Source organism: Serinus canaria, chromosome 11 (genome assembly GCF_022539315.1).
Source record: "Serinus canaria isolate serCan28SL12 chromosome 11, serCan2020, whole genome shotgun sequence".
Classification (NCBI taxonomy): domain Eukaryota; kingdom Metazoa; phylum Chordata; class Aves; order Passeriformes; family Fringillidae; genus Serinus; species Serinus canaria.
In genome coordinates this window covers 4972387-5075727 of record NC_066325.1, presented here as the reverse complement: position 1 = coordinate 5075727, position 103341 = coordinate 4972387, and the positions used below count along the sequence as shown (strand labels likewise).

Here is a 103341-nt window from a genome sequence, read left to right as displayed (position 1 = left end):
CAGAGGCAGAACCCTCAGAGCCACTTGCTCTAAGGTGCAAGAGACAAGCCTCAACAGGGATCAGGCAGAGGAGAAAGGAGGAAGCTCTCTGTCCTGAAGTTCCACCAGGAAGGGTTTACTCCAGGTGAAGAGAGCAGGGCTGTCACTGTCGTATTTTTCTGAAAAGTCCCTTCGCCAGGATTTCTTCTCCTGGGAAGCTGAGAAGCCTCAGAGAAAAAGGAAAACAATAATGATCTCATTTTGCTGCTCCTGTGTTTTGCTGCTTTGGAATATGGTCTGGAGATTGTTTACAGACAGGTGCATGTTTGATTGGTTTCATGTGAATTGTTTTTACTTAATGACCAATCACCATCAGCTGTGTCAGAATCTGGCGAGTCAGTCACGAGTTTTTCATCATCATTGTTTGTGGCATTCTGTCTGTATCCTTTCTCTATTCTTTAATATAATTTAGTACAGCATTCTTTAATATAACATCAAAAAATAATAAATTAGCCTTCTAAGAACATGGAGTCAGATTCCTCAATTCCTCCCTCTGTTCTGGGGGCCTTCTGTGCTCTTTCGGCACAGAGGCCGAAAGAGCACAGAGCACTATTGTGCAAGGGCGTTTGTAGGTTTTATAAAGGGGGTGGATACAGACAGCAAACCAACAGGGAATCCTCAGGGGAGGAGTGAGGGGATTACATCAAGTGTCTGGGGCCACTTGGGGTAGGAGGGTGAGAGGATGGCTCACATGGGCCAATGGGGCCTCCAGGAATAAGGGAATTCCAAAGGGGTGTTGCAGACAGGGATCAGCCCGAGGTTAAATTGGCAAAGAAGGTTCGGGAACAAAAGGGGCTGGGTTGCCTTGATGGGCAGGGAATGGCATGAGGGACAGCTTTGAGGGAGGGTAAAACCCCGCGGTGAGCCAGTCTGGGGAGAACATGGGGGTACAACAGAACAAACCACTTAACTAGGAATCAATACAATAAATTGAAACTGCAGCTGTCCCAGACTGGGGGCACTGTGTGCCCACAAGGGGCAGCGGCGATGTCACAGCAGCCACTGTGACATCGTTACCCAAGGCAGTGTTAGAAGGATGCTGGGTGTCGCTGTGACCCGCAGAGGTGACGAGGGCTGCCGAGGAAGGCGCTTGCCCAGGGCTCTGAGGGAGGAGGGCATTGCAGGGGCTCTGAGGCCTCGCCCGTGTCCTGCTGCTCCCTCTGGCTGGGCAGAGGCTCTCCAGGCGCTCACCACCGCCCTGGCCATTGGCAATGGTGCGGCAGGACCCTGCCTGGGGACGCTCCCCTTGCACCAGGGCCCTGAGTGGGGACAGCTGCTCCCACTTCGGGCCCATACGGACCCGGCACGTCCTGCGGCAGGAGCGGCGGGAGAGGAAGCCCTACAGCCGCCCAGAAATCCACGCCAGGAGCAGCCGTGTGCAGGCCCCGGGGCTGGGCCCCTCTCACCCAGCACAATAAAGTCTTCTCATCTGCACTGGGTGACCCCGCTGTCATTTGTCAGCCATCCTCCTCTGCCTTTCTCGAGGTCAGCATTAGGGCATGGCACCGTGGAGTCTCTCCTTCCCTGGGACTGACAGTGCCTTTCCTGTCCTGGCAGGACTGGGAGCCTGGCTGGGGGACATGGCACAGCCTCACCTGCTGGGCACTGCTGCCAGCTTTGGGGTGCTTTCTCGGCCTGGGGGAAGGGGCCTGGTTCAGTGGTGTCCCCTGGTTCTTCCTGGACGTGCAGGACTGTTGGTGGGTTTAGGATGTGTCCCTGGGCTTGGGGGTGTTTGTGGGTTTGGAGATTGCCAACAGGTTTTGGGGATGTGCCTGAGTGTGGGGGGTGCTGCCAATGAGGGGGGAAACTTCAGGGTTTGGGGGTGTTTCTGTGTGTGTCAGATGTGTGCTGCTGGGTTTGGGGGGTGCTGCTGGCTGTGGGGTGCATCTGGTTTTGGGGTTTGTTCCCAGATTTGGGCGATTCAGCCAAGGTCTAAGGGTTATTTCTGGTTTGGGGTGCTGCTGGGTTGGAAGCTGTTAAAAGCAGGGTGTGCCCCAGGAGAAGCAAAGCCTGTCCCTGTGCACAATTATCTGTTGTTCTTGCTTTTCTTTCCATCTCTCTGGATCTCTGTGATGCCTGTAAAGCACATCACATCTGCTTTGCAGTCCTAATTTCCTTGGTAAGACTTTGGGAATTCTTCCCCTATGCATGTTACTAACAATTCAGTGGACTATTTTATGGATCTCCAGCTAATTCTTGTTCTGTCTGAAAATCAGTTTGAATTCAGTAAGAGGCAGCCATTCCTGATATCTACTGATCCTGTAATTCAGGATCAGTAGATAACAAAAAAAAAAACTTGTCACAATTTCCTAATCTACTAACTTATTTTAAAGATGATCTAAAAACTAAAAAAAAAAAGCATTTATGGAAGTACAAATTAATGGCTGCATTGGATTTCATTTCAGCTGGCAGACAATGACCTGGAAAACACAGTGCATTTGTATGGCCCTATCAGAGAAAAAAATTTCCAATGCCTAGAATATCATGTTGGCACCAAGTAGCTGGACTTTCAAAAAGGCTCAATTAGTGAGTGTTCAACACAGTTGGACGTTGGGTCTTGGGTCAGAATATACTCCTTAAAACCTGGTCATGAGCTCCCTTGAAAGTCTTGCTTTGACTGCACATGATGTTTGATTTAAGGTGCTGACCTTTTCTTACTGAATGAGAATATATGTGTGTGTATATATATATATATATTCTCTGTGTTGGAAGAGGGACTGAAGGGAGAGTTACTTCCAAAAATAGTCTATGCTTGTGCAGCTTTTAAAAATAAAAAATAGATCTTTTAAGAGTAATGGTTAACAATGTGCTCTCATTACTCATTTCCAAATTGCTTTTCTTGGCACAAACATTTCTATGTGGACCCCTATTCCATAGTTGGAGAGAATCCAGCCTTTTAACTCTTTGATCAGTCTCATAAAACTCTTCATAATTATTCTGTCTTTGATTGTAACAAGAAACTCCCAAAGTATGTTAATAAATATCTCCAAGCAGACACTTTTGTAGCCCTAAGCTGCACACAATCATCCAATGGGGATCCTCTGCTACAATATTCAAGGAATAGTTGGAATACTCAAATGTGGCACATAAGAGTGTTAAAAAGCAGATCTCAGCCCTCTCAGCTAAAGATCATATTGCTGAATGTTTTTCACATGTTTCATTAGCTCCTAACGTCAAGTGTCATCCCTTTGGGAGAAGAGCTTGGTAAGGCACTATTTAATTTTTCCTCAATAAAAGTCAGCTGTGTCTTGATCTGACAGAAGAATGAGGACCCCACTCTCTTTCCTGATACAAGAGGGAAGCAGAGGTGCCTGTGAGTGTAAATACTCTGCCAAGCAGGGGGGTGGCAAGAAGCACAGGTAAGAGAAACGGGTTCTTCACTGCAGCGAAGTTTGTTGTATCATGACAGAAAAAAGGTATTAAAATCACCTTTTAATACTATCCAGTTGACGTGGAAGCTAAGGGAGACTTGTGGTCAATTTTTTTTTTTTTTTTTTTTTTGGTTTGACCACAAAACCAGACAACCTATTCTTCACCCAGCTCTACTAATGAGCTTCTTTCCCTGGGTTTTGTACTCTGCGTAATGAAGAACATCTGTACCTTGACTGAAGCTTGACATTTCCCTGCCTATTCACCAAAGGCCTTTTTCTCTTCTTTCAATGCAACATTACCAACTCAGTGCCTGGGAAGGAAACCTGGCGGAGTCTCCAGAACATTCTATTCTGATCACCTTCCCTCAATATTTCAGCAGAATTACCCAATTCATATGGTAATCATTTCCTTCTAATCAGTGTTTCCTATGTAACCTTGTTTATTCACTCCTACTTATTCCCACTTGCCAAGAAAGTCAAATGAGACTATTGGGGGCATCTGTCTTTCATGACACTAAGAACAGATTAATCATGCTGGCAGCATGCTAACAAAAGGATGGTTTTCATTAATTAGCACTTATAAATAATTTCTTAAAGGTTACAGAGCGCTTAATGTATTCCTTAGTAAACAGTTATTACATGGACCAGCCAACCAATAAATTGCTTATAGCTAGAAGGAGCTTTTCTGTTGGGCTTAGAGTACTTCTCAACCTTTCTGAAAACCAAGGGCCACCTACTATCCTGAGCAAAAATGCTGATTGCCTAGTCCTGTGGAAATGGAGTGTTTTGTATCTCATTGCCATAAAATGTTTCATATGAGTTTATAATATTGTTATGATTCATAGTAACATATCTCTTTTTATTTTGCCTTGATTGTTTGGATTGATAGGATTGATTTTTTTGAAAGGGGAGAGACCATTTTGCAGCTTGCTTGGTGGTGTCTGGCAAACCATCAGAGTTCAGGTTGGGGTGTAGTGATTTATGGTGTGCACTGCTCAGGTAGTTGTTATTAACAACTCCTTCATTAACTCTTCCTAGAAGTGCCCTCATGTACGTGGGCTGTAGTCATTAACATTACTGAACAGCTGCATATACACCCATGGGAGCAGGTACAGTTCTGACATTCTGAAACTGTCTGGTTTTATTTTAACACTAGCAGAATTTCGATTTTCATAGGGCATCTAATGAAAAATCTGGATTTAAAATTTTGAAAAAAGGCAGCAAAGCTTGTCTCTGGTGGGCAAGGACTACATCAAGTCTCCCAACTCCCCTGGTATGTTAGCAAGATCCATTGGATGCTACTTAATTACCATATATCGGCAAATATAGTTAATATTTTTTATATCTAAAAATATAATGCTGTGGAGGTAAAATTCTGAGAAGGTTTATATGTTTATAAAATTTCTATGAGCCCATTGTCTTCTGTTTATCACAGTGTTTCTACAGTAGAGGATAGAAAGGGAAGCTGAAGATGTTTTCTTCATTACCTGTCTCTGATTTCAAGAGCTCTATGAGCATTCCAGGATTCTACAATGTAACCAGGGCTGGTCCCTGAACTGAGCTGGATTCTCCACAGGCACCATCCACTGTCAGGGTTGTTTTTATTGCCAGTCTCAAGATGATAAATGTTTTCTTACAGGATCAACCAGAAAGTATTTTTTAAAAATGAGATTTTTATGTGGTAATTTTATACCTTGTAGGGAAACTCCATGTAGTGGCTCATGTTCTTTAGAATGGGTACACCAGCAAAACAGCCCATGAAAATGAAGTGCTGTGCCAGTTACACAAGGTGTGGAATTTGTGGTAAATTTTCACTTTGACTGTAGCTGTAGGGGTATGCTGAGGTACTGACTTACTTGGGACAAATCAGAGGTTAAGAAGCCATACAGACTTTTAATAATGTACAGACTTTTAATAATCTACAAATGCTGGTAGATTTTGAAAGACAATTGCATATATTTGGGCCCTTTTAGCTGCTCTATTTCAACTCAGGAGTAAATGAGAGAATTCAGAATCAGGTTATTTTACAAATACATTAAATGATGGAAAATGAATTTAAACACAACACATTGCAGAGGCCTTGAGTAGTTAGATCTTATAGAGCTTTTGGGCTGTATTATACAGCAGAGATCCAAAGTTTATCCTGTGGCCTGTAAGTACAATAGTAAAAAAAAGTACCTCTTTGGAATCCTCAAGAAAAGTCCTAGGAAAGAATGGCTTACACGTGGGTGCATAAGCTGTCAAAAATACTACAACAATTAAATAATGGTAATTGCAGATTTATTGCATAATTTAAGAAAATCTTGCAGGTTTAATATGTAAGAAATAGGAATTATCCTCCAAGCAGCAATATATTAAAATATTTAAACAAAATGAGAGAAAGTGCTATTTATGACATGAAGGCAAACCTCTGTTGGGAAGTTCTGAACAGCCAAAAGCAGCCAGCATATTTTACTTCATTTTCAGATGGCAGGTGTTAAATTGGAACATTTGCATGTGGTCTGGCCACACTCTGCTGTTCCCCTGGGGTGTGCTGCCCTTCCCATAGGAGAGGAGGGAATGCTGTGCCAGCAAGGAGCTCCTGTCTCCCTCCTGTTTCCCTTTCTGGAGCTCCCTGTGAATGGCAGAGCCAGTCTGAGCCTGTAGGAGACAAGGCTTAGCAAGGCTTCACACAGCAGAGTGTGATCTAGTCCCAGGTTTCTTCTATTGGAATGTTCCAAGTGACATCTAATATTTAACCATAATTGAGACATTTAGAGGCAAACATGTCTAGACTAACTGATGTTTTAAAACAGCTACTCTCCCTTTTTCTAGCAGTGTGTCACTGTGAACTGCATGTAGTTAAATAATTAACACCAGATTTTTCTGTTTCATTCAGTATTCTTAACCCATAGGTAAAACTCTTGGCCACAGATTATTCCAGTTAGACTTTGTAAAGGATGACAGTTGTTTTTCACAGGAGCTCACATAATCCCAAAGTCCTTCTTAAACTTTAGAACAGAGAGGATCCCTTCTGCTCAAACTGGAAAGGGTTACCATGCAGCAGTATTTTCTAATTAAAGTACAGAAATAGCAGGTGAAATCCAGTAACCCAAATGTCAGGCTGAAGTAATATGGCAAAATATGATACAATGTAGGCCAAAACATAATATATATCCCTGTACATAATGAGAGTATCCACTAAACATTTTTAGCGTAGGAATAGAAAATAAATTAACAGAGAAAACTTGTGTTTCAGGAAAGAGTGAGTTCAAGGCAGGAGAGGGATAGTTCTAACTCACCACTCTTTAAGTGGGAGGGTTACTAAGCAAAAATGTGTGTTGATAACCCAAAACATGGCCCTGGTCTTTTGTGTGTGTGATTATGGGATCAGGAATTCACAAACGTATCTCTTGGCAGTGCGGCAGACTTCATCCACCCACTTGCCCTGGGCTGCCTGAGACAGGAAGACGCAGTTTTCCCTCTTGCCCCCGTTGGGCTGGGCACGGTCCCAGTTGGAGTAGTGCAGAGCCATGCCATTGACATCCACAAACCTCCCTTCGTGGGCCATGTCGGTGACACCCAGCCAGAGCTCGGAGGCGCCAGGCGCGCTTTTCCTGCCGTAATCGCGAAGGATGTTCGTTTCCTCGTTACTCCTGGGGATGGCCAACGTCCCCCCCTTGGCTATGCAGTCCTCATTGGCCTCATGGAAGTGCTTGGTGCCTTCTGACATGAGGTAGCACTTCTTGTGGGCCTTGGTCCCACGAAGGCACACTGGGAACAGACAGGAGTGCAAGGTCAGTACGAGTCTGGGCTCAGCTTTCAGTAATGGTTCTCCAAATGATAATTTTCCAAAAGCACCTTGCAACTTGAGCAGACAAATCCTTCAGCAAGTGAAAGGCTTTTGACTCCACAGAGTGGGCCTGAAATTTGGAGTAAGGTGAGGCTTACCTGCTGGTAAGATCATGTAGGACCCTGTGTGCAGCCAGCACATCAGTGTGCCTTTGGGAACAAACTGCTGAAATATAACCCAGGCCTGTTCTCAGTGCCCCTTTTACCAAACAGTGCTGCTTTCACACCTTTTCTACCTTATTTCAGCAGTCCTGAAACTGGAATGGAAGAGGTTTGTTTTGTTGGTTATTGGGAAATCTGTATTTGGCTTTATAGTGGAGACAGATCTAAATGTCTTTTAATATTGGTGATATTTAAGTAAAGTAAATTTTTACATCTTATCTAAGCTCAGTTTCCAGCAAGCAAAGGCAGGACAGAAATGTGCTGTATTAAATGTGTCCTGCTCACCAGGAAAATATTGATTTGAAATTTGTAATACACATCTCTGAGTGATTTACTAAAAGTGTAATTCTACCTGTAGAAGATTGCATATTCACCTCCCTTGGAATTTATTTTCTTTCCAGCAAAGTATCCCCCTTCAGACTCTAAATCCAAATGTGGTAAAGTGACTTAAATCTATAAATGCATTGAAAAACTGCACACTTATTACTGAGCTTACAGAACAATCAGGATCTAATTTTCTAAACATTTGAATTTATAAATCTGTTTGCTTTTACTTCTGCTGGGGAAGTCTTGATGTAAAGTCTGAATGGAGCAGAGGGTTAATTTGGCAGCTGCTCTGTCACTGGAGTTGCCTTGCAGAGCTGCTGCTGGGGTTGTTCCAGCCCAAGGTCTGTGGGGGCAGGAACACAGGAGGGAGTCCTTAAAATTTGCCTTCCTGCTCTCCTAATGCAGATTTGTGAAAAACTGACTGATTCTCCCAAGAAAAATAATGATGGCAAGGTGAACCTTCCTCGGTGGAGTGTTTCTTCTGAGCTGAGGAAGGTATCAAAGGCCCGGAATAGACTCCTGTAACAATTAGTTTTAGAATCATGCATGTTATTACTTGCAGACTATTTCATTTATTGCTTAAGCTCATCTTGTACTTATGTACATCTTCTGTCCTGATTTTTTCTATAATCTGTTTCTAATTCCTGCCATCTGTTCTTGTAAAAAAAAAAATTATGTCTCTGATCAATAGGATATGGAAGTCACTTTGGACCACATCTTATGTCTCGAGTTTTTAGTATTTCCAGTTGTAGTATTCACTGCATTCCTTAGCTGCATTTTCAGAGTCATAACTTTCTATTAGGGTTTAACCTTCAAATTTTAACCCTTCCAATGGCCTAAGTAACGAACCTGTTTATTAAATGTGGAACTCTTTAACAAGTTTATATTTATGGGAAAGATTAGAGAGACTTCAGCAATGATAAGAACTGGATGTCTTTAGGGAGGGAGGATATGCTGCAAAATGGTGTGTGGCAGCATTTCACATTTCACCCTGTGTAGAAAGGAGGCCCAGGAAGTTCAAGCAAAAGAAGAAATCAGATTTTTTATGCTGTGTCTTGGAAATGTTCTTAAGCTAAAAATGGAGCTCCCTTTTTCAGTTGTTACAAGGACATTAACAAAGACAGTCAGAGCTAGGAGGGTGATAGGTGTCTTTTTGCCAGATTTGGATTCCAGTTGCACAGTAGTGTGGGTTATAAATTTAGAATAAAGCTCAAAATAAGTTTTGAGGAGAGAAAGTCTCCCAGTTCTGGTTTCATTTCTAAGCCACTGCATGCTTCCTCTCAAGCTCCTTCTGGAAGCAACACAAGAATTACTTTTAAACAAGAGTTACTTGTCTAGCACAGGCTGCCTCTTTTAAGAAACTTCTAAAGCCTTCTTATTAGACATTTGAAAGAAAAATATTTTGTAAAGCCCCAAAAGCTCTATGTAACCCAAGACATAAAACTGAACAACCCAGATATTACCATCCCTAAGGAAAATACATTCTGTTTCATGAGAATGATGTCATTTCCTCAGTAATGTCCTCTTGTACATGTTTAAATGCCAGGTTTTGTGTCAACAGCTGTGAAAAAGCACAACTGTCTAGTAGATGCGTGTGTATTTACCCTTCTTATTTTGTTTGGAAATTTCCATCTGGTTATTTAAATACCTAAAGGGCTGCACGTTGGTCCTGAATATTTCTGAACTCACAGTGGATATAACTTTGAAGTTTTATGGCAACATTCACATTTGAATATACATTCATATCAAAGCTGGGCACTTAACTCACCAACCACCTGAACTCTCAGACCCAGGAACCCTCACTGTGCTGCCTTTGATGACACAAAACTCAGAGCCTGAAGTTGTGCATAGCAAAGACAAAAGTAGATCTTGCTCTCAGTGAAGAATCTCCCCTCACTCCCCAGTAGCTGAGACCTGATTTTACTTGAATGCTTCCTTCAACACTTGTCTGGTAAAGCTATGGCACACCATGGTTTTATGGAGCTGCACTCCTCAGTCATAAAATCCCCTTAAAGGGAGGGGTGGGAGTGAAGAAGAGAGGCAGTGAGAACTTTTGGAAGCCACTGACCAGCAGAAGCTGCTTTACCTGTCTGGAGTGCTTGTATTTCCTTCAGAGCATTTACTTCTCGCCACAATTTGTCAATCTGGGTCTTCAGGTCATCTTTTTCTTACACAAAAAGAATATATAGAAATTAACAAATATACACACATTAAAAAATTTAAAAATTACATGTTAAAATCTGTTTCAAAATATCATTCTGATTTTGCTGCATTGCTGAAATGCTTTTTGATTATTTTTAAAGATTTGTCCTTAATGAAAATATTCCTCTAGGATTTCTATAAAAAACATGAGGAACCTTTACCTTTCCTTCACCTATTTTATAATGGATGTTGCCCTAAAAACTGTTTGAAAATCATGGATTGTTGCAGCTAATCATTATTTAGTGAGTCGTGTCTAATTTACAGAATATGTCCCTTTTTCTTTTGAAACTGTACATTCTGATGAACGGACATGACATACAAAAAATAGCAGGACACAAGTTGTGTTTCTTCAAAGCAATGTTATTTCTGTGAGCATGAAAGTTTCACACAACTCTTGCTTTAGGACAGGGAGGAATGGCAAATAAAACCCAGCCTGACAGTCTGAATGTTGCAGATGTGCTTGCTGAGCTGCAATCTCTACTTCCCAGGATTAGCCTTCCTCTGTCCCTCAGTACAGAGGGGGCCTGGGGGCTTGAGCCACATAAAATCACTCAGAATCAGCATTTTGTAGCACTTTAAAAAGCACCAAGAATATGATGGGACAATAAAAAAAGCTAATTTACACATAACTCAATTTTCATGTCCTCTTTTCCATTTTTTTTTTTTAAATCATCATAATATCTTTTAGGGCTCCCTGCTTCCCCAAGGCAGAATTCTCTGTTCTCCAATCAGTGCTACTCTGTGCTAACAAAAAAAATGTAAAAGCAGCCTGTCCTTAGGACACCTAAGCTTAAAACCCCAGAGATCCCAAAGGAGAAGGAAGTATCTACAAATGTGTGGCTCCAGACCAGCTTGTACAATGGCTTTACCAAAGCCACATTTTTTAAAAATTAAATAGGAGTTTAAATACTTGCAATCAGTGAGCCTCCATCATACCTGCTTTTATTAGAAATACATCTTTAAATTAAATACACAAGCATTTCTAAACAATGTTCTGTAATTTTGTATTTACAGCTTTGTAAATACAAAATGTTCTGTAGTTTTGTATTTACAGTTTGCTGTGGGAACAGATGCTTTATCTTCTGCTAATTCATTGATGTTGATCTGCTAATTAGTTTGACTTGCCATTTCACAGTGCTTTTCATACAAGTGGAGTAATATTCCACAAAGATTAGACAGGCATTCTGTTAAAATTAGGAAATGGTACAAAAATCTGAACAATAACCCTGGAGCCTGAATACTTCTACTTGTTTCCACCATAGACATGAATTTCCATTTTTCTGATCTTAGTCAATATAGCTACATAACTAGGAATGATCAGCCAGAGTCCTCTCTCAGCTGTACCTGTGAGTTCTAAATAACATTAACAGAGGTGAACAGCCAGAACAGAGCAATATATTTGCAACTGTTATACAGCTCTATTTTCATCATTCATTCTGGCACCTTATTTGTGGCTTTGCTAGCTCACATAAAAATATTTAAAAGACAGATATGCTATAGACTCAAGTGTCCTTTATAAATAAACATTTGTGTAATGTTAGTTTCTGGTTCATGCAGTGCTGTTTAAAGTACACAGTAAATTTGCATAGTCTATAAGGTTCTCTCCCTCCTCCCACTTCAGACCCAGTACCTTTCACTCTACGTTTGCTGTGCTTCCTGGCTTTGAACTTGGAAGCCTGGCTGATGGTCTGATCCAGCAGTAGTAAGCTTATGAGTAGAAAAATCATAAGTCCAGTTTGTGCCATGTCTCTTTGAAAGACCCTAGGAAGGAGCTGTAAGAGATTCCCTTTAGCAGCTCTGAGAGAGGCCACCCAGAGCCATCTCAGCAGGGACTGCCTGAGCTCAGCTTTATAAGGTGTGCTGGCAGGCTGGGCTGCACTCCTTGCTTACCAAATGTGTTTAATGCTTGAGCTGGCTGTAGCATAAGACACCCCCTTGTTCTGCCATCCCAACTGAAAGTGCTGTTTCCATTCTGAGCTCAGCTGTCCCAGCCCTGAACACTGCTCTGATTGCCTCACCCGTGAGCTTCACAGCAGAGCCAAAACCTGGGGAGAGCAGATGGGTGCTTGTGCTCTGCCAGCCTCCAGGAGGGGCAGCCAGAGCATTCCCACAAGTGCCAGGGGCTGGCCCAGCACAGCTCTGCCCCAGCCTGGTTAAGTCAGGACATGGGCACCACCTTCCACTGAAGCTCAGCCCAGGATGCTGCTCCCTCAGTAAGTGCAAGCACTGCAACTACAGACCCACACAGAGGAGAAATGCATTAAAAGCACATTATGTGGGGAGTGCTTGTCTTGGTTTATGAAGGGTTAATGAATGCCTGATAGATATGACTGCATTTCTGGTGAGAACAGCAATCAGCAGGGTTTAGTAAGGGGAACAACAGGTAGCTGTGCTCTCCCAAAGGCTCCCAAGTTCTGATTGTAGAGTCAGAGGAAAACACAAGGTGCTTGAAGCAGCACAGTGTCTCCCTAGAGTCTGGAGAACTCTCAGAGTTTGAATCTCTTTCCTTTGCCCTTGGGCTCTGTGGACTTCTATGGGGCTGCCTTTAATTGGGATTGTTGTATGAAGTAGAACCTCTCCCTGATTTTGCTGAACAAATGAAATTGTCCCAAAAATATTCCCATCCATCACACTTTTTCTTTTTTCCTTTTCTTTTTCCCCCCATTAAAAGAGGGTTTTATTAAAATGTGGACACCAGAGCCATTGCTGGGTGCTGGCTGGTGCAGCTCATGTTCTTCAGAGCTGTTCTTCCTGACATCCCTTTGCCATTTCTCTTTGCCTTGATTACATTCTGCTCACATTGCTGACTTTTTTTTTCATCAGGACTGTAAGATCAAAGGATTTACTACTTCATTAAAAAAAAGCTGGGATTTAGGAACATGCTGCTGTACTGCATGAATACTTGTTGGCTTTTTCCAACCCTCACTGAGGCATTTCAGTACTTTCAGTGCAAGCCACAGCTGCCCTGTCTGTCCTGGACACCTTTAAACAACTCCCTGTATTCTCATAGTCTGCAACTAGCAAACATCTTATCCATTACCCGAGAAACTTTCCATAAATGCATCCTGATATGATCAAACTTAGTTCCACTGGTCCTGACCAGAAGTATTGAAGCATTAACTCAGATTGTATAGAGAAACTTCTGGATCAACATTGCTCAGCCCTCAGAGCTGTTTTGGAGCACAGAACCTCAGAGATGGTTGTTGTGGGTCCCACCCACCCAGAACCGCCCAAAACATCTCACACAGCTGCAAATTTCAGTCCATGGTCAATGTGGAAAGGGCTGGCATTCCAACTAGCACTCCAGAACTGAAATGTGAGCTGGCAGAGAAGAAAATCAGGAGCTGGGTCTAGTTCAGACAAGGTCTAGTTCAAGCTTTAATCTGTCCTTTAGTAGAAGCCCTAAGTTCAGGCTTGATCCATGCTTTATCCCAATGGTATTGGGGCATCAATATAAGTAAATTAAGGGCAGATGGCTGAATCAATTACTGCCTCCAGTTAGTTTTTCACTTGGTGCCTTCTCAGATCTTGTGGAATTGCACATGAAGCTGATCCTGAACCACTGCAGCTTTCCACCTGACAGGTTAAACTGTGCTAATTTCAGGTTGCCTGATAAGGGAGCTGCAAACCCCTGGAGCTGTTTCATGTGGAGCTGAATGTCCCCAGGCTTTGGGAGAGGCTGGAGCAGTAGCTGGGTCAACCGGCCCTTCAGTGTGTGTGCTCAAGGTCTCAGCACCAGAATGGATTTGTCCCTGCCCCAAGGAACCTGAGCTTGCTAACACAGGCTCCTTTTCTTCCTGTGAAACGGGGCTGACAGAGAAAGATTTGTACTCTACTGGGGCAGCTCACAAGTCACTAGAAACAGAGGGATAAAGAAAACATGGATTTGGTATTCTGACAGTCCTTGGCCAAGAGCCTGAGTGAAAAACTGCTTTTTGGAGTACACCATGTCACGTCCTTGCAAGAACAGAGTTGAAATTCTGTTTTGAAAGCTTAATCCCCCTCATTCAGTATTTTCTCTGAGCATTTTTCCAGTCTGCAAGTAGCTCAGCTGGACTTCACTCCCAAAAAGCGAATCACAAAGCTGCCCTTGCAGCTGCTGGGGTAGACCACAAGGCTATAGGGGCTAGAATTCCTCTGGAGTACCCAAAAAGAGTTTCCACGTTTATGACTAACCTATAGCAACTGGAGAAGCAGGTTTAACTTCCTGGGTATGGTGTGTGAGCAGGAGAGCCAGAGAACAGTCAAAATCTGTTGCTGAGAAGATGTAACCTGGCAGTTTCTGTGAGGAAGCAGGAAATGGAGCCACACAGGAGTGACACACTCCCTGAAGTGAGTACCTGGGCTGTGTATGGGCTTGAAATCAGCATTGTAATGTCATTTAGAAGTAGAATTTTTCTTTTACTGGCACAGTAACAGTAATATAATCTAGCCCAGAGAGTGAACACAATTATACACTGATAGAAGTCATTTTTCCTGAAACAAATGATTCCACTTTCCTTATCAGAATATACTATATAAATATAAATATTCTCATTGCTTTAGAGCTGCATCCAGACTAGGATGGGATTGTGGTTTTTTTCTTTACACCACTACAGTAGAACTTGTACATGCAGACAGAATTGTGGTTTCTCTTGAAGTGCTTAGCTCACATTGAGGCCCTGTCTGATAAGAAACATCCTGCAAAAGCCAGAGTTTCTGTGCTGCAGTGGCACTGGGGTTTTGGCTCCCATCTCCCCACCTCATTCCATTTGCTTTCAGACAACCAGACCATTCAGAGCATAAACATCCTTTGGTAAAAGGCTTTTTTCAGTTTCTCCGCAGAGACTCTTCAAGGTAAAACTTTGTTTCCTTCAGAGACAGTTCTACCTTTATATGCTCCTCCAAACTGGCTCAGGGACAGCCTTCATTCAGCTGTTTTTTCCTATTCTCAGCCACCCCTGGGTATGGAAAGAACATGCAATGGGGCACAGAGGATGAGAAGCCAGTGTGAGATGAGGACTGGATGCTGAGCTCCTGAAATAGGTCTGGCTGCAGATGTACAAGAGCACTTGTAAAAAATAGCTTTAAAAAAGATTTCATGCTGCAGTCTGTTGGGAAGTGAACTGCTCACACATTGCCAGTAGATTGTCTGTGTTTTACTGAGACCTACAGTCCCCTTGTGCTCCAGAACTAACTGTGCTGTGGGATGTTTAACCAAATGGGAAATGGATGGGCTCTATCTGCTCCTGGAATAAGAGAAAACTCTCTTCTTCTTGCAGCATTTCAGTTCTAGAAAATTCAGCCCAGCTTTAGGAAAATGAAGCCATTTATTTGGTGACTAGGTGAGTCATTATTTGCCCCTTCTACTGAGGGTATAAAGAGAAAATGAAAACTGATCAGAGCTGTTGCCAGACTAAGGAATTGCAAGTGAGGCAATCTGAAGAGCCAGGATGGTCAATAAAAGTAGATAACAGAAAGGTTAGTAAAAGGTTTAACACAAAGGTTGGTAAAAGGTTTATCACTTCCAATACATCAGATTTTAGGACTGTCTTGGGTAAATGGGAGCCACTGGTTGATTTTTATTTGTTTCAATTTAAGGTAGTAAATTTTGCAAACTCTCTTAGTCAAGTATTATATTGTGCTTGGAAAATTATGCTTGGTTTCTTTGGCCTTGAAAAGTCTTGCAAAGCCTTTCTTAAGGATTTGATCCCAGACCTAAGAGGCATGAGGCAGGATCATGGCTGACATCCCAACACCAAAGTTATTTTGGGGAAATTTGTACAAACAAACTGTGTTTAGAGAAGTGAAAGGCTAGCCTTATGGTATGTGAGGTTTTTTGAAACTTATTAAAGATATTTTGGGGTTTTGCCATCGATTTGAGTTTTTTTCTGTCATGCTAATTTGGTGTTTTGAAATGAAATTTGCTGGGTACGAGTGATCTGCTCTGACTAACAGAATTAAAGGTGGTTCCAGGTTTATTGCAGGACCAGGCTGCCCACCAGTGACCTGCACTGAGTGTCAGTGAGTTTTGAAATGAGGACAGTCATGTCTTCTTTAGATATGTGATTCTCCTCTCTCAGTCACATGCCTCACCTTGGCACTGTGGACTGTTCCTGACTGATCAATAAATTTACTTCTCAATGTGGTATTTGAGCTGTTACTGCCTACAGGTCCAGGGCTTTTCAATTCCCATGCTGTAAATACAAGCTTTAAATAAAATAAAATTGAGACATAATAGTGTATGTGAATTGAAAAGATGAATCAGGGCAGTATTTTGAGCTTCTGGAATAAATGCTTTTTGTATCTCTTATTTTGGGGTCTTTGTCACAAAGCATCTCACAGCTGGGTCTCACAGCAAGCAGAGAGGAGAGGAAATGGTTTGCAAAATGCAGCAAAAAGGCTTGTCTTACATCTACCACACATATTTAAGACAAATAGCACCATCTTGTCTATGTGACCAAATCATCTCACCTGTATTCCTGTCCTTCTCTTGCAATGGCACTGGATGTGGATTACAGGTTGTAAAGCAGAGAAAACACAGCTGACCCAGGATAGAGAGATCAGAATGCAGAAGAGATTCACCAAACATACACAAAGCCAGGAGGGAAAAGGCACTGAGCTCTTCTTTAGGTTTCCTGTCCAATGCACTCTGCACTGGCTCAGGTCCTTTCTCATGGTGTTCAGGTACCTCAAAGGAATGACAGAGCTGCCAAATCTTTTTTCCTTCAGGCCTTTAGCTGCAAAGATAAGAAGGTGCACAGTGTTTTTCTGCCTGTCATTGCCTGGTTTTTTAGTCAGGAAGGACCCCAAAGAAATAGGTGCTTATTTAGAGATAAATGTTTTGCTGGACATGTGAAATGTGCACAGAGAGCAAACCACAATCCCTCTCAAAAAGGGACCTTTTACAGATCAGCTGACTCTGGCATCTCAAAAGATAAGGGAGTCTAGGAGAAAATTTAAATCAGTTTCTTTGCAGTCCAGGTGCAAATAGAAGAGTTGAATGGTGTCTTTTAAAATGCTGCTCCTGTGGACTGGGCAAAGTTTCCATGCTGGAAATTCCTGGCAGCAGCTCAGCTCTTTTAGCCCTCGGGATATGTGTGAGAATGTATCTCTTTCTCTTTTGTAAACACAAATTACCTGTTGTGCTCTTTTTTCTCCTGTAATGTGTGCTGCCTTTTTACCTTCCTGGAAACGACCTAAGGACATCCTGGGCATTTAATTTCTCCCTTGAAATATTTTGGTTTTGATCATCATAGCTGCCCTAATATGAGGTTTTCCAGCCTCACATGAAGATGATCTCAGCAGGTTCTGCTCATCCTTATGAGTGCCAGACAAACTGATTTGGACACAGCCTTGGTTTAGGCTCTGTGAAACTCTCCAGACAGCCTGAGCTGCACATCCACAGGCTCACAGCAGGTTTGCAGCAGTGCAGCCCTGCACTGCCAGGAGGGCTGGGCAGAGCAGGGATTGTATTTTGGGGTCTGTAGATGTTTGTTGGATTTTCCTCATCAGGATGGAAATTCAGACTTGTCAGGAGTGTGATCATGTTTGCCATTGGTGGCTGCACCTCACCAAGGACTTGGAGGTTCTGCTCAAGGGCTGGGGTTTTCTGCCTTGCCAAACCAACGCTTGAGTCACAGGATCTGCAAGCAGCTGACCCTGCTTCACTGTGTTTTAAGAGCAGCACTGTCCCTTGATTATGCACAGGCATAATCAGCTCCTGTGCCAGGCCCCAGGCTTGGAAAGCTTGGGATGTGGCCCAAATAAACCACCCTTCTGTAAAATGGAAACAGAGTTTTTAGCTGCCTCGTCAGGAAGGAAAAATAATACCTAAATGTAACTGTCTGGGAGATGTCTGCTTGTCTCTGCAGGCAAACTCAAGCAGTGGGAATTAGCCCTGGCTAGCTGGAGGCTGGGGAAGAGGGAGAACAAATCTTGCACCAAGCCTTCCTGCTCTGTGCATGTCCCTGCCCACGTGCTGGGGTGGAAGTGAAAACCACACATCAGCAGCTGGATGATGCTCACAGGGATGCTGAGAGTGCAAAAGAAACACTGACCTGTAGAGGTGTAATTTTCACTAGTGGCCCAGTATGTCCAGTCAGAAATAGCATTGTCTCTGGGAGAGATGCCCACTGGGAAAGGTTCTGGGTGTAACTTCCCCTCCCATCCAGCTCTCCTACCCTCCAGGCTCTGTTTGTGCACACACAGATATGCTGCTCCTGTTGGATGTCTTTCCAAAAGCTGCTTCTAACATTTTACTGAGCACAACACAGAAATCTGTGAGGAATTTTTAAAGTCTCAGTTGCCTTTTCCTGCAGAATTCCAGTGTGGGCAGAAAGAACCATGACAAGTCAGCACAGCATCCTCCTGCCCTGTGAGCTGCTGTCCTTGGGGGACCTGGGACCCAACAGGGTGGCTGCTGGAGCCAAAAGAGCCAGGCCACCAGTGCAGATGAGCAAAACAGGTATTTCTGTGGTTTTTGTGCTGTGTTCTGTATCTTGTCTGCTGATAGCACTCCAGCTACCCAGCACAAAGCCAGTTTGTTAATGTCTGTATTAAATGCAGTCACTGCACAGTCTAAGGTGCAGCCAGACCCTGGCTGAGGTACTGGCAGTATTTAATGGGTAGCATTAGTCCATTCCAGATATTGCAGGAGGTTCCAACCCCTGCCCTACATGTTTGGGAGAGCCCTGGAGTGTTTGAATGAAAAGCTGAAGGAATCAGCAAGAAGGTGGCTGCAGTTACACCTGAGAGGGTGCACACATCTGCATTTCAGGGAGATTTCATAAGCAGGGATTATGGGTCTGGACATAGCATCCTTCAGAACTGAAGGAATTCCATGCTGTAACATTACCTGAAAATGCCTGTTGGTCATGAAATCAAGATACAAATCTCCACTTCTCCTTGCCTGCCTTTCTTCCATAAAAATATGAGTTTCCTCTGGTACAGATGGGGATGCCAAAGACATGTAACACTCTGTGTGTGCCAGGGCTATGTGTGACCCTCATGTCCCACTCCTGGATCCCTGCCCATCTCCCAGGTGCCCCCAGCCTGCTGCAGCATCCCCTCCCTGTGCCACAGTCCCTGCAGTCAGGGACCCTGAGCTCTGGGTTTCTGCTGTGGATGGACCTGCTCAGGATGTGCAGGAAGCAGAGCCACAATCCCTCACAGGTTGTGCAATTCTTTGGGAAGCTTTTTTTGGTGCCTTGAGAAGGCTGACCTAGAACAGAGGCTGGGCAGAGTTACAGAATAAAGCAGGGATTTATTAAAAGGCCTCAATGGATCCACCTTGGGCAGCACCAGAGCCCAGCCAGGGCTGCACCCAGGATGACCCAAAATGGCCCCAAAATGCACGGCCGGGCACGGGGTCTCTCCCTGGGATCAGCTCTGCTCCATTCCCACCTTGCAGTTCATTGTCCCAGCCCAGCTTTAGCCCAGCCAGTCCCACCCTGCTGGTTTTTCTCTCTCCAGCCCACGGGGTTTGTGCTCCTGGGCTGGGATTGGGCTCATTTGTCCTTGGTGCCCAGCTGGAGCAGGAATTGTTTTGTCTCCCTGCTCTGTGCACAGAGCTCACCATCCCCTGATATGAAACTCAGAAATACACACTAAAGCAGCACAGAATCTGAAAAATATAAAATCTAAAAGCAGAGGCATCGCTTTCAAGAGGACCTGGAGTCACAACAGGATTTGTATGAAATTGGTTTGGAATCAAGATTTGTATGTAAAGATGGAAAGAGATTTGTGTGCTCTTCTGTATCCAGCTACAAACAACTTACAGCTATTTAAAGCTGGAAACAACCTACATCCACTTAAAGCTGGGCCCCAGTGCCAGCACATGATGCCACATATTGTCCATGTATGTCTGTGGCATGATTCACACATCAGGGATGAAGGGAATTCAGAGACTGCATTCAGACTTGCAGGTTTTAGAAACTGAAATGTTGTTCCTCAGTGGCAGCAAAACCAGCAGGAATGAACAGGCTATTTATTCAAATATGTTCAATTAGTTCAAATGGAAAATATTGTAGCATTGGCTGAGCAACTTAGGCACTATGTGAACATCAGCTTCTCAGAAGTGTTCCTTTTTTATTCTGTCATGCACATTCTTACTGCAGTTTGTTCCATTTCCAGCAGATGTCTTCAGTGCCCTAGGAATGATCAGGACAGCTCTGATTTTATATTGCTTATCCAACAGGATAGGAGAGAAAAGAGCAGGCTCTCCTCAGCCTGTTTAATGCTCAGGGTAGATCCCCTTTGCTGTACAGCCTCATACCCGTGTTACCCAGTAAAGCATCAGGCTCAGGCTGATTTGACATTTTCTAGGTGCTTCTACTCTTGGAAGAGCAGCTGCACACAGACACCCATCAGGTCAATCATGTCTGTACAGCTGGGGTTTCTGTGCTGTACACATGTACTAAGGAACCTGGGATAGTTTGTCCTGCTTTTGTCAATAGTTCTTTCTATAACACTACGGGCTCTGCATGGAATAAATAAAACATGTAAAAAAGTGACAAGCTACACTCCAGCTTGGTCCATCCCAGAGCACAAACCCTGGACCAGCACAAACAGCTGAGGTCCTCTGACAGCAAGGATTTTCCATTTTAGATCATTTACTTGCACCAGTGGCTCAAAACCCCCCAGTATAAACCAATACTGTATCCTCAAGAAAGATAATTGGGTTTAGCAATGTGTGTTTTAACATGGAGAGTTGAGCAAGGATTTAAAAAAAGAATCCTGTGGGTTTTTCCCCCCACCAAATAAGCTACAGCAGGGACATAAATATTGCTTGCTGAATTTTTAATGCTGTAGCTATGACTGGATTCATTTAGAGGACTAATCAGCTTGGTGCTGTCCCTATCAAAGCCAGGGGCATGAGACCTGTGAGATTCCAGCTTGAGCTGAGCTTGCCATCCTAATGAAAGTAAGGAAGGAAGCTTGCATCAATTACCCTTTTATTTTCCTGTTTTGCTGGTTGATTAGTGAACAGAACACTGCAATGACTTTATCCACAGCTGACATGTTGAACAAAACACAGATCTAAGATCTCACATGAACCATATTATGTATGCTCTATGCAGTTAAACCACAACCTCAGGGAAAGTGCTGGAAGAAATACAGTATTGAAATTGAGACATGTGGTGTGTGGAGGGTAAGGACTGGCAAGAGCAAGTGTGCTGCAGGACAGCCAGTGGCACCCAGCAGGTTTGGGTGAGGGGCTCCAGATCAATCATTCAAGTGAGACCTTAAAGACAATTCCCTCTGTAAATCTGCTGCCCTGTGCCTGTGCTGAGCCTGGCACTGCCCTCTCTAGTGCCCCCCTGCACAAACACACCCTGCTCTGTGGGTTCAGCATCCCCTGGCAATCAGACTTCAGGCTGGCACTTGTTTTACAGCCCTCTCTGCAATACCATTTCCCAGCTGATCCTCAGATGGAGCAAACTCAGCTCTACTCACCAGGAAGGATCAGCCAGAGGGGCTGGAGCTGCAGCCTCCTCTGAATCCAGGCACTTGCTGGGTTTGGGAGTCACCCTTTCCCTGGGATGCCCTCACCAGAGGCATCCTGATGAGCATGGAGGGAATGATCAAGAAACTGGCAGAGAATTCTTTTAATGACCACATTCAGTGTTCTTTTGTGCTCTGAGTTATCTGATGGGAAAGCAAGGAAAATTTAGATTATTATCTCTCAAACCCCTATATTTTTATGGAGCTTTCTTGGCTGGGCCCTAGCAGAGGGCATTCAGAACATGATTCTGTGCACCTCCATTTGGAGCAGGTATGACTGGAGACACAGCTGTGAGCCATGCAGGCAAATCTTCCAGCACAGCTGCTGGTAATTAGGGTTCCTTTGGTAAATGCAGAATTAATGCCAAAGAACCATAAGGCCTTAAGCCAAATGGCAGTATTATGGCATTAGACAAATCATTTCATTTTTCCTTTCTACAGCAGAAATGGTTCAGAAACTCAAAGGGGTGGTTTTGTGCAAGCAAAGAGATACATGGCAAGTTGCAGGAGACTTCATGGTTTTTTTTACAGTGGGAAAATATTTCTAATATAAAATGCAGACATTATAAGGAAAAAAAAAAAAAACAAACCAGCAGCTGAGAAACAGAAAAATAATCTGCCAAATCAAGTTGACTTAGAAAAACACTTCACTTATCATCATCATCTCTCTTCTCCGTTAGCAACAAAAGAAATGTTTTCTCCTGGAAGCCTCTGGAAAACATCACTGATCTAACAGGGCTCCAGGCCACAGAATATCTGTCACAACAGAAGACACAGCAGTCACAGCTCAGCAAACCTGGCACACCAGCCTTTACAAATGTTTGGTATTAGCTGATCACCTGGCCAGCCAAGGAGAGAAACCCTTGGCACAGATAATGCATCCAGCATCCCTGCCATCTCACTGTGCTCCTCCAGGCCAGGAAGATGCTGCATCATGTCCTGCTGCATGTCCTGCATCATGTCCTGCTGCATCATGTCCTGCTGCATGGCACAGTGAGCCCCAGCTCTCATGGAAACACATTTCCACAGATTCCCCAGCAGACAGGCACAACAGGATTTGTGCTGCACCCTGCAGCTTCTCAGGGAGATGATGTTTGGCAGGGACACAGCCAGTGGCTGGCAGAACATGGCACATCTCCAGCTCTGGCAGAGCAAAGCAGAGGTGCTTCCAGCAGGGAGCTGGAGGCTGATGGAGCAGGACTGGCAGAGCACCTGGGCTGGGCAGAAGGGGCACATTGCAGGAGCTGTGGGCATGGGAGGCCCAGGTGCTTCACCCCTGTGGTTCTAAGAGCAAACCTGCCCCAGAGAAATGCTCAACCTCCACTCCCCAACCCCTCAGCACTCACAGTGAAACAATTTTTCCTTTAGAACTTTTCCCACTTCTTTTGGGCTAATTGTAACATCTCAGCCGGGTCACTGTGCAAGGGAAGGAAACTCTTCCAGACAGATCAAAGCTCTCTTAATATCTGAAGGAAAAGAAGCAAGCCCCCATCCCTGCAGCCCTCCCTTGGTCACAGACCCCATCCCCTTTTCAGTGTGTGGGAGCTGCTGGTCCTAAACTAACAAGTGCCAGTGGCATCTCTTAATTGAATCCCATGAAATCCCTGAGTGCCCAGTTTGAATGGTGGTATCTGTATCAAGCATTCATCACCATGAGGCTGCAGAAGCTGAAAAAAATCTTCATTTGATTTTTTGGAGTGTGTTTCATTTGAAAGAGTTTTAAAGCTTTTACCAACTGTGCAGGCTGTTCCCTCCTAAATGAAAGCTGATCTTACATGATGGCAGGTGTAGGAGTTTTTAAGAGACAGGACAATCACTATGAGGGCTGTCAATGCTTCTTCCTTCCCTATTTTCCCTTGTCCTGCCCACAATGCCTGCAGTTCCCATAAGTGAGAAGAAAGGTTTCCCTATGAGAAGGGTTAATCCACGTGTGTTATGGCCACCTGGACTTTCTGTGTCACTCTCTTTGGGGCATGGAAGTGGATGTAACCCATATCCTTCAGAAGGTAAAAAAATAATTTCCTGAAGTGCAACCAGAGAGCAACCATGATGATTGAGTATTGGAGGGACTGTGGAACCCCTTCAGAGAAAGGCTGGGAGCCCTCCAAGCACACACATGAATCAACAGAAAACATGCTTCAGATCCTCATCCCTGGTTACTCTTGGGCAGAGCACACAATTCATTTTTCCCCCACGTTCATCCTCTCACTCCTCCTCACTGTTCCCCCAGTGCTTTGCAGCTCCTGCAGGGTGCTGGTGGGAGCTGGCAGAGCCATGCCAGGCAAACACAGGAGCAGAGCTTGGGCAGGGCCAGCTGGGCACCATCAGCCAGCCCTGAGCAGAGAGAGCAGAGCTCGTGCTCGTGCTCCCAGCTGCTCCCTCCCAGGAGAACTCTGGTATGTTGGCCTGGCTGTCACAAGTTACCTGGGAGAAAGGAGCTTTGCTCCACACAGCTGCTAGAGTGTGTGCTCTGTTCTGGCTCTTTCTGCAGTGGGACAAAGCACTGGCTCACATCAAGGGACCCCAGTGCTGCCAGGGGACACACTCCTGCATAGTTCTTCTTGAGCTGGGGGCTGTGTTGGCAATTGTGACCAAGCTGGGAGAATCTTTCTTGAAAAACCCAGTCAGGAGGAACACTGAGCTCCCAAAAAATGAGAGGAGAAGCACCACATAGAGGATGAGGTGTATTTTTGCATTCATGCAGATGCTGCACAAAGGCAGCTTGCCCCATCCTGCTCTGTGGTAGAATATGTGACAGGGCACTGCAGATAGCCCAGTGGGAAAGGTGGCAAAGGCAGAGCTTTGGTGCTAATCACAGAGAATTTGCAAAAGGCTATGGCTGTTTGCTTCCAGCCTCATCCTGACCCCATGATTATGGATGCACTGATCATTACTGGCTTATTAAAGCTTAAAAACAGAGGGCAGAAATTTACTCTTCACACTCAGCACTGCTCCTCTGAGCTTTGAGATTATAGAGCAGATTTGGAAACTACTGAAGTGAGATTTTCCAGGGACATCACAGGCTTTGGAATGTGCCCTGCATGGCTAAAATGAACCAAAGCCAACACTCCCTGTTTAGATATTAAACTGAAGTTCATTCACTTCTTTGCCTTGTGTAGGGAGACCTTTAAAGCCAGTACAGACCTTTAAAGCCAGTACAGACCTTTAAAGCCATGTACTCCAGTGCAGGCTGGAGATGACTGTAGGGCTCGGTAACCATCAGCAGTTCCGAAGGCACAGAGCCCTGGGTTAAAATCAAGGTCCAGGAGAGTGGGATTCAAAACTCAGTCATGTCCTCCTGCTTTCTATAAGCTCATCTGGTGATGACTGCTTTTGGATTCTACTTTAAGATTATTCCATTAGGGAGCTCTAATTTCTGAAAGGAGCTATCTCTCTGGGGGTAACTTTTGTGGCATGCTGAGTCCTAGTTTCTCTTTGTATCAAAATACACTTCCCTAAACTCTTAGTAAAAGGTGTCCATATAATATTCTGTATTTCTTAGACTGTTACATTCAAAATTTTAGATCTACATTGTCAATGGTCTGTAAAACAGCACACAGAAGTTTTAATAACCTCGATTTACTCTGTAATAGTCAAAATAAATTATTTGTACATCCCACAGTGACCAAAATGGAAAATAAGACCCCCCTTACATTTTCCTCTTAAGCAGCTCCAACTCAGTTCCCTAAAGTGACCATAATACTAGAATAAAACATACAGACCAAGGATAATGCTATGCTCAACATTTTATTTATAGTTTTGTGTAAACATAATTTGCTTTGTAGGCACAATATAACAAAAGCTCTAAAGCAACAAATACAATTAAACAGTGTTTCAGTTCACTTCAATCAGGCTTAAGTTAAAGAAGCTTTCACAGTTCCTTTAAGGCAAATTGAGAAATAATTTGTTTCACTTGAAGAAACTATCCAATTGTCTCAGAGTTGTTTAAACAACACTGTCAGTAGTAATCACAACCCTTCATTTCTGCTACAGTAAGACTTGGTCAGTGACAAGCCTTGGCTTCACCAGTTTGACCAGCACAGCCTCGTCCACCACCCCTGCCAATGTGACACTACTGCTTGTGGTCTCCTGAAAGGTACTTAGGGCTTGTGGGCCAAATTCTGCTAGCACACACCCTGCTTCCAGAATGGATGCCTGGAAAACTTCCATTGATATCAGCAGCCACCTCTCTCCATGCTCTCTTGGTACCAGTAAAACACAGGGCAGGGTTTAGCTTGCTGATGGTCACACTCAGCTGCGTTGCACTCAGGTACTTCCAGCAGCACTCCTTTGTACCCACTGCAATTACCTGACATTCTGCTGATCAGAAAATGGCCCTAAAATTGGTATGAATCAGCATGAAGAGTATTTTTTGCCTTGCTAACAAAACCAGAAAGAACTAGCCAAAATTATGTGGTTGTTGTCCCTGTGGTGTCTGTGGCCATGACCAAGATCACCCATATTTGTCTTGCAGGGTAATTTAGAAGCAGAGCCCACCAGACTGTGGTTTGGAACAGAAGAATGGGTTTGCTATTCTGCTTGCCCTACTAATTTAAGGCCTTGAGAATGCCACTTACTGCCAGCTCGAAGGTCACCAGCAATATTGCTCACTTTGGCATCAAATCAAAATTCCTAGTTATGTTAAGGTCTGTTGCAGGACAACATCATTACACTAGCTGCAAAACAAAATTGGGCATGTTTCCTACTGCTGTCAGCTGATGAGTCATGAAAACCTAATGGCCCTTCTTAAAAGTCCAGCTGGCAAGCCCAATAAATGGAAAACTCTGGCTGAATATATATTTTCTTCTGAGGAAAAAGTCCCTGTTTGGGCCCGAAATGGCACTGGAAGTAGAGGAAAGTCCAGCTTGAAAATAAACTCAACTATAATGAAGTGAAGAGAAAAATGAAGTTCTGGTTGGATCAATATTTCAACAGCTTTTTGGCATTTTTCCCCACAGTTATTTCTTGCTGTTATTTTTGAATTTGTTTGACCCAAGGGGAACTCCTTCAGAATGAACCATCTGCACAATTATCTGACAGCGACTTCATGAGTACAGTGTAAAGAGATGGACATTAATTCTCAGGCAGAAAAACCAAACAAACAGAAAAAACCTAACGAGAATCTTCTAAAACCACACATAAAAGTCATCCAGACCCAGAAGTCCTCTCACACTGAGAAAACCCTGAGAAGCCCCCACTTTTTATTTTTCTGTATTAATTTTTAGCTTCTATCACAACATGCTACTTGTAGATTTTGGTGAACAGCTAATCATGTCTGGATAAATACCTTCTTTTGCAAAAACAACTATTAATTTGAAGCTGTAGGCATTAAGCAAGGTCTCTGCCAGTCCTTCAGCATTTCTACTGTACGTGATCACAGTAATTTTAAAAAAGCTGTTTTAACAAGACAGTTGAGGACCTGAGTAGCTGCTGTTTGGATAGGGGAAGGACGTGGAAAAAATATTTACTTTTTTTATGTTTAGCTATAGCTTCCACTAGTGGGAGGTAGATAAGACTAGCTGGTCTTTGAATACTTGATCCTGTAAATAATTATAAATGTAACTGTACATAAGGAGCAGAGCTTTTGACAGAATAATTCACTTAGATAGAAGCTATCCCTGTACATGATTTGTGGTGGGATTAAGGCCTAAACCTCATTTTTTACAGGGTTAACTTCTGCAGGAGTTCAGCTCCAGCCTGACAGCTGACTACACATTAGCAATTTCAGAGCAATAAACTCCGTCACCAAATTTCTTTCCACATCCTGATAAGTGATCCTTACCAATGCAATTTAAAAATGAAATTTAAAATTGGTTTGAATTTGACATAGGAGTCAATATGTCCTTACCAGAAGATGTTGATCAAAGCCTCTCAATTAATGATTTCTTGCTCAATTTCAGGTTCCATGATTCTGGATGAGATACTTTTGAAAATGAAGATAGGATTGCTTGTGAAATGCTGAAGTATGACTGAGGAAAATGAAAAGTAATCTTTGTTGCAACTTTTATTTGTGGTTCATTAAAGGAAAACTATTTTAACACTGAAAATCCAGAAATAGAAAATTATCCCTCCAGTTACTAGAATCTTTCAGACAGCAAGTAGGGAATTTTTTTTTACTGTTTCCAACTTGCAAAAAAAGCCCAAACCTCCCAAATAACTTTATGCAAGATGTTGGAATTTGCATGAAAAAGATGCCCATCTAAAATTACACAGTAAGTTAATAAGGCTTTCAAACAAGAACAGAAAAATCCATGGGACTCCTACAGGGAAACTGGGCATTACACAGAAATGTGGTAATACTGCACTGGATGAGAATGGCACTTGAGTTCAAAACAACAATGATCAACAGCTCATAGCTCAGCTGACTGCAAACAAATACAACACACACTGTACTACAGCATTTGTTCACTGATGCACAGAAGAGATTTCCCAGTCTTGTTCCCTTCTCTCCTCCTCAGCTCCTGCTGCCTGCCCACCTCTGGCTGCTACTGGATGAAGGGCATGCGCTCCTTGTTCTCGTTGTCCCCTTCGTGGTCCTCCTCCTCCTCCCCAGCCTCGCTCGTCTCCGTGCTGTCGTTGGCCATCTGCACCAGGGAAGATCAAGGACATCACAGCACCCTCCTCACCCCTTAGCTCCTCCTCAGTTCAGCTGGATTCACTCCTAAAGAGACCTTGGAAACTCAAGGAGAAGGGGCTGCCACAGGAGAATGAGCGTTCTGTCTGGGCACAGCCTCTGCTGGCTCTGCACCACTCCCAGCCAAACCTGCAAGCTGCTCCCAGCTCTGTTTCCTAACAGAAGGCTGTCTGGAGGACAGCTGCACACCAGGACTCTGCTCTATGCACTTGTGGTAAACTGATAGTAAGGCTGGATAGGAAACACAGCTGTGTAGGAAGTTGGCTCCTCTGGGTTACAGCTCCTGTATCTGCTCTAATGGATGGCCCCATCTGAGGCACAGTGTGAAAACTCAGGGGGTAATTTCCTTTCTTTTATACATTAAAAACCCAATGAAACTTTAGAGATATAGATGCTGGCAGGATACACCACGACAGAGTGCAGATCCCAGATCATACAGGAGTGGGAAGAAACTGCATTTTCGTATTTTACTGAAGATGCCTGCACTGGCAGTGGGCATTGGCAGGAACCTGCAGCTCAGAACAGCATGCAAGGAGTACACAGCAGTTTTTTCACGTGGAAATATTTATTACAAGCTGTGTAAAGGTGCAGGACCCTGCAGCACTTCACCCTGTCAGTGTGAGGTCTGTGGAGGCACAAGAGTCTGGTTCACTGGGTGGGGGTTGTGTTTAACAGCACACACTGGTGTGACTGGATTCTCTTCTACACCCATCTATACACCCTCTCTCAGGACACAAGAAGATTCTATTAGCTTATAGCTGCTTCAAAACCAAATAAGCAAGGGAGCTATTTACTTTTTAAAGAGAAATGCAATGATGTTCCTTCCCTGATTGATTATTAGCCTCTGGTGGAAATAAAAATCTCAAACACAGCCTGATTTTAATGCAGAAAAACAATTGCTCTGAAGTTACCCATTTTTGAGTTAACACCCTTTGTTGATAGTGTATTGTTCCACATGTGAGGTCCTCAAAGCCTTCCTTTTCCTTGCAGAGAGTTTGTATGAGACTGGGGGCAGTTTTAGAGTGAGTAAGAGCTTAACTCATGGTCTAGGTTCTTTTCTTTTCTTTTGAAACAGGAGGTTTCTCAGGTCTGAAAGCAAACTTCACCCATCAGTACGGATTCAAAGTCAGGTTTGCATTACTGCTGTTTCCTACACCATCAGCAAATGCTCAGGAGAGCCTGGCTTTCATTTACCACTGCTCTCTGCAAGGTTTCTGGACCATCCTAAATGCTCCAAGTCTAGTGGAACTAGAGCTCCATCACTACTATCTTCCTTCAGGATATTTCTAGAAATATTTACGTGTTATACTTCATATATTACACAAACCAGTAAACTAAATTCCTGCCAAAAATAAACTCTAACTTTACTGCGGGAATCAAAAACCAGTTTTATGTTTGCCCACTGCGGCAATATTGACTGGGTTTTTTCCTGTTCAATCTACTTATTAATAGAGGAATTTTTTATTTTGAGAAAAGTCTGTTTGTTTTCCTCACAAGGGCAGAAAGACCCATGGCAGTTTTACCCCAGTCCAACACTTGCAGGCACATTTTTGGAGAAGCAGATAGTGATTCAGTAGAGAGAAGTAACCACTGGCACTTCAGCAAGTACATTTCACTTGGGTAAAATCCAGAATTTATGGTTACTGGTGGTATTTGGGTGCTACAGATTTAGAAGAAATCAGTGTCAAAAAGCATTAGAGGGGGCATGTGTCCAGAAGTCAGTGCCAGGCTGTAGCATGCCTGGCTGTACATCATGTCTGTGCTTTGCACTCACCAGGGGAGTGGGTGCTTTCTCCACATCCAGAATGAGTTTTCCTATATTTCCTCGGTCATGGATTCTCTGCATGGCCTCCTTCACCTGAAAGAAATAAAGATCACTATTGATAATTTTCAGTCACACCCTGGGAGAACCCTGAGTCCCTCCCTTCCCAAACCAGTGAAACATTTAGGGTGTGCTCTGTGCAAGGTCACTCAAAGAGCTGCTTGAGAAAAGAGTTAAACATTTTTTAGAGACTTTGTAAGGCCTGGCTTTTGCATTGTGCTTGCCAAAATGGGATGTGAGTCCTGAGGACAATCTCTGAATAGCAAAACACATCCATAAGGTTAATGCAGAACCAGAGTGATGGATAGCTGAGCTGCAGGGAGGAACACAGGCTCAGGGAGGTAATTCTGAAGGGTTCTTCATTGCATTCCATCTTTGCAGAATATTTACCAAGACATCCTACTTTCACTGAAAATATGAAACATTTTCTAATTGACCTATGATGTTTTTCAATTTCTTATGGGTTGCCACAGAGGAAATGCCATGCCCAGGCTATGGCTGGGATTAATGCAATACTGTGGGTCTTGCTGCCTAGGCAAACATTTATTTCCTTTTTTTTAGGTCACTTTTTTCCCTTATTTTTTTTAAATAAAAATGTTAAATAACTGGTGTTCTACCACATCCCCAAACCCATCTGTTTAACAGCTGGCTGCAATTAGTGCATGTGAGAAAGGCACAAGGACCTCTTCTCACAAGTGCACTGGAGAGAAGCTTATTTTGATGTGTGGAGTTTCCCAGCTCAGGAGAGCTCATTGTTGATAAATTGAATTTGTGGGTGAGTGTGTTGCACTGAATGTTAAATGTGCAGCATCAACACTGTTGAGTCAGTGGCACAGGGTGCCCAGAGCAGCTGGGGCTGCCCCTGGATCCCTTGAAGTGTCTAAGGCCAGGCTGGATGGGGTTTGGAGCACCCTGGGATAGTGGAAGGTGTCCCTGCCCATGGCAGGGGGTTGGAATGAGATGGGCTTTAAGGTCTCTTCCAATTTATGGTTCTATAAATCACTAAAAATTGGAAGATGTCAAGAGTTTCCTCACTTTCACCATGGGAAACTTCAGGAACTGAAAATGTGCCCATAAAGACTGTCCCATATCCTCATCATGCTGCTCTTTGCCAGAAGAACAGGGCCAGCTGAGACAAAAATGAGTTTTATGTTAATAGGATTTAGCACCTGTGACATAGTTCTATGGAATATTTTAAGAATAATGGCATATATGTTTGAAAGAAAATGCTGAGCTGGGACCTGATGGGTCCCACAGTACATTTAACAGCCTGAATTGGGGTCCAGGCCCCCAAAATATTCCCTCAATGTCTAATACAGAGGGAGCTACGTGATTTTAAAAAATAATACAGCATTCAACTTCCAATTAAATTGAATGGATGCTGGGCACAGCACAAAATGTCTTTCCCATCTGTCAGCCTTACTTGGGAAGCTGACTGCAGTGGACTCAGAATTACTCCTTGAATTTTAGAGGTGTTCCCTCAATTATTAAATACCAGACTTAAGAAAAATTCTATTGGAACAAAAGAAAAATTGCACTGCAAAAGCAATGGCTTTCTAATTTAGGGCATAATTGTAAATTCACCTCAGAAAACAAAATCTTCTGAATCCCACTGGATAGCAGGCTGACCTCAAGTGCAGTCCACAAAATCACAATACCTTTTATGAAGCTACCCTAGAGCATAAACAACCCTCAACTACCCTGTCAGACTAGCCCTGCACTGTGGATAATATTCCTTTATCCAGCCATGATGCTGGAGAAGCAGCAGCTGTATAATTTTAATGTCTGTTATTACTCAAATCAAGCTTTTAGGAGGTTACAGCACAGCATAAATAACAGAATTGGAGAAATCAGCAAACACACTTGCCCATCCACTGCAATTTATGACCAGAACATCATGTGGAAAGCAGGGCATGCAACATTTATTTTAATTTGCACCATATCGTATTTAGCAAGGCAAATTTGAGAAAATGTGCTTTCCCTGCTTTTTCACAATATCAAATTTAAAACCCTGGAGAAAGGTTCAGGAGTTGTTTCCAAGACACTTGTAAGTAACTTGCAAATGCAAACAGCAGGCAGAGGCAGGGGGAACAATAAAACTTGCAACAATAATAGTGGCTATGGAATCCAGATGGAGCCATTAAAATATATAAAAACATTGAAAAGAATTTGAAAAGCTGATACAACATCTGTGCCTTTTAGTGGTATTTGCAACTTACCTACCCAGTCAGCCCCACTCTGTCCTAGTGCAATGCCATTCAGCACACAGTGTCTGAGTTAAGGGACCATGAGCTGTTTTAGAAATGAGTAATTTTATGTTTATGGCTGCTAACAGTCCACTTGTCCAACCAAGACTGCAACTCCTTGTTTCCCGAGGTGCCTATTGAAACCATTCCCTCTTCTATAGGGGACAGAGAGGATTAAAAACCTTCTTTGCTGTGCAAGTATGGTTAATTGTTCTGCACAGACTACAGGGAAACTTTTAGGGTTTTTTCTCACAGAGGGAGGAGCTTCTGTGAGTTTGTGCCTCAGTGTTTGCATATTCCTAATGAAGAGAGTGCATCCCTCTGTACCTGGTTAAAACCAGACCCAGGCTTAATTACAGGGAGGCAAGTAGAAATTCTGGAATTTTCTGGAGGTTCCCTGAAGTGGCTGAAGTTTGATTCAAAATAAACATCCCTTCCAGCAGAAGGAATCACAAGGGTTTCCCTCTGCTTACAGCATTCTGTAAGAAGAACCCCTGAATCTCTTTCCACCAATTATTCCATGTTGGTTGCTATATTGTTTGCATTTGTCAGCTCAAAGCCAAGTAAATGGATTTTACTTTTGATTATGTGGATGAGTTAATTGAAATTATTCTTGTGCAGAATCACCCTCAGAGGGCTCTTGGACTGGAAACAGTGCAAAGGGGTGTTTACTGATAGGAATAAAGGAGAAAATTCCATGGTCCTGTGCTTGTTTTCAGGCTGGCTCAGCCCTGAGAGGGTCTGTGTCTGACCTAGTGCCAAAATACAGATTTTAGCCTTGAGAGCCCCCAGACTGACACAATTTCTGTCAAAGCTCTGCAATGGAACCAGAGCTATTGCACATTAGTGGACCACTGGTCCTGGCAATGATACACTGAATTGATATAGTATCTCTCAAGAAAACCCATATTTCAGTTTCTCTTTAGTTAATAATTTGCAAAGTTTTTATTTCATTGAAAGCAAAAGTGAATCCTTCACAGTAACAGTCATAAACTTTTCCCCAGTGCTGAACACAGCACCTGTGTATGATTTTATTGCAGTTATTCTGTCTTTAGTGAGCTGACAGCAATTTTCCTTCAAAGTAAAATACAAGCTTGCATAGAAAAAAGAGAATAATAATTATGTTAATTTCTTCCTTCTACATAGTAAAGTACTAATAATAGCAGAGAGTGAAACACTACTACAGCAAGTAAGAAAGCAGCTTTCAGGAATCACAATATGCCCACAAATGACTTAGAGAAGTTTAATGAAGTCTCTGTCAGTGCTCCTGACTAATTTGTAACACACTTCTCTCTGAGAAATATAGGTTACAAAAGCTCCAAATGAAGCATGTTATTACCTGTAACCACTCTGACCAGACAAAAAGGATTTTTGTATTGAAATAAAAATAGCAGGCACTACAAAATTTTTACTCAAACAGTACCTGCAATGCTAAAGCAATGAAAACCAAGGTGTATTCCAAACAGAACAACTAATACAACATGCTGGCATTGTAACTGGATATTTGCAGCCAGCTTCTGATTACCCTGCTTTTCCACAGCTTTTGATGTCAGGGTGTAAAACCAGTCCATTTAAAATCAAGTAAAAGACACTTTTTCCCCTGAAATACATATTGTACACCTGCCTAAATTCTCCTTTTTTCCCTATGTTCTCCTTGGATTTTTCTTGTTTGTTTTTAGTTTTCCCAGGTGGAATCAGTAACTGGGACAGATTTCTTGTCTGGCTTTTCATCTTGATTCTTTCATTTCAGGTCTCCACCTCTGCTGTCCTGGTTCCTTTTCCTTTGGAAAGTTCCTGAACAGAGACACTTTCCTGGGTGCAAGTCTGATCCTCTATAAATAATACATGCCTGAAACAAGCAATTATGCTCCAACTTTGTATTGCTATCGTCAGGCCCCCACTTACTTACCCATTTTACTACCAAACTAATTTGCTGTCTGCTTGCATTCCAAATCAGGAGCCAACAGCAATCTCTACTGACGTATTCCTAAATTCTTGCTGACATTCAGCTGGCTCTGGAACTCCATTTTGCTCTCAGAACATAGCAAGAGCAGTCTGCTGCTTTATAAATACAGGGAAATTTAAGTGGAAAATGTATTGCTAATTATCTGCTGCACCATTTTGCAGTGTGAAAGAGAAATGCAGCCTACCTAAGAAATGGATGCTATTTTCAAGCCTTCAGATGTTATTTTAAACATAATGATCCATTTCTGCATTTGGCTCTCACAAGGAACCAGTCTCAGGAGTAAAATGAAAGAGACTGGGAGCTGGATCATGAAACCACTCTCTCTGCCAGCATAACACACTGGGGGCTCCAGGCCACATCAGTAATGTGGAGTTTAGGAGGGAGAAACAATGAGGGCAACATGCCATGGAAAAGCTTCCTAGTGGAAATGTCACAACACAGTGTTTTCATCATCCTACATGAAGCTCTTTAGCTCAGTAATGTGATTAATTTTATTGATTTTTTTTTTTAGTGAAGTTCTACATTTACTTCTGAAAAAAAAAGCCATTAAAAGCCACTGGTGCAGGAAAAGAGTGGATTTTCTTTAGCTGCATGAGGCTGGATGCAGTCTGTTGCACAAACTCCCACCTACAGATTGCAGTTCCATTCTTGCAGACAACTTCTTTACCCCCTCACTGTCAGCTAAGGCAGGTTCATTGGAAGGTGGCAGAGGGCTTTGTCCTTTCTTTTCTTGAGGCCCTCTGATGACAGTGTTTTTCCCTGAGGTATTTGAAAAGATTTCTACTCACAATAAAGGAATCCTTCACTCCCCTTTTGGTAAATCAGGCCATGGTATGAAAGGCTAAAGAATCTTATGCTAAGATTACAAATTTAATCCACATCAGGAGTGATGTTAATTCAATTACCTCAGTGTAATCTGTAAAACTCCCCAGTCATTCCAACACTGAATCATCACGAGCTGTCTAAAAGGTCATCAGCACCCAAAGGAAACATCCCTCAGTGCCAGGTGGGCACAGTGAAGCAGAGCATCAGTTCAGGTTATGATCTACAATTGCAATTTTCCCTCTCATTAGTTCCACACCTTTAGGTTCAAGATTCCTGTTTATTTTTATACATCATCTCAAAGAATCACCTTTCATCCTCTGCTTGCACACTGAAAACGTCCAAGCCTTCCAGCATGTCATGACTGTTCCTCTCTAGCCATGAAATAATCCCCTCATAAATTTTAAGCTGTGCTGCACACATCAGCCTAAAGCCCTGCTTTTCCAGCTACACCCCCCCTTTAATCCTTCAGCTGATTCTTCAGACCAAAAGCAAAAACAAAAGGAGTAGCATTTACTCCCTACATCTGCCCACCAAGTCCCTTCTGCCCACACCCCCTCCTGTGAGCACTTCTGCCCAGTATTATTTTTAAACATCCATTTTTGGTGGTTTTTTTTCTCATAAGAGAGTGTCCAACACAGACACCTCCAAAGCTGGTGCCCCAGTGATTCTTCACAGCAGTTCCCCACATGTCAGCGTCACTGCATGGCCCAAAGCCAGTGACACTGTTCTGCTGGTCACCCATTCAGTCCTGGCTCTTGGGCAGTTTCTGGAGCCTGGACTGTGTCTCCCTGAGGGGTGTAGGTCATGCCAGAGAAGCCCCAGCTGCTCCTGCTGCAGCCTGCTCATCACAGCTGCAGCACCCAGAAATAGTGACAGCACCTTCTGACCTGCTGTCCTCATCCAGCCCACTCAGAATTAAGTAAAAGAGGTGGAACAAAGCATTTCACCTCAGCAGAATGACTTTATCTTCAGGCTGGCTGACTTCTGTTCTCCAAAGAAAAAGGAGAAAGGAGGGAGCACCCCTTAGCCTGCTTAACCATCAGAAACAGAACCAAATCTCTTATCAAAAGGCTTGTGTGGTCTTTGGTTTGGCATTGTGCAGAACAGATCCAAAATCCACTTCCAGTCCCATTGTGAGGTTCATCAGAGGTCAGAATGGAAAGCTCAGCACAACAGCTGCTTTTGGAGGAGAATTTTGAAGATCCTGTATGTAGAGACAGATTTCAGCCCCTGCTCCACTGGTGGAATTTCCCTGACATCACTAGGTGCACATGAATGAGGGAGAGCAGGTACTGGGAGGAGAAAAAAGGAATACCTGGAATGTTCCTAGCCTTCAATCACTCAAACAAACGTTCTGTAAATGAATATTATCATTCAAGCATGGGTTTTACACAGATCAGCACTCTCTGACCACTCCTCCCAATCTGAGCATGAACTTTCCATCAGCAGAACTTGGTGTTTGCCTTTCAACAGCCCAGAGAGCTCCCTCCTGTCAGCCCTGCCCTGTCCTCTCTGTGCAGCTAAAACAAAAATGAAGAATTTAGCTGGTGCTGGAGTGCAGGCTCTGTCTGCCAGGGCAGAGCTGTCTGCATGAGCATTGCTCACCAACAATTAATTCCTCTCTGAGACGCCTGCAACTGCATCATGCCTGCAAAATCACACGGACAGGTCTCCATGGTGACAGTGCCATGAGCTGTGCAAACATCAGCTGGCTAGTCAAGGTTACTTTGGCAACCCAAGTGTCACAGGTAATGATCCAAATCTCCTTCACATTTATGAAAAAATAATCTGAATTAAAAACATGCCCATTTTTCATTCTAGGGCTGACTCTGTTCTGTTGCTGCTCATAACTGGCCCTATTGCAATGAGCCCAGAGCTGCCTCCATTAGAATTACAAACAATAATATCAGGAATAATTATTTAAGCATTATTTCTAGACAGTAATGAAGAAAAAAAGATGCATGCTGCAGTTGATTCTAGCTGAGATCCCAATAAGCCAAGCTTTAATTCTATAGCTTTTATTAGTGCTATAGAGCAAAATAATTTTTATCAGGCTCACTGCTGTGCTCTATTACAAAGCTATGCTCTCTTTAATATGGATTGTGAGCTGCATTCTAATTGCAGAGGCACTTCTCAGGCCAGAAGAGTTTTCTTTCATGGTTTTGGTATATGTGGCTTTTTAAACTGACACTGCAGCCACTGCAAAGGAAAACCACATCATCTGAATTCTGGATAATGTCTGTCTGGTCTGTGGAAGGGAAGAAACTCAAGGAACCAAGGGCAGCAGCTCCTGAACCTGCTGGCAGCTCTGAGGGAACCCGTGGTGTTCTGCTCCCTGCAGAGCCTGCCAGGCTCTCAGGGCAGGGGAAATGTCCCTTTGCAGCCACCCAGCCCTGCTGGGGTGGCTTGGGCTCAGGGAAGGGACAGCCATGGAGTAAGATTTGGTGCAATACGGCACCACAGCTCCCTGGGCAGCCAGGACACACACGTGGCCAGCAGTCACTGCCTCCTGTGCTCACCAACTGCCCTTCACAAAAGAGGCATCTGTCAAAATCTAGTCCTGCTCTTTTCTCCTTGATAATCTTCAAATGTCTCTCTCATGTTTATACAATAGGATGTTGGGGGGTAATATTTCATGCTGGTTTTTTTTCAAAGCCATTTTGTTTTTATTTTTTAAAGTGAGTTTGCAATACTTCCCTTTCTCGGGCTGCCTTCTGTAGAAGCTTTTGTAAAAAAAACCCCTGATTTCCTGTGTGATTAGTGACAGTTATCCTACCAGACACAGTCATTTGGACAAAGCCATCCTTTGCTGTGGGGGTTATTTCCCTTGAGGGCAATGGAATAACCTGTATTCAGCACAGCACACTTCCCTGGGGAGGATCTGCATTCCTGAAAGGAATATTTCCCTTGCACTGTGTAGCAGAATAGCCAGCAGAAAAGTGCTTCTAGTGTTAAACTGCCTTATCTGCTGTGACCAAATCCTTCAAAATTACCTGTTTGTGTGGGAGCTGGGTAGATGGGAGGCTGGCAAAGCTACATCTGCAGCCAGCCTGGGTTCTCCTGTCTCACCTGCACCATTAATTCTGAGAGACCTCCCAGGCTCTGTTCTCCTGCAGGCTGAGGGTATGCAGCAGCTTGCATGGCAGATGGAAGAGCAGCATAATATTTAGAGGATTTTGAATAGGCTCTATTCCTGCCTGTGGTGAATGCAGCCAGCTCTTAAGATGCAGAAATTGAGCACCGAGCGTATGTAAGGGAGACACATCAAACTCGGGGTATGCGGGGCCCGATTTTCATAAACGCCTACGTGGGCACGGAGAAAACATGGATACAATCAAAATGTAAAAATCCACTATCACTAGCAATGGGTTTGGGCTGATTGGAGTATTTTTCCTGCAGGAAAAACTTGGATCATGAAGTCTGTTTCCCTGTCATGTCACATCAGTGTCCTGCTCAAACCCCTCTGAAAGCAGAAATGATTTTCTCCAACACCGCTGTTTATGCCCTGCCACACTGAACTTTTGCACCAAGGTTTTTCCTGCACACGTGCAAACAGAAAATACTTTCTGTATCCCTTTCATCCCCCCAGTGCTGTTTGCAGTTGCAAACTGCAGCAATGGCCTCTATTCCCTTCTGCTGCCTGTCAGCCAGGAGACACCTTTCCTCTGGAGTACCTTTTAGCCTCCCTGCATGTTGCCATGGCAGCAAGACTAAAACCAGACCCAAGATGAGAAAAATGTCAAAGGAATAAAAACTGATGCTACAGGCAAACTGAGAGTCCTCCCTTGGCTGCTGAAGACACCTATTAAGTGATAGATCTTCTGGATGGAGAGCTACAGCTGCAGAGCTGGGCTGTTTTCACTCCTCCCTTATTCCTACAAGCTCCTGCTGACGTCAATGAGTGCTTGTTTTGTCTCAGAAAAATTCAAAGGAAAAGAGATTTAAAGCCTTGTAATTACAGAATAACTGAGCCAAATCTTGCCAGCCTTTACTTACAGAGTCAACAGGGATAAAGCAGGAAAAAAAAGGCAGAATCAACAACAAATTAAATATTTAGAAGTACTAAAGAGCAGTGCCTAGATTATCAGTTTGGTGGGAGCTTTTCTACATGATAAAAGAGGAGAAGAGCCTGAAATTTGATCCATCAACCCAGGGAATTCCAGCAGGTTAGGACAGCTCAGGGGCATTCAGCACTGATAGCTGAAAACAAACCTTTAGTTGCAGCAAAGTGCTATAAATTTCTGTGAGACTGCATTACCTCGGAAGCTGAATAGAGCCAGAATGGACACACAATTTGATTTACACTGCACGTCTTTTCTCAGCAACACTTATTATTAAGATAAGCTCGAAGAAAGTAATATTTGTCCTGCATTACTATAGAAAATGATTACTTTATTCCTTTTGTTTCTGTGGGGTAGAAATTTGGTGATGAAATCCCTGGAACACATTTGAGCTTGAGAGAAGACACCCTGTGAATCAGGATGCAGCTTTAGGGTCCTCCACTGGTATTTCTTTTAGGGCAGCAACAAAGCCAGAACTCCTGCTCTGTTCCACTGGATCTCCAGGACTGGCTGACCCTTTGGAAGTGATGGTAGAAATTACAAAAGCATGGTCCCAATGCTAGCAAAATGGTTTTGAGCACATCAAAGCCACAAGTGGAGGAGCTCAGAACTGGTCCCCTTCACGGTACCTTTCTGGCATGAATAGATCTTGTATTAAATTGCAGCCAGGTGTGCACACAGGGATGCCCCAGACCCCCCTGAAGCTTGGGCTCTTCAGAGATGCTGCTCTGCAGCAGCAGCTCTTATGGTGGGGAAGATTCCTTTAGCTGCAAATGAATTTTGGCAGCCAGAGGGAAAAGAGACCCTCTGTACTCTGTTAGGGTGCAGCAGTCTGCTGCCTAAATTGAATTAATACATGGTGCTCAGTTTGCTCTATTCCTGTACTCCATCACAATCTGCCATAACAAATTATGGCAGGAAATAAACTTTATTAAATTCATCACTATGCAGTTAAAAAAAAGAAAAAAAAAGACATGCTGTTATTGACTATCAAGCTTCATGCTATCAGCTTTTAAACTCTTCCTTCAGCAATGTTGCCCTGTGATCTCTTCAAAAATCACCTGGAGAAAAACTGCACCAACCCACAAGATGATCTTATTTGTTCTCTTGCCCTCAGCTCCAGTAGTTCTGTGTCATTAAACTCTCCTGCCCCTCCACCCCTAGAACATGCAGACCTGATCCTAAGCCCTCTGCTTTTTGTGGAGCTGTGCTGCTTTTGAATTACAGTGCCTGGGCTGTGGAAGGGCAGTGCTGCTGCTGTGCCCTGCCCAGCCTGGCAGCAGCAATCCTGCCTGGTTCCCTCCCTGTGGGAATCCAGCAGAGCCCTCTCCAGACAAGGGCAGGATCCTCCAGCCTCTCTGGAGCTGCACAGGAATATTGCTCTGTGCCAGAAGGGGCCAGGGCCCTTCCCACCTGAACCCTGCTTTAGTGCTCAGGCCATTACAGCTTCCAGTATTGGGGTCAAATAATGTAAGGATTGACAGAGAACTCAGAGTGCCCCTTCCATGTGCTGCTTCTTTTTTTGCCTCTCTCAAACCAGCAGTCCTTGTCCTCCCAGAAGCTGCACAGTGGTGTGGATGGAACCTTGAGGTTCTGAACTCCTTGTGATGCCCTTTGGGCTTGTGTCTGTAAGCATAAGATAATTTGTACTATCAATTCCTTGCTACTATGGTGTAAAAAAGGTATTTCTTTCTAGTTTTATGTTTGGACCAAAAGCCCTTCCAAGCCCCTTCTGGATACAACAAACCAAAACTCCACAGGTAATTACTTTCTTGCTGCTTTCCAAGCTTTTATCAGCATCTGTTTACACAAATTTCTGTCTATTCACAACAAAAGAGTTTATTTTATATAGAGGAGGTATTTAGTTGTGGGTACTTCACTAGAGAGGATTTTCTTTCTTTCAGGAAGATGCAAAACTACAGAAAACTTTCCACAAGCAATGTCCTTCTGTATCTCCTATTATTTTTCCAGCACTCCATGCTGATGGTTGGTATTAGTTCCACTGATGTGTGTGTCAGGCTTGTTCCAGTTCTGTGATTCACTAGAGCCACTATGCAGTAACTGGATCTTCACACAAAACTCACTTCTATATTCTTTCAGAGGTTTTTCCATCTCTTACCAGCACCAACAATTTTTTTTTTTGCATTTCTCATCAGCACTTTTGAAGCCACACTTCAAGCACCACAACCTGCATGAGAGAAGTTTCCCCTTTTTCTTCCTTTGACTTTCCTTGCTTTCCCCTACATGACCCATGAAGACATGTCCTTGTCCTGCACCTTTCCCAAATGGCAGGTGAACATTTTGAAAGTCTGGCACAAAACCTGTGCCCAGCATGGCTTCAGCCTCTGTAAGCTTGCATCTTGCTTTCTAAATGATTCAAATGAGTCAAGTATTTTTCACCCAAAGACCTTCTATTACATATTTCTCAGACTCATCCTTAAGCTCCATTTTTACTTATTTCACAATATGGGAAAATTAAATCATTAATAAAAAAAATGACAAAATCCTATTTATCCACATATTCAAAAAACCTCTAAGTCTTCCTTTATTACTACTAAGGAGCAGAAATTGTGCTTTATTTCAGAATCACTATTCCAAAATCATGGGAACTAAACTTAGGGATTACAAAATACAGTGAACATTCAGTCTTCCAGATGGTAATCAGTGAAAAGCCTTGACACTAATTTCTAAAGTCTGAGAAGCTTGGTGTAAAAATCCACCTACTGGGATCAGATTAGCAGAACACATTAAGGTTGTGACTTTGAAAACTATCTCTGCGTTATTTTGTAACAATGGATTATCTTCAGTAAAATCCTTCCCCAATCAGTAAACTAATTATGCAAATCCTGGAAACTCATCAAGGTAAATACCAAAGGTACCTAATGATACAAGTAAGAAAATACCTCTCTTTTGATTTCCTTGTGTAATATTTTTTTTGTTCCAGAAAGTAGTGCCATGAGGGTTGCAAACCTAATTCTTTGTAAGTTATTACAGTATTTTTCAATCATTCAAAAAGCTTTCCAAGTCAGATGTTACCATTGGGTGCCACTCTGCAACTTCATTAAAACCAAACAAAAACAAATCCCTCTGTAATATTAAACTGTAATGCAGTTGTTATGATAGAGTGTTATGATAGCTTATCCACAGATTGAGCTACATCACTTTAGAGCAAGATTGAAATAATTCATCCAGGCAAGATGAAAGGTATTTGAATTTATCTTGTTTGCTGGCTGACAGTTTTACAATATATATTGCAGTTCTATTTGCTTTATTACTTAATATTTCTCCTGGCACTGTTAAAAAAAAGTCTCCTTCTAAGCCTGCATTAAGGACCTTAACTTCCCATTACCCTGTACCAGTGTGACTGCAATAAAAGTGATTTGGTTTACAGCAAGTGCAGTGCTGGAGTGTGAGCACTGATTCAGCTCAGCACTCAGGCTGCAGGAATGGGCAGCACAGAGCTGGAGCACAAGTGTCTGTGTGACAGAACATCCCTGCTGCAGCCCAGGCAGCTTCTCCTCCAATTCTGTGCAATTTCCAGGTGTGGATGTGCCCCAGCCCAAAGGCTGGTGTAACCTCAGCCACACACGGTGTGCCTCACTGCAAACAGGCTTAACTGCAGGAACTCTGAGAGTGATGCTGGGTGGTTCCTTCAGACTGAAGGGAAAGATACAGGATCCTGTTACTCCTGCTGAAGAACTCAAAGGTTGTTCCCTTCTTGCTCAGGAAAGTTTAGGGTCTTTAAGATATTTTAGCCCGGACATAATCACAGCATGTAATAGAAAGAGCCCTCAGGTTCTTCTCAAGGTGGTGGATATTTGGTGGTGGTCAGGAATTCACTTTTACACACTCTCTATTCTACCCAACTGAATTCATTTAAACAAAGATTTGGAGCTGCCTGTGATGTGTGAGGCTTCACTTCTTACAGGGATGGCCCAGCCTTTTCAGATGTGAGCACTGCAACACCACCTTCAAAGCCTGAGCTTTGATACCCAAACCGTCATTTTCTGTATAATCACAACTCTGGAAGATCTGTGCTCATTTGAAACTCTAGAATTGCTTTGCTTCCTTTCAGTATTGTTTTCTCAAAGTCAGCACTCACAGCACAGAGTTTTTCCCCTGGAAAAAAATACCTTTGGGTTCAGTCATTCCCAACTGGTCAATGTATATTTAGGAGTCTTTTAGTACTGACAGTGTATCTGCTTCCCTGCCTCAGTGTAAATTTAAATCATTATCTGTAATCAGCAATAATGTTATTACTAGGCTGCAATGCCACATAGAACTCTCAATTATCACATTAAATTTAGATTATATTATGCTAAGAGATATCTTTATGCCCAAGAGTAATTTTGCTTTTAAAATTCGTCTGTGTTTAAAATGACTGAAAAGAATATATGAGCTATTATCATTAGGTGAGAACAATTATCTTGATTAACAATTGTTATGCACTAAAATGAAATGTTATTTTGAAAGTTTTGATTTTTGATGCCTTTTTTTGGATCTTAGCAAAGTTGTGTGAAACTGAACACAAACCCTATGTTTTCTTTGCAATAAAGTCAATTTAGTAACCTAATCAGACCACTAATACCAAAGAAAAAATAAATTAAAATAACCCTGGAGAGTAATTTTGTGCTACTGCTCAAGAGATTTCCAAAATTTCTACCAGTCTGCCAAAAGCAGTCATCAACATGAGCAGTCGAGAGACAGAACTGGCTTTGCTGGTGGGACTAATAATTTACTTTTTCTTTGGCCACTGTTACACAGGTACCCCCATAAGCTGAGCCCAGGAAATGAGCTAGAATGCTCACCTTAGAAAGGCATTCTAAACCCAAAAAGGCCCATTTAAGTTAATTTACTGTGCCAGAGTTCAGTACCTATGAACATCTAAACATCCTTCTGCTGCAGCTGAAAGCTTATGTCACTGTTCTCTCTTTATAGGCCAAGCACCCAAAATTCCTCAAAGCAGGAAGATGTCAGCTGGGATTTACAGCAGAAATGCTCAAGGCACAGCCTCTGCTGCTGTTTCTCACACAGTAATGCAGCAGGGTGTGAAAGCTGCCCTTTTCCTTCTGCTCTCTCAACCTTCCTGCTCCCTGCCAGTCAACAGAAATGGCCTCAGAGATGATGCTGCCAGTGCAGAAACGTTTAGACATAATGGACCCATCAGATTTAAATATATATAGAGATATTTTCATCATTCTTATCTCTCACTTCCCTTTGGATTCTTTTCAGCGGCTCCTTAAGTGGATTTCTGGACATTCACTGATTAATGAAGTAAGAGACTCATAGATTACAGCCAGAAAAACAAAACAAAACAAATTATTCTCATTTTGGTTTTTTTTCAAATCAAGAGGCCAAAACCTCACCCAAAAGCATCAGTCTGAAAATGGAAATATTTCAAAGGCAGGAGGAATCCACATTATTTGTATTCTCTGATGTGCCAGACACATACAGATGACACCTCTCCAGTCTCTGAACATCACCAAGTAGACTTCATTATTTCTATCTCTCCTTTTTTTTTCTTAAATCCCTAGCATCTGTGAAAATAGGTCTTTCTGTAATTGGAATGCAGACTAAAAGAAGTTTCTCAGAGAATGTAAACAATCAGGAGGAATTGTTAACACAGACCTCAGATTTCAGGTTCAGGCTGTCCCTAGAGAAAAGCTGAATTTCTCCCATTAGCACTCCCTGCCAGCCCAACTGGAGTGACCAAGAGCTTTCTTCCCAAACACCCAACTAATTAACAAAGGAGCCTGATGGAATTTTTTGACAGGGGAAACCCAAGGTTCTGTTCACAGGCTCTGTGGCTGAAACTACACTGGCAGAGCCCAGCACAAGAGTGAAAGAGCATCTAAATGTGGCTTTGAAAACTTGTTTCTAATATCTTCCCTCTAGTACCTGCTATTTTGCAGTGAGTCTCACTCACAGCATCCAGCAATTATTCCTGAGTGACAGAAAACACTCATTGTTCCAACCCTGAAGAATTCCTTGCCAATTAGTGCTACTACCAGCTCTGTGGAGCAGGAGACACAGGGAACTTTCTCTTAGAATTCATTTAAAACTATTTCTGCTGGTGGGTGCAATAATGTATTGGCACATATTTCATCCACACGCAAGACTGGAAGAAGACAGGCAGATATTTCCTTGCATTATCAGGTAGAGATAAAAAGGAATGGATTGAAGCACACTTGGATCAGGGGTATAAAAGCAAGTAGCTTTTGTTCTCTGGTACTTCAGGAAGAGTGTAGAAACTGTTTTTGAATAGGGAAACGATCCCATGACACCCTGTCTTCCTGTCTCTTGAGAAGTGCTTACCTTTCATGACACAAAAAACAAAAATGAAAGGGTAAAACAGCAAAAATGAAGGGTAAAACAACTGTGTTAGAGCCAAATATACAAAATAAAGACAGAAGAAATAAAATCTATCTCCTGGGGCTATGCACAGATGTTGGTGTCAATGATGAAAGTAAAGCTTTCCCTAACCAGGTCTCTGTTTATTTCCTCGCAGAGGAACAGCACCACCAGATCAGCTCCATACATAGGGAATGTGTGCCAATTTATTACTTAGAAGCCAGCAAATATATTTCAGAAGGCAGACTACTCCTGTAAAATACTGCTTCTTCACAGTAATTAATCAGCAGCTTGCTCAATGTAACAGCTTTGTCCTTATTTTTCTATTAAATGGCAAAGCAGCTCTCCCCATATAGCCTCCTGTTGCTAATTTAATTAACTGGAAGCATGTGACCAGTTTATCTTTAATAGTGCACACTTTTTCTTCAGAGGAATCCATCAATGCTTCCTAGATTATTTTCCTGCCTATTTCCCCCTGCCCTTGCACTATCCATCAGGAACAAAATCTACTTTTCATTCCCTTTTCCCTGCAGCTCCAGGAGCTGTTGAGGCACACAAGGGCAAAGAGCAGTGGCAGCCTGACCTGCCCCACAAACACAGCCCTGACTCACCACTGCACTCCAGCCTCCAGTGTCTCATGCCTCCCACCAAGGATTTTCTGCCTCTGTGTCTCAGAACTGATTAATTCTTAGCAGAGTGCTCGCTAAGTAGATCAGGAAAGAGCTGTGGCTGCAGGCTGTGCTTTTGTAAATGCAGAGGTTCAGACCCAGCCTGGTCAGCTTTGAACCTTTGCAACAGCAAATCTGAGCGCAGATCGATGCTCGTCGGAAGCGCTGCCAAAGCACATCCCGTGTTTGCACATTGCAGTACCAGGAAATGCCATTCCCTGGAAGGAAAGAGCTCACTGACCTTCGGTAGGGCTCACACCTCCGGCCATCAGAGCCCCCACCAAGGCACTCAGTCACAGAAGGCTCCTGGAGATGCTGACACAGGCCAGGGCTATGGCTGGGAGAGGCCAGCAGTGGCAATTAGAGACTCTCAGGCTGGTCCATGATCTTTTCACTACCATGACATCCACCACCTCTTTTGTTATTCACCTGCTCAGTGGGTACTACAGCACAGATATGCTCCCTGTGCACAAAGGAACCTTCTCAAGGCTCTTGGTTGTTGTTTAAATACAGGTATTTAACTGGCAAGCTAAAGAAAAGCTAAATTTCAGAGGCTGTGAAAAAAAAAATACTCGAAAGCATAGAGCAGAAATAAATTACTTGTCTAATTAAATTCCTTTCATGTAGCTGAAATTGCATACAGTGTTTATGAATAATATATAGCAATTGGAAAGAATTGACTTGTGCTTACATACTTAACAAGTCTGAGTTTCCTAAAACAGCTCATTTGCCCAATCAGATTTTGTGGTAATCACAGTTAATGTCATGTATCTGAGGCCTTATTACACAGCCACCATGCCTATATCAGTCTTGTCTTATTCTATCCCAGGCTTTTAATGAAATCAGAACCATTGCCATCAGCAGTGTGTGACTCTAAAAAGACTACTGGTTCCTTTATATTGCTTCCTGATAGTGCTAGGAAGGGTAGAATGAATTATAAAGTTACACGAAGTCCTGTTAAACAGAATTAAATGCATAAGAAAAGCAAATGAAATTTTATGGGTACTTTGTAGGAACTTAATAATTCACCCAAGAGCAGCAAAGTTCCCACAGTCAGGTATACAAAATGTTTTAGAGGGAAAAAAAATTGCAATACTAATTAATCTCCAGTACTTCCAAGATATGTTTCATTCATCTAACCAAACAGCAACAAAATAATTTGGAGTTTTAATTAATATTTATTTCAGATAGACATCTTGGGAAAAAAATCTTTGCCAAGCCTAAATTAAAGATCACCTTATTCATGGCCCAGTTTTCATTCCTTTAGAACTTGTGTTCATTATATTTAATGTTAGCAAGGTAAAATTCAGGTGGAATAACTTTCCCCTTGGCCTGGAGAAGAGGAGGCTCTAGGGAGACCTCAGAACCTCTTCCAGGGCCTAAAGGGGCTCCAAGAGAGCTGGAAAAGGACTGGGGACAAGGCATGGAGGCACAGGACTCAGGGAATGGCTCCCAGTGCCAGAGGGCAGGGCTGGGTGGGATCTTGGGAATGAGGAATTGTTCCCTGGCAGGGTGGGCAGACCCTGGCACAGGGTGCCCAGAGCAGCTGGGGCTGCCCCTGGATCCCTGGCAGTGCCCAAGGCCAGGTTGGACACTGGGGCTGGGAGTGACCTGGGACAGTGGGAGGTGAAGTGAGATGAGCTTTATGGTCTTGTTCAACCCAAACCTTCCTTGAGTCTGAGATTCCCCACATTTGAAAGATATGGGTCTTTCTTTCAAATAGATTTGAAGGATGTTTATAATTTGTGAACACAGAATCAAGCTGCCCTGAATTATTCAAGTTTTGTTCCTCAGTCTGCTTTCCCACATCTCCATTTTCAAACCTGTTACATCAGTAAGACACAGCTCCTTGCATTTCTGTTTGCTTGATATCTTGTATTAAGCTCGTGTTAGACCTGTGTGTGTACAAGGAAACAATGGTGATGACCAGATAAAGCATTTCAATTTACTTCGAGCTACAAGTATTTATTTCATCCAGCCAGAGGAGCAGAATCCCCACACAGAGAAGAACAGAGAGAGTTCCAAGGCAGTATCAGAGGAGAGGATATCTGCAGAGTTAACACCTGAGAGTTAACACCTGTCCATCAGGAAAGCTGTTCAGGAACAACTGCAAAGGAGCTGTTCTCTCACAGAAATGCTCAGAAGGAGCAGAGTCTGCTCTGTGGTGCTGGAGGAGCAAGCACAGCACAGACACACTGCCAAGCTCCTGGGAGGTTTCACACAATGAGCTGCTCTTCCCTCCTTCGACACCACAGGGCTGCAAAGTAAATTGTTTAATGCTTATGAAAAAATTAATCTATTTCAGAGTGGGTTATTACTTTGGTTATAAATATCCTTCCACTTTTATTCTGGTACTCTGTTGTTTTGTACACCCTGAAGAATAAACACTGTAGAAGTCCTTGACTTCAAAAAAGGCATAATTTGTTCTGCTGGAGAATGTTTTCATCAAGTAAAAAAGACAAAAAAACACCTGCACACATTATTATGACATTGTAACTGTCAGAAAAAAATTAGGCCTGGGATGGTATTTAGTATTCCTAACAAGATACCAGCCCAATCTGGTATTATTAGATTGCTCTCTTTCTACATTAAAAGTAACGAATGGGTCAATTTTCTCTAGGTCTCACTCCAGCAATACATGACAGGCTTTCTGCCCTGAAGCCAAGTTCACAGAAATGCATAAATAGCTTTTGATGAAATTAAAGTCTCTCCTTTAGGGGGTTCACTGTTATTATTCTGCTATCATGGGTTTGAGATTTCCCATCCCCCTGCCTCTCAAATAATGATATTGCTGATATTTAACAGCCTGCACTGAGGTTAATTTGTAGGAGAGGATGAGTTCAGAGGAAAAACACAGGTTTGCAGTACCTGAATCCTTAGAAGCCAGTGAGCAGTGCTAAAACCAGACATATTGAGATTGCTTTGCCCTCCCCAAAACATGCCATAAATTCTGTATGGAAAATGTTCCTTCATCCAGGTCTTGTCACTGGATTTGGAACTCAATAAAGCTGTAATCCAAAAGTAGGGCTCCTACTCTTTTCCTTTGCCTGCTAACAACACTGATAGCTAATGCAGAGAACAAAGAGTGTGAGAACAGCTACCTATGACAAAATGTGCCTTTTACAGGAAATTTTTGTACCAGCAGGAACTCTATAATGTCACTGGAATGGGATCAGTTGCACTGCATTCCTTTAGCTTCAGGTCCTTAAACACAGCTTGGGATTCCTTAGCAAACTGCCAGAGAAAAACTCTGGCTTCAAGAGCAGGAAATCTCACTTAGATAAACACTATATTTACAGTTAGAGCTGCTGATACAGTAATTCCTTTAAAAAGCACATTTTCTCACATGTTGCTGTTCTCACATGGATCTGTTCTCTGCATTTTCTATCAGTGTATTTGCACACAAAGGAAAAATAATACAAACCTTACAGGAAGATCTCTCATAATTATTCAGCAAAAAAAAAACCCCCAAAACCCAGTGACTCAGTGCAGTGTTCATTACAAACTAAATCATTGGAATATAATCCCAATATTGCTGGGTGGAATGTGCCTGGGCTGATGAAGGTGCAGGGCTCTTTCCAGTTAAAAATATTCTATGTACTGACCACAAGGCACAGTCACTAGAGCTCTCTGATAGCCACAGCATGATCTGTAATATTTAGTGCCTCAGTTCCACTGATTTTGGTCACAGCTGAGTGCCATGGTGTGCTCCTGGCTCTGGGCTATGGTTTTGGCATGACTGCTCCCTAAGTGAGGTGCTGCTGAAGGCATTATTGCATTACCCCTACAGAGCAGTGACACTGGGTGACATGCATCCTTTGTACCAGCCAGGACACGATCACATTCCCCTCTTACTCCTTAAGAGCAAGTAAGGGCTCTGTGGCACAGGTTCTGTGTCTCATCACTCTCACTGGCCCTAAAGCAGCAGGAGCCTTTGATGCCAGTACTGCCCCTAGCAGGGCACTGCCCCAAATCCTCTGAGAGAGAGGGATGCAGTGAATCCCCTGGGACAGGACACTGACCTGTAGGCAGGATGTTTGTCCATAATCTCACTCATCACCCACACGGGTCAAAATGCCCAAGTCTGAAAACTTTCTGGCTGCTGAGATCCCCTTTGAAACAAGCAGCTTCAGGTAAAGGGAAAGGTGCCCCAGGTATTTTGATGACTTTGACCATGACTGGCAGTTCCTGTGCAAGAATTTGTGGGGTTTGTTTTACACATGCTCAGTGATAACTTTGGCTGCTGTAAATCACCAAAAAAGGCACATATAACTTCTGTGTCAATCTACCTTGGACATAAATGTTCTTTTGCAACTATAAAGAGATGAAACACACAGAATTTTAATAGAAAAGTGCGATGTGCATGTTTTTATTCAGCACACTAGATTTTTTTGAGAACTGTCAGTTTTCATCCTGCTTACTAATTGACTGCTGTGTAAAGCCAAATACTCACAGACCCTCAGGAGAATGCTAATGCATAAATGCACAGTACAAATTAATCAGAATGAGGACCAGTGGTAAATAGGCACTAACCACGAAACAAGTAAAAAGATCAAAAAATATTCACAGAATACAAATTCTGTTTTAAACTCTATATGTAATGAAATGCATTCCTACCAGACAATCAGCTTTTTACTACAGAGCACCATTTTAAGCCTGTGCCACTACAAATCATCTCATTTTTTAAACACTTGAATGCATAAACAAATAGTTGCAAAGCAGCAAGATATCTCACCAGCAGCTAATTTATTGTATGGCTTCATTCATCTCATGATGAACAATTCCCAAGTTCTATTTCCATTTTAAAGTGTCTGTGGATTTTGTTGCTGTCTCTTTTAGTTAAATCCTTCTTACTCTTCCACAATGAAGTGGTTCTAATTGCCTACTTGAGACAAGACTTGGCTTTACTGGGATTTATGGATGTAAGTTTGAGATTAAAATTACCCTTCCCAAACAAACAGCAGCAGCTAACACAGCAGTACAAATGGTTTTGCTCCACAGCAGCAGTCCAGAGTCTGGATCCAGAGCTGCCTTGTGTCAGCAGTAATCTGGAGCACTGAAGAAAACTGAGTCACTTCTAAGCTCCTCTCTTCAGTCAGCTGGCTGCTGGTTTAGGCAGCTGGCACTGAAGGGGCAGGGCAATGCTTATCCTAAAACAAAGGCCAGTGCACCCAGGAATCCTTCCCCAGACTTTGTGGCCTCTGGATGCAGCCCTAAAGCAGAGAAAGGAGGACACTTGAAGGGTTTAAATCCTAATGAGAATGAGCTCATGGACACTCAGCAAACCTTCATGGCTAGACAGGAACAGCATCAAATTAAGTCCATCTAATAATTTCTGAGCAGTTCTAGCTATAAAATAATTTGACAATCAACTGGACATCATTAACACAGACTGCATAACAGGCAAATGGGAATCCAATAACTTTCTCTAAGCTCTGCATTATTGCCACTTGAGATTGCCATTACAATATTCTCTCATCAGTATATTCTTTAAAATTCAAACTGTGTGCTCCTGCAGGAATTATTAAGAAATAAATGCTGTTCAAGGAACCCTACCAGGCTTTTAGAAGAATGAAGCATTTTTTTTACACATCATGACGACTGATGAAAACTGACACAAGGCCTGTCTCTGGCTGTTCTCACATGCACTGGAACATAAAGCCCTCAGTTTTGGGGTCATCATTCAAGGAAAGCAGCCTTGAGCAGCAAAGGAGAACACCACTGTGGCTATAGCTCATTGTCCTCTGCTCTGATTCGTGGGTGGAAACTGATACAGGACTGAAAAGAGCAGCATTTGTGCTGTGATACAGCTTTGAAACAAAACCAGGTGTCTTCCATGTTGGCTTTAGAGAGTCTGCATTAATTTGTGAATTGATGTTTTCACAAAGGAATCCATGAAAACAAATGCAGATGCAGAGGGAATAAAGAGACCCGAAGGGATGTGCTGGGGATGTGCCTTGCATACAGAGATCAAACCTACTGTGCATGTGATGATACACTCAGGTATTTAAAATAAACCATTTGGAAAGGTGTCCCATGCTGAAGGCTCCTTTGAGAATTTTCCTCACAATATTTTCATTCTGAATGTCCCTGACTGGATTCAAGGTAACCTCTAGGGTGGAATTGCTAGTCAGGGGACACATGAATTCCCCATGAGGCTCTGGAAAAGGCAATATTCCTCCACAGAAAACCAACCAGCCATTCATTTTCAAATGCCAAGTGGGGAGTCCCCCTTTCTGCCACTCTCTGGTTAACGCCCATTCTCAGTGCTCTTATGGGTCAGGAAGTTTCCTTAGGAAACCTGGTAAAAGCTGGTCCTGTATTGGTTTAGTCTCTAATAAATCCTCTGGGAGAGGGCAAATGAAAGTGGACATTTGGAGCTCATCAAGTTTACCCAACAGGAAGTGAAAAACAATGAAATGTCCACCTCTGAAAGGAGATGTTCAAGCTCTGGATTGAAAATAAAAACCTGCCAAAACACAACAGAAATGCACCAACCTTTTTTCAGTCTAGTTCCATTTAGTCCTCAGCAATGACACATTCTCTGTGCATCATATTAACTTGAGAGTCAGCACTGTGTGATTTTTATGACCACAAAAATATACCCCAAAGATAATAATGCCCTGGATAAGTACTATTACAGCAATACTTTGCAATCAAATAAACAACTCTTGCACTGCCATATCCTTAAGGTACAGCCAGACACCTGTTCCTCTCAGCTCATGGAAAGCCAGCAGGTGTGACAAATGAGCTGGAGTTTTCTAGACTGTGCTTTACAACAGATGTATTTACACATAGCACGATCCACTGGTGGGGATGGTGCATGCTACTGCCAAATGGGAGATGAAATGTTATCAAACAGAAATCTCCCAACAAATTCCCATCATGTTGGCTACTGAGATCAGCCTGCCATGTGTAATTTTTCATGTTATGGCATGTCCTCAATCAAGTACTGTTTAAGCAATTGTTACTATTTTAATTATCCTTCTCTTACTCACCAGTACATGAAAAGGATGTGTTTCACATGAACAAAGAAACTGCAGAATGCCTGTCTAGAGACCTGTGCCACTTACATTTTTAAGCTCCTTCATAAGCTTGCTTAATGATTAAATTCAAAAAGACACATCCAAACCATAAATCTGAGCCCACTGCTGGTTCATACTGCTCTGCAAAGGGCTCTCCCTTTGCAGAGGATTTGGTCTTGCCTGAGCAGCTGCTCTTTATCACAACATCTGCCATTCCTGGAGCAGGTGGATGCCAAGAAGATCCCCCAGTGTCCCCAGGTGTCCCTGGGTGCTCTTGGTGACACTGTGGCCTCAGGCAGCCCTTTCAGAGGAAAAGGAGGGGGCTCCTGGGGAAGCTGTCACCAGGGAGGAGCCCACAGGGGCTGGACCCTTTGCACCTCTGCCCCCTGCAGTGGCACCTTGGGATGCACTGGGGCACTTGCAGGGACAGTACAGGACACACTGGGCTCAGAAAACAGCTCACAGGCCAGCCACAACCTTAGTAAAACACATTCCTGCTCCTGGATTGAGGTGGTGCTGGTTACTATTCCCTCGTGGTAACACCACCCACTGTGTTCCAACACAGACAGCATTTTGTCGCAGCACCCTCTGAGCAGTGAAATACAACACTACAGACACAACCCCACTCAGCAGAGCTATCACACACCCCCTAAGTGATGTGCCAGGCTCAGTGCACTTCACAGACACAGAAACCAGGAGTATTAATCTGCTGGTGCTCTATAATTGTGTTGTTTCTTCATATGGTAATTTCTGTTCACACCTCCAAGAATACTTCTCTTCCTTCACCAGCATCTTAACTGCAAATGTCTCAAACAGCACTTTGAGCAGGGGGTTTGGAACTGCCCAGGCTGTCAGCTGCTTGGTTTCTTTGCATGTCTTTAAGGAGAGCTGAGCAATTAGAGGAATTAAAAAAAGAACCATAAGAAATCCACGCTCCACAATTGCAACTTACATTTAAAGTGAGTTCTAATTTCTTTGGCTTTGACACATTTTCAATAAGTGCCAGAAAACCTGCAAACTTCCAAGGTTTGCTAGCCCAGCTGTGGCACTGAAACTAAAGCTTGTGTATTAAAATGCATTCTGAGGAAAAAAAATCTAACTTGTTTTCAATTCCATTGTTTGCATTTCGCTCTGCACTTGTTAGCCACGAGTTTCGTGCACTTAGGAAAAAGAAAGTTTTCTAAGATTGAGAAAACACACTTATTATTAGCATTTTCAATAAATATATACTTAGGGAGAGAAATATGTGGATAACTGGATCTTGGATTTCACAAATAGCAGGGGCTCTAGAGACAGCTTAGGCACACACTAAAAAGCAGAACACATTAATAACTAGAAAACTTATCTAAATATGATTTTAGCTCTAAAAGTGCATATTTTTCAGAAATTTCAAAATGAGGACTCCTACCTCTTCCAAAGCCCACAATGAATCAACCACAGGCTTGATCTTCTTACTGTTATATAGATTTAGGAGTTTGTCCATCACACCCTTGATCAGGCCACCTCGGTTCTGTTTGAAAAGTAGATTCAACAGGGAAAATCCAGCAATGACTTTGTTCTCCTCATACAGCTTGATAGGATTCACTTTCTCAACCTGCCACCACTGGAAACCAAGGAAAACAGCATGGTTAGAAAAACATTCTTCAGAGTTTTTGTGGAGGGAAGTCCACAAGCAAGCTGCCCGTGCAGATGTGAGGAATGACTCATCTGCCAGGCCTGAAGCAGCAGCCAAGAGAAGCAGCCAGGATTTGATTTAGGGATGAGGAAAGGAGTGTGCAGCTGACTGACAAACAGGAATAAAACACAAACTCGTGCTGGAGGAGGTCAGGGTGTGAGAAGGATGGAGAACACATCTGGGTTTGTGAGAGGGTCTGGCAGCCAGGAGTTTGGAATTCCTTCCCCCTTCTGCTCTCCTGCTATCTCCAGACAGCCACTGGCGTGCCACTGGCAACTCCTGGCCATGGCTCTGCTCAGAACAAGGGAACCAGGCCCTGCCTATCAGTTATTTTACATCCATTATTGTGTTTATGGCACTTGAGCATACCTCACAGTATCTGATGAAAGGATTTTATTTCATTTAGCCCAAGAGCATCATTGAGAGTGAGAGATGCCACTTCCCTGCAAATTTCACTTCAATCGGTAAATTTTTAATTAGAATTTTCATACAATTTTTATGAGTTAATTTTGCAGCACAATTACATAAAGAAACTAGTTATAATTGTAAACAAAATTTGTATGGCTTTTTTATTCCTTCAATTTATTCATATTTATTCCATCAATGAACACCAACACTGGTATCTGAAAAAGACTTCAGCAGAAATTTATTTAATGGGCCAACCTACCCTACACATTACATGCACCTGGATATTCTTACATTAGCAGTAAAAAGGCTGCACAGCAATGATTGTCTTGTTTTTGGTCACAAGTGTGTGACAGTGACAGGGATCCTCCCACCACAACATTAAGACAATGTAGGAGGCAAAGAACAGCTCCTTGCTGCAGTCTCTGATTTTTCTTGTTTTCAGCCACACAGAGAATTTGAAGCCAATTCCTCCTGGGAAGGGGGTGTTGCTGGAGGCTTTAAATGAGATTTTGGCAAAAAGATCACAGGACAGATGTTCAGAAAAGACTTTTCCCTATGTTTTTCCTGTATGAAGGAATTGCTTTCATTCCTGGTTAACTTATTTCTTGCTGGCAGTTTGTATGATTTATTTGTCTTACTTTTGATCTCTAGGATTTCTGCAAAGATTTCTGTTGCTGTAGTAAGCTGAAGAAAAAAAATATTTGAACTTTGAGTTTGTTGACATCATCAATTAGGAAACAATGCCAGATCATCAGCTCTTTGATGTCACTTGAACACGGAGAACTGAAAAATGCTTTTCTGTATGAAACAAACCTCTGAAAATCTGGAGATGACTGGACACAGGCACATTTAAGAGATTCATCTCCTTTAATTCACTGCGTGCTCCTGACAGTGTTCTCAGATCCAAGGAACTTTCAGGGTAGAGTTAATTATATCCATGGAAGTGATATTTTGCCACAAGTAAATAAATAATGCAGTCTGAACTTGGCTGTGTGAGAGCTCCATGTCTCACAGGCAGTTTCAATGGCAATGTGAAATGCACCCAGATCCCACTCTGGTCCAGCTGGGCTGCCAGAAGGAAACATGGCACAAAACCACAACATCAGAAGTGACAACTCAGCAGAGAGAAATTAAAATGATGAAGATGAAAACACTACAGAAAAGACCAAAGTTAAAGGAAAGAGCATCATCACAGAGACACTTACTGATTTTGCAAAACTGAAGAAGCTTTTTGTCTCCCCAGTAACCATGTTAGATGAACCTGTAAAAGATGAGCACATTCACACACAACTTATTATTACAAGCTACAGCAGAGCCTTTAGTGCATGTAAAATCATCTCTGTGATTCATATTTCAGAAAAAAAAGCCCATGTTTACAAGAGATTAGTAGGAATACTGTGAGAATTAAAAACAACAAAGAGGCCAAGGCAACCAAGCCCTCCAGGCTTACAGGAATGCTGAGCTGACACTGACAATCCATCACCCTGGGGACAGGCTGGGTTCTGTTGGGCATCTTCCCACAAATACAGGAACCCCTTCAGCTGTGCCCTCCAGCAGGAGCTGCCCACAGCAGGGCAGATGTGTCTGCCCCAAGTCAGGAGCAGTCCACCAACAGGAGTGGAAATCTGTGAGCAGAAGCCTGGGTTGGAGTCCTCAAAGTCCTGTTAAATAAACCCAACAGCATTCTTCCTGAAATTGTCCTTCAGGCTTCCCTCTCACAAAAACCACACTGAAGTTTCCTTGGCCACACAAAGATTCCCAGAATGAGAGATCCAGCCTTTCTCCCATGCTTCTCCTGCATCACCCAATGCTGCTTAACAATCTCTACTGCAGGTTCACTTTCAATTTTGAATTTACTTTTCTAAATATTTCTTTAAATTTTTTTTTGTATTACCATTTATTTATCAATAATTTAGTCTATGGTCAGCTTCACTAAAACTCTTGCTTGGAAATGATCAAACTGAGCAAGCACAGCATGTCAATCAGCAGCTCTGGAAGAAGGGGTATGGATGCTTTTAAGCTCTGCAAATCTTTAGTTTTGAAATGTGTACCTGCTTTTTTCCCACTCACCATATAAAATGTAAGTCCCAAGTGGTTTGAGAAGACTGAGGCCTTTCCCAGTATTTTCTCCACAAAGACAGTCCAAAACAATATCTACTCCATCTGCTGAGATTCTGAAACAAGGAAAAATCTCTTATTTGCAGTAAGATACACAGGGCAGGTCAGGGTCAGGCTGGTTGTTAACAAAATGCTAACATTTCCCAGGTCCTTTAGAAAGGACTCTGAGACTTTGACTGTGAAAATTTTATCCTCATCAAAATACATTTCAGACTCATTCAGTGGCACAGTGCAAGTTCTTCAGGCTGGTCAACCCATGCCTCTTAGGCATTAAAGAGGGGGAAACCATCTTGTTCCCCCTTTTTCAGGGCTTTCAGTAAAATCATATTATCAAAAGACAGGCAACAGATAAAAAGTTCTTTTTTGACTGAATGAAATACCAGAGAATGCTTGTTTTGTGAATAGAGAAAAAGAACATTTTTCTTATTCACATCTAATATTATTTTTCTGAATTTGTAAAAAACAGATCTTATTATGATTTCTTTTCAGACAAAATTACTTGTAAAGTTATTTGCAGAGTCTTCTTCTCCAGATATTTTATCAGCTAGATATCAGCTAAGACTTAAATCAAGCACAAAGAGAAGTCACCAAGAGTGAAATCCAGCTCAAGTGTTACACTCAGGCCATTTGGTGCTGTTTCAATAAACAGTTTGCATATTTATAACTTTCCAACAGCTCTGTCAATGCAATGGCAATATGATGCTGAAGAAGAAAAAAAATGCACTGAATATCCTGATTTAGGCTGGTAGTGCATCTTTCAGCTTCCTCACAAAACAAAGGTGAGACCCAGACATCCATTGGTTACAAAAGCAGCAAAACCAGGCAGCTTCACTCCCTGGTACTGCTGCCACATTTGGGACAATGAATTGTTTCTATTCAGGCCACTGGATGAGCCTCCACTGCAAAGGAATAAAAATTTTACAATGAAACACCTTCTGGTGGCTTCCCTGGTTGAACTGATTCCTCATCCCCTATGGACATTTCCACATTCACAACATCTCTTATGGATCTTTTGGGTTTTTTTTCCATTTGCTTGGAGTCACTGGTGGTTGTTTGGTTTTGTTCTGTTTTTTGAGTTTTCTCCCTGCTGAATGCCCCAGTGACCTGCAATGAAGCAGGTTCCTGCCACTGCCCTTTCTCCATCACAGCTCCATCCTTTTCTGCTCACAGACTTTTAAGAAGTGAACACTTTAAGCAGGACACAGTACCCAGCTAATATCCATCAAACCAAACCAAACACCATTCCCCTGGCTGCTGCTGCTGCCAAGAGACAATTTGTCCAAGCAGCATTCTCAGAATTACTGCTGTAGGTTTATTAAAAATCTTCTCAATGCAAAGGGAAAATGGAAGGATCTGAGTAACAAATCAGAGTACTGGCACATTCTACAGGGTTACACTTGTGTCTTGCAATCAGGACTACTCACTGAGCTGATATTAAACACCTCTGTGCCAGGAAAGAAGCACAAACTTTCCTGGCTCAGGGGTGTTTAAAATCACCTTGTTTAATACAACCTTGTTACACCCATGGTTTTTTAGCTCTTGTACCCACCCTGATTTCTCCTGCAATACCAGCCTGCAGTGCTAACAGCCCAGAGAGAAGATCTGCCACCTCCACCAACACCAGTATCAACAGTTAGACAAACTGAAAAACAAAGTGTTTGAAAGCACATAAACAGAAACACACGCAGTGACTTCAAAAGGCAACAGGATGATTTTAATCTGAATGCAAACAAACAAAATCTAAGGATCTGAAATTAAAGCAGACATCAAGTGCTCTGATATCAATTCCTGGCAGATGATAAAAACCCAGGCAGATAAAAGCACACCAGAGAACTCCAAAACCTGGATACCTTCCAAATCCACTGAAAAGATCTTATTTGGTGCATTACAGTAGGCAAGCACATATGCAAATGAAGGCAAAGTACATCCTTCTGTTAGGACCTTTAAATTTCTTTCAATTAATTTACTTTGCTCACAACAGATGTCCAAATAGGGACAGGGATTGAAAAATTTTATGTTGCTTCTCAAGACATAGGAGATGCTTACTGTCCTGTCCCTCGGGGACAGATGGAATAACTGGAATAAACTACAGCTCCCAAACTCACAAATGCAGTGTTTTCCCATCACTCTGATCAGCCTGGTGCCTTTCACAGTATTTTGCCAGATATATACAGACCTGACTCAGGGAAACACAAGATTACCTTTTAACTTCTTGAACATAGTCTGCGTTCCTGTCAAACAGGTGAGTTACCGAGTTTTTGATTGCTTCATGTTTGAAAGATGAAGCTGTTCCAAAAACAGTAACATTGGGAATGGTTGAACAGAGCTGAGCAACAGCTTGACCCTGCAAACACATTATTATGTTAGTTCACTGACATGGAAATTGGTTGACAGAGTTTGCAGCTGCCCATTCACTCCTGACACAGCAAAACCCGAGACCAAGCATGTGCAAGCACTTCCCAAAGCAGTTTATTTCCACTGAAATGCAGCTCAGCCAGAGGAAAAAAAGACACCTAAATCACAAGGATATTCTGAAGACAAAGCAGTCCTAATACAGCAGGATCATGTCTCCTTATGGTCTCAGTGGGAGACAGCAAGTTGCTGTAAGCAGTGCTGCATAATAAAGAAAATCTGCTTTACCCCTTATTGATAACAATAGCTATTACTGACTATTCAGAATGCAGGAATAGCCCCCAGTCACACTAAGAGAGGTCTGCTGAGGCAGGGCCCCAGGCTCAAAACTGATCAACAGCCTAGAGCATGTCCAGGAAAATCATTCTTCCTCCTGGTCTGGGCAGGAACCCAGTGGCATCCATCAGATGCTATGCCATTCTTTTGGTAGCACTTGGGGCATTGAATTATTTGTGCGATCAGGTGTCTTCACTTTGAGTTTCCAGTTTTGGGCCCCAGAAGGCCTTTATTGAATTTTGACCTCTAATTTCATGAGGCTGAGAGAAGGGAAGCTTATCCAAAAACCATCCTAAAAGGTCATCTTATTATGACCCTAGGGTTTTTTTTCACTCTTAAAACACCAACAAAAGGAAACCAGATGTTTGGTAGCCACGCCCTACCTCTTCTTGCAACCACATTATTCCACTGGAGCCAGCACAGTCACATGGATATATCCAGAAGTTAAAAAAATGGCATTGTCATGCTAAAAAAACTGTGAGATGGAATTCAGCAGACTTACTTACATCTACAGCCTGAAGATTGTCATTTGTAAACTGTATCCATGACTAGTAAAACCACCCAGGGACAAACACATCTCTGCTCACTCCAACCAGAAACCCTGATTATTAGTTGTACATCCCAGTAATTAGCACTTGGGTTTTATTTAGAGCAGGATAATTAGCTAACCCTGCATACCCTGGAGGTCTTGGCATCCTCATGGATTCTGCTGAATGTGACTCCAAGCTGAGCATCACCAGAGAGGGCAAGGTTATTGTTTATAAATGGTGGCACCCAGGAATTTCAGAGAGGTTTGCTGCTGGGTTACTCAGTAAATGCCTGCTCAGCAAGGCACAGCTCAGGAGATCCTTTAGACAGGCAAACAGACACAGAAAAGAGAGCAAGAGAAGGGATCATTCTCCTTCCTGCTTTGCAGATGAGGGATGGAACACCACAGCAGATTGAACAGCTTGTCCAGCAGCTCAGAGAAGCTCACAGGTAATGATGCTTCCTCCTGGCATGGTAAACCCAGCCCCAAATCAAAAATGACCTCTTCTTTTTAAAATTATCCATCATCTTCCTGGGTTGGAATCCCTAATCTCTCAAAAATCATAGGAAAATCCATTCCTGAGGGTCCTCATCTTGAAAGATGTAAAGTTTTCAGGGAGAAGAAAATGTTTCACTATTCTCATATTTCATGTCTCTATTACTTACCATCTCATTCTAAACCATTCCCAGACTTTAGCCTCTACAAATAACAAAATATAAAATTAAAAGAAAAAAAATGGGGATTTTGTAGCTGTTCTTTTCTTAGTAATTTTCATAAGCAATCCTCTTTTCTCACTTTCTGTGTCTCGCAGAAACCCAACACCCACGGTGATTTAGATAAATCAGTAATTTATAATGCATGGCAGTTGAATGAAATTCTGACATTATTGATCTATTCTCTAATTAGTTTTCTGCATTTTCAATCTAACTTGGGCAGAGAAGGGCTAATGAAAATATCCTGAATCAAAACCACCAAATGTTTAAAAGGTCAAATATTCAAGGAGAAAGCATGTTGATTTTTATCCTCCAGAAGACCATTAACATTTAGCAAACTGACAGTCAGGTGAATAGGAGAAATGCACAAAAACACTGGGATGTGAAGAACCTATTTCCTCCTGACTCAAACTCTGTAGTACACCTCTCCCTCCCCCCAGAGATAAGCTTATCTGAAATCCCAGATCAGCTGGGAATACCTTCCAGCTTTCTGTAGATATTTGAAGCCTACAACTGACTCATATGACCAGTTCTTTTATAATTGGATGATGTGTTTTGAAGCAATTCCACAAAACACTCTCTTCAGTTTTCTGAAATCTTAATTTGAAGTTGACTCTCACTTATCTCTGTGCCAAGGAGTTTTAGCTGCTCTATCAGAAATCTAGGAAAAAAGGCTGATATTGGACTTTTCAGGCTTTCCCCATCAAAAGTGAGAACTGAACTCAACCTATGAACTCAACCATTTCCCTAATTTCTGTGGAATTCAGCTAAGCTCCAAATCAGCACCGTGGCTGTGCAAGTCACTCTTAAATCTCCTTTCTAATCCCTCAAATCATGCAGCTGCCTCTGGATTAGTCACCACTGTTCACAGGTTACACATTTTAATTGCAAATGCTGAGACCAGTGTTTAGAATACCCAGAATTCACAAATGAAGCATCCACAAAGGGTTTTGCTGCTGAAGCCCTGTCCTGTCCCTTGGATCCTGACAACTGCCCTGTGGCAACAGGGACACGAGGTTTTCTGTCCCCTCCCTGCCCAGGCAAAACCACATCAACTCTGCTGCCAGCCTCTCTGGCTTTGGAAGCAAGAACCATGTTAGCAGGAATAGTCATGAACTCCAAAACCTTCCAAGAGGGTGCTAAATTACACAAGAATGGGTTGAAAAATATTCTTCACAAATCTATTTTTTTCATATACAATGCCAATTTCTACACAGAAAATTGGCATTGCTTTCTGAACCTAGGATCAGAAAGACCAGATTCTTGCTTTCTGAACCTAGGAAAACTGGTAAGTTTTATAGGCAAAAAATAATTATCAGTTGGACAATTAATGTTACCTTTAATGGAATTTAGCAGTCTTTGGGAACAGAAAATAAATCAGGCAATTCACTGAAGGGATAGACATGGTTACACAATATTCCCTTAAAGTGGAATTAATTGCCTTTAATATACTCATATATTGTACATGCTACTTATCACAGAATCATAGAGTCATTCTGGATGGAAAAGCCCTCTCAGACCACCAAGTCCAGCCACCAGCTCAGCACCATCACCATGTTTTATCACTAAGTCATCCTGAAGTGCCACATCCACACATTTTTGAACATTTCCAGTGAGGCAGAGCATCATGTGGTGAAACCTTAGAGAAATTAATGGCTTGGATTGAATAGCTTAGACTAAAGAAATTAATAGCTTGGGGAATGAAGGATGGCTGCTAATGCTGGATGTGTCTCCCCAGCCTCACAGTCTGCTTGATGGATTCCTTTTCAAGGTATCCTGTGAATTCATAAAGCCAACATGCTGAACCTGATCTACAAATATGATTATTACAGAAATTAATATCAATTTATAGCTTTACAGTAGTTTTAGATCCAGGAAATAAAGAAATCCTTCACATTCCATTGCTTTAAAACCCAAGCCTAAGGCTGCAGGATTGGAAACTTCTCCTACCAAGATAATCACCTAAAAGAATGGAAAAGTAGTTTCCTAGGAAGTAACAGTGAAATAGACTGTTTAGTGCATTTCAACAATTTCAAAGAAAAAAGTGATCCACATTCAAAAGTCAATATAGAAAGCATGAATAGAATGAAATTTACTAATCTAATTACCTTGTTAACACAAACCCCATGCTGGATGAAATATAAATAAGGTGTACAAGGGAGTGGCTTTCCAAAAGGGGTCTGACCTAATGGCCCCAGCCTGTCCCAGCTGCACACTGGACTACAGCAGGGGTGGGCAACAATCCTTTCAAGAAAACATCTTTTGGCTACTGTGTAAACTGAGGGCAGCCTGAGAGAATAAACCATGTGAAAGATCCCATGTAAACCATGCAGCAGGAGAGGATAAACCATGTGAAAGATCGCATGTAAACCATGCAGCAGGAGAGGATAAACCATGTGAAAGATCGCATGTAAACCATGCAGCAGGAGAGGATAAACCATGTGAAAGATCCCATGTAAACCATGCAGCAGGAGAGGATAAACCATGTGAAAGATCCCACGTAACCATGCAGCAGGAGAGGATAAACCATGTGAAAGATCACATGTAAACCATGCAGCAGGAGAGGATAAACCATGTGAAAGATCCCATGTAAACCTGCAGCAGGAGAGAATAAACCATGTGAAAGATCCCATGTAAACCATGCAGCAGGAGAGGATAAACCATGTGAAAGATCCCATGTAAACCATGCAGCAGGAGAGGATAAACCATGTGAAAGATCCCACGTAAACCATGCAGCAGGAGAGGATAAACCATGTGAAAGATCCCATGTAAACCATGCAGCAGGAGAGAATAAACCATATGGTAAAAGATACCACCCTGCAAAACTGCATCAGTAAAGAATTACCATTTCTATGATATATTTCTGCAGCCTAAAGGTGTGACAGCATTTTTAAAAAGAGCATTCAGACTTAATCTGGCCCAAGAAACTTGTCTGGAACCAGATGTGAGAAGAATCCAAGTTCCAAAATGCTTCTATTCCACCTGAGCATCCCTGAAGATGCTGTGAAGTACTCAAACACAGTAAGAAAACTGCAAGGGGAATCATCTACTGATCTTGTGGCATCAGGAAAACTTCTCTGGTGTTAGGTGAAGTCTGATACACAACATTTCATCTCCTGAAGGTGTCATTTCCCAATTACGGCAGAGGAAATTGGAAACCAAACACTGGGTGAACATTGCAGAGTGGACAAACTAAACTGTGATTATTGGACAAGCATAAGGCAGCATCTGCTACACTCAGCACAGCACAAATCAGTTTTGGAGTGGAGGCAGGGGGAGAGTGACCTGAGATAATGATCTCTCTCACCCTCAAAACATTTTCTGCAACAATTAGCAGGGTGTGTTTTTCTTACCCCTTTGCAAGATTGTGCAGCTGAGCTGCACCAGAAGCTCTGGGCTGAATCTCCCTCTGGCACAAACCCTCTGCAGCTCCGTGGAGCTGCCCCAGCAGAACTCTGCCAGGGGAAACAAATCCACCTGCAAAGGCAGAGCAGCCAGGGGAGAGCTGGGCACAGCCTGAGACCTGGGACAGGACATGTCCTCTGGAGTGCAGGGCTGAGAGAGGCAAAAGGAGAAGCCTTTCAAAGGCTGCAGCTCGCTCTGCTCAGGGAAATTGCTTTCTGAGCATGGCTCACTGGGCTTTTGTGTTTGATGGGAGATTGTGCTCCGAGGCAGTGCCTGGGAATGGGCTGGGCCATGGCACCAGGACTCTCTGGTGCTGCTGAGGGAGCACATCCATGGCCTCAGAAGCCTCCACCAGCAGCTCAGCCTCCACTGCCCTGCCTGGCTTCAGCAGCTGGGTACTTAGGGCAGCCCAGACTTGGTGACACAGCGTGTGAGCTGATTTATCCCCTTCCTTGGCTGCTCCTTGGAGGTGAAACAAGAGGAAAGCACTTCCTCAAATGCAGAAGAGCTCTGAACTGCTGATATGAAAGCAGCAAGTGCAGCCTGGTACCAGTGGAGGTGCCAGCACAGTGGGCTGGATGAAAGCCCTGGCACAGTGGGCTGGCCAGGACCAGAGCAGGGGAAGTCAATGCTAATTCCTCCCACCCAAGGAGCTCTGACTCAAAGACAGGAGTGCTGGTTAATGTGCTCCTCCCTGCCAAGTGCACACAGAGCAGCCTGCCCATACAATATTTAAAAGGATCAGGAATGCTGTGAGATCTGTTTTAACAGGATCTGGCTCTCCTACCCCCTTGCTGCTGCTGTGCTCCCAGCCAGCTCAGAGCCCAGGAAACACATCCACATCTGCCTGGAGCAGGACCTGCCTGGAGCATGACCCAGGAAACAGACATCTAACCTTACAAAAGCAGGGTGTGAGCAAACAAACCTGCCTTCAGCCTGAAAAACACAGGCCAAGGAGAGATTTCATGCTGAGCTTGTTGTAGCTGTAAACATATATATCCTACCAAAAAGATGTGCCCCAAGAAGAAAGAGGACCTAATTTTAATTAATGGGTAACATCATTAAATAAAAGATACATTAACTCTAAAAGAACAAAGATGCATTTACTGGCCATGAATAAATTCTGGAAAGTTTTCTCACTGGCTAAGACAAAGTGGAGAGAATCTGAACAGATAAACAGGTGTTTTTTCAGGAAGAAATTAGATCAGTCTCTTGCAAGGGTTCCTAAGTGCTGTCTGTGATAGCAGGTGACTAGATTCACTAAGAAATGCCAGTTCTTTGTCAGATAAAATATCACCACTTCAGTGATTCAGCTGGGAACACATCCTCAAATATTTGCAATATATGCAGGGGAGACACAATAAAAAAGAGGGCTCCTGCCAAGCACTAACAAATCCTGCCAGGATGGCCTAAATCTGTTGCCAAGTCAGATTTACCCTTCAAATTCAAACACGAGAACTGCATCTGTAACTTACTCTGCCTGCACTTCCTTTGCTGCTGAGCCTGGAAGGGAAGGTCAGAGTACAGCTTCAGGAGAAGCAGTCAATGCTCCTGCATGGAAGGTGGTTATTTTTAGCATCTGCAAGATCAAAATGCCAAAGCATTGGCCAATAATTCTGCCTTGAGTCTGAGGAGTTAAGTGATGAGACTGGTGTTTATAAAATCTTGGTAAATAACCAAAGCTTTGTGCTCTAAATAGTCAGAATAGGAAGTACATGAAGAACAAACAAACAAGCAAATGCACATAATGGCTCTCTCTCACAAATATAAAGCCCTGGAGGAATTAATTTTCCAGGTAGATATCTCAGAAATAGGGACTGGATTTATTGAAGCTCAAGGACAAAAGCATAATGCTTTTTTCTTTTCTTTTTTTTTTTTTACTACAACAGGCCTGCATTCATACTAATTCAACAGTTTACATAAATAATTGTGAACAAAACTTTATAATCTCATACAAGCCTGTGCTGTGGCTTGCACTGAATGCACTGACTTAGAGAGTCTTTGAAATAAAGAACTAATTGCCTCTTGGGGCAGACCAGTCCCAGCAGGGTGCACACTGCTGCTCAGGGTTTTTGGGGTCTTTTCTTCAGTTGTCACTTTGCTTCACTTCAAAGAGATGTGGGAGTGTATTTGTGAAGGGAGCTCTCTTCCACTGTCTTACAGCCTTTTCAAACATTAATTGCAGAGCTATACAGTTAAGACAGACCAGTATATGTCCTGCAGTAAGTCGTATCTTCTGGCAAGGTCATTTTTTGAGCATTAATGTTTATTGGAGATGTTTAGTGTTAGCTGGCTTTCTCCCTGATTTAGCAATCAGTACAGAAGGCCACTTGGACATTTCTAAAGCTTAAAGCATTTAAACTCTATTTGTATGAGACAATTCTATGTTTTGTTAATTATTGAAGTGTCTTGCTACCCAATTTAACAGTTTAATCAGAAGTTCTAAGTGTTCTGCCAAGCAGAGGCCTGAAAGGGGAGCAAATGGCAACTTTGTTAGATCTGAGTCAGCAGCAGGACTTGAAAAGTGTTCATCTCTTGTCAGAGCCTGAGGGAATCAGGGAATGCAACTGTGAGCTGCTCTGTGCTCTCTGAGGAGGCTCCTGAAAAATCTTCAACCTCCTTCCCTGCCCAGGGTGGGGGCTGAGAGTCGCCCTCTCTTCACTGCCCCTCTCCCAAGGAGGAAAAAGGAGCCAGGAGAGGCAAAGCAGCCCCTTTTCCAGGCAACCAAAATCACCAAGGTGGCCCTGTGAAAACCAGGTGTCATCCTCCCTCCAATCCCCCCTGGAGGCACTGCAGCAGCTCCTCCTCCCCGAGGGAAGGGGGCAATGTCCCAGGGGCCAGAAGCAGAGCTTGGGGGTGTCCCCTTGTCCCCTGGCCCAGGGACACCTGCAGGGGCTTCCCTGCAAGTGGCCACATCTCCTTCCCTGGCCAGGGGAGATGGCAGGATGCCCTCTCCAGGGAGGGGGGCAGGGAAGGCACTGCTTTGGTACATGGAGCATCAGTCAGGTCTGTCACAGAGACACCTGTGTGGCACTGCTGTCATGGCATTTCTGAGAAACCTTCCATGTCCAGGAGTTTTCTCCTGGGAAGCCTCAGAAAAGAAATGTAAACAATAATTATTGATTGCTTTGGAAGGTGGTCTGGAGGTCGCTTACCAGCAGCTGCATCTTTCACTGGTTCCATGTGAATTGTGTTGATTTAATGTCCAATCCCAGTCCAGCTGTGTTGGGACTCTGGGCAGTCATAGGGTTTTATTATTCATTCCTTTCTAGCCTTCTGATGTATCCTCTCTCTTAAGTATAGTTTTAGTATATAATTTCTTATTAGAATGAATAGAATAGAATAGAATAGAATAGAATAGAATAGAATAGAATAGAATAGAATAGAATAGAATAGAATAGAATAGAATAGAATAGAATAGAATAATCAGATTATATCATATCATATCAGTCTTGTGAGAACATAGAGTCATAGAGTCAAATTCTCATCTCTCTCCTCATCCTGGGGACCTCACAACACCACATGAGACCTTTTTCAAGACAGGTTGTTTGGTGTGTTTCTTTTTTCTGTCCCTAATCTTCTGATGTCCCCTGGAACTTCTGGAATAAATAAACTGACTTATCTCAAGCATTCTGGCAGACATTAAACCTGCAAATCACACTCCAGGCACAGAGGAGAAGACAATTGCTATAGTTACCTCACTACCAGAAGTATCTATCAACAGAAGAAGGCCACATAAATAAACTGAGATAATACCCAAGAGTAAAGGTCCTAGAGAATCTTCCCTGTCTCCACTTATTGAAAAAGCTGCAGGATCCCCCTAAAGAGGGCTGAGTAGCCTGAACAAAGAACCTCACAAACATTTTCGAAGCAACAAGTTCTTTTTCATAAACTGCCTGAAGCAGCTAAAATAATGATCTTGCATAATGAGAAATGAACAATTAGAAACTTCTAGTCCCACAGGGAGCCTATTGTCTCATTAAAGTGTTCTGGAATTTCTCTGACATTTAGAAACAAACTGGACAGATTTGCTGAAAGTGGGGAAGGGCATCCTATCCATTAAAGCAACAGCACAAAAATAACTCCTTCTATAGCAGCTTCAGTGCCAGTTTTCTGTTCATTAACAAAGACCTTTGTGAGGATGATGTGCCCAATCTGAAACTGTCAGATTTTTCACAGGATTAACAGACACATTATTAGAGTAACACAGACCCCTCTGAAATCCTTATGTCTGCTTAGCAGAAAGAAAAAAAAATCCAATCACCTTCAGAGTTTTATTTTACCTGGAAAACCTATCAAGCAATGGGAAACTTTCCAGTTCTTGCTCTCCATGCTCTTCCCTTAGAAGAAACAAGGGGCTGTGTGAGGCCCTCTCCCCCAGGACAGTGATCAGCATCCTGCCTTGCAGGCTGGCCAGCCCTGTCTCCCTCTTCCATACAGTCCCCCTGGATCCTGCACAGCCCTCCATCCCTTCCTGGCCAGCCTGGCTGCTCTTCCTGCCTTCCCCTTGGGAACTCTGCTCTGTTTAACTGCTTAGCAAGTGATGGATCTGATTTCTCCTTGCTCTCCTGGCAGCCAAGCAGGACCCATCCTTCCTTTAGCTGCTCTCAGAGAAGGTTTGGAGCAGCCACAGCAGAGGACCAGCCAAAAGCTGCCATGGAACAGCTGGGATGAGAGAGGAAGCCAGCAGCTCCTTCCAGGAACAGCCCAGCACAGAGGCTGGGCACGGGAGCAGAGGGGATGTGAGAGCTGACATTAACAGAGCCCTACCAGTCCCTCAGGAACAGGAGGAGGAAATAACAGAGGTGAGTGAGATCAGAAAGTGAAACCAACACAGGAGTCTGAAAAAGGAGGGGAGTTCAACTTCTCCAGATACACAGCCAGGTGCAGGGATTGCTTTGGGGCTCATTCTGTATGCTCAGCCCTCAAAGGCTCTGAGCAGTGCCAGGTGGGCAAATGGCCTTAGAGCTACAGCTGAGACTGTGAGGGCTGTGCAATATTCCCCTGAGTGTGTGGCCTCACGTTGCTTTAGCAGCCCTGAATTCCACAGGAAGGGATTGAACCCTACAGAACAATGGTCAGCCCCAGCACTCCGGGCTGTGCTCTGTGATCCGATTATAAATTCCATTCATTTACACCAGTGCTCCAACAGGACAGACCCTTCAGTGCCACTGGGATTATGGCTGGCTAAAAATACCTTGTACAGGGAACTCATGAATTTATTCCTTTGATTACAGCCTTCATTTATATGGGAACCTGAAAGAAGGGCCAAGGGCGCAGAATTAAGGATGGCGTGTTTGGGGCTGCCCACCAGACCCCAGCAGAAAACAAAACATTATTTTAGCACAGAGAAGGCATAACAAGAACACAGAAAAGGTTCTCCAGTTTCAAAGGCTGCTATCTGCTAATGGTCTCAGCTCATAAAATCTGTCTTATGAAAAAGGACTGCATAATTTCAGATGTAAACAAACTCCCCAGTCAATATTGCAATGTTATGCACAAAACCTTAACACTTTCAAAAGAAAGAGATTTTTCCTAAAAGATATTTCAAGGAACTGGGGGCACAAAATGCTGACTCTCATTCCCTGTGTGGCCTGGTATTCCCACAAATTCATCCTTTGCCCGTGCCACACAATGCCTCCTCAGGAATGATCCAAACTACAACGTGCAGCAGCCACCACTGGCTACAATTCCAAATTTGTACCTTTTCCTCAGGGCTCACATGAGAACTTTTCACTGCTTTCAATCCCTCTACAAGAAGGGGAAAAGAAAATCTTTCCCAATGGAAGCACCACAGACTCTCACAGGTTGTATGTGCAGGAGTGTTCCAGAGGCACATTTACTATAAAGAGGATTATGGTTACATCCAAATACCTTTTGCAGGGAGCTTATTTATTCTTTTCACTGCACCCTTCTTTAACATAGAAGTACAACATGGGTAATTTCTGGAATGCAGTATTTGAGACAATGCTTGATCCTTGATGTGCTGACAACCAGTTAGGGGGTTTTCCATGAGATTTTTTTTTCATAGAGTCTAGAGCCATAACATTTTTATTTCACCAAAAGCTCCTGCCAACCACTCACATCAGCATTTTGATGGGAAAAAAGATGCAGTTCCTCCCAGTGCAATCCCTCACACAGAGGAACATCACATCAAACTGCAGGCTCTGGCTCATTTCAGGAATGAAGATGCACCAGACAGCCAGTTACTCAGTGACAGGAAAGGAAGAGAAGTTCCAACTTACCACCCCTCCTCCTGCTGAGTGAACCAGCACAGACATGCCTTCTCTCAGGTTAGCAACCTCAAAGAGCATCATGTAGGCAGTTACAAAGTTCATGGGAAACGCAGCAGCCTCAGAGAAATTCATGTCATCTGGGATCTTGTAGACAAATTCCACTGGGGTGCACACAACTTCAGCCCAGGCATTGTAGTTCACAAAAGCCATGACTCTGTCTCCAATCTGCAAACAAGGAAGAAAACAAGGTTGAGGATGTGACTGCAGCTGAGGCTGTGGGGAGCACCCTGGGAGACCTGCAAGTGGAGGTGTGGGTCACTGCCTGACTGAGGGGAAAATGGTGCTCCACATCTTTGCAAAAATAGCAATTAACCTGTTCAGCTCTGGGCTTTTACTGTTTTTAATGTCAACAAAAACAACCAAAAGAAGTTAAAGCCACCTCTTCCTTTTTTTTTTTTTTTTTTTTTTTTTGTTTTTACTCCACTCCTCTCTGATAGAGCAGTCTTCTATCATCACTAATACAGATCATCCTTTGCTAGCAGAGCTCCCAAATAACAGATATAAAGGATGAAAACAGCATTCTTAGCAATAACCAGGAATTTTGCTAAAGAGAAAGAGATGAGGGGGAAAGGTTATAATCATATTGATGAGAAGCATGGAATAAAGAAAATTATACCTAGCATAATTGTCACTTTGTTTTCTCAGTCCTCACACTAATTTAAAGCTACTTTTCCTCTCTGTGGATTGAGAAGGGAAGGCCTTGTGCTCTGCTAGATGGAGCACATGAAAGGGTTGCAAAAGCTCTCATTCAGAAGATAACACCATCTGTACACACTCTCTATTTTTATCATCTTATTAACTGATTCTACCAAGATATATCTGTGATTGTAACCTCCACAGCCATGTGTCAGAGCAGAATTTAGTTCTACAACTTCAAATAAGCCACCTTAAACACCAAAAATATACCTTTGGATTTTAAGGCACTGCTAAATCTACAAAGTGAATTTGACAAGATTTAAATGAGCAATGAAATATTATCTCTCAATGCAACATTTCTCTGCTCAGTTTCTTCTGAAAATATGTGGTAGTGAAAGCACAATTCACTGTGGAGAGAAAAAGGCTTTCTGTAAATATCAGGTACAGTGGGCTGCTCCTAGGAGCCCTTCAGAGGTCCAGGCACACCAAGCCCAACAGTTTGTACATGGCCTTCATTGCAGCTTCAGGTTTTTAAAGCAGAGGTACTGACTCTTCTCAGATGGACAGGAGTAACAAAAAGGCACAACAGACTTGGACAGCAGCACTCACCTTAAAGCACAAATTGGGCTGCTGGCTCTGCAGGGGACAGCCACACTGAGCAAATGTCCAAAATCTTCACAGGCACAACTCTGACAAACTCTCAATGATTCCTCGCCACCAGCAACCCCGTGGCAGCTTTTACCTTGCCTTGGACCCTTTGCCTTTCTGGAATGCACCAACCAAAACAAGATCCTGAACCATGGAAGGAGCTCTGCAATGGAGCCACAGGATAAGGCAGGAATAGCATCAAACTCCAGGCCTTTGTGTTTTAACTAAATCTAACAGCAGCTGTCCCTCTAAAATGACTTTGCTTCTCTGCCTGATGCTCTCTTACATCCTACCAGTGCTCTCTAATGCTTTAGGAACTCCAGGTATGGAGTAAAGCACAACACTTTTGCCTTCAGGCAAGCATTTACAGCACAAGCACATTGTGGTCTCCTGAGTCATCACTTTTGCTTTGGGATATTGCAGGTTTGCTCCAAGCTAAGGGGCTGCTGACAGCTCTGAAGGGTTGTCTCTTTTAGAATGAGAATGCTGAAACAGAGCTGTCATTCCAATTCCACTGAAATGCCTCCTCCTTTTGAAAAACATTCAAATTAACAATGCCTCACTGCTAATCACTCTGTGGTTCCCTTTTGCTCTTAGAGAAGCATCTGAAATAGAAAGTCTGCTAGGATTAATTAGTGCAGATGTTATATGCCCTATATCCTTGCCATAAATCATAAATGATTACCAAAAAGAATGCAGAGAAGTCCCTCTTGGTGATTCCCAAGACACCTCTTGGTAATATTAAATACCACATTTTACCACAGAGCCCAGTCAGGTTAGACCTCATTTCTTGAGAATCATCCCCAAAATGGACAGAGACCAAGCCTGACATAGCTGTTATCATCAGAAAGCAGCTTTTTCTGTGAGTGGGAGAAGGAGTAGGCATTACACCTATTTTAGGAGGGCTTGAACTGGAAGAGATCTGCCCAGGGAAAGGAGGCCAGAAGATACAGGGTGCAGTCTTTGCCATTGCTGTGGACAGAGGTAACAGCCTAAGTCGAGGAGACACCAAACATCTGGTGTGCCCCCAGATGTGCAGGAATTCCACGAGGAAACCAAGAGAAGGTTCTTCCATCACCCCCACGGCATGCTCTCCTGCTGATGGATTCATCCCCAGGCACAGCAGTCACTCTGAGGGTGGGCCCTTTTCCAGAGCACTCCAGCACAGCCATGGCTACTAAGACTGCATGTAAAAAATAAAACCCTGGGGCTTGTTTCAGTGCCAGCAGTACAGCAGTGCACAAGTGTGTCAGAACAGAGGGGACACTTTAGAAAGGGACACAGTATATTCACTCAGGTGCAGTGTTATCCAAACAAGCACCATATGCTGGAGCCTTATGATGCCCTTTAAAAATAGCAAGGACTTTAAAAATGAGAGTGCTGATCTGGAGCAGAGGCTTCCTAGAGAATATTCTCCTTTCAGAGAATATTTTTGATATGGAGCACAGCTATGAAGAACAGATGCTAGAGCAGAACTACTGAAGCAGGAAAGGTTTTCAAACAGCAAAATTATCATTCAGTTGTTGTTTGTAACAAAATACATTGAGAGATTGCAACTAGTGTCAAGGCAGAGATGGGGCAGGAGGGGAACTGAGACCAATCCCCTAAGAAGATTGCACCACTGAAACCATAGCTGAAACTAAACTGGCCATTATCTTTATCCAACTGACAAATTTTAGCTGTTTGAGAAGATAAAAATTTTGTCTTTAGATAAAAATATTTATACTTCTTAAGATCCAGATATAATAAGATTGCAGAAAACTTGATTACCTTTTGACTCACTCTGCAAATAACTGAGATGGGATTGACATGTATTAACTCAGGATTTATTTCCAAAATTTTCAACCTACTTAGGCAATAAAATGCAAGTTTGCAATGAAAATAGGTGTTAAATATCAATAACAGAATAGGAGGCAAGACAAAATGCTGCTTCTATGCCATAAGAGATACCAGAGAGTCCATAACCACTTATGACAACTTTACTATGTACATCAACTATCTGTCATTTATCACAACCTGTCAGGTAAAATATTTATTTTTCCTGAGCAATCAGACTAAGTCCTGTATCCAGAATCAGAATCCTGATTTAATCTGCACCTCATTAATGCACACAGTTGTAAGAAGCAATGCTTACTGTAAGCAGGGCTCTGCTAACTCGAGGTCAAAAGCCTGGAACCAGAATCAGCAGCACCTGGGCTTTGAGTAAAAGAGCAGTGATGACAGGAAACATGGCCAAGAAAGGAAACTTAACAAGTTAACCTAATTTCTTTCATTTCATTAAAGGAGAGCACTCATGCTTTCCAGTTCCTATTTAGCCATCAGGATGTGCACATGGCACAAGGGACTTTCAGGAAGGATTTGAAGGAGATGACACTAGTGGATTCAGAATCTAATTCAAGAGGTCATTCTCACGCTTGGGAAGCAGCAAGGAAAAATTGACCTTTCAAATCTCAGCAGGGTGGTGAAGGCTGCTGTCACTGGCAGAGCAGAAGGGATTAGAAACTGGTGATTATTTATGTGAGACTTATAACTCTCACTTTGAAAATAAAAAAAAAATTACCTCAAATCCTTTCACGCTGTCTCCAAGAGCTTCTACAATTCCAGAACACTCAAACCCAGGAACAAGAGGAGTCTTAGGAGGGTTGTCAATGTTCCCCTGTCGCACCATCAGGTCAATAAAGTTCAAACCACTGTAAAACACAGGAAAAAATAAAATCAAGGCTATTACCACAGATCAAAGTAGAGGAGGAAAACTTGACCCGAGTGATGGCACAGCCAGAAAACCCCAGGGCAGTATTAAAATGCTGCAGGGCTCTGCAGGGTCCTTGGGAGCCAGCAGACATTCCCACTCTTGGGATGCTGAGCCTTGGGCAGAGGGTGCACGTGCCAGGGCAGCACAGCTGCCAGCAGCCCCAGACTGCTCAGCAGCCACACAGGCATTTCAGAATTCAGAAACACTGAATGGTGATTGCTACCCATGCACTACCAGCTGGCAAATAAAGCCAGGTCAATTTAAGAAGAAAAACCCAAGCCTCACACATTATATTTATTTTGGGCTAGGAGCTAATCTAGGATCTAACTGTCCTAACCTTTGATGTGACCCCAGGAATGCATCTTGTGTTTGTCTCAGGCAGGATTCTAAACTCAGGCATGGACTTACTGAGTACCAGATAGGCTTTTGTTTTCAAACTCTTCCTTTCTGGATCATGACTGTACATTTGTTCAAAAGTTATTTGAAGTCCTCAGGTTTGATGCTCAGAAAAAAATACAGGTCTTTCCCTGCAGTCTCAGCTTTGCAAAAATCCTAAAGCACTTTTGCATTGTCTTTTGTATCCAATTTTATTAAGGAAAACTTTGTGGTTTTCTAGGCAGCCACAAAAAAAAAAAAAAAAAAAAGGCACCACTTATCTACTATGTGCATATATTGATTACTGGCTTTAATGCCATAGTTAAAACTTTAAAACTCCTAACTAGCTGAACTACACTTCAGCATTAATGCATTGTTCCAAAACACAGCCCTGCTTTTATGGTTAGCCAAGCACACAGCCAGCCCTACTCACACGTGTGCTACCAGCAACAGCCTGGATCCATCACTTTACTGATGGGCACAAGGATTTATTAGATGCAGCCTTAGTCAGATACTAATCAAGACACAGACAGACTGAACTGACCTAACAAATCATCAGGCAGAGCAGACACCCAGCCCTAGCACAACAGCCTGGCATTCATGGGATGTGGGTCACTGGGGAGGGGGAAGGAAACCCCACCAGATGTAAGCATTCATACCTGTGGTGGAGGGTTTAGGAGCAACCTGAACCCACAACTTTCACCATAGCTTATAATATCAACCATATGGAAGGTTAAGAGGGGTTTTCACAGACTTAAGCTGGGAAATTTGAAATTATTTTGGAAAGATCACTTCTTATCCAGTGGGTAAGACCACCTCCTACATCGCCACTGTGATGCTGATATGAAAGAGAAATTCCAAATAGCAAAATGCCTGCAAGGCAGCCATTGTTTGGAGAAGAGGAACAAACAAACAGACAACAATTCCAAAACAAGCCACAAACCCAGAAACCCCACAGCACTATTGGTGGCAACCACAGCCTGTGTACATTAATTTCAGCGATGGTCTTTTAAAAGCATCTTTCCACACTGCAAGCCTTTTACAGAAAGTTAACTTTTCCCTCCATTCCTGCAAGGAAAGGCAGCTGGAGGCAGGACAGTGATGAGGGAACCTGGGCAGGAACACCCCCCGTGGTGTCATAACAAGTAGGCAAGAAGGAGATAGGTGGATATGCAAAGGCCACTGCTCTTTGCTCATGACAATGATCACAAATAGATTCCTTCTCAGGGAGTAAATTGTCAGGCAGTTTTTGAAAAGGCACATGTTCAGTTCTGCATCTAATGACATAATACTGGCAGTTCAGTTCTGTCCTAGTTCCATTTCTTTTTATCTGTTTTTTCCCCCAAAGAGGAACAAAGGGCAGCAAAATTATATTGGGAGTTCATCTCTATTGCAATGAACTGACAAGACCTCACACTAGAAGTGGTGTGACAAGGGAAGAAAAAACACTACATGTGATAAACAATAATCAAGTCATATGTTCTTATTGTTTTAATTACTAGTTGAACCATGGAGTGTTGACCAGGCTTTCTAATAATTTCTAGTCCCTTTATAGAGAGTTTCTTCTTCATTCACTTCCATCTCCTTTATTCTTACATGTGGTGGCATCCCTGCTTCTCTCATGCATGCCTTTATTCCTGCTCTTCTCCATGTTGAAGGAAGGACAGAAGCTTTATTTTACCTGAGAAATTTGAAGATCAGTAGATCTGAAAGCATGATTATGTTGTGTTGGTCAACTCAGCTTTTTTTTTTTTTTTCTTTCTTTCCTTAGAACAACCAAGAGGGCCTGAAGATGGATGGCAAGTTTTGTAGCTACACCCAAGACACCCAGCTCTTTCACTGGGATTCCATCAACAGCACACTCAGGAAAAGTCTGACAGCACAGAACATCACAAGAAAATACATCTCATGAAGAGTGGTAGGTTTAGAGTTAAGCACAATTTATTTCTTGTGCCACTGCAAACCAGGAGAGCCTGCTCTGGTGTGCAGCCAGAGAAAGTGACTCCTGAGCTTTAAGTAAAGGCATGTGCAGAGGGAGAAGTGTAAATGCAGAGCAATCCAGTGACAAACAGTACACAGCATGTTTTTAATCCTAAATCAAGAGCTGGATGCAAATGAAAATAGGGAAGGATATGAATTATCAAGATCAATATGTTGACATAGGGGTTCTGCAAGAACCTCCCTGTGGCAGAGCAGGGATGTCTCTGTGACCTGCACAGACTGGATTAACTGTGCATTACTGCAGACAGACTTTATCAAATATGGAATAACCCTTGAATCTGAATCTGACTTTCTCAGTCTGCAATGCTCTACCTTAACACCAGGTCCTTTTGAGGACCTTGAATATTATTCTCTATACTTGTGGTTTAGTTTTGCTGCATTTTTATTTCCCTTTTCTTAAGTGTGGAAAGCAACAGCCAATTTGTTTCTCCTTGTTCCATCCCACACACTTGAGGATGCCCAATACCTTCCATTTCAAAATCCCAAATAATGCAGAACACTCCATGACACGGTTTGGAGAGGTGCTGCTTTTGATCTGTCTTTCTTATTTCACTGTAAAAATCCACTAAAATTAATAACTGAAATTAATGAAAAGCCACAGAGCAAACAAGAGGACCATTGAGTTTTGCATTCTTGAAATCCTTCCTCTTAACCACAGCCAGCCAACTGCCCAATCTTAAAATTAAAAAAAACCAAAACAAACAAACAAACAAAAAAAACCCAAACCACCAACCCAACAAAACCAATCATGTCTATACATAAAGGAAATGTTTAAAATTATCAGGTCTCATAGGTCTCATGCTTTTTATGCAGAAACCAAGACCATATGAACAGACTGCCTTTAGGAGCAACGCTGATTCTCTTCTGCTACTCTGTTACACTTAGGATTCCTTTTATCTGCTCCAGTTTTTTTAAAGTGCCTTTATCTCACAGTCACAGCGTCAGAAGGGTCACTTCTGCCTCATTCCTCATAATGCACATGCCCACAAGGAAGAAATAATTATAAGAGAAAAAAGAACAATAGAGGGAGGCAATCACAGGACACCATTGCTTATTCACAGAACCCATCTGAAATACGGCTCCTGTTCATTCCAGCTACTTGTCTCAGCTTTTCAACACTCTGTATCCCAACGTTCTGATGCCTGCAAACTACAATACAAACAAACACAGGAGTTTCAACTCCTTCATCATTATCAATCAACAATTATTTCAGGAAATATGCAGAAGCTGTGACTCAGCTTGGACATCGATGGCTGTTCCATTTCTTAGTCACTGAATGAGCCTAACACATGACTCATCTCAGCTGACACATTTTCAATTGGATCACTGATATTCCAGAACTTCAAAAGAATTATTCATCTGGCTTAGTGCTAATAGCAGCATATCCTCCATCTCCTCCATTTCTAGTACCATACTACGAAGTGTACACATACAGCTTAAGGGGTCTAAACACGTGATTCAATTGGTTTTATCCACAGGGAATTCAGAGACCACACAGAACTTGTGCTTCTGCTGGTGCACTGGTGTATACTATTTATCAAGCATGTGCATATCCTTCTTAAAATAAAACTTATTTTTCTCCATCAATTTGTTGAGTCAAAAAATAATAATAATCATCTCTAGTGGTGGTCAACTACAAAACTGATTCAACATTCAGAATATGTGTTTTGTAAGGAGTATTGATGACTGGAACAACACATCTTGTGTGTGCTCAGCACTGCCCACATCAGCCTGTGCACGCTGCCCTGGGCAAAGCCAACCCCTCTCACTTGGTCTCACAAGTCCATCATCATCCCAATCAATCCTCTGCATTTACAGGCTTGGGTCAAGAGGATCAGCAAATTGATTTTGCCTTGCCTGGAAGCACACTTTGGTGACCTGGGGACATTTCAGCCCTGTGGCCATTTCCAGTCAGGAATGACAAGCAGATGCTCTCCAGCCTGCAGGCTCCTCCAGCACCAGGGGAAGCTCCCAATACCCAGGGGGCATTGTGCAGCCTGGCAGTTACCTGTGGAGCAGCTGAGCAGGTCTGCTGATGTCAAACTGCACGCTTGCAACTCACACAGCCCTACAGACACTGCAGCCCTGGAGAGCAGCTGCAGCTGTGGCTGCACAATTCTATTTTACAGCCAAGTGCTCTTGTGCAGGTAGCCTGCTATTTGTGATACTTACACAGCTACTGGTTTCATGAAAGTGGAATTCATAGAGGTACTGGAAAGAGCTGTAACCCCCTGATACATTTAGAGGATTATAACCATGTGCTAATAACATTTTCAGTTTTGCATGTTAACTTTTGTTAACCCAATAGCTGGGAAAAAACCACTCAGGAAACAAGAACCATTAGTTCTATTCACTTAGCACAGAATTTCTTGCATTTCCCATTGTGGCTAGAAGAGAGAAAAAAAAAAAAGCCCCAATACCAAATGTGAATGCAAAAAATCCCAGCCCATTATTTACTAGCTCTCATGCAAATTAATGGACATCACTATTTTTCATAGGCAACACCTTGGAAGGGGGAATACTCACAATGGTCACAAACTTTATGAGCCCCATTAAAAACAGGATAGAAAGTATAGCATCTGAACAGGTCAAGACACATTAACCTACCAGGATATTCCAAATCTGAAGAAGATTCACTGATACATGATTCAAAACAAGCTCACTCCCCCATACCAGTAACATTTTTAACACAAGTTCCTTTTAAAGTAAACAACTTGGCCTTCACCTTGGAATTTATCTGTCTTCCAGAAGCACCATGTTTTCATACAGCAGGAAAGGACAACAGAAGATAAATCCTTGCCTAGGCAAAATTAATTCAGTCTTTGGTAAACATCAAATTGAGTAGTAAGATCCTAATGTGGCTTCTGTCACTCAAAAAAATTAGTCCTATTTTCACGGAGGAACATGTGCACTAAGAACCAGCAATCTAGGAATATCAGTCTACTCTGCTTGTCTGTGAAAACAAGCAAAAAAAAAAGGAAAGATAAAAAAGCCATCTAGGAAAGCTCGTTTCAGGATGCTGCCAGACCGTAGCCACTTGTCACCTGGACACAGGGACTAACACTGGGAAATTCTCCCAGCCACGCTGCCGCAAGCAGCTCCGATGAAAAAGGATGCTGACTTAAGTAAGTGATTCCCAGGAGAAAAACAACAGCCAGTGTGTCAGAAGGGAAAGAGACAGGTGCTGAGCAACACGCACAATCTGGCATCCACATTTCTCACAGAAACCCAAACCCCGAACGCACTTGGCCAGGCTTTCCCCGCCCGCCCTTCTCCTAGCTGGTAGCGTGAAATACCTCTGACAATTTCCTTCCCTTCTCATCCGCTGCCGAGCGCACACGAACCCCGCTGCCCGCCCTGGACCGGGGAGCCCGGGGCTCAGCGCTGAGCCGGGGGTCCCGGCACCGCCGGGGAAGGGCCGGGGCGGCCAGGAGCGGGGCTCCCCCGCGGGGAAGCCACAGGTGAGGGAAGTCGGCTCCAGAGCCGGGGCAGCGGGGCTCGTGGGGCGCGCTCGGAGCGCAGGGATGCCCGGCCGCAGGGCACGGCCGCCAGCGCGGCCACCGCGGGACCCGCACCCCGCCCGGCCCCGCGGGTCCCGCACCCGCCCGGACCCCGGGGGAGCGACAGGACGAGGGGCGATACTGGACCAGGCTTTGACGCGGATCTTCAGCTCGCCCTCCTGCGGCTCCGGCATGGCTTTCTTGGACACGCGGAGCTTGTTGAGCCCCCCGAAGGCGGACAGCACCACGGCTCGCATCTCCTTGGCGTCCCCGGCGCGCAGGCTGCCGCCCGCGCCGCCCTCGGCCGCCTCCCTGCCGCCCTCCTTGTCGATCATCTGCTCCGTCTCCTCGGCTCGCTGCGCTCCCTCCTTGGCCATGGCGGGGCTGCGGCGGCTCCCGCGGTGCCGCCGTGCGAGGCCGGTGCCGCCGTGTGGAATGGCCGCGGAGCCGCCGGGGCCCGCCCGCCGCACTGCACCGGCTGCGCAGCGCCCTCCGCCCCGCGCCGCCCCCGCGGCGCCCCGCGCCCGCCGGCACCGGCAGCGCCCGCAGCAGCCCCCGGCGGGAATCACACAGCCGGGCCGGTAGAAAGGACCTCTAAGATCACACAGTCCGCCCTGGTGACCCATCTCCACCTTGTCACCCAGACCGGGGCGCTGAGAGCCAAGTCCAGTCCTTAAACACCTCCAGGGATGGGGACTCCACTACCTCCCCGGTCAGTCCGTCCAATGTCTAATCATCTTTCTGTGAAGAAATTGTTCCCAGTGTGCAGTCTCAACTTCCCCTCGTGCAGCGTTAGTAAGTCATTCACTTGTTACCTGGGAGAAAAGCCCGATCCCCACCTGGCTCCACCCTCCTTCTAGGTAGTTGAAGAGAGGGATAAGATCTCCCCTGACTGAGTCACTTCTTCTCCAGGCTGAACAGCCCCACTGTCACCTTAGGCCAGCACTGAGCCTGAAGCCCGCTGAGCTGAGGCCAGGCTGTCTGGACCAGCCACCCTCTGTTCCCCAGAGCTCATGGCATTGTGGATTAAATCTCCACTCGGGATGCCCGGGTCTTGATCCTCACTGGGGAGCCCAGTGTGCAGTCACACCTTCCCTGTTCCTTGTGCTGAAGTTCTTCTTGGGACCAGCTCAGTGAGCGCTCTTGGCATCAGAAGAACCATGCAGGTGGGCAGCGGCCTCACTACTGACACACAGCTTTGAAGCAAGAAACACAAGCTTCAGACTCTGCTGTAGAGCACTTTTAAGCCTTTATACAACAGATCTTTACCTGGTGATCAGTGCTGGTCTTTGCTAGTTCCTGTGGGAAGCTAAATCCTTTAATTGCCCAGGGTGTCCTGCAAGGCATGCACCCACCAGAGCTCCCTGGCACTGTCCTGGTTTGGGTCCCTAAAGAGACTTGGACATCAGGCACTTAGCTCTGTAATAATGAGGGTCAGTGCCTGCAGCCTCCCCTGGGGCAGCTGAGCATGGATTTTGGGGATCACCAGTTGTGGTTCCATGGATGTTGATGGAGTGTCTGAGTATTGAATTCAGTATTGGATCCCTGTACCAATTTGTGGATGGCCCCATGGTTTGAGTAAATCAGCCTAAAATGATGCATGCATTTATGGAGTTCCAAAATTCATTGCAGAATGCTGTGTGTAAAGCAAGACCTCCCTGTGGGTACAGTTCTTCCATCAAACCACCCCCACCTGCAGCAACTGAGTCCTTAAAAAGCTTCAGGACCTCTCTGTCCTCTGCTGGGGATTATGACCACCCTCTCTTTAGGCTGTGGAGTTGTAGTGGTCTGAGTTCATCAATACTCCTTAATTTCACAATGTGCATTTATTTCATCTTGGGTCATGTATTCAGTGTTCAAGTATTTGAAGGAAGCCAAAAATGTTGGAAATGTCTTAGCTATAACATGTAATGTACTGTTAATTTTCATTAACAGTAAAGTGAAACAGTGGAGGAATGGAGAGAATTTTCATATTCCTTTGCGATTTTGGGGTATTTTTTCTCTGGAGTCTGTGAAAACTTTTAGATCACGTATTTTTAAAAGGCCATTTCTGAGAATTTGTCATCTAAGCCTGTCATAAATGAAGCAATAAATAAATATATGTTAGGAGCAACGGAGAAATAGTACTAGCCTCAGGGAAGCTTCACGAGGTCCATTACCTCCAGAAGTTCAAGCAGATTTTATCAAAAGTGAAATCTGATGCTTCAAACACCACTTAAGTTGTCCTTAAGATATGTTTTGACTCAGACCCATCTCATTAACACCATCAAGAATTTTATGTGTGACATATTAAAGCAATGCCATTCACTTCCTTCCAAGTACCAGTGAGTGCAGAGATCCAACAGTTTTAAAGATCAGGAACCTTTTTCCCTCCCTTGCTCCCTGGTAATACCCTGAATATCCCCTCCCTGCTCCCTGCACTTGGCTAATTCAGTGCTGTAATGGGCAATACAAGGTTCTGTCCCTTTAGATCTGGCCATTTGGATGCATGACCAGGCGGGCAGCAGCTGAAAAAAGAAAGAGATGCACTTGTGTCCAAATGATTCACTCTGCTGGCATCTTGCTACAGTTCTAACTCAAATGAATGCTGAAGCAGAGAGGGACTGGGGAAAGTAAAACAGATAACATATGGCAACTAAGTGACATCCAGAATGATGAAGAGACTAGGGGATAGCTCACTCACATCACTCCAGCAGTCTGCAACTGCCAAAGAAGTGCATTTGGGCCCTCAAACTGCATTTGTTTTGCAACGCTTTGTGAGTCTTCTGATTGAGCCTCCCCATACTGATTTAAAGCTACCTCTATTACCCCTTGGTCCTGAACCAAAAGTAATTTATCCTAAATACCTTAACTGAGTACTGTTTGCAAGTCAAAAATGTTGAAGGATTGCCATTTTGTAGAAACATGATGTATGGCAGGACCAGTAATTGCACAGGTCAGTTGTGGCAACCAAAGTAACATATAGCAGATATTTTTGCATAATCATGATTCCATTAGTTTGACTTAACTCCTGAGCACCTCTTTAAGAATATTTGATGATGCAGTACAGAAGCACACACTGATGTAAAAGCAGGATTTATTCTGACAGTTGACTGTAAATTTAACCACCCTAGAAACAGTCTGCAGGATGGCCATTCATATCACTTAAGCCTTCACTAAAAGCATTCCAATGGTGGCTTTCCACTGGCTTCAGTAGCTGGTAGACTGGACCTGAAAAAGTGAAAACACAGAACTGGATTTGATGAATATAGACAAGCAGTGACAATATTAATGAACATGCTGTGAGAACCTGAGCAGAAGGGAATTCAGAGTTCTTTCATCACCTTCTGTACCTGCTGGTCAAGCTGGGGCTATCTCTTTGAGAAAGTGATGTTTAAAGTGCTGTGCAGAAAGGAAGGGAAATGGAGCAGTGTACTTGGGGATAAATGCTGGCAGTCACAGTCAACACTTCCATCCAATTCAGATATTTTACTTTCACAACATAAAGCTCCTTTGTTCAGCAAAGGAAGCTATATATGATGACATCATATTGTTTTGAGGGTTCAGGCCTGAATTTCATGATGTGGAGCAGCCATTCAGGATAAATCTGACTGCAGTATTACCATGCTTCTGCAGGAGGTTAGAGGAAGAATTTGAAGCTGCTACTGGAAACACAGACCCCATGGAAAGTTGATCAAAAAACTGAAGTAGATAAGTTAAATGCAAGGTTTGATGCTGTGTGGAGAGGAAACCAAACCAAACCAAACTAAAGCAAACCAAACAACCCTTGTACCATTGTGCAAAAGAAATATTCCCCACTAGATACTCCTGATGTACTTGACACCGCTTCCTTTAGGGAGAACAATGAGGTTTGTGTTCAAGAAGGACTTGATGTCTTTCTATCAGTTTCCATTCTTTACAGGAACAAGAAGACCTGAAAGAGGGGTAATCACTTTGCTCAAAGGAAGTAACACATAAATGGCAAAAACAAATCCTCAGTTAGAATGCAATTTTTATCTCAGTCATTTTCTCCAGAGCATAAATCATTTTTTGTCATTAGAATAAAGTATTATAAATATTTTTGTTAGGTTAAATTATTTAGTTTTCTAGTAGTTGTAAATTACATTAGAAAGTCATAGTGATGTATGTTCTGGCTGCCTTAATGCAATATCAAAGCAGTTTTTAATACATTGAGTTCCAAAATGTTGTTTTTTTACAGTCTATTGTCACTGAATTCTGTCTACTGCCAAAAAGAAATCTGAAAGAAATTATGTTTTGAAAACATGTTCAGAACACCTATTTAGGCTGTTGTGATGCCCTATAGTCCACAACATCTCTTATCAATAGGAAAATTGGTTTAGTGTCTTTTCCCACCTGTATCCCTGTGTAGAATGTATTAACAAAGATATTTCCAAAGGAATATCCAAGAGTACAGGATGCTAGATTTATTTGTTTGGGCTTTTTAAAAACGACAGCCCTCCATTTCCTAAGGTTGATTTACATTAAGATAATTGTATTATTTTATTTTATCTTAGCCAGGGGCTTTCTCTTGCTGGTGAAGCTCTGTATGAATCATAGCAGCAATGAAGCAATTCTCTGATCATAGGCACTAAAAAGAACTGCACAGTTCCCTTCAGCAGATGCAGTTTAGAGCTCCTTGGCATCATCAGAAGTAATGAAAATGTGTTGCATTTTAAACCAAAGAGGAAAAGAAATGAAAGCACTCACAGAGGATTTGGCAAAGCCAATATATGATTTATCCTGTTGGCTGCTCAGTTATTGCAGCCCTTTGCTACTTTACCATTTGTCTTGTTCAGAGATTGTGCTCAGATAATTCACTGATGAGTACAACAGAAATTAAACAAATCATAGCTGATCCTGAAATAATACAACACAGGAAAATTTAAATAGATTGTGAAATATTTACATCATGGTGATGACAGTTATCACATAGAGGCCAAAATAAGCCCTTTTAACAAAACTTCATTTATAACCTTGTTCCTCAAGCCCTACTATCCATTTGTTTGGCTGATGTAGTAAAATGTAAAATTATTGTTCAATGATTTGTGCTGTTTATACATTCCAACACTTCTGTGGTGTTTTCTTAAAGCTCTGCATATTTTTTATTTTGAAAAAAATATACATTATTTTGCTAGTAACATTGAAGTTCTGTGTTTTCTTTTGGTACTCAACTGAGGAAATGTAGGAAAAAAATTGCAGAAAAACTTGCAGTGGTGGATAACAGATCACAAGGAGCAAAGTTACAGGACATGAGTACAGTACTACTGCCTCTGCTTAAGAGCATCTCTCATAAAAAGCAGACTGGCTACACTTCCTAGCTCCATAATTGCAACTCTCCATGACTTGTTTCCTGCTTTGTAAATCTGAGTTGAGCTATTATTACCTAATATGAATAACAACTAGTAATACACACTTACAGTTCTCTTGTGTTACTACAACAGCACTAGGTACCCTTAGAATTTTTTAGGGTATTGCAATGCCATCCTTGAATTTAAACAGCTTCAAGACATTATTTGTAGCTTATTCTTTTAGGTAATTTGTAACAAAAGTAAAGAATGACTGCACGTGTTGAATCTCCCTTTGTAATACAATGGTCAGTGACTGGACTGTAATGTGTATGGGATGCACAGGATGATTTAAGTGCTGCTTCATTCTCTGTGACTCCAGGCTTTGAAAAGAGTAATCCCACTTGGAATTTGGACTCCATTTGGTCTCAGGAATTATGGATCCAGAGTAACTTGTTAGAAGCTTGTGAAAAAACATCTCTGAAGTTTACAGCAGAGTTGAAGTGTACAGAAGAACGAGAATTCAATGAATAATTCAATGGATACCAAGAACAGGTTTGAAAAGCATATCCAGTTATCCTACTGGCTATGTCCAGTTGTTACCCACTGTTTCCAGTACAGTGCACAAGATCACCAGGAACACTGTGAAGGTGGTCTTCAGACTATTAACAGATTTATTTTTGATCAAAGTCACTTTCTACAAATTACCAAGCTGTTTTGCCTTTTTGAGGCTCCTGTTTTTTTCATGTTAAGAATTTACATGTATAATACAGGTGGCTCCTGAATCTGCTCAAGGAACCCAAAGGGAGCTTTTCAGTTTTCTGAGCTGAGGTCTGTTTTGCCTGTTTCTGAAGCTGCAGTCCAAGAGCAGTGACAGAAAGGTTGCTGCTCTGGGAGCAGGTATCCTTCTAGCTTGAATTTAGGCCTGAAGGCATTGTACCAATTCAAAGCTCTCACAAGAGCTCTGTCACTGCTCAGAATTTCCATAGGCATTACAACAGGAAGAACTCTCTTTTCCCCCACAAGCTCTTGATGCAGTCTTCTGTACCACCCTGGTTATGCCCTCTGTGATGTTCCTTTTGCAGAAAGGAAAAGGATACTCTTTAGCATAGCTGTGTTTTCTGAGAAGTGTTTTATCAGGGTCTATTAATATTCTCTTTTCCTCAGTTCCATAGCTACTTACTGCTTTCCAACTCATTGATTTTAGTAAACCAGTTGAGCATGCTGCTGTATTCTCTTCTACTCTCCCTGTATTTTTTCTACTCTCCCTATGGAGGTAAAAAAATACCCACAAAACCAAACAGAAACACCAGCTTATTAGGAGGTTGGTTTCCTCTGAGCACTCTTAAGATGCTAATGGAACTGTTCATTACATAGCTTCTAGGTTGCATCTCACTTGGGCTGGCAGAAACAGGGATTTTCACAGAATAAATGCCTTTGAGTTTGCAGGCAAGGTTCAGAACCTGTATTCTGTTTTACTGCAATGGAGTTATTTTTCTTCACATTGGCTGGTGTGATGCCATGTTTTGGATTTACAACCTCAACGGTGCTGATAACACGCCAGTGTTTTTGTTATTGCTGAGCAGTGTTTATACAGTGTCAAGGCCTTTTCTGCTTCTCCCACCACCCCAGCAGCAAGGAGGTGCACAGGGAGCTGGGAGAGGACACAGCTGGGACACCCCACCAGATGGAAGGAGAATCCTCTTTCACATGGCATCTTGCTGAGCAAGCACTGCTGGGGGAAAGAAGGAGGAAAGGGGACATTTGGAGTTATGGCTGAGGCCCTGCTTTCCTGGAAATGGGCAAACATCTGCCTGCCTAGGAAGCAGAGAATAAATTCATTATTTTTCTCTGCTTGCACATAAAGCTTTGTCTCACTTACTAATCTGTCTCTGTCTGAACCCACGAGTTTTCTCAGTGTTGTCCTTCTGACTCTCTGCCCCACCCCACTGCGGAGGAGAGATGAGAGAGTGCGTGGAGTTTATCTGCCTGTCAGAGTCAACCCACAGCAAAACCAAAACCTTGGTGTCTTCTTTTTGTACTGATTTTAATAAGTAAACTCATAAATGTGGGCCTGAAAAATCTTAATGCCATGTTCACCCAGAGAAGTAGTTCCTTATTTTGTAGTTAAGCATACTAGTGAAGTTCTTTGGGTAAGCTTATACTATTGATAATAGCACGGTATGAAATATTTATAATAACATTAGGATAAGTATTGCAGTTTTATGATGTTGGGAAGGCTGACAGAATTAGGATTATTCAGTCTGGAGAAGACAAGCTTAAGGGCTACCCAAGTGGATCTTTCCAGTACTTGAAGGAGCTCCAACAAAGATGGAGAGAGACTGTTTGCAAGAGCCTGGATTGACAAGACAAGGGGAAATGGCTTCAAACTGGCAGAGAGTAGGTTTAGAATTAATATTAGGAATGAATCCTTTACTGTGAGTGTGAGGCCCTGGCACAGGTTGCCCAGAGAAGCTGTGGCTGCCCCACCTTGGAAGTTTCCAAGGTCAGTTTGGACGGGGCTTGGAGCACTCTGGGATAGTGAAAGATGCCTCTGCCCATGGCATGGGGTTGGAAGGAGGTAACGTTCAAAGCCCCTTCCAAGCCAAACCATTCTATGATCCTGTGATTCTATGTACTTATTCCATCTGTAGCTGCTGTTCACTGTACTGGAAGATATGGGAAAAAAGGCATTGTAGTCTGGAATTGGACCATTTGCTGACAGCAGTGTAACTGCACAAGAGGACTGACTGTGCCATTCTGTCTCACACCCAGTGTGGGCTCACTGCCCTCTGCACGGTGCCAATTCACACACCAAGGAAAGGTACTTCTATTTTCTGCTCTAGTTTGTGCAAAGTATGGAGCTGGGGGGTAAGCCACAAGAGGCTGCCTCTCTGACCATCAAAACTTCACACCATTTTAGTAAACAAAGGTATCAGCATTAACTGGCTAAAAGCTGCCTGGTTCTCTTATTAACTGGTATTCTGCCTTTGATTGGTTAAATGATTCTTTGGCTTTCCATGCTAATTAGTCCCATGCTCAGTCTTTCTCTTTTCAGACACTGGGTTTCTTGGGTCAGTGGCTGTGAGGTGGTGGTTGTAATATTCCCCTGGCTGAATTGCCTTCTACTCAGCTGGAGATGATTTTAGCATGGTTGCTGAGTTGACTTTGTTAGTTTCCTCCTTATCTTAGGAGTTCTGCAAAGTGTCCTTGTGGCCTGTAAATTCTGCATTCTCTGTGCCTGCTATCAGAATCACATCCTTCTTCCCAAGCTTTGCTAACCTCCCCCAGCTCTGAGATCACTGAAGCCTGTCAAGCCCTAGACTTAACAAAGCAATTCTACCAAAAAGTAATTTGTGTTTCTAACACCTGGACGTAATTTAGGGACTTTGAAGAATAATCAGAATATTTTCAGATGTGCTTTTCAACAATAATCAGCCAAATGTTAGATAAAAGTGATTTCTGGAGACAAAATTAATGAAAAAGCTGCATAGGAAACCTTCCAGGCTGCAACCAAGAAAAATGATTCTTCAGTGGTCCGGTCTTTTGAGAAATCAGATCTGGTCCAATAAACTCCAGGATTTGTCAGTGTGTTTGGAAATTCTGAGGAGAAAAGGTCAGGAGATGAGAGCCCGAAGAGCATTCTCAGACTTCTTTCATTGTGGCAAACACATCTTGTTGTATAGGGGCAGCATTCTCATTCTTCTCCCTCTAGAAATTGTGCAGATGGATTAGAATATTGCTAAGTTGTGAACTATCATGAACAAGTGATCAGAGAAGGTATTTAAAGAGGAATGGCAGAACTTGGCTACATAAGACTTTGAAGTCCCAGTTAAGCAGTGAAAAAGAGGACTGCTTACTGCCACAATGTCCTGGCACTGCCTGATTGTGATTTCTGTGTGCTTCAAGAGTTTCAGTCTTTTTGAGACATCAGTAGAGGGCTTTAAAGTCCTCATGAAATGATCTTCCTCTGTGGGAGTTTAGATCACACTTGCTATCTCCCTGTATGACCTAAGACACTTGGGTAACCATGTAAACTATCACTTGCTTGATCTTTTTTATCCAGTGTAGAGAAAACCTGCAAGAAAACTTGGGCACTTTGGATAAATCTTTTTTCTTTCAGGGAAGAATGGAAGGGCCACAACTACATCCTGAGCATGCAGTTTGATTTCTCCTTACTTTGAGGTAATTATAAAGTCTAGCTATATTTAAAGTATACCTGGTCAATTTATCAGATGATTTAAATTAAAAGTTGGAAATCATTTTAGGCAAGAGTTTGGAACTCAGCAGGAGTGTCTTTGTAAAATCACAGTTCAAGTGCTGGCATTTGCCTTAGTCTTTGAGGAAATAATTCAAAATGCAGTTTATATCTACAGCCAAAAATAAAAGTTAGGAAGAAGTAACATGGGACAAAGGAACCTGAGGTTTCTGAGGGTATTGGTATTTTGCACTACAAAAAGAGATATTTTTTTTCCCCACATAAGAAAAAGATATAGAAACCCTCTGGCTTCATATTTTAATCATGAGCTAAGCAATGTCCTTTCAGGGCAGGTAATGAGGCAGCACCTCTCTTTAAACATGGAGATGCTGAGTAGTATCTGGAATCCCAGCTGAAGAAGGGGGATTGTGTTCCTAAATCAGATCCAAATACCAACACTATCTTGGTTGAGCTGCAGCATCAGAAATATTTCCGCTGAATGTCACCCAAGTTTCCCCAGAGACCTTGAAATCAGTGGGATTGTCAAGCATGTGTAGTCCAAAAAGGAATTTCTGCACTAAGAGGCTGGATCTCTAATCACCTTGAAGTCACTCCCACAGGAGGAAGATGGAAGAGGCTTATACTACTTTCAAATCTTTAAATCAAGCTTTTAATTTCTTCAGTTTAGAAAAGTTAAATTTACTGTTGGGTTAATCAAGTTAAAAGAGAAGCTTAATTATAAGCTAGAAAAAGCTGAACGCTGCTCCAGAAAGTCAACATTGCGAGTTATTTCTTTTATTTTAACAAGGTGGTGGTGGCAGGGGTGTTGAACCTTCTCTATTTTGAGAGAGAAGCGTGGGTAGGAACATGAAGAAAGGAACACAAAAGGCAGTGCCCTACAAACACACCTAAAGAAAAGAATCTGCTATCAGCTCACAGGAAGCAAGCATATCAAAAAAGAAATCCACGTGAAGCTGTTCAAAAACGTTTGTGAGCTACTTTTGAAAGTGTGTGCACTACCCAAATAAAACATTCCTTTAGGACAGGCAAGAAATCTTTTAAGTGTTCAGTGGTGTGAGGTACTGTGGGCGAAAAGCATCAGGGACACAGAACACACTTCCAGTCATGCTCCAGCTTCAGGGCTGTGGAGACTGAGGCCTGCAGGAGACTTCAAAAGCTCTACAGAAACAACTGAACAGCACAACCATCAGACAGCTCCCTGGGTGAGCAGGCAGACGTGAACCACGGCACCTCAGCCCTCCTCAGACAAATACAGAGCCAAGTCTTGGCGAGTTTTAGAGGGAGCTGCCAAGAATTCTATCAAAGATTCTCATGGACAGGTACAGTGATCACATCCCCTGCTGCTGGCAAGCAACATTAGAAAGGGAACAACTCAAGTTAAAAGGGAGGAGGTAACCTAAAATCATTAAAACAAGAGAAAATTGAGGCCTTTAATTAGGAAACTGTGGCACAGACACATCAGTGTCAAAAAGTGGCAGCATATTACCCTATCTGAGGAGTCAATTTACTTGTGACTTGTCTCAGCCCTGGTTGTCAGAGGCACATGGGGAAGGGGTTATACATGTGCCACATCCAGGAGGCACCGAGAAGATGGAGGAAAGCCTTGTCTCTAGGAAGACTTTGCCTGGCAGCCAGTTCATGTGCCACATGGGACAGGCTGTCAGCAGGGGAACCCCAAAGGCACTGTACCCCAGAGACACTCTGCAATCCATGGCAAAAGGTCTCTGCTGAGGGGCTGCACTGGGACATTGGACTGGGCCAGTGGTCTCCTGTCAGCAGGCAGGCTTTGGGAGAAGACAGCGGCATAAAAATAAGTGCAACACAAGCCGTGGGTTTCTTTCAAAGCTTGCTGTTTGAGTGGGGGGAGGCTTTGGAGACTGTGCTTTTTCCTTTGGGGGGGGCTTTGAGACTTGCTTTTTGAGTCTGGGGGCCTTTTATGCCTTGTTTCTGCTTTGATTCCAGCCTGCTGAGGCCCTCACTGGATCTTGCTCGCCCTCACATCTGTCCTGTCTCCCTGCATCCCTGACCGATGCCCTGCCTGCTTCATCTCTGTGTCCCTGAGCCACCTGGGCCCAGCCCTCCCTGCCTCCAAGCCAGAGAGCCTCTCTCTCCCCCACCAATTCCTTTCCCATTTTTCTTCCTCTTGCTCTGTCTTTTCTAGTCATCTTTAGTAGAGTAAGTCTTTTTTGTTTTTTTCATTACCAATAAATGTTTGTCTCAGCTGACTTAATTTCGTTCCTGACCGTCTAATTCTCGAAGAGCTGCTTGCAGTTTCCCTCGGTGTAAGGCGACACCCCTCTCATGCCACACTGCAGCGCAGGAGCGGGTTCCTGCCAGGCTCTAATTGTTCTGCTCAAACACCTCAGCCAGGAGCTGGGAACAGAGATTCCTCCATCAGGAAAAAGCCATTTTGAGAGGGTTAGTCCAGTCTAGTGGCAGTGTAACCTTATCCTGAACACGAGTGCGAGGAGCTCACACTGCGCTCTGCCCCCAGTGAAGGCGCCGGCGGAGTTTTCCGAACTGGAAGAGCCTCTGCCTCTCTCTGCAGCAGACAATGCCATCGTGCGGCAGTTCCTGCTTCCTCAGCTGACACATCCAGGCTAAAAACTGCTGCTTCTTTCCCGGAGTTAATAAGCAAACCCGTCTGTCCTGCTGAAGTGTTTCCATAGCATGAGGACACCCCTTAGCAGGATGCAGGCAGGCCCCGTACAGGTCTTTCTCCGATTTCCAACTGCAGTATTTAAAGGAAAAGCCATTTCTGGGAAAGAGTTAAACCAAGCCCCTGGGAAGCTCATCACCAGTGGTCTCAGTCGTCCTTTGGGACTCAGCGGGGGCTGAGGGGTTCCAGTGGCAGCAGCTTGAGGTGGGATGTGTGACCAAGACTATGTGCCACAGTAGCAGATGTCCGGGCCCCTCCTCAATCCCGTAGCAGTTTTCAGTTCTCCAGAGTACGCGTGACCACATCTCATGTAAAATGCACTGCGGACAAGCAGCTGGAGCTGCCAAGGGGTGCAGAAAGGATTTGTCTTTTTCTGTAGAGAAACCCAACTGCTGACTTCTCTGGTCCATGTAGTAAAGGGTCATCTGCCCTCATTCCCTCAGAGGGACACCAGTGGTCATTTCCTCTTAATATAATAAATAAGCACACGCACTCTGGGAAGATCATGGTGCTCCAGCACCAACCTTTTGGCTTCAGCACAGCATCACCTCATCTCTCACAATCCACCCTTTCCTTTTATTATCCTTTTATTGCTGAAGCCCTTGATTTAATTACCCTGTCTGGTCAGCACAAACTGGCTCCTTTTGTGAAGTAGTTACGAATGAGATTATTCAGTCTTTTCTTAGGTCGGTGTTAAATTCAGTCTATTTAAAAGTCCTGATTTGTCAGTTCTGGTTGCTGTCCATAGTTCTCCTCCAAGTCAAGTAAAGTAGGATGCAGATACACTTGTGTGCAGCGCCTGCCATCAGCAGTTCCATCTGTTATGAGTTTGTTGTTAAAATGTTTGGGGAAAGGATGGGGAGTTGTTTGTTGTGGGGGAAGGGAAGGTGTCCAGGACTTGGTGGGGGTAGAGGGTGGACAATTCCGAGAGTGATTGGGCCGGAGCACCAACCAATCACGCGACGCCCTGGAGAAATGATTGGTCCAGAATGAACATCGGTAAGGACCAATCAAAGTGCCCGAATTCCACCAATCGGTGCACGATCCAAAACCCACCAATCCTGGACCAGGGATGCTTATAAAAAGGGGAGTTGTGTGTTCTGGGGAGTTCTTTTGTTCCTCTCTTGAGCTGTTGTGTGGAGATCTGGGCTTATCCCAGATCCTCTGTTCTCCCTGCCTTGTGTTTAAATAAACGAGAGCCTTTTTCAATTGTTTCCTGAAATTTGGCATCGTTTGTTTTTATAACACATCCGTGCTGGCTGGGATGATGCAAAGCTCAGATGGTAACTCTAGCATCAAAGGTTACCTTGCTCAGTATCCATTCCTGCTTCATGAGTTCTGTGCACTAGAACAGCACACTGCAGGGATGTAGAGGTGAAGCATAGAAGCCATGACACTCCATCCAGCAATTTGCAGAGTCTTAGAACATCATTTCCTCTTTTGTCAAGGTCTGGTTTGCCTTATATTCCCACTGCTCAGCACCGGAGGGATTGCAGCCCACAATGGAGCAAAAGGCTCTCGGTGGCAAATACAGAGGTCAGTCCAGTCTTGCCCTTGACTGTTCACTATTAAACAATCTTTTGAAGACTAACTTTTAAGGGTCACTTCCTTGTACCACTGTCCAAGTTTGGGGAGGAGCTTCCACTGGCCCTTTGACTTAGGAGGCGTGAGAGTACTCTTTTTCTGTAGTCCTGGTAACTGTTTTGTCACGACATGTTCTATGAAAAATCCTTTCCTTAGGATTTTTCCCTCCTGAGAAGCTGAGAGGCCTCAAGAACAAAATGCAAACAATTCTTATCTGCTGCTGTAGAATGCAACAGGTGGATTTGTGATTGGTCTCATCTGGTTGTTTCTCATTAATGGCCAATCCCAGTTCACCTGTCCAGACTGTCTCAGTCACAGACAAGCCTTTGTTATTCATTCCTTCTCTATTCTTAACTAAGCCTTCCGATGAAATTCTTTCTTCTATTCTTTTAGTATAGTTTTAATATAATATATATCATAAAATAATAAACCAAGCCTTCTGAACATGGAGTCAACTTTCTTGTCTCTTCCCTCATCCTAAGACCCCTGTGAACACTACATCACTGTTTCAGTTATTAAAAATACCTGAAAGGGGCCTTCCCATGCTGCTCTTAAGGTATCATCGTTCCAAGAGTTTATTAGAACCCAATGTCCTGGTTTTACCTGGTGTAAGTGAAAGTCTAGAGGTGATGTTTGGGGTAAAAACTCTTTTCTTCTAAGATCCGTGAGAGAGAGTGCAATTGCCTGCAAATAATCTCTGAGCTAGAAGTCACTAGTTTCAGCCATTGGCCACCCCTCCTCCCTTCCCAGATAAGGTAACCCAACTAGTATTTCACAGGGAGAAACTCCTACATCCTTTCATGGAGCAGTTCTGATCTGTAATAATGCTAATCTGCTTTCAATCATTATTTGGTAATATGGTTCTTTTAAGGATGGCATTCATTCTCTCCACACGTCCAGAGCTTTGAGGGTGCCACGGGGTATGAAATTTCCAATTTATGTCTAATTCAACATATATAGAATGTAAAATTTCTGAAGTAAAGTGTGTTCCCTTACCTGAGTCTATTCTTTCAGTTATCCCATATCTGGGAATGATTTGTTCTAATAGCATCCTAGCTACTTTGGAGGCAGTTGCAGTTGAGTAGGAAAGGCTTCTACCCCGTGGGTGAGGTGATCAACTATTACAAGAAGGTATTTCCATCTCTGTATTCTGGGCAACTCAGTGTAATTTATTTGCATATTTTGAAATGGTCTAAGGGCTGGGGCTCTTCCCTCACTAGGGTGTTTTCTCATCACTTTCTTATTTTCCTTTTAACAAATTGAGCATTGTTCAGTCTCTGTTTGGTTTCTATATAGACTCCCTCACAGCAATAAGTTCTTCTGAATTGATCACACAGTGCTTGAGCCCTCCAGTGTATTCCTTGGCGTAGCTTAATTAAAATCTCTCTAGTAATTCCTTTATTCATTATCTGCCTCCCTTCCCTGCCCAGCTGTGACCACAACTACAGCAAAGGGGAAGTGCCTGCAGTTGAGGGAAGGCTGTGGTTGGGTATCTGGTTCTGTTTGTTGTTGCTGCCAGTGTTGTTTTTGTTTGCCTTGTTATACATACTAGTAAAGAACTGCTACTCCTTTTCCCATATCTTTGCCTGAAAGCCCCTTAGTTTCAGTTATATTAATTTGGAGGGAAGAAGGTCACATTCTCCATTCCACAGAGGTTACGCAGACACCTGTCTTTCCAATCAAGACAAGCTGACAATTAACAATTTATTGCCAATTGTTTAATTACCAAATAATTAACAGTTAGTTAATTCACTTAGGTAACTAAAAGATAAATTAGAAGTGTTCACTGGAGCTTGGAAGGGTAGCTGCAGAGGTCTCTGCTGAAGGGTGGGAGACCATCAGCAGCAGAAGAGCCGGTGTTGCTGGCTCCTGCTGGATGCTCCAGTTGACACAGACGCTGTCACTCAGGTGGGAGTTTCCAGTGCACCTGCTTCTTGGGCCTGGGGCCATCCTCTGTCTGCTGTAACACAGAGTGTTTGGGTTTACCAAAACTCCTCCTCTGCCGGGCTCTGCCTTCCAAAATCAACCGCACCGTCCTCTGAGTTGGCTTCCGGTTAGGAATCCTAGGAAGAAGGGGACTGGTATTAGCCAGAGGAGCATTTCCAGCCCGCTGCTTTTCTGTCTCCTTGCAGAGCACACAGTGTTGCATCCTCTCTCTGTGCAAGCAGTGAGCAGCAGATTAAACAACTGCACTCACTGCACAGAGGTGCAAGGGCAGGAACACGACCAGTTAAGTGCCTGGGGACCAACTACGGCACACGGGGTTCCATGCAGAGAAGCAGGCCTTGCTTGTCCCAAAAGGAAGCAGAGCTGGGGACTGGCTGGTCCCCAGGTCTCTCGTTCCAGATTTCACAACCCTCCAGGAGCTCAAGGTTTCATACAGCATCTTTTCCCAGTGCCTCCCCACCAGGGCCAGATGACAATCTTTCTGTGCTCCTGTGGGTGTTTCTGCTGCTTCTCTGGGGCTGCCTGACTCCATGCCCACCTCCCCATCCCAGTCAGAGGGACCGAAGGGTGGGTGTTAGGGGATGAACCAGGCTGTGCTCGGTGGTGCCCAGCAATAGGACAAGAGGCAATGGACAGAACCTGAACAGGGAATTCCACCTGAACCTGAGGAAGAACTTCTTTCCTGTGTAGGTCACAGCTTGCCCGGAGAGGGTGTGGAGTGTCCCTCACTGGAATTATTCCAGAGCTCTCTGGACACTACCCTGTGTTCTGGGACAACCCCACCTGAGCGGGGAAGTGGGACCAGATGACCTACTGTGGTCCCTTCCACCCTGTCCCACCCTGTGATTCAGTGACACCCATCGGTAGCATGAGCTGGCAGAGACGTTTCGCACCTGCACCGCATGATGGTCTTAAATTTCCCCACAGTCTTCGGGGAGAACTTCACATGGAAGATCTGCTTCTGGCCAGGAGCAAGGACGCCACGGTAGGGGTCGATGGAGAACAGTGCCAGCTCATCGGTGAAATCTGGGAAGATTTCCAGGGAGGCACTCAAATGCTGCTGAGACAGGAGCTTTTTCTTTGGGCGGCGCGGCTTCTTGGAAGGGACCGGCTGCTCGGGCTCCTGCTGCTCAGAGGGCTCCTGCTGCTCGGGCTCCTGCTGCTCAGAGGGCTGCTGCTCAGAGGGCTGCTGCTCAGAGGGCTGCTGCTCAGAGAGGTGCCGTTCCTTGGAGCGGCTCTGCTTCTTGGAACCCTTCTTCTGCTTGGAATCCAGCTGCTCCTTCTCAGAAAGCTGCAGCTGCTCAGATGGCTGCGGCTGCTTGGAATCCTGCTGCTGCTTGGAATCCTGCTGCTGCTTGGAATCCTGCTGCTGCTGCTGCTTGGAATCCTGCTGCTGCTGCTCCTTGGAATCCTGCTGCTGCTGCTCCTTGGAATCCTGCTGCTGCTGCTCCTTGGAACCCTGCTGCTCCTTGGAACCCTGCTGCTCCAGGGGACCCAGCAATAAGTCGGGATCCACCCCCACCAGCTGGCACCACCACTGGGTAAAGTCCTCCTTCCTGAGAAGCCGCCGCAGCCGCCGCCGGCGCCGCCGCACTTTAGGAGGGCGGGCCAGCCTCCGCCAGTAACGACGCAGCAGCTTTCTGCGATGCTTTACAGTTTTATTGGAGAGGAACCGACCTGCAGGGAGCAAGAGGACACCTTTCAAAGACCTGTGTTCCCAGCAACTCTGCCTCCTGCTGCACGTAGGTGGAAGAGAGCTGGGATGCACTTGGAGCATCTCTGGCCAAGTACTTTATTCCAGCAGGAAATAGAGAGTCTGGGAGCAGGGTCTCTGCCTGCAGCACACAGTCCTGCGCCAAAGCAGGAGAGTTGCTTTTAGACGGTGACTTGGCATTTTCCCTGGAGTGGGGAACTGCACACAGACAGTGGCTGCAGGGCAGGTCACTCTTTACACCACTGTTTTTCCCAGTCTCAAAGAGATGACCTGATGTCCCCCCTTCCCAGTCCTGACCCAGCACGTGGCTCTCCCCAGAGCCTGGCTCAGTCCTTTTCAGAGCAGAAGTGGCAGAGCAAGAACAGAAAAGGCTGAAAGCCAGAGAGGGACAAGGAGAAAACTCTCCAGCTGCAGCTGGGAAGATGCTGATGAAAGTGGACATGTGGACAAGGATGAAAAAGCAATTTGTGTTATGGGGTGAAATGCCCTTACGCATCAGAGTGACTGAGTATGGCTTCTTCACTGGTTTATCTGCAGGTTCCTCCCAGAAGTATTCCAGGGCTTCCTTCCCTGTGTTGTGCATTTTGAAACTGAAAAGCAAGAAGGAGGAATTAAAAAAAAGTCCAATAAATATAAAGCAAACAGTACAGTAACAATGCCTGAGGAACTCCTGGTATCACATTCTGCTGAGGAGCATCTTCTTCCCCAGGCAACCTTGCCATGCTCAGACTGCTGTCCTGGGTGGCCCAAAACAGTATTTCCAAGTCTGGATGTTTAAGAGGAAAGGGCCAACATGGTGCCCAGGACATGGAAGCTAAGGGGCTTACTCTGGACTTTAGGTCTTGGTTTGACTGCAAACTGATTCTTGAGCAGAGGAGGACAGGTGACATGCAGTGAGAGCAAACCCATGGCTGCTCTCAGCAGAAAGGTATGGCAGCACTCTCCTGACCACTACCACCTGCGTGGCCTTGTGTGCACAGAAATGGGCCTGTGCTGGTTTGGGGTGGGGCAGAGTTCTGGCAAGCAGGCACTGGGCCAGCCCTGGGCAGAGGCAGCTCCTGTGCACAGGAGGAGCTGTGCCTGGCCTCCAGCACTCACGTGGCTGTCCTTGTCTGGAAGGGCAAGGTGTCCTTGAACTGAACCACAATTGTGTTCGTCTTCAGCTGGGTGTAGGCAACAGCAGCACTGAGGTACACCTCGACCTCCTGGCTGCTGTCCTCCACCACAGTGTGATCCGGTTCTGGGACTGGCTCGACCACCTGCAAACAGAGGAGGGAGGAATCGCTGAGCAGAGCCCAGAAGGTCAGGCTGTGAAGGGAATCTTCTGGCCTCCAAGATCAGCCTCACAGAGGGACTAGAAGGGACCATTCACTTTTACTTCCCTGGAAAGATGACAAAATTGGGACTGTTCTGCTCAGTAGTTGCTTCTACCCACTGATCCGAGCAGTTGTTACCACAGCTGCTAATATCCCCATGGAGACTATAGCTGTGTTCCAGTCCCTGTACTTCAGGCATGTGGAGGGACTGACCCTTTTCCTGGTCCCCTATAAATCCAGCAGGTCTCAAAATTTGGTTTAAGTTTCCCTGCTGGAGCTCTGGGGATGGAGAATCCCAAGACTGAAGAGTTCTAGAAAGCACCTTTTCCTTCTTGTCTTAGAGGAAAGTGCTCTCCAGATGTCATGTCTGGAGCAACAGCCACACTGCTGGGAGCTGGGGATGGGTATTTTGGGTTGTGAAAGATCTCACTAGGAAAGTCTCCAACTGCAGGTGTTCTGATAGAAAAGAGGATGGTTTAGAAGCCTTAAAATGGTCCAGAAACTCAGAATGAACCTTTACCCAAGATGAGTGTGAGTGGCAATAATGACAATAAAAGCAAGAGTCTCTGGAGACGATCCTTCTCTGGACTCCTCCATACTGTCACACAGTGCCTGAGCTACTCCATGATGAGATATCCCACACAATACAGAGACCACAACCAAATTCTCTGGTATCCATGCAGACAAAACTTGGAGTTCACCAGCATATGCAGGAGAAGTGCATTTCTCTCCACTTCAAAAGAAGAGACAGAGTGCAGCAGACTTAACTCCATGTTGGTAAAAAGGCACCAAATGAGATGAAGAAATTTCTAACACCATAAAATGGGATAAAATCATAAAGCATTGTCCCCCATTCAACATGGGCTGCAGCATTTATGCTTGTGGCACAGACTGATGGCTTGTGTGTGGTTAAGGTCTCTTGTCAAAAGGCTTCCCCCTCTTGAGTGAGTGTATCCGGTCTCTGTGCATCCACCTCTCCCCTGGAATGCACTTCTGGTGAACCTCTCGGCTGTCCAATGTCAGAGGAAGCAGGAGCTGCACAGCCAGCAGTGATGGTGTTAATGGTGGTTCTTTTTGTAAAAGCTGGGCTGGCTTTTTTTGCCATTTTGCTTCTTACCTTCTCCATTCTATAGAATTTGTCTCCTGGGTCTTTCCTGGAGGTAGTCTTCCATGAGACAATGCACTTTCGGTCGTCCCAGTCCGGAACCTTCCTTTGTGGCAGATCAAAGTCGATCTTGGTCACCGTACATTTCACAAGGTGCCTCCTGAAGGTGGCTGGGACATTTGATTTCAAGGTCACTGTGATCTCCTTGGAACGGCGAGGACGGACGTGTCCCACCTAGGGAGAATCAGGGAGTCAAGACCAACCTGGAAGCACCACCAAGGGTAGGACTGACAGCAAAAGGGACTGATGATGTGAACAGCTGTGCCAGGAATCTGCACCTCAGAGTGAATTTATTTAAAGTTTGATAGACAAAAGTATGAACAGAAGGTGCCACCTCCCTTGGAACCTTTTCTGCAAGGCTGACAGCCTTGGCCCAGCCAAGCCAGGGACTGCATCTCCTCCATGGCACTGGAATGGGCTGTCAGTGGTATGTGAGGACACCCTGCCAGCTCCTGGGAACAGCAGGGCAGGGCCTGAGCAGTGGGGAAAGGCAGAGCAGTCCACGCTCACCTTGGGGGAGATCTGGAATGGGCCGTCTGCCTCCCACTCAAAGCGCATGAACTGGTGACGGGTGCGGTTGGTGATGGAGAAGGTCCTGCGGCAGCGCTTCCCGACAGGACAGTGCTCAAAATCCAGGTGATTGGCTCTGATAGCTGTTAAGGAGGAGAGCAAGGGATCTCAGCATGCAGGGAGCTCCACCTGCCCCCTCACCTGCACGTTCAATGCCTCCTTGCTCCAAGCCTTTCTCCCTCTGGAGGGAGTTCCCCTGGCAATTCCCCATCCCACCACTTCCAGGGAAACACCCTGACATATCCCTAAGCCAGCGACGTGCAGCACAGCACACACTGCTCTGCATGCATGGCTGCCACCCCCACAGGCCACCAAGTCCCGTGGGTGACAGCCCAGGCCTGGCTAGAGAGAGGACACACGTGATCAGACGTTGTCCTCTTCCTTGCTCCACCTTGGCAGCCTCTCGTCTCTTACCACCAATGATGTCTTTCTCCAGACTGCTCTTAGCATCCCTCTCCTCTGCGTCTTCCTTTAGTCCATTAAAGGCAAATCTGTCCTTGTGGCCTTCACCCACCAGTTCTACTAGGACCTTGTTAGAGCAGATGTCCTCCACCAACAGACGAATCTTCCCTTCCAGACGCTGAGCCAGGGTGGGTTTGAAAATGACATCAAACTCTGCCGACTGCCCACGATGCAGAAGGAAGAAAGGCTTTGTGGGCTTGCTCTCTGCACAGCAATGGAAATCAGAGTTAAGTGATACAGCTGTAGAGAGGAAATATTTCCATAGGATAGATGAGGAATAAGAGGTTGAAACCAGCTGCCTTCTAAGCACAGGTTCTACCCCCAGTAGTTCCAGACCCTCTTCCTATGTTCACAAGCCTGCCACCTCCAGACACATCACCACTTAAGCAGCTTAACCTCAGGCTGATGCCCAGCCCTCATTCCATCTTCTTCCAGCCAGCTCCAGCCATATGCAGAGCTCAGCCAAAGAGTGCTTTTGGCTTCTGCTGGCTGGCTGTGTGCTCAAGGACTGTGTCTGTTCAGGTTGGTACCTTCCTCATGCAGCAAATACCTCAGAGGGTCCACTGAGGTAGTGACAGTGCCCCACAACTCAACCCACCACGTCTAGAAGAACAGAAGAACTTCCTACAAGTTGCCAGGAGAAGACCCTGCAAAAAGGCCCCAAGAAAAGCTTGGGGGACAGAGAGCCCAAGGAACAAAACTGTGCCTAACATCTGGCTGCTGCTCGGAGAATCCAAGAGCAGGGCACACATTTTCCCTCTTTGCATGATCACATTTCATGGTTCATGAATTTACCATTTCCGACGGAGTCCTCATCTTCAGTGTGGAACAGCTCGAGTGTGGAGGCCCTGCCTTTCAGGTAAAACGCTCCGTACTCGTGCTCCAGGCGTAACATGAACTGAGAAAAGGGAACCCAGAACGCAGTGATGCTGGTGTGAGCACAGGGTGGCACAGGGACTGAGACCACAGTGCTGCTGGTCCCACATGGCAGCCCAGCACCTCTCCCACTGCTAACAGCACTTAGCACAAAAGTCAAACCAGACAAGAAAAAAGGGCGTTCAGAGGCATCTGGATAGAACTGACACAGAACCAATCAGGACAGAAAGTAACGAGCAGAATGTAATTAAACCACATCTAAGTCTACTTGAAATGTAGTAAACTGGGATCAAATACAATCTAATGGAACTGGGAAATCACACGTGTCCATGAGAAGAAAAGATGACCTGAGATATTTATATATTGAATACTCCACCACCTCTCTTGTGTTCAACTTAAAGAAGAAAGACTGGATGGAAAATTTCCAAGAACTCCCTTCTTGGAGAACAGATGTCAGTCACGTGCTTCAAAAGAATTTCTGACACCTTTTCCCAGGTGTGCTATGTTTTTTGGGACCCTTCCCCTGTGCCACAAGCGCTTGTTCCCAAACCAGACAGTTCCATGGGCAGGTCCTCCTCACCTTGAGAGGTATGATGCCATCGTTACGGACGACCAGGGGCAGCACCTCGGATCTCCCCACCCGGAGCCTCCTGAAGCGCAGCACGGCTGTTCCCCTCTTGCTGCGCGCGCTGGGGCACACGACTGCCAGCTGTGCCTCGTGCGCCTTCCCGCTGATGGTGAAGCTCAGGGTTTGGGGTTTCATCTTCACAGAGCTGCAGGAGAGGC

The 103341-nt window shown here is 43.8% G+C and overlaps 3 protein-coding genes and 1 long non-coding RNA gene across 5 annotated transcripts in view; 1 reads left to right on the top strand and 3 right to left on the bottom strand.

Moving 5' to 3' along the window:
• Nucleotides 1–6771: 6771 nt before the first annotated feature.
• On the bottom strand, nucleotides 6772–11677 carry CLEC3A (C-type lectin domain family 3 member A). Its single transcript, XM_009090586.2, has 3 exons — nucleotides 11563–11677; nucleotides 9817–9897; nucleotides 6772–7163 (listed from the first exon to the last, which is right to left on the bottom strand). Exons 1-3 carry the CDS (start codon nucleotides 11675–11677, stop codon nucleotides 6772–6774), a joined length of 588 nt encoding a protein of 195 aa, XP_009088834.1.
• A 13467-nt stretch (nucleotides 11678–25144) lies between these two features.
• VAT1L (vesicle amine transport 1 like) lies at nucleotides 25145–81189 on the bottom strand. The gene is made up of 9 exons (XM_050978992.1): nucleotides 80906–81189; nucleotides 74691–74820; nucleotides 70796–71011; nucleotides 59417–59559; nucleotides 57168–57271; nucleotides 56303–56358; nucleotides 54423–54617; nucleotides 29825–29908; nucleotides 25145–28000 (listed from the first exon to the last, which is right to left on the bottom strand). The coding sequence occupies exons 1-9, from the start codon at nucleotides 81133–81135 to the stop codon at nucleotides 27902–27904; spliced, it is 1257 nt and encodes a 418-aa protein (XP_050834949.1). The 5' UTR covers nucleotides 81136–81189; the 3' UTR covers nucleotides 25145–27901.
• On the top strand, nucleotides 56713–78845 carry LOC127060046 (uncharacterized). 2 transcript variants are annotated; one of them, XR_007778580.1, is made up of 3 exons: nucleotides 56713–56930; nucleotides 77029–77175; nucleotides 78072–78845. It is a non-coding gene; the product is annotated as an uncharacterized LOC127060046 (long non-coding RNA). The 2 variants fall into 2 exon arrangements; XR_007778581.1 differs by having other exon boundaries at nucleotides 77029–78845.
• Nucleotides 81190–96263: 15074 nt separating the features above from the next.
• LOC127060061 (hydrocephalus-inducing protein-like) overlaps nucleotides 96264–103341 on the bottom strand; it is a 25258-nt gene continuing 18180 nt past the window's right edge. The window contains exons 16-24 of the mRNA XM_050979081.1: nucleotides 103136–103328; nucleotides 102475–102577; nucleotides 101632–101883; nucleotides 101158–101300; nucleotides 100600–100821; nucleotides 99265–99425; nucleotides 98659–98756; nucleotides 97346–98129; nucleotides 96264–96568 (exon numbers count right to left, since the gene is read on the bottom strand). Of these exons, the coding sequence (XP_050835038.1) occupies nucleotides 96406–96568; nucleotides 97346–98129; nucleotides 98659–98756; nucleotides 99265–99425; nucleotides 100600–100821; nucleotides 101158–101300; nucleotides 101632–101883; nucleotides 102475–102577; nucleotides 103136–103328 (2119 nt within the window). The 3' untranslated portion in view covers nucleotides 96264–96405. The remainder of the gene's footprint in view (nucleotides 96569–97345; nucleotides 98130–98658; nucleotides 98757–99264; nucleotides 99426–100599; nucleotides 100822–101157; nucleotides 101301–101631; nucleotides 101884–102474; nucleotides 102578–103135; nucleotides 103329–103341) is intronic.

Coding starts and splice junctions, on each gene's coding strand:
- CLEC3A (XM_009090586.2), bottom strand. CDS start 11,677: ATGGCACAAACTGGACTTATGATTTTTCTACTCATAAGCTTACTACTG. Junction 9,898..11,562: donor CAGCAAACGTAGAGTGAAAG/GTACTGGGTCTG, acceptor TTTTTGTGTAAG/AAAAAGATGACCTGAAGACC. Junction 7,164..9,816: donor AATACAAGCACTCCAGACAG/GTAAAGCAGCTT, acceptor GTCTGTTCCCAG/TGTGCCTTCGTGGGACCAAG.
- VAT1L (XM_050978992.1), bottom strand. CDS start 81,135: ATGGCCAAGGAGGGAGCGCAGCGAGCCGAGGAGACGGAGCAGATGATC. Junction 74,821..80,905: donor AAGATCCGCGTCAAAGCCTG/GTCCAGTATCGC, acceptor TGTGTTTTACAG/TGGTTTGAACTTTATTGACC. Junction 56,359..57,167: donor TGGGACTTACATTTTATATG/GTGAGTGGGAAA, acceptor CATCTTTTACAG/GTTCATCTAACATGGTTACT.